The following is a 135,962-nucleotide window of genomic DNA, read 5'->3' as shown; positions in this document are numbered from 1 at the left end:
GCAGCTTGGAGTTGGGGGAGGGACGAGTGTGGCCCAGAGCGGGGGCAGGCGGGCGGTTGGTCCTCTAGCAGCTGGGCCCAGGGTGGCAGGAAAGGCCTGGAGCCCGGGCGCACGGAGGCCCCCACCCGGGCAGGCCTGACGGAGACGGATCTGCGGGCCCAGGGGCTGGAGGGGAATATTACATTATGATAACAAATCACTCTGCTGATTGGAACTTAATTACGTCCCTTTTATCTTGGTGACACTCACGCACCTGGGCTCGAGGCCGGCTGGGGCGGGGGACTCAGTCCCTGGGGATTAATAAAACCGAGCCCTCCCCCACCCAGAGGAAGCGACAGCCGCCCCCTTCCCCTCCGTGGGGCAGGGGAGACAAAGGGGGCTTCTCCTGCAGGAGAACCTCGGAGTCACGGGGGTCTTGACAGAAAGGGTGGGCCAGGGCGCTTTGGGATGGCCAGGGGGCTCTGCCCGAGCAAACCCAGAGCGCAGACTGACCTTGGCCAGACTCCGTGGCCGAGTGGCCGTGCCGGGGCCTGACCCGTCGAAGTGGGCAGCCCCATGGCCATGATCTCTGGGCTCCTGGTCGTGGGGCAACGTCGGGTGGATGATGCCCCGTTCCAGGGGCAGCGGGCGGGAAACAAGGCAGTCCGTCAGTGTTGGCCTTCCGGGTGGGGTGGTGGGCGGACTCAGATGGCTTCTCCGAGCCCCGGGGTGGGACAGGACAGGACAGCGCGGGGAGCCGGCTCTGGTGGCCTGGGGGCAAGCAGCCGGGCCTCCCGGAGCCCAGGCCGGTGGTGGCCCAGACCTGTTCAGAGAGCAAAATCCTCCAAATGATCACCTTTTTTGAGGGCAAATGCACCCTGTGGATTTTTCTGGAATGGCTTTGATTTGAGAAATATTGTCCCAGGAACCAATGAAATCCCACAATTCTGAGGTTTTGGCTGTAGCCCTGGGGCTACTTTGCCAGCCTCGGGGCGAATTCAGATCCTGGACTGTGAGTATTAAGCGCAGGGCTTTGGCGACCCCCTCGCCGGCGTCCTGGGTGAATGGCACGTCCCCTGGCAGGTCTCGGGCCTTCCTGGGCCTCCGCTCGCCTGGAGAACGGGGTAAAGACCACAGAGCCCCAGGGCTGGTGCGAGGCTGCATTGGAGCCTGTTTTCGGCTGCACGCCGAGCCCCGGGAGGCCCTCACCCCAACTAGGGCACGACACTTGACGACGTTAACTTTGGCTCCTCCGGCGGACCCAGCGAGGGTTCCGTTATCGGCCCCCTGTGCAAACGTGGAAACTGAGGCACAGAGCAGTGACATCACCAACCCGGGGCCACGGAGCTGCTAAGCGGCGAGGGCAGGACTCGAGCCAGGGAGTCAGGCCCAGGTGTCCGCTCTTGGGGGGGGGGGCTCTCCTGTCAGCACAGGCGGATGCTGTCGCTACTGTTGTCGTGGGTATGGCAGCAGCTCGTTCATCAGACGTGGGCCTTCCCTATGCCCCACGGGAGATGTGATAATGCCGGCGGGGGCATGTACTTGGGTTGGAGAATATGGTTCCCGCGCTGAGCCCAGGGCACGCGCCGGGGGCCCTTCTGACCCTCTCTGGGGCTGCTCTTGGGGTGGGACTGCTCTGGGGGCTCCCTTGCTCCCCACTGGAGGAGCTGGGATTTGGGGGTGCATCCCCCGGGGCGCTGCCTAGGTCCCGGACTGTCCCTCAAAGCTCCCGGAGCCGGGGTCTGCGTCGGGCCCACGTTTCACCTTCCCCAAAAGGCCGCTGGGGGGCTGCACGACTTCGCCTTCTGATGGACGCGCCGGGGTGACCCCGGCAGAATGCACACCGTTTCACAGACTGGCTGCCGGCTGCTGAGTCATCGCACGGCGCGATCCATCAGCCTGGCCGCTGACGGCAGGCGCCGAGAAAGATGTCATCGCTTTGGGGACGGAGAGAGGGTGGGGTGGGCCTCTGTCTTCCACCCGGTTCCCGGCAGGGGTTGGGCGTCGCTGTGCGGGGAGGGAGGGGCGGGGCATGAGGGCCTGCTCCCGCACGAGTGCGCGTGGCTTCCGCGTGGACGTCTGCGGCAGCTGTGAGCGTGCCTGGGGCGTACGCGGGCCTGGGGGGTGCACGTGTACCCGCATACCCTGGCGTATCTGGGGCACCCAGGGGCCCGGGCCCACGTGGCTTTTGGCCCGCCTCCGTGCTGTGATGCACACGTGCGTGACGGTATCTACAGGTGAAGCACAGGCCCTTGGGAGTTTGCGGCAGGACTCGGAGGAGCCCCTCCCTGGGACGGGAAGTCCCGGATCTGCCGTGGGCGAGCAGCCGAATCTGAGCCCCAGGCGTCTCGCATGAGACAGTGCCAATGGCCGAGCTGGTGTCCCCCGCTCGCTGGGAGGCTTAACGGAGACTCAGAGTCCCCAGTGCACCGTCATCTGTGGCCGCACAAGAGCGTGTGTGTGTGTGTGTGTGTGTGTGTGTGTGCAGAGAGAGGGAGGGGAGAGGCTTAGTACACGGCATCAGCTCATGTGATTGTAGAGGTTAAGAAGTCCTCCCGCCTTCCATTGGCCCGGGTCCTCGGGCTTGACAGCCAGGGGCGCCAGTGAAGTAAGTCCCAGGGGGCGGGCAGGAGGAGACCGACGTCCCGGCTCAAGCCGGCCTTTTTGTTCTATCCGGGCCCTCGACAGATTGGGCGAGGCCCACCCACACTGGGGAGAGCGAGCGCCTTGATTCCGTCGGCGGATTCCGACGCTCATCTCATCCAGAAGCCTCCCACGCACACCCAGATATCGGGACACCGCGTGGCCCAGTCACGTTGACCCTGGAAATTAGCCATCATGGGCGGGTTGGTGTGCGAGTGTGTGGGTTTGTTCTAAGTGGCTGTGGAGACGGCTGTGAGCACGTCCGTTCCCCTGCGTGGACTGTGTTCCACTACGTGCTGATCCAGACACTTATTGTGTGTTTGCACTTGAGACACCGGGGCCGGGCTCAGGGTCCCCAGCTTCATGTGGGTCCTATAGGGCCCCCACCTGCCGGAGGGGGGGGGGCAGCATGCTGGCTCCGATGGGGCTTTGGGGCAGCCTGGAGCCACCAGGGGCCTCCCTCTCTGCCCCGGGCATCCATGCGGCAGGGGCAGAGGCACGAAAGAATCACGGGTACCCAGGGGCCTGGAGCCACATCCCCAGTCCCTCCCCAAGGAGGGCCAGCAGCCCTGGCAGTTCCCGGTGCCCACCACGGCCCTTGACCGAGGAGCGGACCCAGGCTCCGCCAGAGAAGGCAGTGACCTATCTACCCGCCAGCTCACCGGCTACATTTGTTCCTGACGCGTAAAAGTGCTCAGTCTTGGGCCGAGGCTCTGAGCCTGAGCCCGGGAGCACCCCCCACCCCCCGCCAGCAACCCTGCTCCGTGGTGGGGGTGAGATGGGCACCCAGGGCTGACTCTCCCCATGGAGTCACCGTGTCTCCGTCCCTGCCAAGAAGAGGCAGCAGCAGCGAGCAAGTAGGCTCGGGAATCGAACAGGCCCAGGTTTAAATCTGGGCCGGGGGGCTTTGGGCGACTCGCTGCCCCTCTCTGTGCCTCAGTGTCCCCACTCCTGCCTTGGGGCCTGGGAGGGGCATCAGCGAACAGGTGCTACAGAGCTTGGTATGAGCTGCCGGGGGGGGGGCGGGGGGTGGGGGGAAGGCTCTGGCTTCCTGCTGGCCCCCGTCTCCTCGGAGCACCCGGCGGGGAGGTCCAGATTGTTCCCCAGGCTCCAGACTGAGCTGTCTTCCGTCACGCCCCCATGAGACGGTCTGGTCCCTCCGGGGAGGGCAGGCTGCCTTGTCACCTCTGTCATGTGTCCACACTCTCTCATCAAGCAACTGCTGTGAGCCAGACCAGGAAGGTCACACGGCCAGAGAGGGGCAGGGCTGGGAGGTGACCGGAGCCTGCGGGGCTCCCAGGCTGTGCTCGTCCCCAGCTGGGGCACCCGCTCTGCACGAGCCCCAGGTGCCACTGCACGTAGCAGGTGCTCTGTCAGCTTGTGTGTGAGTGGGGTGTGTTTGCACTGACATCGGAGGTCAAATCCATGATCAGGCTGGGGGGAGGATTTTGTGGTTGCGTTGAGATTCTTGATTTATCCACAACCAGGTAGAAGTTAAAAACTGCACATCCGCCCATCAGGATCCGTGCAGGAGACCTGGGTGGGAGGCAGGGAGGGACCGGGCGGGGGGGCGGGGAGTTGACTCCGGAAGGAATGGGGATCCCTGCAGTCTGGGGAACAAGGGCGTCCCCAGGGGAGGGGGTGCGGTGGTGCTGGGCAGGGGAGGACGGAGACGGAGCTGGGTCCTGGCGCTTCCCCCGCCGTAGGTAGGAGCAGAAGCCCCCAGCACCCCAAGTCTCGTGGATCCGTGGGGTGTTGGGGGGAGTCCTGGCCTCAGCCCCATCGCCAGCGACTGTTCCCACTCGTGTACTTTTGCCTCAGGTGGGTTTCTGCGTCCCGCTTCCATCCAGAATCTGTCGGCTCGGACGGCAGCCTTCGCCCTGTGCAGCACCCCCAGATTCAAAGCAGGAGCAGATGTGTTTGCTACGGCACGTGGAAACACCCCGATGGGCGGCCACGGGGTGCCACGGGCGGCCTGGGCCCGGGCCCGGGCGGCCACGGGCTTCACGTCCAAAGCCCCGTGTCTGGGGGAGGCAAATGCAACAGGAAGTGCGGGGCAGAGGGGGTTTCCCACGCCTCTGAGCCGAAGGGGTCTGTGCCCCAGAGCACCTTGGGAGGCACTTAGCAGCCAACAGGAAAGACCAGCAACGTGGGCGTTCCAGCAACTGATACGTAGGTGCAGCCGCGCGGCTGGTTCGGGGAGGCTGGGGACCTGCCACCAGGTGCCACTCACGGCGTGGAGGCCGAGGGCATCTCAGGTGCGGGGTCCGGCCAGTGCCTCCTGAGAGTCAGGTGAGCTCGGTCCAGGAGGCTGAGTCAGGGGCTGGGGGCGGGGGGGCGGGCCTGTGGCGGAAGGGGCATGGCCAGAGAGGGACTGTGACACAGCCGAGGGCCACGTAGACGCTGCCCACGACGCCTGTGCCCTGGCCAGGGGGAGTTTTCAGGGGACAGGGCAGGAGGGCTGCATAGGCCCTCTGGCCCCTTCTCCTTCAAAGCCCTGTCACAAGTGCAAATGACATCATTCCGGACGGAAAGGGCAGCTTCAGGCCATCTTTGAACAGACGGGAAACTCGCTGAAGCCTGGGGCTGTGTCCCCAGCCCTGAGCCAACAGGACCGGAGTCCTGACAGACCAGAGGACTGACAAACACCCCCCAGTCTCCCAGAGGTGCTGAGAGGGAAAGGGGTTTATTCGATACGTCGTGTGCGTGTCGGGCTCGGGGCGACCTCTGGAACCCTAGCCCCGGCTGGAAATGGAGCTCTGGGTGGTTCTCTGGGGATTGTTTTCACAGACACCTGATCCCCGAGGCCCTGACCCCAGGACACGGAGGCGGGTGCCCTGGCCGGAGGCCTGGCTCCCGTAACTCATGCGATGCCCTCACCTGGCGGGAGACGTGTCCGTGCCCCGAGGCTCGGCGTACCCGATTTGGTGGTTTGAGCTGCAGGTGTGAATCTTCAAAGGAATCTTGCGCAGAAGATACGCAGCTACGCATATTGGTTCTCGATGCGCGGAACCAACGGAGCGGCCGTCCTGGCGGACCAGATGGGCGGTGGGGGCAGCTCGTGAGACCCCAGGCCACCAGGGATCAGGCTGGTAGAATGCGGTTTTGGGGGGGGGGGGTGGAGGCAGAGGCGACGTGGGTCACTGAGCCCCGCTTCCCACACGCTGACCCCGGGCTTGCCGGGTGCCGGGCTGTGAGCCGGACGAGACAAGGCCTGAAAGATGGTCGCATGCGGCCGTCTGAGCCACCCTGCGGCAGAGTCACTCCTTTCCGGGAGAGGCATCCGTGATGAAAGTCTAGGTGGGCAGGGAGGAGGGTGGGCTGGGGGTCGCACCGCCCGCCGGGGCTCACGGCGAGGAGGAGTAAACGCGGCCTGGCCGGCTCCCGACCCCAGCTTGGCAATCAGACGTGGGACAAGCGCCTCTCCCCGAAGACCACCAGCGAGGGCCCTCGTAGGGTCCTCTCCAGCACGGCGCCTGAGGCCACCTCTTACCGGGTCTGTCTCCCGCACACGGCCTCTTTCCAAACCCGAGCAAACCCACTCTGGCCGGTCTCTGTGATGACGCCCGGCGCTCAGCTGGCGACCCCAGACGCGCCGCGATCAAAGACCACCGTCTCTTCTGGGGTCCTGCCCCCACCCGCGGAGCCGCCACACCGGCCTCGCTTGCTCCTGGAGGCCGGTGTCCGAAGGGCGTGGGAAGAAGGCCTGGATGACCCTCAGCTTTGCAGAACGGCTTCCGTCCCGGACAGCCTGTGGGGTGGGGGGGCCTTGTGCTGCTGACCCGGGTTCTCCAGAGACACAGGCCAGGAGGACACGCACAGATAGAGGAAACCATTTATTGTAAGGAATCGGCACACAAAGGCTTGGAGGCTCGCAAGTCCAGATCTGATCTGCAAAGTGGGCCAGCAGGTGCAGATCAGGTATGAAGGCAGTCGCTGGAGAATTCGCTCTTACTCAGGGACTGGAGTCTCAGCCGCCTCCAGTTCGTGCCTTCAGCTGATGAGACAAGGCCCACCGCCGTTAGCGAGGGCCATCTGCTTTACTCAAGCCACGGATTCAAGTGTTAATCTCCTCCAGAAATGCCCTCACAGAAACAGTCAGAATAACACGTGGCCAAATATCCGGGCACCCCGTGGCTCAGTCAAGGGGACACAGAAAATTAGCCGTCACGTAATCATAACGTTCCTGCCTGCGTTTCCCTCCACGGTGAAACAAAGGCCTCTTCCTGGGCCCTTTCTCCCCAGTGTTGAGTCGCAGCACATACAAGTGCGCCCCTGCCTGTCCCGTACAGCCACACAAAGCACTTTCTGATGAGGACCCTGCTGAACCTTGCGGGCTCCACCCACTCTGCTGGGAGTGTTTTGGGGACATCCCGTGGGCCCGCGGTCCCAGCGCCTAAGAAAACACGAGCTTGTGGCCCACCCCGGGCAGACTAACTGTATAGACCAAAATCCCAAATCCCCACAGGGTGTTGGCCAGGAACCAGCCTGTGGGCGCGGGGGGTGGCCGGTCCCCGATTTGGGGCAGAGTCTTTCCAGAGAACAGGCCGGTCAGACACAGCCAGAGCCCAAAAGTGTTCTCACTGGCCTGTCCGCTTTCCCCCATGTCCATACCACTGACTCGGCCCGGGGGCCCCCACGACTGCATCTCGGAGTCCTTGAGGGGCTCTCTGCCTACGTGCCTGCAGCCCCCCATCTCCACTTGGCATCTAGAGCGACTTCTAGAAGTTCATAGCAGACAGTGACCCTCCTCCTCTCCTCTAAAGCCTTCTGTGGCTCCCCAGTGCCCTCAGAGAAAAACCTGTATTGTGTACCACGTGACTGGCCAGGCACCCTGGGACCTGGCCGTGCCCCTCTTTCCTACACCCCCCCTCACCCCTCTAGCGAGACCTGTCTCTCTTGAGCCGCGTCTTCTCCAGCCTCCGTCCCCTGTGTCCGTGCCCGGTGCACCCTTCCCTGCACACCTGACCAACGCTGCGCATCCTTGAGGCCTGGCGCTTACTCTCCGAAGCCTCCCCTGGTTCCCCAGGCCAGTGGGGGGCCCCCGCTCTGAATTCAGGCCGCCCCTAACACGTTGGGTGTGACCCCCACCTCCCTCCTCCCAGAGTGTGAACTCTGCCGGGGCAGGGCCTGCACCGTGGACCGTCCATCCCAGGGACAGCATGTCACAGACACGGGAGCCCCGGCCTCGCGGAGACGCTCACGTGGGAAGCGAGTGCAGGCGCCGATCTGCGGGACCCTTCCACAGGAGCTTCCACAGGAGCTCAGCTCGCCGCAGCCCTGACTAGCCCGCCTGCCGGGCCCCCGTCTGCTGATACAACGTATCCAGGACCCTCAGCTTTGGGCCTGGAGACTGCCGGTTTGCAGGGCACCTAAGAAGGGACAGGAGGCAGCCTCTGGGCTTTCTGACCCTGAGATACAGGTGTGCCGACTGAGTTCATGGCCCAGCAAAGCCCTGTTTGTGCACAATCTTCACAGCGGGGTGGGGGAGGGAGGGGGTCATTTTCCCAAACCCAAGAGCCACGGCCCCTGCCCTGCTGTGTGAACACCTTCTCAGGGCATTGTGACAAGAAGGGGTCCTGTGTCCTCCAGAAGAAGTGGCTGCCCCAGGGGCCTCAGCCTCCCCACTGGCTGTATCCCGCAGGGCCTGGTCTTGGGCCCCCCTGGGCTCCGTACGGAGCTGCACGGGGTAGGGGGCTGGGCAGGGCTGTGTGTAGACGCTGGCGGGTCGTGCCAACCGGTGGAGAACCGCCGTGTGAGCGTCCTCAGACCCGGCGGCATAAAACCACAGAAGCATCGCGTGTCCCAGTTCTGGAGGCCAGAGTCCCAAATCCAGGGGCCGCGCTCTCTGCCTGTCGGGGATGATGCGTCCTGCCCCTTCCGGCCAATGCTCCTGGCTGAGGCTGCACCCGTCTGGGCCTCTGCCTGACGTGCCCCTCTCCCGTGTGTCTCTGTCTTCACGCGGCCACCGTCAGATCAGCCCGGGGCCCGCCCTTCCCCTGCACGACCGCACCCGCACTGGGTACGTCCACACCGAATGACCTCATTTCCGAATCTGGCCACATTGTGAGCCACGCGGAGGGGGTGCTTAGGACTTTCACGTATCTTTTCGGAGGAGGGACAGAATTCAAATCAGAACGTGCGATTTTGAGGGTCAAAGCCATCGCCGTCATAAAAGGCCTCGCCCCCGGCCTGGGCCACAGGTGGGGGCCCCCAGGGGGAAGTGGCATCCAGACTATGGGTCTGGCCCGTCAGCAGGCCGTGCGGCTTTACCTCCTGGTGGTGGCAGTGCCCGCACGTGTGGGGCCGGCTGCTTCTGCGCGGCTGCGCCCCCGCCCCGGCACCAGGACACTGCTACTCGTGGGTCAGCTCCCACGGTGCCACTCTGGGGGAGGTCCTGCCCGTGGGCGGCTGTCACGAGACAGCTGGGCACCAGCTCTGGGGGCAGGAGGGTTCCGGAGCCCCATCTCTGCGGGAGCGGCCGGATGATTTTCCCGCAGTGGGTCTGACGGGGCCGCCTGAGCGGGGGGACGGGGTGCCCAGGCAGCTGGGGGTTTGAGGGTGACTCCTTCCCCCAGGGTCAGCCCATTGAGCTCGGCCTCCCCCAGCCCATGAGAACAAAGCCCCAGGCCCCTTTTATCTTGGCTGCTGAGGTCCTCCTGGAAGAGGAGCAACCCAAAGCCTGACCAGCGCATCTTCCATCCCCGTCACCTTCTGGCCCAGTCTTTTCTTCCCTTTATAATGCATTTTAATAGGGTCAGACCAAGATGGATGAACCCTGCCCCGGGAGAGGGGCAGGCCCACCCCCCCCCCCCCCCAGCTCTGGCACTCCCGAAGGCCTCCAGGAGGAGGTGTCACACAGAGGGCCGAAGACAGCTCTCCCGTGCCCTGACCTGGGCTTGTGGGTGCCGGCCCACAGCCTCGACTCGGATTCTAGTCTGCGTCTGCTCCCTCCCCACCCCCTCCCCCCCCCCACGTCTCCCAGGGTCAGCGAGGCCACGCGTGAGCCCAGCCAGCCCCGGTGTGGGAGGGGCAGAGGGGACCCCCAGGCCAGCACCCACTCTGGCCGCGAGGACAAGAGGTAGCCGCCAGCACTCGTAGGTGAACCTGTCCTCCGTCACTCGCTGATCCCAGGGCTCATTCACGTGTGACCCGTTCATCACCGGTTCCTTCTCATCACGGCCTGCCGGTTCACTACCCACACGCCGAAGCCGCCGGCCACGCGTCGTGCGTCCCCCCAGCATGGGCTCACTGGCCTCTCCGACGGCCCCGGGATGTGGGTGTCATCTTCCCATTTTGTGGATGAAGAGACTGGGGCACCGTGGCCAGGTCAGGAGGAGCTCTGTCCTGGCAAGGGCCCCTCCCTGACCCCCGGCCCCTCGGAGCCGCCCCCGTCCCCCATGGGGACACCGAGCCACAGCCGGCCCATCGGAAAGCTGCACCCTCCTTTGAGCATCAGGAAAGGGGGTTTGGAACCGGGCACTCCCGCCTCCAGGCCGGCCTTGCCTCTGCTCGGGGACAGGAAGTGCTTTTGGAAATTGAAAGGGTGTAGTCTCCCTCCCGGGGGTCAGTTCACAAATCAGCCTTAAAATGTACATGTGGGGCTTGACATTTCCCCTAACGAGAGGACTGTTGGCTGGCTTCCCTGGCTGGTTCCTCCTTCCGGGGGCAGCTCCCTTCACGGCCGCCAGAGACGGTAACCGCCGCCGTCCTCCAGCAGGTGAGTGCAAACAAAGGTGCCCGCGTCCACACAGTGGACTCTCGCTCAGCCGCAAGGAGGGGGAAGCCCTGACCCGCCGCCGTGTGGGTTTACTTCAGAAACGCCATCTCAGCGAAAGAGGCCAGACGCGAGCGGCCACCTGCAGCGTAACTCGATGTCCGTGAAGTGTCCCGAGCGGGCAAAGGCACAGACAAGAAAAGCAGGGGCTGGGGAGGGGGGGGACTACACGTGGGACGGGGCCTCATTTTTGGGTGACGGAGATGGTCTGAGATGCGTGGCGGTGGTTGCACGACTCTCGATACGCTAAAAGCCGCTGAACTGTAGGTGCGCGTTAAAAGGGTGACGTTCTTGGCTCGTGGATTACGCCGCGAGCTAAAAAGTACACACACGCAAAAAGCCACGCAGGGTTGTGGCGGTCAGCCAGGGGCCACACCCTCCTATGTGGCCAAAGAGACAGCAGAGCGAGTCCTGTGCCTGGTGCTTTTGGGACTGGGTGCGGGTGTAACCCTGGCTCGCGTTGAGGGAGGCAGACGGGTGTTGGAGGGGGCTGGTGGGATGGGGTCTGTCCACGGGGACCCGCGGCTGCCCTTCTTAGCCCAGCTCCTGCATTTTACAGACGGGGGACTGCGGCTCAGAGAAGGACGGTGACCCCATGGCCGACCCTCAGTCCCCAGCTCTTTTCCCTGGGTTGATGGGTGCTTCTATCTAATGGGTGCACCCAGAGACCCAGGGTTTGCATGCCAAGCCTGGGTTTCCAACCGTCCCCTAGGTCTGCGGTCACGCTCTGTGCCGGTCATCCATCGTCACAAGATTAGGTCCCCAAATGCCCGAGACGACAATGACCATTGCTTCTCTCCCACGGTTTCTGGGGGTCCGGAATTTGCGGGCCGCTTAGCCGGGAACGCCGGCTCTCGAGGTGTCGGCTGGGCGGACGTGACTTCATCGGGGGCTCAAGGTCCGCTCCCAAGGGTTGGCAGGTTGGTGCTGGCCGTTGGCGGGAGGCCTCAGTTCCTCCCCGCTGGACCTCGCGTGTCCCCGCCCCGCGGCGGCCCGCTTCCCCCAGAGCCAGTGGCGGAGAGAGAGGGAGGGGCGGCAGCCACACGTCCCGCTACCCAGCCCAGAGTCACATGGCGCCATCCCCACTGGGCCCTGTTGGTCACTCGGGGAGGCCCCACCAAAGGGGAGGCACCAGGAGGCAGGGGCACCATCTGGGAGGTTGCCCACCACCAGCGGGAACTCACGAAATTGCCTTGGAAACCCAAATCTTTCTGGAGTCCGCGAGCGCAGCCTCCCCAGCCCTCCCCGATTGATTGCTGTTTTGCGTCCCCACAAGTAAATCGACGATAATGCCCTGCCATGACTCATGTTACACCGAGCCTTGGGACCATCTCTCTGCCTGAGGCGACATTTTTAAGGCTGCCCGACACTGTCTCTTTAGCAGGCAGGGAGGCCGGCATCCCCGAGCATCTATGGCAGAACGTCCCCGCTCACGTCCGGCGGGGTGCAGGACGGCTCGTGCCCCACCCCCGGGGAGGGTGACAGAAGGTCGTGCCCCCGTGCTGGGATTTCAGGTGATAAACAGCGTCCACAAATCCGTAGGAGAACGCTGGCCCCTCCCCCAGCCCTCTGTGTCTCTGGGTTTGGGTCACAGCACCCTCCCCCTTGCCCCTTCAAGCCTAGTAGGGCCCTACAAATACTCACCCCTGTGAGCGCTCCTCAAATGACCCTGCTTGGGACTGCCAGCGCAGGGGACCCCAGCGGATGCACATCCGGGAGGAGGCGTGGGCAAAAGACAGTGACAGACGGCCCCAGGTCTTGTAAGTTCCGTCTCCCTGGGTTCTGATCGGGGCTGTGGATGCGAACGTGAACCAGTACTCACGTGCCCCGTTCGTACAAGAAATGCAGATCAAAACCCCAAGATCACACACACACACACAAAATTGTCAGAGTGCGGTGCAAGCGGGTGGCCGGTCCCTTCCTGGCCGCACCGGGCCGGACGGGCTGGACCAACGGCCATGTGGCGGCAGGTGGCCGTGAGCAACCTCTGACCCAGGGTTCCACCGCCAGGGCGCGATAACCCAAGACGCACATTCGGAGGTCCTTAGTTCCGGGAGTAGTTGATTACATCTGCCCGCTGGACCCCACTGGAACCGTTATAAATAGTAGTTGGGGTATTTAATGAGACAGGGAAATACACAGGATGTAATTTTTCTAGAAAAAATAGGGTACAGGACACCCGGGGGGCTCAGTCGGTTAAGCACCCGACTCTTGATTCAGGCTCAGGTCATGATCTCGCGGTTCTTGGGTTTGAGCCCCGCGTTGGGCTCTGTGCTGACAGCTCTCTCTCTCTCTCTCTCTCTCTCAAAATAAATAAAGTTAAGGGAAAAAAAGGAAAAATAGTGTAAAAATGGTAAATATAGCATGAGCTCTAGATTAAACAATAAAGATAATATATAAAATATGTAATGTAATGTAATAATACAATATAATATAATACAATATAATATAATAAATACATTCACAGAAAAAAAAGACTAGTGGAAACGCCAAAGTACTTACGATGAGATTGTTGGTATTTTTACTTTGCCTCTTATCCTTTACTTTTGTATGCTTTCTAGACTTTTTCAATGAATGACTCTTTTTTGTTGTGGTTTATTTATTTTTTATTTTTTTGAAGTGTATTTATCTTGAGAGACAGGGAGAGAGAGCGTGAGAACGCTTGAGCAGGGGGAGGGGCAGAGAGAGGGAGAGAGAGAGAATCCCAAGCGGGCTCCACGCTGTCAGTGCAGAACCCGACACGGGGCTCGAGCCCATGACCGCGAGATCGTGACCTGAGCTGAAATCAAGAGTCAGACGCTTAACTGGCTGAGCCCCCCAGGCTGCCCCCACTTTTTGTCGTCTAAAAAGGAAACAGCTTCCAAACTCGTGCGCCCTAGGACCACATGCGGAGAGAGGGCACATCTCGGGCAGATGGCATAATGTCATCACAGGGACGTCTGACCAAATACACACACGTGCCCTGCACTCTACAGTTTGTAGATGCCTTTCCCTCGCGTCCTCGCCGGCTCTGGCCTGCCTCACTGTGTCAGCTCGGGGGGAACGCTCTACGCTGACCTTCTGTCCCCTGAGACTCAGCCAGAACACCGGTCACCCGCAGGGGCTGCTTGTCGGGCCCTGGACCTAACTCTGCAGTCGGGATTTTGGATTGATCTTCTTCAAGAGGCCTGCAAAGTGTGTGTGCCTCGTGCCCCACAAAGCCCGGACCTGCCCCGACGTGGATGTGTGTCGGAGCCCCTGAGGAGGACTCCTGGCGGAGAGAGGGCGGCGGCGGGTCTGGGCACGACCCCTGAGGCCCACGGCTCACCCCCTGCCCCTCTCCCTGCCGCGGGACCCCGAGGAGCCCGGCCCGTTCCTCAGCCTCGCTGGCCCTCCTGGTCTCCGGGGCTCCGTTCGTGCACTCCCTCGGCGGAAAACAAGCTTCCACAGAGGTGTCCCTCCCTCGGGAAGTCCCTCCAGTCTTGGCCCCCGCACCCCGGACCACAGCTCCCCTGCCCCAGCCTCCTGCTCACCGGCCACCGCTGTAATTGCCAACCCGGAAACCCCGCGGACGGGGCGTCTCTGCCCTGGTCCCTGCCGTCGTGTCCCCCCTGTGCCCACCACATGCAAGTTCAACGCCTTTTTCTAAAGAGACACCAGAGTCAAGGAACGGATGACACCGGACCCTTGCCAATCCACGTCGCCCAAACAGGCCCCCCGGGTAGGCATCTGAAGCCACAGGAGACCGAGGGGGCGGCGTGCCTCCCGCCAGGGGCACCTCACGCCCGATCCTTCTTGCCCTCCTCGGCGCGCTTTGTGGCCCAAGCAGGGTGTGGGCCGTGCAGGAAGGCCCCAGCCTGGCTCTGATTTCCTTCCCGGGAGCGGAGGGGCGCCTTCCCTGCTCTCCCGCTGCCCCCACCGCCGCCCGTGTGGGGCATCCAGCTGGAGCTCATCCAGAGGCTGGGGGCCACCCCGGGCGTGGCAGACAGGGCCAACTGTTCCCCGCTGATCCTGGCACCCCATCCCAGCCGAGCCCCACGGCCAGACGGGTCCGCTGTTTTCCTTTTGACTCGCCATCGTCGATAATGCCCTATTAAAAGTTGAAAATGCATTTTCCTCCTGCCGATCTTTTTCCTTTTCATTTAGCAAACATTGATTTTTCCCCCTCCTGCAGACGGAATAGAAATGAAATCACGCACGTCTCTTTGGGGTGATTTAGTTGTCAGGGCTGGAGGCAGCGGGCAGACGCGAGGCTCGTCTTGTCACCTCGTCCACGGTGGCTTGGTGGCCCGGGATAGTCATTCAGCCCTTCTCCATTGGGAGCCCCACCGCCCCTGTCCTGGGAGAGCAGGAGGCCCTACCTGCCATCCAGGGGAGCCTCCGGGAGGCTCAGAGGACAGCTCCCGTGAAGAGCCAAGTTCAAGGTTGTGTCAACACCGAGCACCACGAAGTGGCAATTATCCAATCAACTCGATTCGCGTAGACAGAACCGCCAGCATCTGCTCTGCATCCCCCCCTTCCGCCGGGCTCCCCATCTCGGACAGCTGCGGCAGAGCAAGGACGAATGTTGGAAACTGGAAACCGGGCCTCCAGCCACACCCCAGCCGTCCCTCTCTGTGCCCTGACCTCCTCGACTCTACCCGGTGGGTGATAAAGCCTCCCTCGCGAGTCTGTGGTGAGGATTTGCGGGCCGCCCGTGGTGAGAGCTCTGGGGTGACCACGGGAGCAGGTGCTTAAAGGGAAGGCGGGTGGGCAGGGCGTGGGGTAGAACCACTTGCACCCGGGGCCCAATGCTTCCATCAGGGTCACACTGGGCAAACTACTCCATGCCTGGGTTTCTTCACGTGTTCCAACAGCCTTGGTCTCAGAGACGCACAGCACAGGGTGATGGTGGTGACGACGGTGATGATGTTCACGGGCAGGATAAACCACCTTTCTCGTGGGTTCTCTGTACGGCCAAGCAAAAAACCAGCCTTGCCAAAGAGCCCCTCCAAAGTGATCCCTCCCTTACCGAGAGGCGGAGTCTAATACCTCTCCCCTTGAATCTGGGCTGGCTCCATAGCTTGCTCGACCCATAGGACATGGCAGAAGTGACGCCGTGTGACCTCGAAGTCTAGGTCAGATGATGCCTCGGAGCCTCCCTGACCCACAGACCTCTTAGACCCTTCTGAGCACCCTAAGTTGTGACGCAAGGTATCGCACTATCCCCAGACGCCGCACCGGAGAGGCCCCGTGTAGGCAATCTGGGTGATAGTCCCAGCTCCGTCCAGTCTTTCGGTCAAGCTACCAAAGAACCACACTTGTGAGTAAAGCCATCTTGGACTCTCCAGACCAGCCTGACTGCCAGCTGGATGCCGCCAAGTGAACCCTGCCAATGCCACGTGGGGCAGAAGGGCTGCTGAGTGGGACCCCTGCCGGGATTCCTGACCTCTACGTTGTGAAAGATCGTGAGCCTTTCTATCTGGTGTTGGCCAGCGACAGCCGACTGGAGCAAAGGGTCTGGATGGTCTGGTCTCGGCCACATCCCAGACGAGCACGTGTCTACAGGTGTCGCTTGGCCTAGCGTCACACACCTACGTCCCCTACCTGTGGCTTGTGCCGATACGGGTCCACTTTCCACAAAGAGCCGTTCAGCCCTCTGACTTCTCAGCCTGGGGGAAGGCATGTGTGCTTTGAAGCTGGTGGTCACAGGAAGGCCACGTATGGGCCGGAAAGAGCCCAGCACAGTACGAGCCAAGAACTAACCCCAGGCCCCAGAGGGGAACCACCAGGGCCCCCAAACACGCCCACTCCTAGCAGGGCAGCCCCAGAGGACAGGCTACGCCGAAGGGTGCCACCTCGACAGCCCCCGGCGGTCCCCAAGCCGACCACAGCCTGGTACTCTCTCCCGCCAGGCCCTGCTAAAGAGGGAGCCACTGAGGAGTCCCGAGTTTGCTGCCTGAGAGGAAAAGGGGAGTAGGTTGTGTGGAGGGAGTGGGAGTGTGTGCTGGGCCAGAGCAGGAGGTGCCAGTGCCCCAGAGCACAGACGGTGGTGCCTCGGAACTGGCCTGGGGAAGACTGCTTCCTTTCCTGCCCTAGATGAGATTTTCAGGGGCCAGACCGAAGTCCCGATGCTGGGCAGGATCTGAGCCGGGTCTGCCTGACCCCCAGCCCGTGCCCCCTGTGCCTTCACGGGGCCACCCCATAAGGAGTCCCAAGGGTTTCTACTTTAAGGGCGAGGGGTTGCCTTTCTGAGCCTCAGGGCCCCAGGGTTTGGCCGCAGCAGGGATCTAACCAAATGCCACCCCGTAGGTAAAGTTCAGGGTCCTCCGGTCAGGCAGGCCCAGCACACAGAGGTAACGGTATTTCATTTTGGGGGCTTGGGAAGAAAATGCAGCCAAGTGCTGGGCGACCTGCGTGGGTGGGTGGGGGGGTGCAGGGGCAGCAGAGCCCATGGCTTGCTATTTGGGGACAAGGGTCATCTTTTTAACACGTACAAAAGCCACTCGTACCCCTGCTTTTTCCTGACTTCAGGAAAGGGGGTGATGTTGGTTATAAGTTGTTCTTTTCCTTCTGTATTTAATTTTTTTTTTTTTTAATTTTGTGACGGTTTTTACTTATTTTTGAGAGAGAGAGAGTGTGCGAGCGGGGAAGGGGCAGAGAGGGAGACAGAGGATCCAAAGCAGGCTCTGCACTGACAGCACAGACGTGGGGCTTGAACTCCCAAACCGCGAGATCATGACCTGAGCCAAAGTCGGACACTCTACCGACTGAGTCACCCAGGCGCCCTTGTATTTTTTTTTTTAATTTTTTTTTAACTATTTAAATTTTTTTTTCAACTTTTATTTATTTTTGCGACAGAGAGAGAGAGAGAGAGAGAGAGCATGAACGGGGGAGGGGCAGAGAGAGAGGGAGACACAGAATCGGAAGCAGGCTCCAGGCTCTGAGCCATCAGCCCAGAGCCTGACGCGGGGCTCGAACTCACGGACCGCGAGATCGTGACCTGGCTGAAGTCGGACGCTTAACCGACTGCGCCACCCAGGCGCCCCTGTATTTTTTTTTTTTTTTAAGTAAACTCTATGCCCAGTGTGGGGCTTGAACTCATGACCCTGAGATCAAGAGCCACACGCACCACCGACTGAGCCAGTTGGGCGCCCCCTACGTCACTTATTTTCTACAGAGTCTCTTTTTCCATTTGTGGAACTTCTCTGACTTCCAACCTAATCTTCTGAGAGTTTCTGTCATGATTGGGTGATGAATGTTATCAACGCTTTTCTGAATCTTTTGAAATAATCGTATTTTTACAGGAGTTTTCTCCTTTAGTCTGTTAATAGGGTGAATTTTGTTGGTTGTCTTTCCAATGTTAAACCAACATCGTGTCCCTGAGATACATCTCAGTTGGTCATGAGGTATCCCTTTTATATATTGCTGGATTTAATTTGTTAAAAATTTAATTCAGATTCTTATAAAATCTTTGAAAACACATGAAAAAATTTTGTTTAATGTTTTATTTTATCTTTGAGAGAGAGACACACACAGAGCGCAAGCAGGGGAGGGGCAGAGAGAGAGAGAGGGAGACACAGAATCCGATTCAGGCTCCAGGCTCCGAGCTGTCAGCACAGAGCCCGACGCGGGGCTTGAACTCAAGAACCGTGAGATCACGACCTGAGCCGAAGTCGGACGCTTAATCAGCTGAACCACCCGGGCGTCCCAAGTTCAAGCTCTGTAATAAGCTATAGGGCTGATCAGATCTTCTATTCCTTCTTGTGTCAATATTGTAAGGTCTCTCTTCCAATAAATGTGTTCGTTTCATCTGCCTTGTCGTATTTCTTGGCAAAAAGTTGTCTATAGCATTTTCTTATTGATATTTGTAGGATCTGTGCTGACAACCTCTCCTTATTCCTGATACTGGTGATTTTTGTGCTCTTTTTTTCTTCCTGATCATAGTAGCCAGGGCTCTGTCCATTTTGTTCATCTCGAAGTCTCAGTTTTTGTCTTTGTTCATTATCTCTGTGGTCTGTTTCTGTTTCATTGACTTCTCTTTATTTCATTCCTTTTATTTAATTTTTTTTAATGTTTATTTTAGAGAGAGAGAGAGAGAGAGAGAGAGAGAGAGAGAATGTGAGGCAGAGAGAAAGGGAGACACAGAATCCAAAGCAGCCTCCAGGCTCCGAGCTGTCAGCACAGAGTCCGACGCGGGGCTCGAACCCACGAACCGCGAGATCATGACCCAAGCCGAAGTCGGACGCTCAACCGACTGAGCCCCCCAGGAGCCCCTTTTACTTACTTTGGATTTAGTTTGCTCTTTTTTTTTTTTTTTTCAAACTCATCTTAAGGTGAAACCTTTGGTCTTTGATTTTAGATCTTTCTTCTTTTCTAATAAAAGCATTAAAAGCTATAAGTTTCCCTCTCAGTACTGCTTTAGCTACACCTATAAATTTTGATACATGGGGTTATTTTCGGATTGCAAATCTATTGCCTGTATTTGGAGAGGACAGACTGTACCCATGATCCTAGTTCCAGGCACAAGGGAAGAAGTCGCCCAGTGATGCTGTGAGTTCCTTGGGCCACTGTGGAGAGGGCGGGGTCACCTGCTAGATGGTTCCACCCACCTCACCCATTTCAGACTCGCCACCCTCCTCCTCAGAAGCTGTGCTGCCATCTGTGCTCTGGCCACTGTCACTGCCGGCCTTGGGACTCCTCTTGTGTCATTGCTCCAACCCCTGGCCACAGCGACTTGTACCTGAGTCCATTCCTCTCTCTGGGCCTGTCTCCTCATTGGTCAAGGCAATGTCTTGGCTCTCCTGGTTGATGGCAGGCCCTCCCTGCCATTAGCCTGTCCTTCTTTGAATTGAGAGTCTGTCTTGCCTCCTCACCTAGGCTGTGGGTCACTCAGCCTGATTGACCATCACAAAAATCCTCCCTTCTCCTCACAGCCAGCCTTGCAGAGGCCCTACTCCCCATTTCCCCGATGAGGAGCGGAGGCTCAGACGTGCTGGGGGTCTGGTCCCGGCCCCCCGTCACAGGGCTCATCCCTGGGGGAGCAGGAAGTCCGACACAAACCTGCCACGTCCCCCATGCACTGGGCGCGCTCTTGGTGACCAGTCGGCTTGTGGCGGATGTGGAAGCTGCACGTTCCTGCTGGGCACGCCGGCCGGGGGCTGGTCCCAGGCCCCCCCCCCGTCAGAGGGGGTGCCTCCTCCAGAAAGGACCCTAGCGAAGGCGGGAGCCAGCTGCCGGGCTGGAGGAGCTCAGCGTGGACGCACAGCTCCCGGGAGAAGAGCCTCCCCTATGGATGAGTTTGGGGGGGTGACGGGGGGTCCCGTTTCTTCTCCCAACAGTCAAGTGTTATTTTTGTTTGAAGCAAGACCTATAGAGTGCTTGCTCTGCATGTGCACTGTGCCACGATCGTTGGACCTATGACTGGAGGGGTTGCCACGCCCCCTTTGTGGGTGAGGAAACCGAATCTCAGAGACAGGACACACAGCCGGGTCGGCCGGGCCCCTCAGGCCAAGCCATTGATCCCTGCAGCCTGCCCTGCGGAGCCCCGGAGAATGTGGGTAACGGAGGCACAGAGGTCTTGCCCCGTGGGTCCCATGTTGGAGCGAAAAAACCAAAGGGGACCTTTAGGGTGTCACTCTGGGGCAGAGGAGGCCAGCCACCGCCTCGCCGGGGAGACCAGCGTGGATGCCAGCCCAGAGAAAGACCTCCGGGACACCCGTGGGGGCAGCTCCGGTCCCTTCAGGCAGCTGTCGTTTCGGGACCCAGGAAACCCAGTCCCCGGCACAGGGGCCACTTTAACGAGACATGACACTCAGAGTCACATCCTTGGAGCGTCACTGATCCAGTCACGGTGGTGACACTGAGCAGGTATCGACACCATGCCCTGCATCTCTGAGCTCACAGCTGCCTTCCAGAAGGGTCCGAGGCCCTCGCTGTCAGGGGGAGGAAACAGGGTCAAGGCGGCCAAGGTGCCAGCTCCCGGCACGTGAGGCGTGGCAGAACAGGGGTTCAACCACGGGCTGCGCGGAAGGCCCTGCTCTGCCTGCACCCCACTCCGTGGGCCCCCCAACAGCAGGGCCGAGGGCTGCCCGACCCACGGGAGACCTGCCGTCTGTCCTGGCACCCGTGACCCCTTCGGGTCACAGGGGCCTGAAGTCCGGCTCAACGATCAGCTACCAGAGGTAGCAGGAGGCGCTCAGGGCCGGTGGCCTGGGCGGAGGGGGGAGAGGTAGCGTTAATCCCTCTTGGGAGGGCCGAGGGGGGTTCATGGCCAGAGTGACAGGGCTGAGAAATCCTGTTAGCCCTTTGCTTGGCTCCTTCTTGGGTGAGGTGGCTCCCAGACAAAGCCGCTCCTGGGGCAGCAGCCTGATAAAGAGCTCAAGCATTCATGGGGGGGCGGGGGGCAGGCGGCATGGGCCCCAGGAGGCACTAATCCTCTGCAGCTCGCTGGAAGGGGGGGGGGGGTCAGAGGGAGGGGCCCAGCCTCTGCTGGAAGCTTCTGGCCTTGGACAAGCCCCTCCTTTCTCCTGGGCCTCCGAGTTCCACTTACGGTGGTCTGGGAGCATCTTGCTTGCTAGTTCTCTGGAAGGCGGTCTGGGCAAGGCTCTCTCGGGGCTCAGGACAGTGTGGGCCCAGCCCCCGCGCCGCCCTGGGTGGGGCTGGGGGTGGGGGCGTGCACCCAACCTCCTGCAGCGGCCAGCCCGGCCCGGCTCTGCCCTCGGGGCACCGGGCTCCCGACAGGGCCCTAGCACAGCTCCGGTGTAAGGCAAGCCGCCTGGCATCTCCAAGCCTGGCTCCTCCTGGCAAAGTGGGGCCAACGATGGCACCCCCTGGAGGGCGGGTCCCCCTGGGCTCAGACCGCCAGACTCCCTCCCACCTTTCAGCAGCCCCCTGGCTGGGCGAACAAAGCCCTTCCGAACCTGAGCCACCCCGTGGCTCCCCACCGAGTACCGGGTCCCCAGTCCGCCCACCCACGTCCCCTGGCCAGACCTGGCCCACCTTGAGGCCCTCGGAGCCCTGTGCCCCAACACCTGTCCAGAGGGCCCTATAATGCCCTCTGGGTGTCTCTGACCCTCATTTCTTTCTTCTTGGTCTCGTGTCCTGCCCCCTCTCCGGGGGGCCACAGGGTGGCATGGTGGGACCTGGCCCATGGGGTGTCACACAGCGTGTCACCTGGAGGAGGAGGGAAGAGGGGCCTGGGCTGTGTTCTCCCTCTTCGTTGCCCCCCATCCCCCGGTGGCATCTGCGTGGTGCTGGGGTCCCGGGCTCCATCCTGCAGCTCAGAACCTTTCGGACGAGCTCAACCATTGGCTGTGTTGGCAACAGACAGCTGGGAACAAAGGCCAAGTGGCTTCTGTGTCAGCTTTGAAAACCACTGAAATGATCTCACTTATCTGCCGCGGTCCAAATATTTTGGCCATTTAGATACAACCTTCCACGCTTGTGAAATTAAGTGTATTGTTAATTCCGCCTGGCCCAGTGACAGGTGGGTGGATCGGACAAACCCCCTCCCGGCCGATCGAGGGGAGGGAGAGCATATTCCTATCTGTACAAAGTAGTCATGGATGTTTCCAGAACGACTCGGGTGGCTCAGAGCCTGTCCCCGGAGGGAGGCTGGATGGTGGGCACAAGGAGTCCCCCGTGACAAGGAGGGGGGTGCAGAGAGGAGAGGAGAGGGCTCCGGGGAGACGACCACTGCTCCCAGAGCCCGTGAGGCTGTCACATGGGTGCCACGGGGGTGGGGGCCGGCTGGGGGTTCTGAGAGAGGAGACGGGACCTGAGCTGGGGTTTCAGACGCATTGCACACAGACTTTTGTTAACCCTACTTTTTTCTGATTATAAAGAAATAAAGGCTCATTACAGAAAACGAAGATAACTATGGAGGAAGATCTGGACGCCGCCCCCCCCCCCCCGCCCCCCGGCTCTGTGGCTAGAACTCACCACCGTGAATAAGCGGTGGTCGGGGGTGGGGGGTTCTCCCCAGACTCTTGGGCCAGCGTTCTTAACTGGAATCCTTCTGTATGTAACTTTAAGCCGCTGTGTTTTCACTTGGCAATACACTGTTTTTGCACAACTGTGTATTTAACCGGCCAATCGTTATTTAACCGGCTAACCCAGTGGCTGTCCAGGCAGTGCTGGCCGGCCTCCCCCAGCACCTTTGCCCCCAGGCTGTCCTCCGAGATTATTTCCCCAGGACCCTTCACGGCATGGGGGGCACCGGGCTCCCCATGGTTCCTGCTCTGCTCCAGGCACCCCTCCCTGCCCCGAGGGGCATCGTGATGACCAGGGCATGCCCGGGAGAGAGCTCTGGAACCCCACACCGGTGGGGCGTGGGAGGCAGGCTTATTTAACGCAGGAAGTCGAGGGCGGGGGAGCTGAGTGACGGAGCGCCTCACTGAGTCTGAACCCCAGGAGGCGACACCAGTCAGACCAAGAGGGTGATGGCATGCCCTCCGGCGAATGTTTCTCTGATCGGTTTGCTGAGAGGGCCAGCAGCTGGGCTGTGGTGTGCCAGCCAGGTCCTTGGCACCGGTGGTCACGGGTGTTGTGTGGGGACAGCGGCTCCCCCGGGGCTCTCGGCCACGCTCTCTGCCCACGGCGGATGCAGTGTGCCGTTGGCAAGGCAGGAGCTCGGCTCTCTGCTGCTGACCCTGTGCCCTCCAGCCAGCTCGGACAGGCTCCCGGGGCCCACTGGGAGGCCCTTCTGTCCCCTCCTGCCTGCCCAGGAATTGTGTTCCTCAAGAGCCAGCCCGCCCAGCACGACGCAGCTGGTGGGGAAAAGCCCTTAACCAGCTCGGCTCCCAAGGGCCCGAGCCACCCGCCATCACCCCATCTGTGGACAGACGTCACTAGAAGGGACCTGGGATACCAGGGACCGACATATAAACACCAGCACAATCTGGAAATTTCTGCCACGGGGCCTCCATCGGGCAATGCTGGGGCCTGGCCTCGGGCAAGTTGCCTTTCCAGACAACTGCTGGGCTCTGGGCTGAGCGGTGCCCTGACCGAATGTGCGTGGGGAGCTGCACCCCAGCCGGGCCTGATGATCCTATTAGCCAGGCCGTTTATTCAGCGCCAGCTTGGGGCAGGCCTGGGCTGGCGGCTTTGCAGACATTATCTCATTTGATCCACACTTGAACCCCGCAGGGTCAGTCCCATCACTCCCCGCCCCCCCCCCCCCCGTCGGTTGGGGTTCCCTCCTGATTTGGGCGTCTGTGACTCTGAGGTGACTGGACGGCCCCTCTGGAGTAGATGGGATAACGGGCAGGTTCGGGGGACCCCCCCAGCTGGCCCCAACCAGGGTGCAGCCCCTCCCCTGTCTTACACCTGCCTTTCCAGACCAGGATCACCGAGGAAATGGAACCAAGCAAAATGCTATACTCCAACCTTTCTGCGGGTTTCCGTCTGTTCCACCTGCCGTATTCATTTCTCCAATCTCATGTCCACCTCGATGCTGGAGTGGGGAGGGAGGGGTAGGAGGGTGTCTCGTCCAAAGGCACACTGGTGCGTGTGTGTTTCCTAGGTCACTCGTCCGTGGAAATAGTTTATGACCCCGAAGACAATCTTTTTAAGGAGGGAAAAAAAGTCAAATGTCATTAAGCCCGTGTGACGCACACTGAGCCCGGGAAAGCCGTCCGGGCTGAGCATGGGACCAGTCACCTCCTGGTCTCCATTCCCCCCTACCACTTCTGAATTTCCACTGCCCCTAGGCAGGTGGAGGCCCTGATGCTCACATCCCAGGGAAGAGGGTGAGGACCGGGGCCGGGGCCACAAATGCCCACTGCACGCGGGGCTCTGGCAGGGTCTGTGGGTGAAGCAGAGGGAGTCCGAAGTGCGAGTGTCTCCTGCTTGAGGGAGACCTCGGGGGGTTCAACACGCGGACAGCAGGAGCTCCTGTCTGGTCCAGGCATTTGTTGGCAGAGCTGGGAGCCCCACACGTGACCAGCGCTGCCTACACAGCAGGAGGCTGGGAGCATCAGTTGGGGGTCCCTAGCAAGAACCAGGTCTCCCTAAAAGGGGTAAAATGAAGGTCTGTGCCTGCAGGCTGGGAAACACGTGCTCTGTGTCCTTTGGCTCATCAGCGACGCTCTGGCCTGGTTCTTACCTTTCCCATCGGTCCGTCTCTCCTCTCCCAGGGCGCAGACCCCCAGGCACTGTGTGCAGTGGGGCCCCGGCCCCTCCTCCCGGGTGACCTCATTTCCAGGACTGCCCCGCCCCTCCTGCCGGTGTCTCAGCCCAGAGGCTGCTCCTTTAGGGAGCTGGGACCCTCATTAGTGGGACAAACAAAGGCCCATTGTCACCAGGAGCCGGTAATTCATCAGCCTGGGGTCCGGGCTCCCTGATAGGGCTGGGGGCCAGGCGGGTGGGGTGAGGTAGGGTGGTGGTGGAGGGGGTTAACCCTCCCCGAGGTTTTCTCGGTTTGGTTTTCTCGGTGACAATGCCCATGGGCACTTCCCAAAGCAAACCCTAAAAGGCTTCCTGTGAGGTATTCAAGGGGCCTTGACATCCCCATGCTGAAGGGTCGCTGTACTGAGAGGTAAACCGAAGTCCTGGGAGAGAAATACTTCTCTTAAGTCTAGGAGGACCTAGGTGGACAATAAACGAGGATCCTGAGGCCCACCCCCAGGGCTTGGAGGAGGAGCCATTGCGTGGCCACGGCAGGGCCCAGGCCCCTTTAAAATGGTGTCCTCCCCACCCCCCCTTGGTGACCATGGGGGGACTTTCCGTGGGAGGAATGGAAAGCTGCCGATCCTGGGTCCCTGGCCTTGGGAATATCAAGGAAACAGGCCACACGGAGGCACACGGGGTGCAGGTTGCCGTGGGGCACAGAGAAGCCCCAGCCAGGCTTGGGGGCTGTGCGTGCTGGGGGAGGGTGGTCTGCAAACTGCTGAGAGGGGCCCGTCGGAGCTGGGCCTTGGAGTGTGCTGTGGGGTGGCCAGCTGGGGACCGTGGTCCAGAGCAGCAGTCTTGCCCTGCTGCCGGCCTGGGGGGTGGGGTGTGGCTCGTGGGAAGGGCTGAAGTTCTCTTAGGAGTTTGGACTTTACCCGAAGGCAGTGGGGAGCTTGGAAGAGTTTTTAAGCAGGGGAGTGACTGACTCACAGGGTGGCGGGGAGGGGGCTGATGCTCTCTTCTGCTGGGTGGAGGCTGGGGACAGGCTGACCTGTGGGGGTCTCCGGCCAGAGAGGGTGGGGCCTGGGCTTTCGATGGCCTCCCCTGTGGGGACCCTGCGCTGCAGCCTGGAGCTGGGGCTGGCCCTCCCGTGACACCACTGCCACCGGCCGAGCCCCCGGGTGCTGGCAGTCTGGGGGGTGGGGAGCGTCCTCTCAAGTGCAGGTTCTTTCGATGCGAGCCCCAAGGAGCACTGGGGCCAACTCCTCGGTTACTTTCCCCATCCTTCAGTGCAAAACGACTCCTTTTTACGGCCGCTATCAATAACCGCTCCCAGCTCCCCGTTGCCCCAGTGGCCACATATATAATATTTAAACCACATTGGTGGATGACAGAGACGTACGGATATTTTTAATCCCAACAGGCTATTACGGTTCATATCATGTCTGTCAAATAAATATTATGAATCATTTCCCGTTATCTTTATGGGGGCAAGTTGACTCCATCAGTGAGATTGGGCTCGGTGGCTTTTCCCTGCATACTTACCCACCTCTTATGTATATGCATGTGTATAGAGGGAGATTCATGAGGCAATTGTCGATAATAAATGCCCCCGATAAAACACATCGCCTTCTTGCAGGACGGGCGGCGTCTGGAGAGGGCACGGAGGGGAGGGGCCGGGAGGGGCGCACCCTCTCCAGTCAGGCGAGGTTGGGGCTGACGCCAGGGCTGGGATGCTGTGGCCGATCCCTGCGGCTCCTGGGACGGATCCCGCCGTGCACAGGTTCTCCCCGTGTGCCGGGAAGGTTCTGTGGCTGGTGGCTCCTCTCTTCCCATTTTATGGGAGGCCGTGGACCCGAGAGAGCCACGTGAGGGCTTCCGGTACCCACCCCAGCACCCAGCCTTCCAGTGTTGCTGCCTGGCCCTCCTCTCCGGACTCTGCCCGCCCCGTGCTGCCCAGCTGACCCCCCCACACTGTGAGGAGCTGGGCGCTGGAACAGTTAGCTCCAGGCAGGGGCCGGGAGCCGGTGGTTGTCCCGAGGCTTCCCCGGTAAGCAGCTGATGCCCCTGGTGCTGAAGCCCCCGCACGGCCTGGAGCCAGGCTCCCTTCAGCCTCAGTGTCTCCATCTGTGAAATGGGGAAATGCAGGGCCGGGTGTCTGGGGGAGACAGTGCCCGGCAGGGTGCAGAGGCCTGGCACCGAGAGGCACCTAGGAAACATCGGTGTCCTCTCCTGACTCAGACCTCACGGAATCACAGGCCCTCTCCAGCCTGCGGCTGCCCCCCCACCCCCGCCCCTCCCAGGCAGCTGGAACCGCTTCTAGGCAGCCTCGGAATCCAGATGGAGCGTCTCTTTGGAGGGCCCTGGAAGGAACCCACCAGTCCTCCCAAATCCTGGCCCTTCTCCCCAAACCAGCCCCTCCCCGCTCAGGCCTGGCTCACTTGAATGGCTTTGCCCAAACCGCCCTTGGCTCCCTGGAGGTTTAGAACTGGGCTTCCGCCTCCCGTGAGGGAGCAACCCTCAGGGCACCTGATTCACACAGCACCCATCCTCTCTTTCTGGGGTTTGGTCTGCCGGGCCTGGGTGTGCGAGGCCAGCTGTCCTTTGGGGCCAGGAGCTGTGGACAGGTGCGGTGTGGGGACTGCAGGGCTGCTGGCTTTCCACAGAGGGCCAACCCGGCCACAGAAGGCACCCTCCCGTCCCCTCTCTGTCCTCTCCTTTCCCCCCTCCTCTCCCCTCCCCTCCCCTTATCTCTGTCCTCTCCCTTTCCCCCTCTTCCCCCTCCTCTGCCCTCACTTCCCCTCTCCTCCCCTCCCCTTATCTCTGTCCTCTGCCTTTCCCCCTCCTCCCTCCCCTCCCCAGGTCCCCTCCTCTCTCCTCCCATCCCCTCCCCTCCCCTCCCCTCTCCCATCTTCTCCCATCCTTGCTCCTTCCCTCCGCTAAGCACAACACTGGAGGCCGAGGACACAGGCAACTTTCCGTGTCCTCTAGACTGAGGGGGAGACAGGGGGAGACTGAGGGGAGCTCCATCAGGCCTCCCTGTGTGATCTGGGGCGAGCCCTCGCCTCTCTGGGCTTCACCACCTCTCAGCTTGAGTCATCTCTCAGCACAGACAGAGAGCGTCACCCCCAGAAGAGCCGCGGAGTCAGTGAGAGAGGGCACTCTGGGCTGGGTGTTTGGGGACAGAGGCAGGCCACCCACCCATGAGGACGAGCCTAAGCCCCTGTGAGGTCCTGCTGGTCACCAGCTCAGGATCACGTGGACCCTGTTTACGGGAAGGAGCCAGAAGTGGCCGAGGTGCCCCTCGGTGTCCCCTGAACTGCTGGGAGCTGTCCACCCAGACACCAGCCTCAGGGGCCCCTGCCCGGCAGACGTGGGCCTTTAAAAAATATTATTCACCAAGTGATTCCGGAGACTGTTTACCAGACTCTGCCGAGACAGGCACATGAAATAGACCAAAATACCTTAAAAAGCATCCTTCAGGGATGGTTTAAAAAGAAAAAAAAAAAGCCCCAAACAAAAAACAAAACCCTCTTAGATCTCAGGTTGTAAATAGATGGGATATTACTATAAAAACATTTTCTGGCTGCAGACTACATGGCAGGAAGGCTGGGGGCGTTTTTTCCGTGGTTAGTTTGGACCCGGCTACACCAAATGGGGCAGCCGCCGTCCCGGGCGGTGTCCTGTGGGAGCATTTCCACAAAGAGCCCCGGTTTCAGGGGAGCGGAACCTAGAAGTAGAAAGGGCACAGGCATTTTCCACCAAGGAGCCGGATTTGCTGCGGCCCCGCGGCCGCTGGCGGTGGCTCCAGGGCACCCGCGCCCTGTACCCCTTCACCAGAAGGCAAGGCTGAGGGCACCTGTGGTCGGTCGGCATCTGTAGGCCCTGAGGCAGGAGTGCAAGTGGGTCTGAGGCCCGGGACCCCGCACTCGCTCCCCTGTCCACATGCTCGCAGGCTGGGGCTGGACGACCCCTCCTTGGATCTGTCTTAGGAACAGAGGGCCCCTCACCCCCTGGCCTCCTGGCCTGCGTGCCTTCCCTGGGGCGGGGAGCCCACATGGAAATTCGCCTGCGTGTGGCTCCCTGGCTCCAGGCCCCAGTGGTTCCAGTGTTGAGTTTTCCGTGGCAGGGGTGGGGCTGGGGAGGGGCGGGGAGCCAGGCTGCCCACTGTCAGAGGTGACTTCAGATGCCTGAGCCCAGCCTCCCAGGCCTCCAGGACCGGCTTTCCCACAGCGCCCAGCGAGTTGCGACCTGCCGGCCGAGCGGGCTGCCTGCCGTTCCTTCCAGGAGCTCAGTACCTCCCCTCCCGGCCAGGCCAGCGCTCACACGGGTCCGGTCCGGCCGCCTGGAGTGTCCTCACCCCTGCGTCTACCCGGTGAAAACTTCCCTCCTTCAAAACCCAACTGGAGGACCAGCCGGACCCGGAAGCGCCCGGGGCCCCCGGCTGCACGTGGCCTGGCCCTCCAGTCACTGTCCACGCCTCTTCCTGCGTGCCCATTACTCTGCACCTAAAAGAGAGTTCCCTGTGGACACGTCCTGGCTCTCCTCGGGGCTGGGGCTCCCAGAGGGCCTAATTCATCACCTAATGATAGTGGTGGCAGGACAAGTGGCAACCGAGCTCACTTGGTGCCATCTCATGTCGTCATCGCGGTGACTCAGGCAGGAGGGCATGTTGTCCCTGCTTTGCAAATGAGGAAGCTGAGGCATCGGGAGGGGGGTGACCTGGCCTGGCTGCACGGCTGGAAAGGGGCAGCGCTGGGATCTGGCCCACGCCTGTCCATCTGGGACCACACCGCCGCCTGAGCAAGGGCTCAACGGACGTTTGTTGAATGAACGAATGATCCACGACATTGGACAGCAGGGATTACTTATCTCTCTCTCTCCTGCTCCTCCCCACTCACTCTCACCCTCACCCTCTCTGTCCTGAGGCCCGGAGCCTTGGACTGTGGATGGGCTGTCCATACAGGAGGTGGTAGGGAGGCAGCGTCACTGATGGTCACCCAGGCCCCCACGGGGCCTGTGAAGGCTTGCACTCTTGCTGGCACAGACTCCAAGGACGGGCCCTGGGTTCAATCCTGACTTTGTCCTCACTGCTGTGTGACATGTTCCCATACGTCCCCTCTCTCAGCCTCGTGTTCTCGTCAGTCAGGTGGCTTGTACCGTCCACTGCCCCTGGGTTGTTGGATGACCCTGTCAGGCAGAGGAGTGGGCGCTGTGGTCCTGGGGAGCTTCTTCCTGGTCAGTTGTGCCCAGTGGGGTCCCTGCAAGAAAAGGGCACCTGGCCTCTTCTGTAGCGGGAGTGGTGGGGTCTGATGGTGCCGGCCGGGAGGACAGGGCCCAAAGGGACCTGACCGTGCACCATGGCCAAGGATGCGCGGGGGGCGGTAGAGGCAGGCCTGAGAACTGCTCTCCATGTCAGTGCGTCCGTCTGCTCCTTCTGGGAACTTTCCCTGTGTGCTTGCCTGCCCCCGGCCCTGGCAGGAGGAAGTGAGTTTTTGAAGCTGTGTCCCAGGCAGTGAGGAGGGTGTGAAGACAGTGGCTGAAGGCCACAGTTTAACAGGCCGAGGCTGAAGGGAAGGCAGGGAGCTCTGCAGGTTGGGGGGGGGGGTTACAGGTACAGGTGGGGGGCTCAAGGGCCAGCAAAGGGGAGGCTTTCTGCAGCAGGGGAGGGGAGTGTGGATCAAGCAGGAGCCAGGGGGACAGGACCAGCCGGGGGGGGGGGGTTCTGCTGTGGGGGGTAGCTCTCCAACAGTGTTTGTCCCCCACCCCCCACCATCCTCCTGCCTCCCTCCTGGACGGGCCCAAATGGCCCTCCAGAGACCCAGCTCCTGACCGTCAGGTGGGAGGTGGGTCCTGTTACTCCCCATTTCACAGAGGGGAAGGTAAAGCCCAGCAGGGTCTCAAGGCTTGCTCAGGGGCGCACCAGGCAGGATCCCCCTTTCCTTGTCAGGGCTGGGGTCTCTCTGGGCAGCAAGGCCTTCCACATCCAGTCATCATCTTCCTCCACATCAGGCCAGGGCGGCCCCAGGACCAGCGCGCACAGCCAGCGTGGCTTCGGTAAGCCCCTCCACCTCCCGGAGCCTGGGTGGGTCTCCACGGGAAACATCCTGGAGCAGTGCTCCAGGCTCCTGGGGGCTGGCGGGGAGGGGGCACCCCTGGGCTGCATGTGCTGAGGGAGGGTCGCCCCATGCAGGTAACTCATACACCCCAAGTCCTGCTGCCAGGCCGTCCCGGTCTCAGGGCCAGCGTGCTTCCTTCCGTTTTTAAACAAATCACAAATTTAAAAGTCAGGGTAGGGAAGTAGCCACCGGCCTCAAAGTCAGCGCCCAACTCACGGCAGCTCCTCCCCAGCCCGGTGCTTCTAAAGAGGGGTCCCCGAAGTCCGGCCAGCGTGCAGGGAGCGCGAGCCCCGGCCTGGCCCGGCTGCCCCGGTGGGGCCGGCGGCGGGGCATGGCAGAGGGTACCCGGGGACCGCGGCTTTCCATGGGCGTGAAAGTGGGGGCCGGCCAGAGGACGCGTCCAGAAACTGGAGGACTCCTTGGCGGAGGCCTAGCCCATGCGCCCGCTGGAGCTCGGGCCACCGCCAGCCTCAGTTTCCCCACGTGGCGGCGGGCGGGGGCAGCGCGCGGCGCAGCCGGCCGCTTTGTGTGGCCGCCCAGACAATGGCCGGGCCGCCTAGGGCTCCGCCGCCCGCCCGCCTCCCCCCTCCGCGCGGAGGGCTGGGGACAGCGGGGAGGGAACCCCGCGCGCGCGCGCGCGCCCCTCCCCCGCCGCCCCCGCGCGGCTCCCGGGCGGCCCGGCCGCGGCCAACTCGCAAGTTTGCGCGGCGCCCGCTCCGCGCTCGCGGCCCGGCGCGCGCGGGGGCGGGGGGCGCGGGGTCCGCGGGGGGGCGCGCGCCGGGCGGGGGCGGCCGGGCCGGGCGGGGCGGCGGCGGCGGCGGCGGCGGCGCTGCGCCGAGTCCGCGCCCGTCGCGGGCCCCCCGCCGCCCCCCCGCCGGCGCCGCCGCGGTCGGAGCGGAGCGGGCGCGGGCGCGCGCGCGGCGGGGGCGCGGGCGCGCGCGCGCGGCGGCGGCGCGCAGCTCAAGTAGTTTACATTGTTGGGCGACTTTTGCAACAACTCGCCGCGCCGCGGCCTCCGCGCGCCGCCGCCGCCCCGCCGCCGCCGGCTCCCGCCGCCCGGGCCCGGCCGGCCGCGCCGGGGGCCGCCGCGCTCGCCCGCCGTCCCGCCGCCGGCCGCGGTCGCCGCCGACATGGACACCAAACATTTCCTGCCGCTCGGTGAGTGCTCGCGGGGCCGGGCCGGCGGGGCGGCGGGGCGGCGGGGCGCGTTCCCGGCCGCTCGGCCCCGCGCCCCCCTCCGCGCGGCCCTGGCTGAGTTGTTGGGGCGCCGGCCCGGGGCGGGCGGCCGGGCAACTTTTCCCGGGCCGGCCGGGGCGGGGGGCGCGGGCGCCGGGCCGCCACTCGGTCTCGGGGCGGGAGCGGGCAGCGGGCCGGCGGCGGGGCGAAGAGGGGGGCGGCGGGCGGCTGGGGAAGGGGGTCCCGCCCCGGTTCCCCCCCCCCCATGCCCCCCACTCCCCGGGCTACGCCGGTCCGCCCGCGGCCCCGGACGCGCAGCTCCAGCCGGGCTGCGCAGGGGCCGGGCCGGGGCGGGCGGAGCAACTTGTGCGCTCCCAGCCTGCGGCCGCCCTGGCACCGGGACGGCCTGTGCGCCGCCGCCCGGGCTGCCGAGGCCAGCAGGCCGCCGGCCCTGGAACGCGCGGGACCCCTCCTCCCCCGGAGCAGGGCGCGGGTGGGCAGGGTCAACGAGGGGGCCTTAGCACCGGGAGCCTCAGACCCGGGAAGGCCCCATTCCAGAAATGGGGCCCCTCACTCCGGCGCACCCGGCTGCCGTGCGGGGCGCTCTCCGGGGGGGGGGGGGGCTGGCCCTGCACTTGGGGGGAGGACACCCCTGAGGCGCGGAGGCTCAGTTTTTCTGTCCTCCTGCTGCCATCCCGCCCAGCGGCTTCCCTACCCCAGACTGTCCCCCCACCCCGACTCCAGGCCCTGACCCACGTAGCAGGAGGAAGGGGCTTGGCCAGGCGTCTCCCCCCTACCCCCCCGCGGCCGCTGCCCTCCCTGGGGTTTGGGAGCCAGTGAGAGGCAGGGAAGGGGGGAGGGGGTGGGGAGACTTTATGAACGAGCGCCGGGAAGGATATTAATTTGGTGGTGGGGCCGGCAGCCAGGCAGTGAGGCTGGGTGAAGGATCTGTGCTGAATGGAAATTCAAACAGCTGATTATGAATGAAACCCCTCGGTCAGTCGTCCCTCCTGCCTGCCCGCCCCCCTGCAGCCTGGGGCGCAGTTTGGCCACCAGGTTGGCAGCCAGAACCGGGCACAGCTGTGGGAACGTTTGCTGAGACTGGGAGGTGGCGGGGAGCCAGCAGGTGCCCCCCAACCCCGGGTGTCAGGGTGAGGATTTGAGCACCCCAGCCGCCCCCCCCCACCTCACAAACAGGGCGCGCTGCAGGGACACTGGGATACGGGTGGTCAGATCTGGGAACACCCCCTCTCTGCCTCTAAGGTGATGACTTCTGCAGGCGCCAAGCTCCTCCCAGAGCCCCCAGGGGTGGGCACTCCTGCCCATTTTGCAGACTGGCTTTGAGAAACTGAGGCCACAGTATACAAAGTGGTAGATTTTGGATCCGCACCCCTAGGTGGGTGCCTGGGTGTGGGGAAGAGAAAAGAAAGCTAAGTGTGGGGTGGCGGGGCCCCGTGTGGGCCGACGGTGGCTCCGTTTCCCCCGTGAAAGCTTTGCGCGCTCGCACGCACACAGAGCTAGGCTCTCCCGGAGGGTCCTTTCTGGAACAAGAATGCTCCGCTCTGTCTTGGCTCCCCGCCCCCGACGTGGCAGGGCCCTGGCTGGGTACTGGGAGCAGGAAAGGTCTGGGTCTCTGACGTCCTGGGAGGGTCCTGGGACTTGACATGTGCAGGGCCCAGGTCGCGGGATTGCCGTGCTGGAGTCCCCCCCGAAGAGGCGAGGTCCTGCCTCTGAGCCCTGGCCCCGGGAACCTGGACGGGTCCATCAGAGACTCAGGCTTCGCCTCCACCAGGCTGGTGGCCTGCCCAGCAGTCCCAGCCCCAGGCTTGAGTGGAGAGTCCTGGGCTCTGATGACATTTTATTTGTTTTCTGAGCTGTGGCCTGCTCTGAAGTGTAGTGGGGTTGAAGGCCCGTTGAAGTAGCTCCTTGCCCAGGCTCTTTTGTAAACACGGCCTGATCCCTCCTGGGGGTGAGTTTCAGAAGGCCCCGCGCACTCGTCCGGGGCCCGGCTGGCACCCTAGGTCAGCCCTGCGCTGCTGGGAAGGCTGACCCACCTGCCTCTTTCACGTGTCGGGCCCTGGGCAGAGAGGGCCTCTCCAGGCTTGGCGGGTCTGGGCACTTGGCCGTCACCTCCCTGGGTGTCCCCCAGCTACTGCCCGCTGAGCTCCCTGGTGAGGGCAGGGACGAGCCCAAGGTACAGATACTGGTGCTGGTAAGTGGCCCAGGGCAGCCCCTGCTTCCTGTCCCTGCCCCTCGGTGCCCCCCACACCCACGGAGGAGGCCTGCATTGGCACCCACCCGGGCGGTGGGGCTAGAAGGCCGGGCCTGCGCAGGCGGCCAGAGGTCTCAGGCCTGGCCAGACCCTGCTGGGCTGGTAGTGGCTCACTTGCCTGGGGGGATGGGACAGCCAGTAGCAGAGTGATAGGCCCCCCCCGGCCATCCTCTGGGGGACTCTCAGGGACCCGAGTGAGCTGGGAGCCCTGGTGAGGGGCTTCTGGTAACATCAGGGCCCCGAGGGACCCAAAATAGAGCACATTCCGGGGCCTCCCGAAATAACAGGGTCACATGACTCTTGGGAGGCTGGGCTTGGAGTCCGGGCTTGGAGTCCGGCCTGCTGAGGCAGTGCTGTCTAGGCCTGGGCACTGCCGACTGTTGGGGCGTTTGTTTTGGTAAACTCCGGAGGGGGCTCTGTTTGTTGACAGGAGAAGTGTCAGGGCGAGAAAAACAGCCCTCGGTGCGGCCTGACCGTGGCCGAGGCCTTGCGGCCTGCGTACTTGCCTGCATCTAGCTGTCGTGCCTGGGCCCGGCGTGCACCCCTGACCCCCTCTGCCCAGACGTGGGTGGAATGGGCTGGCCCCAGGAAGGGCCGTGCTGGGAGCGCCGTCGGCCGGGAGCTAGGGTTAGGCAGGGTTGAGCCAGTAGACTTGCTCACACAGGGGCGGCTGCTGGGGAGTTTGGGTAGTGTTTCCAGCTGTGCGTGTCCTTCAGGGCCTGCGGGGAACTGAACCTCCTCCAGGAAGCCCTCTACCTGCTCTCCCTGGCCCCCACCTCACTCCCTCTGTTTCCTCTCCTGGGAAGGAGGAGGGGGGGCTGTGGGACTGTGCGGGCACAGAGTGGGTGATGGGGCGGGGCCGGGTGCCCATGCCAGGGGCTTGGGCGTCAGGAGAGTGGCCCCGCGGTGATTCCAGGCGGGCCAGACTTGGGCAGCACAGAGGTGGCGTGGGGCGGGGGGTCCTAAAAGCCTCTAAAGGCCCAGACCCCGTGGAGCCTCCCACGGAGTTCTAGCATCTTGGGCCTCGTGGCTCTTGCCACCACGGTGTGTTTTAGGGCCGTGGTCTCGAGTGGCGAGGGAGGCCCGTCCCCTGGAAGGGCCTCCTGGGCCCAGCTCAGCTGCTCCCCACTAGACACAGAGCAGGGGCCACTGAGCCGGCCCAGTCTGGGCGCCGTCATCGGGCTGAGGCTTTGTAAGCCTAGACCTGCTCCTTCCCTTCTCCACTGGCTCCAAGTGTGTCTTCGTTGTGGGCTTTGGTGGCTGGGGCTTTGAGGTGTCCATTCCCGTGGGAACTGGCCACCGGCGGTGCTGGGGATGGGGAAGGGGTCCGGGCCCTCAAACCCTGTGTGTGTGGACTGTGCCTGGGTGGCTGGTGGGCTGGTGCCCCTTTGGGGATCCCCTTCCAGACCTTTGTCCGGATACTCATTGAGCGTGTTGATTTGAGGGATGCTTTGGAAGGGGGGGTGGGGAGAGCTGGTCCCGCCTGTACATTCCCTCCTCTGTGCAGCCCTGCCCGCAACATTTATGTTCCGTGCGATGCAGTTCCAGCCCCTCCCCTCCCTCTCCTCCTCCCCCTCCTATCACGCCGCTCTGTCACTTGCTCCCCACGCCTGCTCTCTCTGGAAAGACCCGCCCGTCCCTGGGGGTGGGAGGGACCGGGAGCAGCACCTTCGTGGGGGTCTGTGTCCTGTTGCTGGGCTGGTGGTCCTGTGCCAGGGGTCCGGTCCTCTCTTTGCCGTGTGTGTGCGTGGGGCCTGCCTGTCTGTCTTTCAAGCCTCAGCACGCATCCGTAAAATGGACGCGGGTGGTCGGGAAGGCAGCCCGTTTCGTCCTGACGGCCCCTCTTCGACGGTGAGGTCTGTGGCCAAGGGCTCCCCGGGACTTCTGCCTGGGTCAGGGCGGGCCCGGGCCTGGAGAGCTGGATCACACAGGACCCCGGAGCAGAGACCACGGCTCTCAAGTGCTCTCAAGTGCAGGCAGCAGACGCGGAAGGGAGGGCCGCCCCCAGCCTCTGTGAGTTGAGTGAGCACTGTGGCCCCTCTGCCGGGCGCCTTCACCCCCGGCCCTCTCCTGGAGGCCCCCAGCAGGCGGGTGGGGCAGCGGACACGCGGGCACCCCTCCCTGTCCTCCCGTCCTGGCGCGAGGCATTCTGAGGCTCACGGTTGTGCCCGGGGCCGCACGCACGGGGAGATCGCACCCTGGAGTTAGAAAGCAGTTATGGTGCTCGGCAGTTGAGCGGGCGCGAAATGGGGCAGAAAGCAGTTAGATGAGATTGGCGCGGCCGGGGGGGGGGGGGGGGGGCGCACACGAGCGTGCAGGGCCTGGATGTGTGCATGCTCACGCTCACATTCTCCCTGTTAGGTGGCTCTGGCCCTCGCAGCTGGGCCCTGCCCGGTGCTCCACCAGGAGGTGTTACGTGTCCCGGAGATCTGTGTCCCCGCGTCCCTACATCTCTGGGTCTCTGTGCCCCTGGGTGAGCCAGGGGGCTGCTGGGGGCCTGATTTCCTCATCTCCAGAAGCCAGACGGGCCTCCGTGGTCCCTGCCCACTCCGTTTGTCTAAACTTCGCCCAAGTTCTGGGCCCTGGGCTGCCCCTTTCGAGGGTGCTGATGGCTCCAGTCTTTGGGCACCTGCTGTGTACTTGGGACTTGATTTTCAGGACCTCATGGAGGCTGCAAGGAGGCAGGCCCACTGAGCACATGGGGAAATTGAGCTCTCCCATGAGGGCTGATGTGGCCTTTGCTGGGCCTCTGGGTCAGGACCGTTCCCCAGGATTGGGAGTGCTGTTCCCTCAGGCCTCTTGACCGTCAGGTAGCATTTTCAGAAGACGCTTGCGTCCCGGGGCCCGGATCTGTGCCCCGACTGGGCTGCCTAGGAGCTCTGTTACGGATCTTGGGCCCACAGGTGAATGAGTGCTCTGTTCCGTGGGACTTGGGGGAGGACTGAAACTTCACTATGTCCCTTCTGTCCCCTTGTACCCACTGAAGGCTCTCTGGGCAGCAGAGACCCCCCGATCCTCATCCAGGGTTGTCCTTGGCTGGAGGTGGGGCAGGATCGGGGCTGTTGATGGGCCAGAAACCTGTGGGTGGGGTCGGCAGCCAGAGGCACAGCCCGAGGACCCCTGTGGCCCGGTGCCCGCCTCCTCACCCCGCCAGGACTGAGCTGTCCAGGAACAAATTCCTGAGGGAACTGCATGGTGATCGCTGGGCTAGAATGGCCACACCGGGCCTCCGGGGCAGGGCGGGGCCTTGGTTGTCTCTGTGATCACCATTGCCCGTGCACACACTCACACGCCTAAAGTACGCGTGCACGGAGACGCATGTGCATACACGCACACACGAGCGCACACACACAAACACGGGCATGTGCACACACGCGTGTGAACCCCCGTGTGCACGCATGCCTGCGCACACACAAATGCACACGTATGCACGCACAGGTGCGTACCCACAGATGCACACTTGCACACACCCGCCAACACGCGTTTATGCGCACGCGTGCACATGCACACGTACACGCGCTCACTCAAATGCAGGCACACGTGCACACGCCGGGCCTTGCCGGCCTATCCTAACAAAGTCTCCACGAGCTTTTCCTTAGGGGGACCCAGGCCTGCTGGATGGCCTCGGTCCGCACGGCACCTGGGGCGTACCTGCTGGGTGCTGGCCTGTCCTGCCGTCCCACCGGGGTGGGCCTGAGGAGCGGAGGGCAGGCAGAGTCTCCTGTTGGAGCTGGTCCCTGTCGTGAGTCTGGAGGAGAGGCGGCCTTGCAACAGGTGGCAAGGGGAGGGGACTCCAGGTGGCAGGGACAGCCCAGACAAAGGCCCGAGGCCAGTCCTCCAGGCCTGCGTGGCTGCAGCTGGGAGAGATGGTGCCTTGTGAAAGGAGACGGCATGTCACGTGTCCCGGCGAGGGCCTGGGATGCAGGTAGGTGTGTGGGGGCCCGGGGCCACGGGGCACCATGGGCATGGTGATGTTTGCGGCTGGAATTAGGCGTCCACCTCTGTGCAGAGGGTGGGCCGGAGGCAGGCCGGGGCTGGAAGGAGGAGGGGTCCCAGGTGGGCCTGGAACCTGACGTGGCAGGTGTGGGCTGCTGACCTTGCCCTGGCCGGGCCGCCCCGAGTAGCAGCCTCCTGAGGGTCAGGCCAGGCCTCTGGGCTGGCTGCGGGTCTCTCTGCCTTCCCCTGGTCATGGGGTTGGGAGAGTGGTTGTCTCCCTCCCCACCCCTGCTCCCCTCCTTCCGGGCCCTGGGGCCCTTGGCCTGTCCTTCAGGGGCAATGCTCTCCAGCCTGTGCTCCCTGCCCCACGTTAACTGAGATGTCCCAGGGCCTGGGGTGCTAGAGGGGCTCTGGGAAAGAGGATGAGACACTAGGGTGGTCAAGAGGGCTCAAGCCCAGTCCCGGAAAAGGAGTCAGGCCCAGGGTACCCGATCAAGTTGAGGGGATGGGGTGACCATGGCGGGCAGGTGGCCGGGCCTCGTGGGGTCAGAGCAGGTACCCGAGGGCCATGTTGGGACTGGCCTTGGGGCCGAGGAATGGGACACTGGGAGGCTTTTATGGGGCTGGAGCCCCTGGGGCCTCAGTGTGAGGCATTACCTCCAGGTCCCCTCCTGAGATGTTCACAATTGGCCCTTGGCTCTGAGTTCCTGAGGACTCTGCCTCTGCTAGCTGGGGCTGGGGGTGAAAAGGGGAACCCTTGGTCTGAGACCCTGCTCCTGGGGTGACTGAGGGCCTGGCCCTAGCCTCTCTGTACCTCCGTGGGCCCATCTGAGCAGCGGTGGTTTCCAGCCGTGCCTCGGTTTCCCTGAGGTGCTTGGGGTGCAGTGCTGGTGGCGATGGGCCTCAGGAGAGGGGAGACAAAAGAAGGGGAGAGCGCGTTGGGCCTGGGCCAGGCGGCGTGTAAATCCTGCAGCGCAGCGGATAAACCCGTGGAGTTCAAAGCTGGGCCCGGGTGCGGCCGCCCGGCTGTAATGAGGTTACTGATTCAACAGGCTTCCTGGTGCTGCGGCCCAGAACCGAGGGAGGCTGGGAAGCCCCGGGGAGGGATCTAAGTATCCCATAATTGACCAATTTAGCTCAAGTGTCCGCACCGGCCCCGGGCAGAGGTCAGGCGGTGACAGCCCAGGTGGCCCGAGTCGCCGAGCTCGCGGGCTCCCGATGGACGGCCGCCTCGTCCGAAGCTCTGGGGAGTAGGGGCGCGTCAGGCCTGGCTGGTGCTGTGCCCCCGCCTGGACACCCCCCGCCCCCCGCCCCCCGCGCTGTCTGTGGCGTCTGCCCTAAAGTCGCGTCCTCAGCCGTGGCCTTCTGGAGGCCCGCGTGTTGCCCCAGCCTGAGCCGGTTTGTGCGCAGAGTGCAGTGCGGCGTGCTGGGCGCTCGGGCCCCGCCGTCGGATCCCCGGCCCTTGGCCCTGCCGTTCCCCCGTGCCCATCGCGGGGTCATCGTGCTGCCTCGTGGGGACCCGGGAGGGTGAGCCGGCTCGGTGCGCACGGGGGACTAGAGGCCGCCTGCTGTGGTCTCCTGAAGTGCTGGCCACCCACCCCGCCTTCCGTGGTCCCCGAGGCTTCCTGAGAGCAGGGCCCTTTCAGGCATGTGCAGTCACGCGGCCCCCGGCACGGGGGTCCAGGCAGCGCCCGGCTGATTCAGGACCAGGACGGAGAAGACTCCGTGACTGACTGTCGGTGGCAGCTGGATTCCCACGCTGTGTGGGCCGCACCCAGTGTCCTGGCGAGGGGCTGGGGGGGTGGGTCCGGCCCCCGCTCTCCAGTGAACCCAGGCCTCGTGCCTGCGGGACCCGCTTTGCTGGTTGGTGGCCCCTCAGAGGCGGGGCCAGGCACGGGCAGCGTTGGCCAGTGACCGTCGAGGTGACTGCGGTGGCCGCCGTGGGGGCCACGTCCTGAGCCGTGTTCCCGCTCAGCCGTGTCCGTGGACGGGCCCGTGTGTGGGGGCTGTTTCGTCTGTATTCTGCGGTGGAGGTTTCAGGCTCGGGAAGGTTGGCCCCGAAGGCTAACTCTGGGGTCTAAGGCAAGGCGGGTGTCCTTCCCTGGGACAGTTGGTGCCCACCTGGTACCCCCTGTGGCTTGGCTTTGTCCAGAACAACTTTGGGGTGCTCCCGGCGGAGGCTGTGGCTGCCGCTCTCGGGAGGGGTGCTGGGTGGGGGGCGTCCCTGGAGCCCCCTTGTCTCAGCCCGCTCGGGTGGGCGGCTGGTCGCCCACCCCTGCCTCCTCGGGGCCCAAGAGCCGCTTCCTGCAGAGGTGCGGCGCAGGGCTGGGGTGGGCGGTGCCGTGCTCCCCGAACCGGCTTGCTGCATGCCTGGGCAGGCGCCTTCTTCCTTCTTGGCCTCGGTTTCCCTGGGCTTCTCTGGCTGCCGGAGGCTTCTGCCCTTCCCTCCTGGCACCTTGGCCCTGTTCCCGTAAGCTTGTGGCCGTCTGATTGGGGCGTCACAGCTGTGGACCAGCTTCTCCGGAACTGGCTCTGTGCCCTCCCTGGGCCGAGGGGGACGGGCCCCGGGCTGGGGGTGGGCTGCCCGTGTGCTGGGAAGCGTGGGCTCTGAGCTGGCTAGGGGTGGGGCTCTGGTTCTGAGCTGGGAGAGTTAGGGCCAAACACTTCGGGGTGAGCTGCTCGTAATGGGGAAATGGTGAGCCTTAGGAATGGCTGGGCATCGTAGGGGGCGGCGGGGGCATGCTGTCACCACCCGAGGCCAAGCCAGGCACTTCTTGGGCTCTGACCTCCCCTGCCTGGAACACTCCATGGCTCCCCATTGCCCCCAGCATGGAGGCCAGGCCTCTGCTCAGTGTCGCGTGGCTCCGTAGCCTCTCCGGCCTCATGAAGCACCACTCCTTCCTCGCCTTCCCGTGTTTGTAGCTTGCTGGCAAAGGGCGTCCTGTGTGAGGAGTGAGTGCCAGCTCTGAGGTGGGGGCTGTGTGGCCCTGGGTCGGCAGATTTGCCTGTCTGGCCTTCTGTTTCCTCACCTGTAAACCGCCTGGGGAGGCTTCACGGAAAAGGTATTGTTGTAGTTGGGTTTTGAGGCACGAATAGGAGTTTGCTGGGTAGGCTTGGGAAGGGAGTCCAGGTAGAGAGAAGGGGTGGACTCTCCCTGGGGATTTCTGGCTCCAGCCAAGGGTGTGGGGAGGAGGGGATGCCCGTGTGGACGGGCGTTCTCCCTGGAGAACTTCGGAAGGATCTGACTGCGTGGCCGGGCCGCTGCGGCTTGCCCCTTGCCGGCTGGGTTACAGGTCTGTCTGTGCTGGTGAGGAACCATGGGAGCATTGGTTTGGGGGGGAGGGGTTGGTCAGCTGGTCTGGGAATAATTAACCCTGTGAGGAGTCAAGGGTGGTGGTAGGCCTGGCTCTCACCTGGCGGACCCCGTTCCGGCTGTAGGCAGCCCCTCGGAGCTGGGTGCCCGCTGGCCTCACGTCCCCTCTACCTCCAGGCCCTGACATGTCCCTGTCTGGAGCATGACCCACGCTGGCCCACCGCGTGTTACACCAGCTCTGAGCTCTGGTTCCTGGGGTGAGTGGCCGTTGCCGCGTCCCTCTCCGGGTGGAGGTGCCGGGGGTCCCTTCCCCACCCCGCCTGGCCGTCCCCGTATCCCTGGTCCACCTCCGCGGTGCCCCCTGCTGCACGCCTGCCCCTTCCCCCGTGGCAGCTAGGTGTCATTTCCCAGGGGCCTCCTGCGTGAGCGCTGCCTGGAGGAGAAAACCGATGGGGCCAGAGTCCACGGGAGGTGGCTCACCCCACCCCTGCTCCTGGACTTTCTGCCTGGGACCAAGGTCGGGAGGAGGGCTGGGAGGTGGGGACCACAGGCATTGGGTGCGTGACCCCTGGGGCAGGGCAGTGCTGGCTTCGGCCTTCCTGGGCCCAAATGGGGGGTCAGCCAGGGGAGGGCAGCCGGGACCTCCCTCTTCCTCCTTCTGTCTCGGGGACACAGGGTCAGGGTACCAGCCCTCCTGACCTGCGGGGCCCGCCTGCCCCCAAGGCTGGGACCCCAGGGAGCCTTACCCCCGAGAGGCTGACCCCTTGAGACCGGGGGCCCCGGGGGACGGGTGGCCCGCCTGCCTGTCCTGTTCCGGCTCTGCCACGTGAACTCTGTGACAGGGAGCACGTTACTTCCTCCCTCTTTATCTGGGTTTCCTCGTTTGTCAAATGGAAGGAAGGATGTTGGGGCCGGAGGTGGGAAGTGTGGCGGCTGGCGGCTGCTCCCGGCCGGGACCCTTGGCAGCCGTGCTGCCTGGGAGCGGCTCTGTCCCCCGCGGGTCCCCGGTCCGCGGAGCGTCCCTCCTCATCCGTGGGGTGGCTTCTGGTCCCGTTTGCGGCTGAAGCCACGGTGCCAGGCGCTGCCCGGCCTTGCGAAATGTTTGTTGATTGAATTAGTGCTTCCCGCAGGTGCCTCCCCTGCCCTCTGCCCTTCAGAGAGGTGGTGGGGGGAGCCTGCCCCTCACGAAGTTGACTTTCACAGTTGCTGCTGTGGCGCGAATCCCTCTTTTTTCCGGGGTCTGCTGGCTGTCGAGGGAGGGGGGTCCCGTTGTGTGTAGCCTGGGAGGGGGGCAGGGAGAGGCCGGACAGTGGGCCAGGCCCCTGCCCTGGAGGGTCCCCCGGGCGCCCTCGAGGGAGCCTGCGGCCGTGTGCGTTCCTGCCCACGGGGCGAGCCCCCCGGTGGACCCCCGTAGATGCCAGCCGCTGCCCGCTGCCGGGGAGATCTTGGGTCTCCCGTGGGCCCAGATGCGCGGATGCATGTGGGGAAGGCCCCTCAGCCCCACATGACCAGCCGTGTCGGGACCTGGTTCCTTCCTCTGCTGCTCGGCACGTCTTGTTGAAACTGGGTCGTGGGGGGTGGGGGGGGGGAGGGGATTAAGGCCTGGCCAAGAGGTCCGGAGCAAATCTCTCGCCTGCCTGCTGTTCTTGTCTGTTCGTCTGACTGGCTGTGTGTCCGTGGACATCTGGCCCCGCTGGGGAGGCAGAGTTGAGTGAGGCCCATCCCCCGATGGGGTCAGAGAACAGGGAGGGACCCAGTGCTGCCAGTCGACAGCGGGTCACCTTGGGCCCGATGTTTAAAGCCTTTGGGAGCCTCGGTTTTCTTGTCTGCAAAGTGGGGCTGCTGGTGTGTCAGGGCAGGTCGCCTGGAGTGAGAGTGGAGCTGAGGTTGACTGGTCTGATGTGATCCCTGCTCTCCTTCTGGGGAAGGAGATGGTGTGAGTGTGGTAGGAAGAGGTACCGAGGGCAGGCGGGGCACAGGAGAAGTGTTACCAGCCTGCCCTGGTGTTTGGTGGGTTGGGCCCTGTGAGTTGGGTCGTGAGGGATGAATAGGAGTTTACCTGCGAGAGGTCGGTTCTGTATCTTCAGACGTGCACGCGAGCTTTGTTTTGCCAGGGGCCGCCCCAGAGCGCCTGTGTGGCTACAGCCAAGCGGAGCGGGGGGAGCTGGCATCAGAGGGCACGGGGGAGGCTCTGCGTCCTCTGCCTCCAGGGACTTGGAGCCAGGGGAGGCTCCTGGGCCAGGGAGGGCGGCATCTGACCTGTGCTTCCTAGGAGGCTCTGCCGCTGTGTGAGGAGCGGGGCCGGAGCGCAGGGTGGGGGAGCCTAGCCAGGCGGCCGTGGTCTCGGGGCTCTTGGCCCGAGTGCCTGAAAGAATGATGTGCCTTTTACCAGACGAGGAGAGCGGTAGAGGGGGCAGGTCTGGGGGGCGGTCGGGTTGTTGGCCGGGGAGGTGTTCTGACCCCCGGGAGAGGTCAGGCAGTGGCTGTGTGGGCCCGCAGTGCAGGGGAGAGGCCCGGGCCGTGGTGGGCGGTGCCCCAGGGGGTCGGCAAGCCCGGGCGGCGGGAGGGGGGACCCGGAGGGGTGGTCCTGAACCCAGCTGGGGTGGGACCCCCCCCCCCCCGGGCTGCCCCTGCAGGGAGAGGTGCTGTTTGGGCCGGGCTTTGGAGGTGGGACCCCCCCCTCCCCTTTCCCCTTCATTTCTCGGCACCTGCTGGGGAGTTGCGCCCGTGGTCCTCGTGGGTCTGTGGCCGCAGAGCTGCAGTGGCCTCTTCCTAGAGGCAGCCCCCCTGGCCCCACCCTGAGGAGGAGTGCGGAGACGTGCTGGGACTTCCCTCTGCGCCGGCGGGGCTCCCGTGGCTCGTCCCCTCTGCTCCCAGCCCAGGGTCTCTGCTCTTTGATGGCCCGTTGGAAGAATGTGGCAGCCGTCGCGAGAGAGGTTGTTTCCGCCCCTGCCCCCCACCCCCGCTGCAGCTGGGGGGCACCGCTGGAGTGTGGCGCGTCCTGGGTCACCGGGCCGGACACCGGGTCCCCCTGCACCGCACCCGGCACGCTCCTCGCCGGGCGCCTCTCTGGCGCGTGCCGGGAGGGCCAGCCCCAGGCACCTGAGGCGCGGGAGAACTGTCCTGGGCCGCGGCCACCTGAGCCCAGGCAGCTGGGCAGTGCGGAGCACGCGCCTTGGCCTCGCGGCCTGGTTTGGGTCCCAGCTTTGTGTCCGCACCTGCATGCAGGGCTCACGCTAGCTCCAGGGCGCCTGAGGGTTATAGGAGACGGGGCGCTGCAGGCCCAGTGGGGAGCACAGCCTCTCCTGGTGACCCTCCTCGGGCTGGAGGGGTGGGCGGGTCTGCGGGCCTGGCCCTCCGCCTGGAACCCACCACCGCCAGGCGGGTGATTCCTGCCGACTGCCTCTGGCTGCGTCTGGTGGAACTCAGAGAACAGGCCACGGCCGTCAGGAGTTAGGGCTGAGTCCTCCCAGCATGGGACCGTGGGCAGCGCTCGCTCCAGGTTGACCGGCCCCCAGCCCCAGCGGTATCCCTGGCCCCTCCGACCAGCCCCAGGGTCACAGGGCGAGGTCACGTCTCCTTACGCCTTCGCTGGCTGCAAGTCTCGGGAGAGGCGTGCCCTCCCGAGTGCCCTCCCTGCCCACAGCCCGTCCCTGAGACCTATCTGCTCGTGGGCAGTTACTGCGTGTCCTGCACTGGGCCCGAGTGGGGGAGGGGCAGCTCCAGAGCCCACGCTGACCCTGGACGTGGCCGATAAGCCGCAGAGCTTCTTATCGGAGGGGCCGGCCAGTGTCCCTCACCCCCTTGGCCATCACTACGGTCCTGCATGGAGGTCAGGCCCTGTGCCCCGTTCAGCCCGGTGGGAGGGGGGCAGGGGCCGGGCAGATCATGGCCTTGGGGTAGCGATCAGACCTCGTGGGGACCTGGGGGTGTCTCAGGGACCCCAGAGCGAGGAGATGGTCTGGCCTGGGCCTGGGCCTCCCTGCCCTGCTGACTTTCTGTCTCTGGGTGTCCGCCCCTCTCCCCCCCCCCCCCAGTTTCAGAGAACAAGGTGACTGCTGTCACCACTGCTGTCCCTCTGGCTGCCTGGACCACGCTTGGTGCTTGGTGGCCCACACCAGCCAGCACCTGGGACCACAAGCTGGGATCTGGGTTCCCAGCCCACGTGCCTGGGGCAGGTGGGCTGCTGGCGTCTCTGGCCCCAGGCTTGGCCTCAGGACCCGGCGGTCACGGGGCCCAGGGTCTACCTCTTGTCCTCTGCTCCCAGCCATGGGGGCTCCTACCCCACACTTTCCGGCAGGTGCCGAGGGTCTGTCGGCTGGAGGGTGCTGGGCAGAAAGGCCGGGATTGGGTGGAGGGCAGGCACGTTGCCCACCGCTCCGTCTTTCTTCCCCACCCCCACCCTTGGGGACCCCGTCCTTCCCAGACTCTCCTCAGGGACTCGGAGGCAGAGCCACACGGGGCAGGGGGGCCTGGCAGGGTCACCCCCGTCTGGAGTCAGAGTGCGCTGCACGCGTGTGTGCGAGAACGTGTGAGTGCGTGAGCCCGTAGGAGTGTGCGTGCCTGAGCGTGCACGTGTGTGTGTGTCCCGTGTGCCCTCTGCCCCTACCTCCCGCTGGCCGGGCTGCACACGGGCTCGCCCCCGCCCCGTGGGCTGGCTCCCTCGGCGAGGGCTGACAGGTGTCTGCCGGGAGGCTGGGCGGACGTGAGCCAGGCGGGGGCTGGCGGGCGGCTGAGCTGCGCGAAGACCTGGGGTTTACTGGTGGAGGCCGGAGGATGGCGAGGTGTGTTTTGGGAAGCTGGCAGACCGTCGCAGGGAGGGCGCTTTGGGGCCGGCTGACGCTGGGTGAGGCTGGGCGCGTCCCCGTTAGACTTCCCTGGCCAGCCCCCCCGCCCCCGGAGCCTACGTTAGTTCCCCCCGGGAGGGGGCTGTGAGCGTCAGATCCAGTGGTGGCCCGCGAGGGCTCCTGGGAGTAACGGGGGCTGCTGGGGCCTGCCCGTGGCGCGTGCCCACTGCCGCGGGCCCAGGCTGTGGCAAGCATCGCTGGCCGGGGGCCGCCCTCAGAGCCCCTCTGAGCTCCCGCCTTGGCACCCTCGACCAGTCGGTGAGCACTGACCCAGCGGATGCCCTACTGAATGGAGCCAGTAGGGGAGGGTCCTCACAGAGCTGAGGAGGGGGAGGGGGCCGCATGCATGAGCTGTGCCTCGGCCCAGGCGGACCCCCCCTTGCCCTCTGGCTGGGTGTCTCAGCTCCAGGATCCGCTCACGACCTTCCGGGCAGCTAGGTCTATACACCCTGGAGGGCGAGCCGGTCCTGCAGGTAGGGTCAGTCATGCTCACTTTAGTATGAACGAGCCTCGTGCCCATCCTGGACGGGCCCAGTAGGAAAGGAGAGGAAGGCAGGTTTCCTCCGATTGTTCCGTGAGGACGTTTAGGTCCGATTGCCCCGTCCGTGGTGAGCTGGTGCAAGCCGGGAGCCAGGTTCAATGTCTTCCTCTAGCCGGCGCTCTTATTTTCTGACTGCCCCCCTGGGGCGGTGGGGTGAGCGAGCCGATGGGGAACTGGCAGAGGGGAACACACCTGGGGGAGAACCTGGCGGAGAGGCGTGTGGGGCACCAGGACCCTTGCATGTTGTGCCTTTCTCGGTACCCGGGAGGTGGGTTTGTACCCCACGGGTGACAAGGGGGCTCGGCTCCTTGCCCAGGGCCAGCCGGCTGGTTGGTGGCAGAGCTGGGGTTTGAACGGGGTTCTCGGGGTTCCTCTTTGAGGCACGTCTTGGTGGCAGCTGGAGGCTGGGGGAGACATTCCTCGTCTGGGAGGGGCCCGGTTGCTGAGCCCGCCTGCCTGCCCGGTGGGGCCGTAGATGCCTTGTTTCCTACACAAACAGCCGGGGCTGGCTGGAGCAATTTTATTTTTATTTCCTATTTTTACTTCCCCGTTGGCTCTTTTTAGCAGCTCTGGGTCAGATAGGCCCCCGCCCTCCAGGCTCCACCCGGCTTCCTGGCCCGGGCCTGGGGCCTCAGAGAAGATGAGTGTGTGTGGCTCCGGGTAGGGGGAGGGACTCGGGCCTTGGCTTGCACTCACTTGGCGATGGGGAGCTCACTCCCTCTCCAGACAGTTCCGTAGTGGCCCCTTTGCATCCTCTGAAACCAGCCACCGGCGGGGTTGGCGGGGGGGGGGGGGGGTGTGCCTTGGTGCGTGACTCAGTCACCTCACACCCCTGCCTGGTTCTCAGCTGGAGGTTGAGGCTGGCGGTGGCCGTGACAGAGGGGAAGGCAGGACCGGTATAGGTGTGTGTGCTGGGTGGGGTGGGCTGTGGACACGTGGGTGAATAAATATGCCGTGTGCCTGCCTTGGACTGGACAGGGCGGGCCGAGGGCAGGGCTGGACTTGGCCTTGTTCAGACCGTGTCCACCAAGGGCCCTGGGCCAACCTGCTGAGAGACCGGCCATGCTGTGGGGCCAGTAAAGCACCCCCCCCCCCCAGGGTGGGGGTTGTTGGAGCATCGGAGGTGGGTGCTGCTGGCTAGGGGCCACATGGAGACCCCAGGTTAGGGGGCGACTCCTGGGGGCTCGTGGCCCAGCCTGGGGTGAGGGGCCTTGGGGACCGTACCTGCCTGTGTGAGCACAGCTGGGTGGTGTGCCGGCATTTGCTGGATTGGGGTCCTGAACTGTGAGACCAGGCCAGAGAAGGCACCCGACCCTCCGTGCTCCCAGGCTGAGTGGGGCTGGGGTGTGGGACCAGCCAAGCTGTGGCCTACCAGGTGCCCGGTGCAGCCGGTGCCAAAGCTGCCGCAGGTGAGGCCTGGGCTCAGAGAGGCTGGGCAGATTCTCAAGGTCACACAGCTCGGGGTGTGGGGTGGCCGGTCCCCCGCCCTCTCCTTGTCTCCTTCGTCAGACCAGGAAGCCGAGGCCTAGGAAGCCGGAATGCTGCTGCCACGGTCCCCACGGGTGGCAGCTTGGGACCCCACCCCGTGCTGCCCGTGCCGGGCCTTCGGTGGTGGTGGTGGTGGGCGGGGGAGGGGCTTGAGGGAAGGGAGCAGGTTTACCCAGGACCTGCTGGGGGCCACGCACCAGGTGGAGGGCCGCAGCATCAGAATGGAAGGCCCGCGTGGCCCTGACGTCGGGGCGCTGCTTGCCCGGATGGGGACACGGGATACAGACGTTTGCCACACAGACAGGCCCGCCCTGCCAATGCTCGTGGTGCGAGCCGGGCCAGGTGGCCGGTGGCCGGCCGGAGAGCGGACGGGTGGGTCTGGACGGGGGCTTAGGGCTCCATGGTCGGGAGGGCTGCCGGGGCGACTGATGAAGGACACAGGCTTGGTGTGGGGCTGTCCGGGTCTGGCCCCGCCCCGGGGGTGCCTGCTTTGTGTCTGTCTCCCCATCACTGGCAGTAGCGACGGGTGCCGAGCGGCCACGGGTCCCCAACTGCACCCTGCCGAGGTCCACTGGGACCCTCTGCCATCCTGAAGGGGCGGGGTGAGCTCCAGGTAGGGCCTGCGGCCCGCTTTCTGCAGGGCACAGGTGTGGTCTCCCGGGCTGACGTGGGAGCCCCAGCAGCGCTCAGGCCTGCCGCGTGGGTCTGGGGGCTTCTGGCCCCAGGAGGCAGTGGACGGACCTGCCCGGCCTCCCTCCTGGCCCTTCCTGTCCTGGCTGGCTCAGGAGGGTCCTCTGCGGAAATCCCACCGTGTGGGTGACGTGGGTGGCTCTCGCGTGCACGTGTGGGTGCCGGGACTCTTGGCGATCCCTTGATCAGAGGCCAGGAGACCGAATCCCGCAGCTGAGGCGGGTGAGGGGTGCTCCCTCCCTGGAGGGGCCCAGAGATGACAGGATTTATCCCCGCCCTGCCCTTGGGAGGTGGCGTACGTGGGCAGGGGACATCTGGGCGGTGGGTCTACAGGGTGGGGGGCTCCTGGGGCCTGGGAAGCCCTGTGTGGGTAGGGTGGCCCTGGGGAGCTGGGGCAGCTGCAGTCACACCTTAGCTGTGTGGCCTGGGCCAGCATCGCCCTCTCGGGGCCTGGACTTTGTTAAAACCTGTGAAGTGGGGCAGTGACACTGGCCGCTGGGGAGGGCCCGAGTAGGGACAGACCTTCAGTTCTTGCCTGGGAGCAGGGAGGATTGGTGGCAGGGGGCCCCTCTGAACCTCAGTGTCCTCGTCTGCGGGGTGGGGAGAGGAGTTTCTCGCTCTGGGGCCCGGGCCTGGGAGGGATTGCCCGTCAGTACCTGGTGGCACCAGGAAGGTGGGGGGCACTCGGTGTCGGGCTGGGCCAAAGTTCTCCCCTGGGAGGGGGCGGTTTCAGGGGCAGCTGGCTCCAGAACCATCCTGGGCACCAGGGATCTCCAGGGGCGGGAAGCGAGACCCGTTGCCTCGTGTGACCTTGACATGGACTTGGGGGTCTGTCCCCCGTGTAGTCCCCGCGGGTCTCTCCCTGTGCAGCGTCCCGGCCCCCAGCTTCAGGGAGCGAGCACCGAGCCCTGCAGGGGAGTGATTCTGGGTTGGGTTCCCCTTCTTCCGGCAAAGCAAAGAGGATCTTTCGTAACTGTGGGAAAGAGCATTTCTCCCCGAAGGCGGGCGGGGGTGGGGGCTTGGTCAGCAGATGTGACGTCCCCCACCCTCCTGCCCTCCTGCCCTCCTGCCCTCCTTCCAGCAGTGCCCTCCCGCCCTCTGCCCGTCCTCACGGCCCCACCAGGGCGGCCCAGGTCCCCCTTGGCCGGGACCTGGCGGTCTCCCGGGGGTCCCCGCTGGCAGAGCGAGCCTCTCTCTGGCCGCTCCCACCTCTGAGCCTTTGAGCAGGCCCTTCCCTCTGCTTGGCGCGCCTGCCCGGCCCCAGCTCTTCCAGCCCTGCACCCGGTTCCAGTGAGCCTCCTCCCCCCTTGCAGCTGGTCCCCAGACCTGAGCTGTGTGTCCCTGCCCTGTGAGGGTCCCTGCCACCGCACCTCTGCTCCGCGCCCCGGGAGGGGATCAGGCCACACGCGGACAAGTCTGCCTTGGCTCACCCCGCTCCTCAGTTTCCCCAGCCCCAGGTGTTCCCTTCCGGCGCTGAGGAGCCAGGATGGTGTGGCTTATGGTCCTCGGGGTGGGGGGTGGCCGCTGTGGTGGCAGGGGGCCCGGAGCTGGCTCACTCAGCTGGGATCTGGCTAGTGTGCTGTAGGTGCTTGGCAGGGCCTGGGGCCAGCGGACTTGGCTTCCTGCCCACACTGCTGGAAGGGTCCGTGATTCGGGTCCCACCCCTGTGCTCCTGACTCAGCAGCCGCAGGGTAGGGGAAACCGGAGGTTTCTCCACAAAAACCCCAACCCTGGGCATCCGCCACAGGGCCCAGATTGCTCTCTCCAAGGTGGGAAGTGGGGTTGCTTCCTGCCCCTGGGTTCCCAGCAGATGGGGGCTGGGGCTGGAGCCAGGGTGTCTCCCCACCCCCCGACCCCCGACTGCCCTTCCCCTGCGTACCACCCTCTGTGGCTCCCCAGTGCTCACAGGGGGAAGTTCTCACTGCCTCCCGGCCTGGCTCTCCTTCTGCCCGCCCTGCCCCTCCTGCCGCCACCTGGGATACCCCTCGGTCTTCAGGAGCAAGGCTTGCTTCTGCCTCCGGGCCCCACGCCTCCTCACCTGCAAGCTTCCTGCTCTGTCCAGTGCGCACGTACGCGGCCTCCTCGGGGGGCCCTCCCGGGCTGCGTCTCCTCCGGCCCTCAGCAGCAGTGATGGCGAACCATCACCCTGGTGGTAGTGGCAGGGTGGGGCTCGGAGCCCTCTCGGCGTCCGTGCTGGACCCCATGGTCAGACGTACATGTGGAAGGGAGCGTTGAAGCCCTCTAGCGGGGCCGGCCTCCTGGGGCCTGGGGCTGCCTAGCAGGGCATTCGGGCTGGTGGTCACAGGATCTTTGCTCGAGCTCCTTGGAGAGGGTGCCTCCGGCCCCCTGAGGCTCCGTCTGCCCCAGTCCAGTGTGTGTGGTGGCTCCTCTGTCTGGACCACCGACGGAGGGTCTGCGGAGGGGAGGGACGTGGATGCGCCCCAGGGGTCATCCGTGAGTACTCGGTAGGGGGCGGTTTGGGGCAAGGGCCTCAGTTTCCACACTGTTAGGTGGGGAGACCAGCCCCCGTCGGGGTGTCTTGGGGCCCATGCCTGCACTGCCTGGGGCTGCACCTGCTCCTGGGGGTGGAGGTGCTGGGGAGGAGGTTGAGGGTTTGGGCTGAATGCAGAGACGGGGTTTCGCGGCCCCGTGGCCACCAGCGGTGGGCGCACCTCGTGCCCACCCTGGGACCAGCGTGGGGGTGGCCGTGCCGGGTGTGGAGCCTGGGTTTGAAGAGCTGCATTCGGGGTCTGGGTGGCCCCCCGCAAGCAGGGTCTGGTGGATACGTGCCATTGTCACTCTGACCTCGCCTTCTGGGCCTGGCCGCGCCTGCCGGGTCTTGATTCCGTGCCTGATGGCCGCTTGAGTGCCCCCCCCCCCCGCCCCCACGGTGCCAGCTGCCTGCTTGATCCCTTAAGGTATTTGCAAAACATGAGCTAAAACAGGTTCTTCCCCGGGGTGGGGGGTTGGCCGGCGCAAGGAGGGAGGGAACGACTGAAGCTGAAATGAATTGCACTGCGTGGTTTTCCTCCCCCCGCCCCCCCACTCACCGTCAGTGCACGATGCGTGACGAGGGAGAGCGAAACGTAATTAGAGTCTCGACTCACTCGCTTCATTCATGACTAAATCTGGGTCAGCTCCCGGCACAGATAAGCACGAGCGGGCGCCGCACGGCGGGACAGCGGCAGGGCGACCGCACCCGCTTGGTGTGCTGTGCCCAGGTGCCCCCTCCGACAGGAAGCCCTCCTCGATAACCCCCACTTGGGAGGCTCTTCCCCACCCCTGAGGCCCAGTGTCTTCTGCCCCTGGTGGTGTCTTTTCCCCACCTTCCCCGTAGGGACCAAATTGGGGGCAGGCAGCAGCTCTGGGGGGGGGGGCACATGGGGGCGTGATGTGCTGTCAGGGACCCCCTGCTTGCATTGCACACTTGTCCCCAACCGCTTGGCCCTGATCGTGCCGTGCGTTTTAGATCACTCCCACGCTGGCATGGTCCTTAGGTTGGAGTCCCAACTCTGGCCCTGGCACTCGTCCCTGCTGGGGGGTGGACTAGCTGTACTGACCTGCTCTCTGTTGCTAGAATGTTCCCAGCCCTCTCCTTGCTCATGGCCTTTGCACGTGCTGCGCCTTCCCCGAATGCCCTTCCTCGTATCGCCCCGTGGCCCATATCCTTCCTTCTGGTCTCGCTTGGGTGTCGCCCCCCCACAGACCCCTTCACTGCCGTGGCCTCACCCCCACCGTGAACCTCAGCCACCTCAGCCTCTGAGGGTTTGTTGATGGGGCTGCCGTCTGTCCCCCTGACAGGCAGGTGTGCTCTGGGATTGTGGCCACCCCGGGGACCGTATCCTGGCCTGTATCCTGGCATCCACACGTCTTCACGGTGGGTGCAGCGAGAATGCGGCTGAGCCCCACTTCTGGGGTCTGCGGCTGCCCCTGCCCTCTGCCTCCTCCCGCTCGTAACCTTGCCGAGACCGTGGGGTGCCCTTCGGGAGGGGTGAAGGGAAGGTGCTGCCTCTGGCGGACGGCCCACGCGGCATTGCTGGGCTCTGCATAGTGAGCACTCTCGGGGGCCTCGGGGGTTTGGGAGGCCGAGCTGGGCAGTGTCTGGATAGATGAGAGACGCCGGGGGCCTGGCCGGGACCCCTCCAGCCACGTCCTGATTCTTAGTTTGTAGAAGGGGGAGACTGAGGCCTGAAGGGGAGGTGTTTGGCCTGGATTGAGGCCTCGGGGGAGGGTTTGAGAGGAGCCGCCTCCCGGCTGCACATCCTGGGCTGGACCTGGGCTGTGGGGGAGGGCCCCTGGCCATCACTGAGGTCACGGGGAGGGCCCCAGGAGGTCACCGTGGAGGTGATAGGCAGGCAGAGGTGAGGCGGGAGCCTAGGAATCACCCTTGGACGGATGGCACGGGCAGCTGGGTGCAGAGCCTGGTGGAGAAGGGGTTAAAGATTGAGCGAAGTCATCGTATTTCTAATTTTCCGTCGTGATTTAATAAAAATGTAAATCGTGGGGCGGAGGACGACCCACCTCACCGTGGTGTTGACCAAGATTAATTGTGGGCTCCTGGTGGTCAGCCTGCCTTTGTCTCCACGCCCCTGAGCCTGGTGCTTCTGCCGGCCCCGGAGGCCAGAGAGCGAGGGGCAGGTACCACGCCCTCCGCCCGGACGGTCGGGGAGCCGGAGCGCCAGGGGCCGCCGCGGGAGCGTTGGGGCATCTGCTGAGGAGGAAGGCTCCAGAAGGAGGCTCTCCGCTGACTCCTGCACCCCCGTCTCCAGAGGAGCTCAGGGGCTAGGCCAAGACGGCCCGGGGCCTGCGGTGACTGTGGTCAAGCCCCGGGTGTGTGGGGGTGATGTTTGCGGTGGGGTTGCAGCAGGGGAAGAGGTGGCAGGCAGAGCCGTGGAGGAAGAGCATTCCGGGCTGAGAGGCAGCACGTGCAAAGGCCCTGACATGGGAGTGAGCCCGGCCTGCGAGGGTCAGCGTGCAGGCGGATGCCGGGTCCCGCCACGAGGCGGGGGCAGGGGCCGGGGCCGGGGCCGGCGGGAGACGAAGCCAGCTGGGGTATAGGTGGGGCTGCTGGGCCTGTCCCGAGAGCCATGCAAAGTCCTCATGGGGCTCAGCGGGGAGCGGGACTCTGCGGGAGTCTGGGGGACCCTGGCCTGGGTGAGAGGCTGAGAGGAGGTGGGGAGGGTGGCTCGTGAACCTGGGCTGTCATCAGAGCCACGATCGACAGGCCAGGGCGGGGTTCTGGGGGCTTGAGCTGCCCGAGAGGTTTGGGTCCGGGTGGGGGTGCTGTTTGTGGGGTGTGGCAGGGGCGGGGTCCGGCGTTCTGGGTAGGCCTTGAGGACGGCAGGGCCTCATGGGGCCACGTGGAGGCTGGAGCAGCAGCCATCGCCGCCCAGGCTTGGGACTCCGGGGTCTGCGGTCAGAGTGCAGAATGTTCTAGGGGCGGCGTTCTGTCCGCTGACTCCGGATAGTGGCAGTGGCCTTTGCTGGCGTGGCGGCGCGGTGTCCATGGAGGGATGGGTGCGGGGAGGGTGGCCGCAGTTGGGGTGGGTCGTGGCTGGGGGAGCCACACGCACCCTGGACCTCGGTTTAGCGGAGGTCGGCGGCTGTGGGGACTCTTCGACAGTCACCTCCCCTCCTGAGAGAGGTCGCTCCCGCGTGTCAGACCCGCGCCTGGTCCAGGGGTCCTGGGGCCCTGGTGTGTCTGGCCCTTGGCTGTCAGGCAGCGGAAGCTCGCTGGGGCACCTCCCGGGGATGCGGGGCACCGAGGGGCGCAGCCGGGCCCCGGCGAGGGCGGGCTTCTCCCCCGACACCGGCTCTGCCTGGCTGAGCGTGGGCCGTGCCGTCTCACCGCGGAGAGAGGCTCCGGGGGCGGGGGGCGCAGGCACGTCGGAGATCCGGTCGTGCCCCAGGTGGGTCGTGCCTGGTGACACTCTGCGGGCTTTGTGCCTCGTCACCTGTGCGTTGGTGGTGGTTCCGGTCAGGGGAGCTCTGGGCAGGGAGCACCTGGGCCCGGGTGATGGGCTTGGCCAGGTTTGGTGGGAGCGGAGAGAGGGCACCCGTGGGCGGGGAAGTGGGGCGTGGACCAGGCCCGTGGGGGGCTCTGGAGGCGGGGGCAGGTGTCTGGGAGGGAGCGAAGGAAGGCGGGCTGCTCGGGTGGGCTGTGTGTCGGTGGGCCTCGGCTGGGGGGCTGGGGCGTGCCCCGGGGCCGGGGTGGGGGGGGCGGTGCCCTCATGAGGCTCTGCCTCTGAGGTTCCGTGGGACTGAGGGAGTCGTGCCTCTGGGTGCGAAGTGCCTGCATCTGGCGGTGGTGACCGCGGCGGTTGGGCTGGGGGCGGGGGTCCCTCAGCCCCTGAAGCCCTTCATGTGCACAGAGCACGAGGGGACTGGCGCCAGCGTCTGGCTGGGCGTGCGTGGGGCAGGCCGGCAACATCGGGAGGGTGCGGATCCCTCCGGCCAGCCATCTGGTCTCGCGACGTTGGGGGTCCGTAGTCCCACCTGGGGCTGCCTGCGCCCTGGGGTCTGAGTGCGTATTTGGCCACGGGACACCCCGGAACCGTGGCTGTGTGTGCACGGATCCGAGCCCGCGGGTGCCGCCCGCTCCGGAAGGCTGCTCAGAGGCGGGCCGGCGGTCGTCTGTGGCAGAGCCGCGTGGACGGCACCCGCCATCTCGCCCCGACCTCAGCAGTCCCCTGTCCTCGTGGCCTGGCCTGCCTGGAGGTCCCTGGCACTGCTGGGCCCCTGCCCCGCATCCCGGAGCCCTGACTCACGCCTCTGTCCAGAGCACGTGCGGGCCCGGGGTCGGGAAAAGCGGGCCCGGCAGATGGCTGGGCGGGCTCCTCTGCCCAAAGGTACCAGGAGGCGTCACGCCCACCGCACGCTTTGATTGAACAACCCGTCCGGGGTGACTGGGCAGCTGGTCAGCGTCAGGCTCGCGTGGCAGGAGGCGTGGAAGCCGCCCGCCGCCTGGCAGGGAGGGAGTGAGGGCGGTGAGGGAGGGGGTGGGCGTCAGAGACCCCGGGCCCGTGCCCGGGCCCCCACTTACCAGCTGGGACTCGGGGGGCCCTTTGCCCCTCGGAGTCTCAGTTTCCCCATCTGCAAGGGAGGGCATCTCTACAGGCGGTGCGGAACCGTGTGGACGGTGTGTCGGCGGCTGGAGGGGCTCGTGCTCCTCCTCGGAGGCCCGTGGTTTCTGTCCGGTGAGGACCTGGCGACGGCCCGGGAAGGGTTGCGCGGGGCCGGCGGCTGTGTCCCCCAGCCCCGGCTCCGGGTGCCTGTGCGGAAGTGGGGGGCGCTTGCCGGGTGGGGAGCCCTGCTCTCCGGGCGGCCTGGGCTGCAGCATGGCTCTGCTCCACCTGTGCTTCCGCCACCGCTGCCGCTGCTCCCCCTCCCCTCCGTCCTCCCCCCTCCCCCTCTCTCTGTCCTCCCCCTCCGCCCCCTTCTCCCCCCTCCCTCCTCCCCTCCCCTCCTGCTCTTCCCCTTCCCCCTCCTCCCATCCTCTCCCGCCTCCCCTCCCCCCTCCTCCCCTTCCTCCTCCCTCCCCTCCCCCTCCCCCTCCTCTCCTTCCAGGCGGGGGTCTCCTGGTCACACTAGGGGCTGCTCATCTGAGATGTTTTTGTTCTCTGCTGAGAGGTGGAGGTGGGAGGGAGGGAGGCCGGGTGTCCTTGCCCTGTGGGGACACGTTCTGGGGAGCTGAGGGTCCCACTGCTGGTTGAAGCACCGTCCCTTGTGGGCCGTGTGCTGGCTCCGTGAGGGGACAGGGCCCGCACTTGACAGCTTGGCCATGCTTCTGCTCCTCGGCAAGGCTGGGCAGGCGCCCGGGGACGGCGGGCAGGGCCTCTCTTCTCCTGCCTCAGTGTCCCCTCCCGTAAAACAGGGACAGCACGCTCAACCTTGAGGCGTAACTGACCGATCGTGAGGGAGTGTTGGCGTTAGGGGCCGGGCCCTGTGACGCTTTGCTTCGGAAACTGCAGTGCTAGGGATGGGGCTGGTCCTTCCGGAGGGTCAGGCTGGCGTTGGAGGTCCAGCCACGGCAGGACTGTGGCCAGGGAGGTCTTGCTGGAGACTTCCCGCAGGGACTCACCCACTAGAGGCCCCCCACCATTGGCACGGCTCGCGAGGCACCCAGAGCCGGGACACGGGAAAGGCAGCACCCACGACCCAGGTGACGGGCGGGATGCTGGCTGTGGGGCCAGCGGGCGTCTAGCCTCTGCCCCCTGGGCTCTGCTCCCCCAGGCCGCCCTGACCTCATCCCCCCGAACTTGGTGTCCTCCTGGCTGGGGGAGCCCCTGGAGAGAGCAGGGAACCGACACCTCGGGAAATGTGATCCCCACCCTGGCCTGTGAATATTTCATCAACGGATTAAAAATTGAAGCAGGGCTGCTCCCGGAGGGCGGAGGAGGGGCGCCGCCTCTGTGTCCGGCCCGTTGGAGCATCTTTCTCGGTGACGGAGCCATGTCTGCTAGAACGTGACGTCGCTGTTGAAAATGCCGTTGCGCGGCCTTCTTTAATTAAGACGTAAGAACCAATCTGCTGCCGTGAATGAATCCTTGACCGTCCGAGCGAGAGGCGACGGTGCACAGGAGGGCTGTCGGAACGGGCGTGCAGGGGGCCTGCGAGTCTTCGGTGGAGGCCACGCAGAGGCTGTGGCGGGGCCTGGGCGCGTGCTGGCATGCGTTGGTGGGGTCATTCTGGTCTGTGCATATACGTAGGGTTGGGTGGGAGAGTCCGGTCTCTGTGTGTGCGCACGTCTGTGCGTGTGCACGTGTGGGGCTGGAGAGGGCCTGGGTGGCTGAGGTCTGGCTTCCCGCCGGTCAGGAGACCTGACGTGCCTGCGTTGCCTGGCGCCTGGAGAGCCGGAGCCCTGGCAGCCCTCCAGGGGGGCGTGAGGTCACACGGGCAGCTTGGGGACTGTGAGGGTCCCGGGTGTGATGTGGGAAGGGTAGGCAGGGCTCGGGTGCAGCAGGGGGACGGTGTTCTGGGCCCTGGGGCCGAGGGAGAGAGGGCCTCTTTCTGGGGCTGCCCATGTGGATTGACGGGTGCCCGGCAAGACCAGAGGGGCTGGCCGGCTGACACGCGGCCTCCGGGCCTAGGGAGCTTGTGCTTGAATGGGTAGTGCCACCACTCCAGGTGAGCACGTCAGGGTTCCTGGCAGGTGCACCGGGTCAGGAGGACAGGGAGGTGGGGGCATCCAGCCAGGTGGCTGCTTGCCGGGGCCCCCAGGGGTCCGAAAGACTGCATCAGGGCCCCTGGGTGCATCTCAGGCACCAGGGAGGGTGCAGGGGCCCCGCTCCAGGCCCCCCGGCGGGCGCGCCGGGCTTGGCCGTGCTGCCCTGCCCCTCCCCGCCTCTCTCCTGCCCAGCGGCGGGCAGAAGTGGCCCCTCGCCAGGCAGCAGACTGCACAAGGCTGAGTGTCTGGACCACCCAGCCTCCAGCCATTCTCCTGCTGGGCCTCTCTTGGAGCTGATCCCGGCTGCTGACGGGCGGGCCATCGGTTTCCCGGTGCAGGTGCCGAGGGGTTGGGGCCGGGGGGGCGGTGCCCGCCTGGGGGTGCGGCTGTGCGTTCAGTTCTTAATGTCCACGTGTGTGTCCTGCGGGGGCGCAGAGAGGGTCCTGCTTGCTGTTTGCACAGTCAGCCGGGGGAGCAAGGGTGCCCCACTCCCTTTGGGGACGTTGAGGCCTCGGCTGGCCTCCCTGGCGGGTAGGGGGAGGTGGGGGCCGAGTCACCCGAAGCGGGGCTGGTGCACCTTTGCTCTCTCTCCCGGCCGTACCCGTACCCGCAGCACCGGGCCCGCAGTCCCGTCTTCTCCTTGCCTTTGTTTTCTTTCCCCGGGGACTCAGCCCCTCTTCCTGTCGTGGGCATCACCGGGCATTTTACACCTGGCGGGTCCTGCGGTTTTGGTTGCCGAGCGCGGTGGTTCGGGCCGTGTGGCGCAGGCTGGGCAGGGCAGGCCCAGAGGGGGCTCTGGGGGCCGGGGTCCCCCTGAGCTGGCTCGGCAGGGAAGGGGTGCTGGAGGTGTGCTCCCGAATGTCCCCGGGAGGCCGAGATTCTGGTGGCCTGGGCTGTGGGGTCCTGGGGAGCCCAGGTGGCCTGGGCCGTAGGCGTGCATGTGTGCACGTGCGTGCCTACATCTGTCCACGTGCACGTGTGCTCACACTTGTACACGTTAGGCCGGTCTCCCTTCTCGCGGCCTGGCGTTCCTTGCTTTAAGCAGACCTTCACCTGCTTTCAAGAGCGCTGGCTTTACCCAGAGGTGTCCTGTCACCTTCTTGGAACCTGTGTGTCCCCAGCACACTCCGGGCCTCCTGGAGGTGGCGCCTGGGCACGCCCCTCCTTCTCCAGGTCAGCAGGTGGTCCGCCCCTCCTCGTCTGTCTCTGGGCAGGGGGCTCGAGGGGCCCTCTGTGTGGTGATGCCAGGCCTCGGGAAGGGAAAGGGTGCCTTCGGAACGGGATCCGTTTACAGGGCTGGGTGGACCTTTTTGGTAAGTCAAGCCCCCCGGGATTCCTGACCTCTGTTGGGCCGGGTGATGTTGGCCAGACTCGGGGACGGCTCCGCACACATCCACGGTCCTTGCCGGTCGGGGGAAAGTGTTCCGAAGGTGTTGGTTTGGATAAGGTCGGGGTGAGGGAGAGGTGCCGCCTCCGAGAGCAGTGGCCCCCAGGCCCTTGGAGAAAGGGAGCCAGGACTAGACCGTGACCTCTTGCCTCCATAACATGTCTGCCCCCACGCCTCTACCTGGGAAGACGGTAGGCGCGTGCGGCCGGCACCCTTGCTCCGGTGGGCTGAATAAACGGGGCTCAGCAGCGAGGAGTCTGGGTCTGGGCCCTGGCAGGAGCGTGTGCCGTGCCGGGTTGGTGGCGTGTGCCCGGGAGGACGGCACAGGAAGAGGCACGTGCCCCGTGGGGCTGGCCGGGGTCCTCGGCCCCCCGCTGCTCCTGCAGCCGGGCTCCCCCACCGAGAGCTGAGCCAGGGGGCTGCGTCCGTCGTTGTCCTGTCTCGTGCAGAATCGTCGGCTGCTCACCGCCTCAGGTTCCACGTCCTCTGTCCGCCAGCAGCCCGGCGGAGGAGGCCTTGCGGAGGAGGCGCCGGGGTGAACGGATCTCCCGCACAAACTGCAGCCTCGCGTGGGCCAGCCCGTGGCGCTCGCCGTGGCTGCCCTTCGGGGCCACGGGTGGAGCTTGCAAAGCACCCTGTGCCCGGGCCACACCCCACACCAACTAGACCAGCGGCCCCGGGGGTGTGCCCGGGCGCTGGGGCTTCTCAGCGACTCCCTGACGGGTCCTAACGTGCCATCAGGTCGAGACCCGCCGGCTCAGGGCATCCGGGTTGCGTTCCTGGGCGCCCTCCGCACGGCTCCGCGAGAGCGCCGGGCATCCGTGAGATTGCAGTCTTCGGGAGCTCTGTTGTCGCCGTGAGCCTCAGATCTGGGTCAGACCGCCCTCCCGGGCCCCGGGCCCTCCGTGTTCCTCAGGCGATGATTATCCCAGCCCTCAATCTGTGGCTTCTGTCTGTAGATCCATGCCCTCTGACTGTCCTTGCAGGGGCCACAGGAAGTGCACTGGGGAGTTTGGGAGCCTGCCCCAGAGTTCTGGTGTGTTTGGACCAGAGTGACCCCCAGAGAGACGGGCCCCCCTGCTCTCAGGAAGCTGCATGTATGGGGTCTCCGTCGTAGAAAGGCCCAGGACGCAGAATTCCGTGAAGAACGCATATCCCTCTCTCATCTGCCTATGTTGGCCTTTGGGGTCCGGGGTGGGGCTGGGGCTGGGCATCCCTGAGCCCTCCTCTACGTTGGGCTCCCCCCTCTGCCCGCACAGTGCTTGGGCACCACCCCCGGGCGAGAGGGGCAGCGGCTTTGCTGGGGAGGCCCCTGCTGCCCGTGTCTCTGTCTCTTCCCCCCGCCCCGGGTCCGTCCTCATCTGGCAGAAGCACGGTCCCCAGGCCCTGGGATCTGTGCCGCGGGTTCCCCGGGTCAGTGCGAGCAGTGCTGGGTGGGCCATGCGGCTTGTCCAGCTTGGAGGGGGCAGGGAGCCCTTGTCCGGCGGGCCCCGGCCTGTCAGCGAAAACCAGCCCGAGCCTCGCTGTGGGTCTGGGAGGTGTTGGAAAGCACCCTCACCCCCGCGCCTTCCTGGCCTCGGCGTCCTGGTCCTGCCCTCGGGAGGGCTGGGTTGGCAAACGATGCTCGAGTGCTCACGGCTCAGCCCGGCCCAGGGGTCGCTGTGGCTCAGCGTGGGTCACTCTCTCCTCCCTGGGGCTGCACGTCCCGGGTGGCGCAGGGAGGGAGAGGCCCAGGCCCGGAACAAGGGGCTTGGTGAAGCAGCTGTCCGCAGGGAGGTTTCAGAGTGCCCTCTGTGGCCAGGGCCGGGTGACGGCTGTTGGGGGTGGGGGGGCGCACCCAGCTTCTGTTTCCATGCACGGCAGCCTGGAAGGGCGGCGGGTCCTTGCCACACCACGGAGGCAGGTAGGGACCCGGCTGTCTCGTACAGGTTGGAACGCTGCTGGGGGTTCCTCCCAGGGCCCTGGGCTCTGCCCTGCCCAGGAGTCTGCACATTTTGGAAAGCGTTGTGGCACCCTGGTCCTGGGAGACCAGAGATTTTGAGGTCAGCCTGCTCCCAAGGGTCAGAGAAGCCCTGAGTGGGGGAGGCTGGACTGTGGTTGGGTTCTGGAGTGGCCACCTGCCCTCCGGGACGGCTGCTGGACCTTGATGTACCCCCCCGGCCCCCCCCCCCGCCCTCCCGCCCTCCCACAGAGTGGCAGGGCCTGTCTGAGGCCAGGTCTCCCTCCTCTCGGGGCTGGAAGACCACGAACCCTGCTGGCCGTCCTGGGGGGCTGGGGGCTGGGGCAGGCGGGGGCTTTCCTTGGGAGCCGCCCCACCTTCACCCGACTTCCCAGCACCCCACCCTGTGGACTACGTCGGTCTGTTGTGGGCGACCCCCACTGGGGAGCAGGGCGTGTGGGCAGGTGACTCAGACGGCCTGAGCCAGGCTTTCCTCAGCAGTGAACTGGGGGGAAAAGAGTCGTGTGTTGGGTTTTTGTCGAGCGGAAAGGAATTGTCCGGCTCACGCCTGGGACACATGTGGGCGGTCGGGCCGGGCCCATGAGAACGGTCCCTGACGGACCTCCAGACCAAGGGGGCTGAGGGACCCCACTGTGTACCCGCCGCAGAGCCCTGCAGATGAGCGTGCCTGGGCCAGACGCCCCTCTATCCAGAGAAGGCTCGGGGAGAGTTAGTGCCTCACCCGAGGGCACCAGCCCCTGTCCCCCAGTGAAGGGCCTGAGATCGCTGGGCTGGTGATGGTCCTGTTCGGTGGCTCTTGACCCGACACCCTAGAGCCCCAGACTAGGCATATGGTGGACCTTCTCATCGTGGGCCAGCTGGAAGGGAAGGGCACCGCGTGGCTGGTGGCAGGTGTGTCCTCACAGTTGGGAAAGAGCTGCTTTCTCAGGGGTATGGCCACACTGCGCCAGCCTCACCCTGCCCTGGGGCTGGCTCAGCCCCCAGCTTGTCACGGAGGGCGGCTCCCTGGGGCCCGCTCGCCTGTCTCCTCCCTACCCGGCACTCAGCGGGCAGGCGGCCCCGGAGCCCCAGCACCCAGGCTCCTGCAGGGCACCCCCAGGAGGCCTCGGGCCCCTCGCAGGGCTGGGGAGCAGTGGAGGCGCATCTAGGGCAGAAACAGAACAAAACAAGAATCCGCCCCCAGCCCCCAGCCCACACCCCGAGTCTTCTTATCTGTTCCGGGGCCTGTTGCAATCTCTTGCTTGGTGCCGTGGGGAAATGCGATGAAGAGATAGTTGTCAGGCGAGGACTGTCTGGGCCAGTCGGACAGGTTTGGTTCCTGCCCGGGGTGGAGGGGAGAACCTGGCCGGAGGTCACTGCGTAGAGCGGGCGGCTCATGTAGGCTCCTTGCGGGTCCTGAGAAAGGGGGCTTTGCACAGAGCAGGGGACTGGCCGGTGGACGTAATCGAGAGCAGGTTTTAGGTAGAAAATGCCCTACCCAGCCAGAAGTCAGATTTCTGCTAGTCAGAACCTTCTGGAACACAGACATGTGCCGGAAGGAGGCAAAAAGGGCTACCCTCAGCTCGGATCCTCTGTTCTTAGAAACTCGTAAATCATGGTTTCTTAGTAAGTTTATCAGTTTTGCCCTGGTGACCTTTGACCTATCTTATCATAGGACAAGACCTCGGGGACAGTTTGTAGCAAACCCGAGTTTAGCAGGGAGAAGTGACAGCGGAGGAGGAGGCAGAAGATACCAACTGTGACCTGGGCCACCCAGTGAAAGGGTGCCCCGGGGACACGGGCACGTGGGGGAAACGGATCGTGGGATCTTTCTGAGACTCTGGGACATGGTCGGAATGAGCTGTGATGCTTCCGTGTGCTCCCACGGACAGACCCTGGTCGTCCGCCACCCGAGGGTCATCTCCTTCACGGCGGTCCCCACAGGAGGCCGCGTGTCGCTTGTGAGAGGCCGCCCTGGTGCCCCACCCCCGGCCTGGGCCAAGAGTGAGCTCTCTTCCCCGTCGGGGCTGAAATGGCAGACTCTGTCCAGCCCAGCCGGGGTGTCCTTGCCCGGCGAGGATCCCGGCTCAATGAGCCGCGAGCCGGCCAGGAGGCCCGTCAGACTGTCAGCGGCCACAGTCTTCGGGCAGGAGGTGGGCAAGGGTGCAGGGTGTAGTTGAGGTGAGGGACGGGACTTGGGCAGTTGCGGTCCTGGGTGAAAAGCGTCTCCGTTAACCTGGGCTGGGGTGGAGCTTTTGGGAAGGCTTCCTGGAAGAAGCGACAGTCTACAGGTCCAGACGAGGGAGCAGCCTATGCAGAGGCCTGTGCAGAGAGGAGTCCTGGGTGTGTGCGGGGAGGTCAAGAGCTGAGGCCTGGCAGGTCTCAGGGGCCCCGTATGAAGTCTGGACTTGACCCTGTGGGAACCGTGGAAGCGTTGTGTGCGGGAACCAGACGGTCCAGGCGCAGAGAATTCTCCAGGAATCCCGGGATCTGGCTTTCCAGGCTTCTGTTTGGGTGTGGTTCCAGCAGAGAAGAGCTGCCTTGGGCCCTCCCTCCCCCGCTCTCCTGGGCCTGGTCATCAGTCAGCAGGACAGGGCAGGGCCTTCAGCCCTGGCGGAGACAGGCTGTTCCTGGGGCGGGCCTGGGCCAGGGCTGGGGTCTCGGTGAGGTGGCGCGGCCGCCTTGGGAGCGTTGGCAGGTCTGAGCCTGGCCTGTGTGTGAGAGTGTGCTGCTCAGGTGGCGGGGTGGGGGTGGGGGGAGCGGAAGCCCTGCGATGGGCGGCCCTGGGCTCAGGGGAGGGGTGGGGGTCCCAGGACAGGAGAAGGGAGGTGCAGGTGGAGCCCTCGTGGGCCAAGCCTCCCCCACCCCCGCCATGACAGTGGGGCCCATTCTGTTCGGGGAGCATTTACTGAGCATGCCTGGGTACAGGAAAAGCTTGGGGAAGGCCCAGGAAGAGTTCGGGTCTGCAGCCAGAGAGTCGGGGGTCCGGGCGGAGGCTGGGTGAGGACCGAGGTGCAGAAGTGGCCGTGGAGAGCTGTCCCGGGCCATCGTAGGTGAGAGCGAGGGGGCAAGTGTTCCTTTGGGTTGGGCTCTGGGGGGGTCCCTGCTCCATCTGAGGGCGCCTTAGGGCCAGGTTTGAAAGCCACTGGTCTCAGTCTGCAGCCGGGGAAACTGAGGCCCAGCACGGGACACCCACACCCAAGGCCATGTAGACCCTGACGAGGGCGTGTCGGGTTCAGTGGCTTTGACGGGGCGCCCTTGGGCCTCTTGTGTTTTGGAGTGCGGCCCTGAGATAATTACGCAGCAGTAATGAGCTAATTAGTCATGGTGGTTGCCCTCTCCCAGCCCCCCAGCCCCTGGTTCTCGCCTCGGGACGCTGGAGTGTGGCTCTGTCTGCTAGAGGTGCTGGGCCACTGAGGGTGGGACCCCCGGGGAGGTAGCTAACCCCCTCTCCCCATCAGTGGGCCTGGATTGGTTTTTCCTGACCTGGATGAAGACGGCTCACTGAGTCCGCTGAATACATAGAATCGTTTGTGGCCCGAATCCTAGGAGAGGGCCGGGTGCGTGTGGCATCGGGGTCCAGCACAAGCTGGGGTTGAGCCCTGGTGGGAGCAGCTGGCAGGCTGCACCCCCGCTCTCACTGGGGTGTGGAAGGTCCTGTGACAGCTCTTGGTGCCCTGGCCCGGGCCCCAGGCCGCCTCCCGTCTGTTTCCCTCTCGGGCAGGGCAGCCTGGAAGGGGCCCTGGACGGGCCTGGCCTGTGCAGGGAAGGGGCTCGTGCAGCCCGGCTTCCTCATCGCCCCACCAAAGGGCGGCAGAAGGTTCTGGAGCTGCCCGGGGTCCCAAGGCTGGCAAGGGGGCGGGGAGCCAGGCAGGGCAGCGGTGCAGTGACGTCATTCCCAGGGCTAAGTGCCGCTGCAGGCTGCACACGGCAGGCCGGTTTCCTCTCGGCCACTTTGGAGGAGGCCCTTCCCTGAGGCCCTGCTTTCACCGCGTCTTGCCTGGGGGCGGCCCAGGATCCCCGGGCTGGGCTGGGAGCCGCGGGGGTGCTGGGACAGCGCCACACTCCCTGCACACTCGCCTGTTGTCAGGGGTGGGGGCAGAGCGGGCAGGAAGCAGCTGTTCTTTCCCGCTGCCACCCCTGCTGGTCATGGGAGGGTGCCCGGTGGCCCTGCACCAGCCTCGGGTGCGAGTGTGGCCCCTCTGAGCCCGCTTCCTTTCCCCGGTGTGGGTGCCCACGCCCCTGCAGGTGCCGCTGCCACCGTGGCTCACAGCTCGGGTGTGTGGAAGCTTCATTAGCAATGGAGGAACCTGCTCGGGCGTCGGGCAGGCGGCGCTTTGGCCGCCGGGCCTGCCTTGTGTGGGGCCAGACCTGGGATCTGAGGCCGCTGCCTGGGGTCTCACCATCCAGGCCCTGGGGGGCAGTGTGAGCAGGGGCTGCCCCCAGCAGGGCCACGGCCTGGGACCTCCATCCGGGCTGAGGTGGGGCAGGCCCCAGTGGGCGCTGGGCGCTCAGGAAGGCAGGGCCCCCTGGGACTGCGATCTGGGGCAGGGGAGGCTGTGGGGAGGGGGTCCCTTCCCCAGTGGCTGTCAGAGCCCCAGCTGAGCCCTGTCTTTCTGGTCTGGGGTCCGGGAGCCCCCTCCGGGTGGTCTTGGAATCCAGGAAGCCTGGCAAGTTTTCTGGGGTGCCTCTAGCCGGAGGAGCCCCCACACCGTGCCTGGCTTGGGCCCCCCACTGCCTTTCGTAAGCTCCTCCTCTCCCCGGCTCTAGCCAGGTCTTATCTGATGGCAGAGAGCGGGCCTTTTGGTGTCAGACTTGACTTTCCCACGTGCCCTGCCATCTGACTCATCATGTTAACGTAGTAACCGTTTTGCTGATTTGTTTATCGGCTAATGATTCTGGAACTTTCTCTGGGTCAGGCACCTGGTCTCAGAGCCAGAGGGGAACTTAGAGATCCTGTTTAATGTTCTCATTTCACAGATGGGGAAACTGAGGCCTCCCTCGAGGCTGGTGGCTGTCTCTGTGCTGTTCCCACCCCACCCCCCCTGGACACCACCCTGGGTCCCATGACCAGCTCGAGCTGAGGGCCTACTGCGTCCAGAGGCTCATTTGAGGACCTGCCCCACTGTCCCGTGCATCCCACCGCATCCTTCTCTCCCTAAATGTCCCCGTGTGGCATCCATGCTCCATCCAGCCCCAGTCCATCCGGTGGGGGGCGCGGGCTGTCTGGGGCTGGGACACAGTGTCGGGCAGGTGCAGGCGACAGATAGGGCTGCAGGCATGGAGGTGCTGGGGCTCCCGGAGACGAACGCCTCTAACACAATTCATCAGGGACTGTGTGCTGCTGGTGGTCACACGGTCATTTGTTGGTAACGAGCTTTGTGGCACCATAATTTGTGCCTCTTAATTGCCAAGCCAGCACCTAATGGCTCTGGAGGTTCCTTGTTTGGGAACAGGCTTGTGGCTCTCAGGGCTGCCTTCCTTCCGCCTAAGTGACCAGGTGGTGGTAGAAGCTTCCAGAACAAGAGCTCAGAGCCTGGGCACCTTGGGTGTCCTCCTGGTCTAACCCGGGCTGGAGATTCCCCTGCCAGTCTGCAGACTGGGGACAACAGTGTCCCCTGCAGCGAGCACCCTGGGGAGCTGAGATGTTCCCACGGCCTTGCTGGGCGGGCGTCTTGGCTCCTGTAGGGACAGCCCCGCAGTGCGGCCATCGAACTTGGCTCGCTCCCAGCCCTGAGCTCGCCCCTGGCTGGCACCGCCTCTCCTGGCCTTTGTCCCACTTCCCGTGTGGGTTGGGAGGGGACGCGGCTCCGGACGGATGGTGAGCGGTGCTTGTCCATGCTGCGGTGGTGCTGCCCCGCCTGCCTTCTGTGGGTCCCCGTTGTCCTTGGGCTAACCTGCATCCCTAGCCCCTGCTCCGCCTGGAGCCTCAGCCCAGTTGCACGCGTCCCGCAGCCTGGAAGAGCCCCGCAGGGGGCTCTGCTGGATGGGGCATCTCCTGGACCCCTTCCCAAGTCGGGGTCCCCGTCGGATGCTCCCACAGCCCCCAGCATCTCTCCCTTGTGCCCCAAGCTCCATGGCTTTGGTGGCTTGTCCCCACCTGGCTGTGAGCCCCGAGGGGGCAGCAGCCACGCCAGGCTGGGCACAGGGGCCCCTGCGGCCAGTCCCTCTGAGCAGGAGAGGCAAGAGGCCCCTCGGGAGTGAGACTTGGGGTCTGTGTGGGAGCCGGGCCCACCACCACTTTCTGTGTGTCCCTTGCTGGCCGTAGCTGAGCCAGGCCACGGGGCTTCACCTCGCTCTCACCGCCCACCCGAGCCCGTGCCCTGCCTCCCTCCCACATCCCTTTCTTCCTGCCCAGGCTCTGCTGACACTGTTATACCACCAGGAGCCCCTCCCTCCCACCCGCCTCCCCTCCTGGCGGTGCCGGGTGCTCATTTCTGCAGTGCTCTGCCTGGGGACACAGACCCAGCCGGGGGGCACCATGTCTGGTGATGGATGTAACCCGAGTGATGGCTGCGGGCCAGTGGGGCGGCAGGACCTCGTGGCTCTCCGTCCCCACACACCCAGCCACGGCCTGCCTGCTTCCGAGGCGTCCCCTTCCCTGCGGAGCCCACGGGGCCGTCCGCCCACCCCTTCCCTGCCAGGAGGGGAGGGGCGGAAAGCGTCCGTTTAGAGGATCCACTGATTTCGCCGCTCACCGGTTTCCCATCTGAGCGCCCATCCCTGGCGGGCTCGGGGTGGACCGGGCGCGCAGGCTCTCTACCGAGTGCTGGCCCGCTTCTCACCCCTCACCCCTGTGGGGGCTCCCGTGTCTGCGTGGCTGTTTGCTGCCGTCTGGGTTCTGTGACTTTCTGCCACCATCTCCAGGAAGGCCCGTGGCCACAGAGCCATGTGAAGCTGCGGCGAGGACGCCGCCAGGAGCCGGGCATCCCGAGCCGGGCCGGGTACTGAGTGCACGTCGGCGCTCGGCTAATGCGGTGGCACGGCTGCCCGTCTGCCTGGGCGCGGTCGGCGTGGCCCCTGGGTCCTCGGGACGGCCCCGCGCTGCCCCTTGCTGACGCGGACGCGGACGCTGAGGGCGCCTGGTCGGGAGGGCGCGCTGGGCCTCCTCACGTCCAGGGCGGCGCCCGCTTTCCGGCGCACGCGGGTTCAGGCCGCGGACTCTGGAGTGAGCCTCGGGCTCCCTACGTTCTGTAATCCCCACTCGTTTTAGGAGTTCGGGGAGGAGTCTTCCCTGGGAACCTTACAGCTGAGAGGCGGTGGTCCACACCGCGAGCGGGCTTTCTGCTCTTGGCCTCTAGACTCCTACCGTGGTGTTGTGACTGATCTTTCTTTCCCTCCAAATCTCAAGCTGAATTAAGGCCTCTTCTCACTGAGCTGAGCTTCCAAGGTTCACGGCGTCTTGTCTGAGGTGCAGGTGCCCGGGGACGGGGTGCAGGAGCCGTGGGGCAGGAGCTCATGGGCCCCGGGCGGGAAGGTCAGGTGAGCGTCTGACGTGCGGGGGCCTGGAACCCCAGTGGGGACAGGTCAGGTGATCTGCTAAGAGGATCCAGGATGGGCCTTTGCTGACACTAATGACAGAAGCACCTTTCGGGTGCCTACCTGTCACGGGCACTGTCCCTTCTCAGGTCAAAACAGCCTAACGGGGCAGTTTACAGTTTGGAAGCTGAGGCCCTAACAGGTCGGACTGGGATTCTCACTGGGGCCTTGCCCTGCCCACCTGGCCTTGGCCTCCTCTGGGACTTCTGGGTGGCTTCCTGCTGGAGGTGACCTGGGCCGGGGTCAGGGAGGTGGTGGCTGTGGGCCCTGAGTGCCCGAGGCGGAGCTGGCCTCCTGGCCCTGGCTGGGGAGCGTTATGGATGAGGACGTCCGTCCCCTCTCGCTGCTTCCCCTGCCTCTCAGAGGAGAGCAGGCAGGCCGGAGAGAGCTGTGCCCTGTGCCCGGGCACCCTGTGTGAGGGGCCAGTCCTGCAGTGTCTGGGGTGGGGGGTTCCTACGGTGAAGGCTGTGCGGGTTCGGGTGGGGAACGGAGCTGGGGTCGGGGTGCAGGTTGCGCCCCAGGCCCCGGGGAAGGCATCCGTGTGCGCCGTCTCACAGGGTCCTCCCGAGAACCCCCTTTAAAGATGAAGAGGTGGAGACTCAGGGCCACACCCCAGTAGCCCACCAGCAGCTGGCCAGAAGCCCCTCTGCCCACCTGTTCTTTCCTTTGGGGGGCAGTGGTACCTGGGCGGGTGAGCCAGAGAGGTAGCTGGGGCCCGGGTCCTGGGTGCGCCCGGAGCGTCGGCCATCCCAGCCTCGGGGACACTTTGGAAAAGCAGCTGTACCATGTGTCCCGAGAGAGCTGACCGTTCTTGGCTTATCTGGGGTCTTAACACACACCGGCCTCAGTGTGGACGGGGGGCTCTGGGGCCGTGTGTGGCCAGGCCCCCTGCTCCACCCTCTTCAGCTGTTGCTAGCTGGACGAGGCCAGTGCCAGGCCCCGGGGTTTGTGCCGTGTGTGGACCGGGCTCTTACTGACCCTCAGTGCACTTGGGATGGGACAGTTGGTTTGACCTTAGTGGCTGCAGACCCTGGCCAGGGGTGGCTGTGAGGGGCCAGGCAGACTCAAGTAGGGGCACTTGGAAGGAAAGGAACATGTGTCAGGCAGAAAGAATCCCCCCACCCCGTCATCCTGCCCGGCTCAGGCCTGATTTGGGGAAGGAGTCCCATGTGGGGTGGGGCTGGCCAGGGAGGTACATGCAAATGCTCAGCAATGAAGCTGGGTCCTCTGTGGGGGGTGGATCGGGGGTCAGGGGTCAGGTGAGTGACCTCTAGGAGCAGTATTCTGTCCTGGTTGGAGCCTCAAGACCACGGGATTTTGCTGGCACCCCCTCCTTCCTGGAGGGGTTGGGTGGGCACCTCCTCAGCATCTCGGGCCGGCCCCCGGGTGCTTCAGCAGCAGCCCGGGAGAGGTGCCCCTGCCGGGCACAGATGGGAGACTGAGGCTCGGAGATGCGGGGGCCGCAGCGGACGGGCTGCGGTCCCGGGGTGGGGGGTGTCTCTGCTCCCGTCCCGCCTGGGTGGTCTCGGGCGTGCACGCGCGGGGAGGGGCAGCGGCCTGTGCTCTCCCACCCTCCCGGGTCCACGGGCCTGGGCGCGGGCTCAGGAATCCCACATTATCTCAGGCCGCTTCCAGCTCCCTCAGCAGGGCGCGGGGCCGCTCCCCTCTCGCACCACTGGCCACATCTGGATCACATTACCTCGGGGTGTCGGCGGCACAGCGGCCGGCCGCGGTGGGCTCCTGGGGGCAGCGGAAGCGGCCCCCTCCCCAGCACCGGCCGCGGCTGCCCCCCGCCCCGTGCCCCCCTGGACAGGAGAGGCTGGCCTGGGGCCAGTGTGGCCGTGGGAGGGCGGGGACGACCGTCCCTCCCCAGGGGGTGTGCCCCCCTCCCCGCCCACGAGGAGCCGGGTGGGGCTGGAGAGGGTCTCTGTTGGCCTGGTCTTCCAGCTTCGGGGGAGTAGCACCTGGAAATCCAGCCTCAGGGTGTGAAGGGCCCCCGGAGAGACTGTCCCCACGACAGCTGCGACGACGTGGGCATGCGGGGAACTGAGCCCCAGAGAGGTGGATCCCTCGCTTGAGGCCGAGCAGTGCCCCGGCGGGCCCTGCGGGGCTGTGGACGCCATGCGCCCTGGAGGGGCAGCCGGGGCGGCGGCCTTGGGCCTCGGTGGGCAGGCGGTGCAGAGCGGGGACCCGGCCGCCTGGAGACCGGGTGTGAACCCAGGCGGGCTCTTAGCCCCCTGCCAGGCCGTCGGGGCCTTTGGGGTGTGTCCTGGGCGTGGAGTCTGCCTTCATGCTGCCTCCCAGGCCTTCACTTGCCCCCCTGGGCAGTGGGCGTGTGTGGGCGCACGCACCCGCCCAGGGGCACAGCACGTCCTTAGCGCCGGCGGGTGGAGGGCTTCGAGGGGCGACGCCGTGCCGGCTTCTCCCTCACCAGGCGCCACCCCGGGACCTGCCCAGCCCGGTTCTGGCAGCCCCGCTCAGCCAGCACTTTTCGCTGACCCGGCAGGAACTGCTAATTAAGCTAATAGTTCCCAGAGCTCCCTGACATCAGTTGATGGTATCGGCCTTACGGGAGACTCTGCGATAAGACGCTCTCTGCCTGCTTGGCGTAATTTGTCATTAAACAAACACCGCTCGGCTCGCTCTGGAGCCACCTCTCCCCTCCTCGGAGAGGCCACCTGTGTGGTTGTGCTCCAGGCCTGGGCTGCCCCGCGAGGGCACCCCGCTTCTGCGACGCCCGGGAGCCTGGCTGCAGCGGGTATGGATCTGGGGGGGGTGTCTCCCCAGCCCCTGGGGACTCTTCCCAGTGTCTGAGGGGTGAGGCGGGGGGCTTCCCCAGCCCCATCCTGCGGAATAGCAGCCTGCAGAAGATGAACAGCAGGGCGGTGGTCCCCGTAAATCTACACCTCGTCCTGGACCTTGTCTGAGCGGGCCCCTGTCCCTGCAGCGGCCTCCTCCCAGTGAAGGAGGACACGTCTGGGTGTGTGGCCCTGCCTGCTCCCAGCTCTTGCTCCCTCGCTGCCCGGTGCCCCCACAGGCTCCATGAAGGGCTGCTCAGGGCTTGACGGGGGCGTGGCCAGGCCTCCTTCCAGAAAGAAGGGCAGCGGTCCCAGGGCTCCGATGAGGGTGCCCCTGTGGGCCCGGGGGCTCCCTCCCAGCGCCGGTCACCCCCTGCCAGGGGGCCTCCCTGTGCTCTGATGCGGTAGAGATGCTCCCTGTGGAGTGAAAAGGCCCAGGCGGCAGAAGGTTCTGGAAAGTTGGCTGTCTTGCCTCTCGAGAGAGAGCGGGTGTCCTTTTCTGTGGGTGGTGCACACGTGTGTGTGTGCACGTGTGGCTGTGGGGGGTGGTGGCCGCCACACCTCTGAGGGCCTTTTGGGCCCTGCTGTCCCCACGAGCTCCCCACCCAGGGCCCCCTTCCCCGGACGTGCTGCCTGGGCTTGGGAGTCATGGGCCTGGTCCACGGTTCCACCTGGGGCGGCTGGGTGACCTTAGCGCATTCCCCCCAGGCCAGGCGGGCCTCTGACCCCACGCTGCCCCACCGTCTCCTGCAGCCTTATGGCTTGGAGGCGGCAAGGGGGGTCGGGGAGGCCGAATCGGGAGACCCCTCCTCCCAGCTCAAGGCCCCATCTAACCCGGAAGCTTGCACGCAAACACATGGGTGTGCACGCACACACACATACACGTACACTTGCACGGGGACCCCGACTCGCGTGGGCCGGTGTGAGGAGCAGGTGGCGGCCTGGGCTGGGCACGTGGCGGGGGGCGCCTGACTGCCTGACTCCCCGGATCTGGCCTCGGTCTCCTGATGTGGGGACAGGAAGGAGGCCCGCCCGTCCTCACCAGCGGATGCCTTCAGGGGCCTCAGGGGGCCGAGTGGGCTGACGGTTTGGATGTCCTCGGACCTGAGCTTGAACCCGGGCTCCACTGCCGCCTGGCAGAGCCTGCTCTCCCCCCACGGGCTCCCCTCTGGCCGGCTGCTCCCCTGCCCTGAGCGCCGGCTGCCTTCGGCCCCACCGGCCCCTCCTGTTCCCGGTTCTCCGTGAAGCCCTTCCGGGTCCCCAGAACCACACCGGGCCTCCCTGCCCCTCGACCCCTAATTCCCTCCTTTGCGTGCTGGTTCACCCTCTGTCTCCCGCAGTGGGCTTTCTGCCGTGTCCCCACATCTGGTGTGGAAGGCAGGCCGGTCACCCCTCATTTGGAGTTCTGTGTCTCTCTGTTGGTGCGGCCTGGCTGTGCTGAGCCCTTGGGGATTTCAGGGAGCCAGTTGTAGCTTGGCAGCCCCGGTCATCCTTCTTCGTCACCCCGAGCTGTCCCCGGCAGTCGTCTGTGCTTTGTGCGGGATGCAGGGTGTGGGGGCGCCCAGACAGACACGTGGCCCCTTGGAGCCGGTGGTGAGGCTGCAGGGTGGGCAGGGCCGGCGGAGGCAGGCTCTGGGGGCCGGGGGGGGGGGGGGGGGGCCTGGAGGGAGGGATGCTCCTGGGCCAGCCCTGCTAGGAGAGGACACGGCCAAGAGGGGAGGTGGTGGAGGGCGTACCGCAGTCACGGCGGGAGGCAGTGGCCAGCCCGGGGTCCCCTCTGCTAGCTCATTCGGGATGCGATGCGTACCAAGGGCCTGGGGCAAGGCCACATCCAGCTGAATGGTGGGTGGCGGTGCCGGGAACCTTAGCCCCCGAGCTGGAGATACAGCTGGGGGGGAGTTGGTTGCAGCCGGGGCCCCTGGGCCGGCTCTGGGGTCAGCAGGTGGCAGGACCCTAGGCCGGTAGCAGACGGTCCCCGCTCCCCAGGGATTTACCCCAAAGCTGATCTGCCTTCCCACCAGACCCCCACCCCAACCACATTTTTGCCCTCCTGCTGGCCCCATGGAGGCAGCTGGGTGTGGGTCAGAGTGGGGTCCCTGCCGGCCCGCTCCTGCAGGCGTGTCCTTGGGGGAGTCCCTTGCCCTCGCGGGGCCTCAGTGTCCTCCTCTGTGGGGCGGGACCTCCCTGAGAGTTCAGTGGGACCGTTTTCCTGGAGCACGGGCCCCACTCATTTTGCTGATAACTCAGCAAAGCGGCGTAGGCCGCAAGCAGGCCCTGGGCTGGGCTGGGCTGGGCTGTGCAGAGGGGCGCGTGTCAGCTGAGATGGCCTGGCGAGGTCTGGGCTGGTGGGGTGCCCCGAGGCCCCGACCTCGCCCCGGCAGGCCCGCAGGGGACTCCTGTCGCTGTTTCACAGCCGTGGCTCGCGGGCCTGGGACAGAGCCTGGTGGCTGACGCTAGGCCCGGTGCCCCCTGGCTCACTGGGCCTGCAGCCCGGCGCAGGGGTGTGGCAAACCGGCTTTGGGGGTGGCCTCTGCACCTTTGAAATGACCCAACCCTTGTGTCCGCGAGTCCCTGAGGACAAGGGATGTCACCCAAGTTGGGGGACGGTGAGGGGAGGGGGCCGAGAGCGCTGTGCCCGAGGCCAGCATCCCCCCTGCGTGGCACGGCGTGGCAGGCGGGTGGCCTGACAGGATGGCAGTGGTCCTTCCCGGGTGCCTGCGTGTTGAAACCAGTCGCTGACGTGGCCGGCGGTGTTGAAATAAGTGCTCACGGGTTTCCCAACATCCTGCCAGCCCGTCACAGGACCCGGTGTCGGGAGCCTGGTGCAGCCTGCGCCTCCCGGTCCGGGGTGCCCGGCTCCCCGCTTCCTCCCCGAGGAGACAAGGAGAGGCCGCCCAGGGCTCTGGCAGCGCTCGTGGCAACAGGAGGGGGTGACACTACTCCGGGCCCACGTAGTCCTTGTGACCTGCCCATTTTCCATAGATCACTGGGCTTTGGACTGGGGGAAGGGGCAGGATTTGAACCCAGAGCTTGGAGCCTGTGCTGTTGCGGCCTGCAGGGCAGGGAGGAGAAGGGAAGGGAAGGGAAGGGAGGAGCGGAGGCAGCCCGGGGACATCTCTCCAGCCCGGTGGGCGTGCACCAGTCAGGTAGCAGATGGTGCAGCCGAGGGTCCCGGCCCCTGCGCCCCCTGGGGACTGGCCTGGCCGAGCGTGGGCCCCTTTCTGGGCTGACCTCCTGTTGAGGAGATGGTGGAAAGTGGGGGCCCTGGAGCAGGGCCTGGTGCCTGGGACTGCCCTGCAAGAGGGCAGACAGCGGCCGCGATGGCTGTGGTGACTGGTCACCCCCTGTGCTCCAGGCCCTTGACTTTGGGGGGATTGTGGAGCCTTCCCTTAACCCCTAGGGTTTCCGTGCTCATGCTTGGGGCTTGAAATGGGGCTTGGAGGGCCCAAGTGACCTGCTGGGGTCACACCGCCAGTAGGCAGGAAACCCCGTCCGCGCTGCTGGACGGTGAAGGCCACCCTCCCTGGGGTTCTTCTGGGTCAGACCGGGAGGACACGGTATGGTGGGAGAGTGTGATCTCGGGGGCACACCCCAGCCCTGCCCTTCTGAGGTGGGCCACCTCGGGCCAGTGGCCCAGGGTCCCCACGGGGACTCCGCCAACCCGGGCACAGAGCTGGTTGAGAACACTTCCAAGGTCTGGCTCTCTGGGTGTAGGCGAGCGGGACAGGGCCTCGCAGGACAACGAGGCCCCTGCTACGGGGACGGAGGGGCCCGGGCTTCTGGGAACCTGTGGTCAGGCCTCACCCTGGCTGTGGCGTCTGACTGTCGCTCGTCAGCAGGGGAGGGGCGCTGGAGACTGGTCTCTTATGGAGGAGGAAGCAGATGCCCAGAGACGATGATGGGCTGGGTCTGGGCCACACAGCGAGGCAACCGCCAAGCCAGGGGCCCTGGAGAAGGGGGTGTCGGGAGACCTGGGCTCTGGTAAGCTGGGAGTCCCTGTGGTTGGGGTGGGGAGGATGTGGGTGACACTTGGGCTGGGACTGCCGTGGTGGGAAGGCCCGTGGCCCCCGGAGTGGCTCCTGGTTATCGAGCACCTGCTGTGCGCCAGGGCCGTGCTCAGCCACGCCGCTTCCGTCCTGAACTGTGCTCCAGATGAGAACGTCCTAGCCCGGGGGGTGACGTCGTTCCCTGCGGCCTATGGCCAGGAGGGGGTAGCACTGGACTTGGGCCCTGGTCTCAATGCCTCCTGCTAGCAGGGGTCCCTGCATCTGTCTGCCGCCCTCCCTGGGGTTGTGGCAGGGGTGTGTGTCCCGTTTGCACAGAGTGCAGGGGTTGGTTTGGAGGGGAACACAGGAATCTACTGTGTTATAGCTGGAGGAAGGCGAGTGGTTCCTCTTACGGGAAGCCTTCCTTGATGTCTGCTCTCAGATAAGAGTACCTTTTCTCTGTGGGCTCCTGGAAGGGTCTCCGTGTGAGTCTGGACCACGCGTCCCTGGGCAGGGCCCGGCCTTGTTTATCTGCCTATTCCTAGCACGGGTGTCAGTGGGGAGCAGGGGTCTCATTGGCGGCACTCCCTGATATGTGAAGGGAGCAGAAGCCTTTCTGAGGACAGGGGCGCTGAGACCAGTGGGGTTGAGTCAGATGCCTGCGGCCCCACCTGGCCATGAGTCATGTGGCCAGGAGTGGAGCCCAGGTCTGCTGGCTGTGGGCCGCTGGCCGCTCTCCACCTGTGTTCACCATCTGTGGGGACGGATGAGGAAAGGCCAGCTTTGTGGCCCCTCGTCGACTCCACTTGTGTCCTAGCCCCTTTTCTTCATATGTGACGGCCTCTCTTTGCAGAAGAGGAAATAAAAACTCAGAGGGGTTGTTTAACTGCTGGGGGTTGCGCAGCTTGTCGGTGCTTTGGGATCTCTTTAAAACTTGCTGCTGGCTTGGCTGGTTCTCGGTGAATCCTGCATTCTGCCCTGGCTCGTTCCTACCTGTCTCACCACCACCCTGTCCACGTATTTGTAAGACTTCACGGGGGACCTCTGCGCGCCAGGCCCCAGGGATGCCTGATGGACCAGTTGGGGCTCCTACCCTCAGGAGCCCCCAGACCTTAGCAGCCTCAGACAAGCCAGCAGGGGGGCCTCTCAGGGGTATGTGGTAGAGGGGGTCCCTGCTCTGGCTAAGAGGATCATTAAGGGCGTCCTGGAGGAGGTGTTGTTTAAATTGGGTCGGAGAGAGCCAGGAGACACGTAGAGGGAATTTCGGCCCAGGGAACACCCCGTCCAAGCCTAGAGGCCAGAGAGCCGGCGTGTTCCTGGAAGTGACCTGGTTCCCAAGGCTGGGGGAGGAGAGTGGGTGGGCCCAGACAGCACGAGCAAGAGGGGGGCGGGGGTGGGGTGGTGGCCGCTGTGGCCGTGGTGGGCCCGGGTACCACAGGAAACCTTCCTGCTTCCAGAATTGGAGCGGCTCCTGGGTGCTCAGCTGGTGCGGTCTGGGTCTGGGAGGTGGGGCGGGGCGGGGCGGGGGGGGGGGTTTCTCCTCGTGGGCCTTGGCCCCTTCTGGAGCTCTGGGGCATGCTGGGGGGAGCTGGCCCTGGGCAGCTGGCAGAGCTCCCCCTCCCCCCCCCGCAGGCCCCGGCCCAGAGTAAACCCCGGTTCACGTCTGGGTCAGCCCAGGGACCATTCGGATGGGCTGGCGTTCGAGTTTGCCGTGGCCTCTCCTCCTGACGGCCGAGGACCACGGGCTGGGGGAGGCGAGTGGGCGGGGGTCCGAGCAGGGAGCTCCCAGGGCTTCTTCCAGCTCACCTGGGGGCGGGGTTGGAGGGGCTCCTGGGTGGGTGGAGTTTTGGGGAAAATCAAATCTGTGTTGGTGTGGAGGGGCTTTAGGTGGGGGGTTTGTGCCAGGGGCCGGCAGACAGGGGGATGCTGAGATTCTATACAGCACTTCCCCCCCGCCCGCCCCCAAACCCCAAACCAACCACCCCGTGACTCTTTTACCAAAGCCAAAGCGAAAAGCAGCTACCGCGTCCCCCCCACTGCCAAGGTTAGTGCCGCGGGCGTCTTGCTTGGGGTCGGCCTCTTTCTCGAGCGCAGATAGATCGTGGCATATCCCGATGTTTACATTTGAAACAAAAACGGAGTCCAGATCTTTGGTTTCTGGCAAAGTTGGGATGTTCCATAGAAGCAGCCTGCCCTCTTTTGGGGGAGGAAGGAGACCTGGCCTTTTGGTAGGACTCATGGACAGCGGAGGACAGGACCAGGGTGCTCCTGGAGAGGACCCAGGACCCTGGGGGTCCCGTGCTGGTCGCTGCCCTCCCGCTTCCCCGAGGGCCTCGCCCGGGGTTGGGGTTTCCAGGGGCTACCGGACCCCCAGCATGGTGTGCCTGTGGGGCGTGTGCGTGTGCTCATGCCTATCTAGGCCTCACTGCCCTGCCTCAGTCGTCTCCACCCACCCGTGAGGGCACAGGCTCCCGCCAGCACCCCTCACGTCAGCGCCCCTGCTGCCCAGCTCTTCTGTGTCTCCTAACACGGCTGTCTCCTGCCCCCCCACCCCGCACCTTTGCCCGGGCAGCCTTGATCTCATAGTGTGGCCCATACTGACCAGCTGTGTGGCGTTGGGTAGGTTGAACTTTGTGTGACGGAGCCTCGCTCTCTGTCTGTAAAAAGATGGCGATGCCCGTAGAGCGTTTGAAAGACCCGAATGAGGCGCACGTTCTAAAGCGTCCAGTGCGGGGTCCTGCGCATCAGGGATAATCAGGGGACTCTGGCATCCCTCCGGCTGGCGTTTACAGGAGCCGTTGGGGCACCTGGCAGGGGCATTTTTGCCATCTGAGGGTACAGGGGCTTCCGGGAAGGACCTGGCCAGCATCCTGCACCTGAGACCAATGAGCCGTCTGGGCTCAGAGGGGCGTTAGGTTTCACGTTGTCTGTGGGGTTCAAGAGAGGCCGGAAGCCGCAGTGAGGGCCAAGGGCCCTGGAGTTTCTGGGCCTGTGGAGGGCTGGAGTGGCTGCGGGCCGCACTCACTTCGCCGTGGCTGGCCGGGCGGGTCGGCTGGCCTGAGTTCACCTCCAGGCCGAGCGTGGTCTGTGCGTCCTGGGCCCACACCCTCCCTTCCTCCCCGGCACACTCTCGGCTGCTGTTCCTGACTGGGGCCGGCGGGTCCTGCTGGGGGCCCTGAGACCCCCGGCCTGGAGGTGAGCCTAGTGAGGGGCCTGCACTGGAGATCAGGGGCCCTGGCCAGTCTTGGTTAGCGTCTGGGACCTGGTGGGGGCGGAACCCTAGGCTTGTTGCTTCTGAGCTGTGGGACCGGGAGCCCTCCCTCTGTTCCCGGGATATCAGGCCACTGATGGGCTGGGCCGGTACCCCCTGATCACCCTGTGCCGTCCCCTAGCGCAGGGGTGGTGGCCTGAGTTCCTGATCACCTGACCAAGGGGCTCGCTCCGGGGCAGGGTCCCCGTTGTGTGGCCCCCGTGGGCAGCCGGCCCCTTGCTTCGAGGCCGAATGTGCTCACCGTGAACACTGCACATCCATCCCGCTTGTGTGCGGCTCTGGGGACCTCTCGGCCTGGGGACCCCACACGGCCCCCACCAACCCCATCACCTCTGTCCTGGCAGCTGTCGCTCTGTGTCTCTGTCTCTTCTTGGACCTCACGTCAAGGCCTCTTGAGGTGCTTGTCCTTACTGAAGCCCTTGCCTGTGTGGTGTCATGTGTGAGTGTCCTTGGTGCTGGAGGCAGGACTGTGCCTGGTGAGGCCCGCCCTGTGCCGGCCTGGTGGCCCCGGGGTCTGGGCACCGCCGCCTTCTCCGCCATGGCCGCGAGCTTCACGCTGGGTGTCTGTAGTGGGGGGCGGGGGATTGTGGGGGAGCCTGCCCCCAGTGTCGTCACCGTGGGTCGAAGCAGAGTCTCGCGTGGCCTGGTCCACACGTGCCGTCTCCCCCTGGTTGGATCTTGCCCTGTTCTCCTGGAGATCTAGAGTTTTTGTTCACGGTTTCTGCTCTCTCCGCTCCCGTGTGTGTGTGTGTGTGTGTGTGTGTGTGTGTGTGTGTGTGTTCATTGGTCGCAGCCTCACTGGGGAGGCGATGGGGGACTGAGCAAGGCCCCAGGGGCCTGGGGAAATGCAGGGGTGGCAGGGCCGGTGTGGGGCTGCCGATGGCATGGCCTGGCCGACTGCCTTTGGGGATTAGGGGCGCCCTCAGCAGGAAGCTGCAATCTGGGCAGGGCCAGGGCAGGGAGAGAGTGCGGGCGAGGGCCTGAGCTCCCGGGGGTGCCTGGCCACCGCGAGTGTGATGGTTATGCACAGGGCTCTGCACCGGGACCCTGGCCCCACACTTTCCTCCGCTTTAATGCTACCCCCCCACCCCCACCCCAGGCGGGTTGCACCCTCCTGTCTCAAGGTGGAGCGGAAGTGATAGTCTGCCCTGGGGGGACCGTGGCCTGGAGAGAACTGAGGATACTTGCTGGTTTGTTTGCTTGCAGCCAGACTCTGGGGCACGTTCCCTGTCCCCTGGTGCTGTCCGCTGGGAGGGCGGTAGATGCCAGCCAGACCGTGGCAGTGCCCCGGGTCAGGTGGAGGTGGCGGTCCCCCCGACCTCCCCATCCAGCGCCAGCTCAGGGCCGAGGTTCACCAGCCAGGGAGGGGGGGCCCCTGACCCCCAGGTGGTGCACTGCCCTGCGGCTCCCCTCAGAGTCAGGGTTTGCTGAGGGAGGCTTGTTCTCTGCGCGCTGAGGGCTCCGGATCCCAGAGGTGCCCCGGCCTGACCGTGCGTCCGTCTGTCTCCAGCCGCCGCTGGAGGTCCTGCACGCAGGCGGCCGTCCTGGCCCCTGGCCACGTGCTGCCTGTGTGAGTCCCTCAAGCTGAGCGGAGGGTGGGAGCAGGGCTGCCCTTGGCTGTGACTTTGTTTTGTTTCCTCGAGTCAGATTGTCCTACTCCATCCTGTGCCCGGAAGAGAGGCCCGCTTCTGTCCTTGGGCGGGGCTGTGAGCCCCTCTCCTTCCCTCCCCGGGGGGTGCGGGTGGGGCAGGGCCTGCTGCCAGGGCTCACCACCCGGTCAGTGGCTCTCCTGCCGGCGCGGCTCCTGGGGCCTGGGGCCAGGCTCCTGGCCCCCTCCTGTCTCACCGGCCCAGGGGGGCCGTAGGTGTGCAGTAGCCCTGGATGCCTGGCTGATCCCTGTCCTGTTTGTCCTTGGCCGTATTCTTTCCCGTACCTTCTCCTTTTTTTCTCCTTCAGTCCCTGGCCCCGTTCACCCGCACTAAGTGGGGCCCCTTAGATCTTCCTCCAAGGTCTCTGCCCACTTCCCGTGGGCTCCCCGAGGGTGAAGTCGGGGCCATCTCAGGACACCTTTGTGACCCATGCACGGGAGACCCGGGTGGCCGGCACTCTGTGCTCCTGGAGGCATCCCGGGACGGGGACTCCCCTGTTCTCTGGCCATCTGTAGGGATGGCCTCGGGGGGCCTGTGGTCAGGAGGGGCCGCAGTGGCCCCCCACCTTTGGGGTGGTGAGTCAGGGTAATGGGCATTGCTGTCGGTGGCCCTTGTGTGTCAGAGGCCAGCTCTGGCCCTTTGAGCCAAGATGTGGCTGCCCGCTTGGGGGTGTTCCCACGCGCCCCTGACTGCTGGCCGGGCTTTGTTCTCCTGCCTCTTGCCCCTTCTAAGCATCCCTTGTTCCCAGGAGGTGACGGGACACCCCTGATGGACAGCTGAGACCTTGGCCTGGCCTGAGCAGAAACTCCATGTGGGGGTGGGGCCTGTAGATCTGCCTGGCCCCCCAGGATGAAGCCCGGCCTCCTGTGGGAGGAGGCAGTGGCCCCTGTGCCTGGACTTGGAGGGTCTGGGACCCTCCCTGCTCGGTTGGCATGCTGGCCTCTGGGTCGGGTGAGTCAAGGAGGCAGTGGCCCCATCTGAGTTCTAGGCCCTTTCGTGGAGGCCCTTGGGCCTTCGGGCTTTCGGGATCGGGCCTCCAGCCCTGTAGGGGCTGCGTTTCCTGAGCCACTTGCCCAAACACGACCTTCCCGCGTCCCTCCTGGGAGCCCCTCCGTGACACGGTGCTTGGCCGGCCCCACAGCCTTGGGGACACCCAGTTCCCAGGCCCTCCTGCCATCTGCCAGCATCGAGTCTGGACAGGTGTGTGTGCAGAGGGCGGCCGCCTGCGTTGGGGGCCAGGCGGCGTTCCAGCCCCGTGAGTCACGCTGATCCTAGGAGCGGGGGTGGCAGGGGCCAGGCTGTGGGGTAACGTGCTGAGACGTGCCACTGACCTGGCACGGGGGAGTAGGGGGAGCGGGTGTGTGGGGGCCTGCTCGTGGCCTCCCTCTCAGAGACCCCGCCTCCCACCAGGCTGTGCGGTGGGAGGTGGGGGGCTCTCTTGTGGGCGGGGGAGGCCGGGCGGTTGGTTGTGAGAAGTTGGTGCCTCCCGGGTCGGTGCCGCCCAAGGAGCAGAGGCTGCTTCGTGCCCACCTTGCGATTGGGCAGCAAACCCATGGGGCAGGGAGGAGGGAAGGCAAGAAGGCAGAAAACATGGAGTCTGGCCCCTGGGTCGGGTGGGTCCGCGTCCTTGGTTGTGCAGGGGGCAGGCGTGGCAGTGCGGTGGGCCTGAAGGGTGGGCCTCCTGGGCCTGTGCCCCACGGCTGCCAGCCCTGTGCTGCCCCAGTCCTGTTCCTGGGCCGGGCAGGGATAGAACTGGCCAGGCAGCCTCACCTTCTGCCAATCCCTTGCACCTGGTTCTGGGGGCCAGAGGCCAGAAGAGGCCCTCTGCAGGGCTCAGGGCCACCAGTCCTGGGATCGGGGGCCTTGGAGCGGCAGGTCCCAAGGTAGACGGTAGCCACAGCTTCTGCTGAAGGCCCTCTTTGCTGCAGAGACAGCAGAGCCCCTGAAGGGTGGGCCGGAAGGCTCGTGCTCCCCCACTGTGGGGAGAGGTACGGACTGGTAAGGGCCTGAGCCTGGCAGAACCTCTTGCCAGCTCTGTGACCTGGGCACAGCTTTTCAGGAAAGAGCCCCAGACCTTCGGAGGGCCATCCGGATACCTCTGTGAAGGGCAGACATAGGCTGGGCTGGTTGAGGGAGGTCCTGGAGGGGAGGGGGGCAGCTGGAGCAGATCTGAGGCTCAGAGGTTTTCAAGAGGTAGATGGCTGGGAGTGGTGACCAGAGGGCCGAGCTTGGGCTAGGGGCAGGGGTGGGAGATGACCAGCCTGGGCTGTTGGGCTCAGACCTAAGCCGGCGACCACAGGGTAGGACTTGGTGCTCTGAGAGGGTTTTGGGGCTGAGGCTCTGTCCCAGCCATTTACTCTGTCTGGCAGGGGCAGGGAGGCTTCCTGGAGGAGGTGTTCCTGGCAGGAAGACCCACAGTGAATGATTGTGCCTGCTCTGAGGGCCAGGGCTGGGGCTAGGAGGGGCCGATGGGCATACTGACTGGAGAGGGCTGGGGGGCTAGGCCCCTGTGGCCCCTCTGAGAGAGGGAGGTGGGCTGGCCCTGGTGCGGGTGATGGACGGGAGACCCCTGGGTGAATTTGAGGTTTCCAAGCTGATGGTCAGTGGTCTTCAACAGCCCTGGTCAGGGCTTTGAGGGGTGGCTCCCTGCCTTGAGGGGGTCCTCCGTGGGGGCTGTTTGGGCACAGCTGTCCCGGACCCTCCCCAGGCATGTCCTCACCCCCCCCCCCCCCCGGCCCCGGGGGAATGGGGGAGGCTAGCTGGCCTCTGCGGCAGCCCCCGCCCCTGGCAGCACGGGAGCGAGTGGCTGCGGTGGGGTTGGCACCTCCTGCCCAGCCCTCGCCCTTCTCGCCGCTCCCTCACGGCCGCCGCGTGTGGAGAGGAAGGAAGCTGAGGTCCGGTTTGCTGTTCACGGGGCACCCGGGCCGGGACGGAGGGGGGGCCAGGGCGGGCGGCGGGGGTTGCAGGGGCCCGGGGCCTGGTGCTGGGGCCTGGTGCTGGGGCGGATCTGGGCCCACTGGGGGAGGGGTCTGAGTGGGCAGAAGGCCTCTGGGCCGCCATCTTGGACGTGGCCGCACTGGCCGGGCGGACCGCAGGCAGGGGACTGGCTAAGAAGGGGCCCTGCGCCCGGGAGGAACAGTAGGTCTGCGGCCTTGAGGGGTGCTGGGGGGATGGGAGGAGCCTTTCAGGTCCCGCCAACCCCCTCTGGTTATAGACAGGGAAGCTGAGGCCGGCAGGGGGTGTCCCCATGGTTCCGGGGTGGGGTGGGGTGGGGTGGGGTGGGGGAGCTCTGATCTGGGGTATCTCCTGGTTTCTGTGCTGCGAATGCTTCCGCGGCCGACCTCAAGCTATGGACGATGTCTCACGTCGCGAAACGCCTACCGGGAGGAGATGCGCACCCACTGGGCGGCACCCCCACCCCCACCCCTGCCGCTTTCCTGTCCGCCCCCAGACTCCCGGTTCTGCTTAGCACCTACCACAGTCCTGGCACTTGCTGACTGTTTGAGTGCCTTTGGATGGGCCCACTCAAGGCGGGGTCTGGTCGGGGAGAGCCCCGGGGGCTGTGCTGGTAGGACTCTGGGGCCATGTGACCCACATGGATGTTGCTCGTGTGTGTATGTTGGGAGGGGGTGGGTGGCGGCTGGCCTCCCCGGGTGTCCGCACACAGGCGGGCCACGGTGGGGACTGGTGACCAGGGCGCTGGTCTCACAGGGACTGCCCTGCCCTGGGAGCGTGGGCCCGCTGGTCAGGCCACAGGCAGCTGAGGACGATCTGGGGGACGCAGTGGACCACCGGCCACAGCTGGGCTGCCATGTTGCCTCTCCTGGGCTGGGCTTGTGGTGCTGGTTCCAGGCAGGACCTCGCCGCACCTGTCCATCGGGTGATCTGATGCAGGTGTGGTCCCGGGCCCTGAACCAGGCGGACAGGCGCTGGGAGGTGTGACCGGGAGTGAATGAGGGATCGAGGCCAACCTGGAGGACGGACAGCAGCAGCCTGGGACTCGTGTGTGGCCAGAGTCTTGCTAAAGTCAGGCTGCTGCAGAGGTGGCTTGTGTCACTGTCATGAAAACAACACGTGCGTCGCAAACCAAACGCAAACCGAATAAAAGTGCAGGAAGTGACGTGCCATTTCCCGCCGTGGATGTGGGAGTCCCAGGCCCCTCCAGTCTGCAGTGCGACTTCTGGGGCCTTCCCCCTGGATCCTGGAACCCCAGATTGGGCAGATATTCATGGGGGGCTGGAGCGTGACGTGGGTCCCTGGTGACGTGACAGGATTGGCTTGGAGGATGTGACAGGCCGTGGGGACGCAAGCGCCGGGGGGAGCCTGCCTTGGGGGTAGGCCAGGCGTCAGGAGTCCGGTGGGTGCCCCGTGGGCAGGGGCCTGCCCCAGTCCCACGGCCAGCTGGCTTTCCGGCGGAGGGTGGTGCAAGCTGGTGGACAGGTGTGGGGTGCGCTGGCGTGGTCTGGGGGCCGCCCGGGCCCCTGCCATCCGGGCAGGGCAGCCCCGCGTGGATAGACCTGGTGGGGCCTCAGGCTCCTCGCCTGGCGGGCGGCCTGTGGGGCCGAAGTCTGCGTGCTGTGGTCCCCCTGCCCCCACCCCCAACGCCGGCCCCGAGCCGTGGGCTGATGGGCCCCGGGACGCATTCTGTGGCCTGAAAGAGCGGCCGGGGGCCGTGAAGCCTTCCCGAAGACCCTCTCCCCTCAGAGGCTGAGTCCCTGTGGCCCCCGGAGGCGGGGTCCACCCAGACCGGCTCAGGCCCCGCTTCCCTGGCTGTGGGGCTCCCCATTGCTCCCCCACGCCCCCTGCCCTGGCTGGGACTCAGTCCTGCAAGAGGGAGACTCGCAGGGCTCAGTGCCCAGTGTCTCCTGCTGGGGTGCAGGAGGACGGCATCGCAGGTCGGCCAGGACAGGCACGGTCCGTCAGGACGAAGGAGCCCCCCCGGGCGGCTGGCACCACGTGGGCAAGCGCGCCCCATCCTCACGGCGTGCAGCCGGGGAAGGGGGCTTGGCCGGGTCAGCCGGCAGGGGAGCCGGTGGGGCTCTGGTCCGCCTGCGTCGGGGCCTTGCCCCGTCCCCCGGCCCCGGGCCCTGCCGGGCGGTTTGCCCATCTGCCTCACCATCTGCAGGCTCAGATTGAGGAAACGGGGCTGGGGTCCGCGTCCTCTTCCAAGAAGTGCCGGTTTCGGCCGATGGGAGCTGCCTGTGGTCACAGGTGTCTGGGTGAGGGTGGCGGGCCGGGCGGGCCCTGGGAAAGGGGAACTCGCCCGCTGGGCCAGCGTGAGCGCCACTGGCTCCTGAGGCTCGCAGCTGCCTTGCGGAGACGCCGGTCCTCCCGGGCCTCCTTCCCCACCCAAGCTCCCGCCGCCGCTCGTGTGCCGCCACACTGCATCGCCGGAGGCCGTGGGACCCCGAGCCAGCGGGCCGGGGGCTGATGGGGCCGCCCCCGTGGTGGGACCTGTCTCCCACGCTCGCCATGAGGCTGCACCTCCTGGCCTCTCTTTCGGGAGGGGGCCTGGCCTGGCGGGCAGGGGACCGCAGGTGGCCTGCAGGTGAGGGCCGGGCCGGGCGGGCGGGCCTGGGGGCAACCCGGCCTGGGAGGGTGCCAGTGTCTTGCCTGTGGGGTGTGGGGCTCAGCTCGTGGAACGTCTGCCCGGGGGCCCAGGTGAGGGCATCTTGCTCCCTCCCGATTCTGACCAGCATCCCTGGCTGCCTCTCTCAGCTCCTCGTCCTTTAGACGCGCGAACAGAGGAGACTTGTCTGAGGTCCCGTGGGCACGGCCGTGACTGGGGTCCTCTGCTCTGTAGACCCAATGGCCTCGGGCTCGGACTCCTGGTTTCTGGCCTGCCCCCAATATGTGCGCGCTGGACTCCAGGGAGGGCGCCTCGGGGTCTGGCTCACTCCCCTTTTGCACATGAGACGGGGACCGTGGCACTGGTCTAACTGGGGGCGGGGGTGGGGTGGGGCGTGTGGATTCCCGGTGGCCTGAGTGCGGGGTACGTGGGGAGGAGGCCTGTGGGGGTGGCTGGTAGCCCTTCTCTGCTGAGGAGTGAGAGGCTGGAGCCCCAGCCGCTCCCAGTCGAGCCCCTCGTGGTGACGGGGGTTGCACCTCTGGCCTTCCCGGCTCGCGCCGTGTGTCTCTTCCGCTCGCTGTGAGGACACCTGCGTCTTGATCCCTCACCTGTGCCAGGATCTGTATAGGCTGCTGACTTACCTTCCTAGACGTCCCTGGGAGGATGCCGTCTTCTGTGCCCAGGCTCAGGGGAAACTGAGGCTCGGGCGTGCGGTGACTTGTCCAGGGCCACACAGGGGCTCGTGAGGGGCTCAAACAGACCTGGGCGGCTGGGGGTGGAGCTCGGACCACCTTGCTTCTGCAGCCCTTTTCTTAAGTTTATTTACTTAGAGAGAGAGTGGGGGGGGGGGGGCAGAGAGAGGGAGGGTGAGAGAGAATCCCAAGCGGGCTCCACGCTGTCAGCACAGAGCCCGACCGGGGGCTCGAACTCACGAACTGTGACCTGAGCCCGAGTCGAGAGTCGGACGCTCAGCTGACTGAGCCGCCCAAGCGCCCTTCTCCTCCAGCCCTCTTGTTACGGTCCTTTGGCACTTTGTGGGCGTTTAGCCCATGATGTCTCAGGCTCCTGCTTGCGTCTCTGTGTCCAGAGCCGTGGCCCGGCCCGTGGCGTGCCGTGTGGACAGTGCTGGGCGCCGGGCAAGACGGTCTCTGGGAACCACTGGGCTTTGGGCCTGGCACCCAAGTTAGAACATGGCCGCTGGGCAACGTGGGACAGGCGAGCCTGTCCCACTTGGCTGGGTGGCTCTCAGCTGGAGAGCGGTAGGCGGGTGTGAGATGTGCGAGCAGGGCGTTGTGGGTGCAGTCCACGTGTGCGTGGCAAGGGGTCATCGTGGGCATCTGGTGACCGGGCCGGGCTTTCCAAGTGTCCCGCGGGGCCTGCTGACCGTCTCCCCCGCGGACGGCTCGGGGACATCGCTCGGGCCACGTGCAGGTGAGCACGGGGTCTGCCTGGAGCGGGCGCCTGGCTGCTGGGCATCGTCCCCCACCTCCCACCTCTCGCCACCACGTTGAGCGCTTTCCAATCGTTTATTCTCTGGGAAGCGGCGTGTTCGCCTCGTGTGTGGTGTTGCGTCCGCAGGCTCTGAGTAAGGACTTCCTCCGCGACTCGAGTGCATGGGTTTTGGGCTCTGGAGTCCGTCAGTGGGGGCTGTGGCGGGTGCTTGAGGCTTTTTTTGCTGGTCTCTGGGGTGTTTCTGCACCTGGATCTGGGGTCTTCCGACGTCTGGGTGGGAGATCTCTGACGGAGCCAGCTTGTTCTTTGACGTCCTCGCAGTCCAGGTGACACAGCCGGGCGCCCGCGGGTCCAGGTGGTAGGGATTCCCCAGGCATCCGGCGAGCTGTGTGTTTGCTGGAAGGATCCAGACCCTTTTCCCACTTGGCAGGGGCTGCTGCTGCATGGACTGTGTGTGGGTTTCGGGAAGTGGGGTGGGTTCCACGTCTGAGAAGGCGTGTTTCTGGGCCCTCGCCGCTTCTCTCTCATGCTGACAGGGTGTCCGCTGTCCCTGGCTGGGGTGACAGTTGGGTGCAGTTATCTGCCGGCTGGCTTCCCCCCAGCCCTCTGCGCCTGGCCTCATTGAGCTCCAGCGCCCCGGGGCGGGGCTCGGGTCACCTGGGCCCCTCAGCCCTGCCGCGGGGAGCACACTTGGTCACCTGACTCGTCTTGTGGCGGCTGGCCGGCCCCCAGCCCTGTTACCCTCCCCCCACCCTGAGGCATTCAAAAATGCGTGTTGTTGGTAGTTCATAGAAGCTGTTTTCAGATATTCCCAAGGACAGTACCAAACGGTGGAAACATACTTTCCCCAGGTTCCCTCCCCCACATTGACTCTGGCCTTGGCCACCCCCTGGGGGTTGCTCGTGACACCCAGGGAAGTGGACATTGGTGAGCCCGAGGGGGCCAGGAAGGGGCACGGGGGCAGCGAGTGTGCGGGTGGAGGCCCCGGCCCCGCGGGGCGAGCAGGCAGGAGCACTGGGCAGCCACGGGGCTTCCCCGGGGCTCCAGGATGGGCCGGGGGCTTTGGGATTTGGGGGCTGTATAATGGGGAGCCATGGTAGGTTCTAGGAGTGACGGTGGACCGTGACCATCCTGCCAGGTGACCAGCGGCGGGGGTGGCCATGGGGACACCGTGCCGAGGTGGCCGCGGCCGGGTCTCTGTACCAGGGGGACTGGTGGGCGTTTGCCGGGGGCAGTGCTGTGCAGATGGAGGTCGTGATCATCCAGAGCCCAGGAGGAAGCCCTCCTGGGCCGTCTGTCAGTCTCTTTATCCCCGCTTCTGCCTGGGGACCCTGTGGGCTGGACACTCCCGGGGGTGCTCCCTGTAGCCCTGTCCTGGGTGCTTGGGAACAGATGCCGCCTGTCCCTCTCCATGGCCTCACCCACCCCCCCCCCCCTTCCCCAGGTACGGCAGGAGTCGGTGTCCTGGGGGCGTGGTTGGATTGTGAGGACAGGGCAGAGGTTCTGGGGTCAGCCGGGCCTGGCCCTGTGCTCGCACGGCCACCTCGGGGCCTCTGTCTCCCCGCTCCCTGCTCTTGCTGGGGGCCCAGAGGAGAAAGTAGTGGGCGGAGCCTGGCACACAGCGGGTCCCCGGCAGATCTCAGCTTGGGAGCCCAGCCCAGCCCGGCCCAGCCCGTCGGCCTCGCAGGCCCCGAGGGGCTCACAGGTCAGCCTGTGCTGGTCCCAGAGCGGCTCCTGCACGGAAGCTTCTTGCCCAGAGCAGAGAAGAGCTGGCAGGGTTTTCAGCAGGGGTGGGGTGGGGGTGGCGTGCCAGGGTGACCTTTGAAGAGGCTGCCCTGGCCTTGTAGGGCCCGGTGGGTGGGGAGCGGGGGTTGGGCTGCTGTGCTGTCCAGGTGAGCACCCACAGAGGCCCTCGCCTGCGGAGGGAGGTGCCCCTGCTCTAGCTGAGAGGGGGAAGTCCCTGCTCCAGCGGGCAGACGACAGGTTCTCGGTCTGTGTCACTGGTGAGGCCCTGTCTCCGGTCTGCAGGGCCCCGCCAGGCGGGCCCCCGCACGCGACTGACACCGGCCGGGAGCCGCTGGCTGAGTCGGCGCGGCGTGGGTGAGCCTCTGCCGAGGGGAGCGTGGCCAGGGCTCACAGCACGTGGCAGTGGGGGTCATGGGAAGCCCTCCGGGAACTCCTTGGGAGCTGAGCAGACGCCCTCTTCCCCGGGGACCCCTGGCCTGGCCGCGCCCCACCCACCGTGCGGCCCCGGGCTCTGAGCATTCATGCCCATGGCCATGAAACGGTGGTGCTCCTGGGCAGAGGGAGGACGTGGGAGTGTCTCCAGGTGCGACCAGCCCACCCCAGGCCCAGAGGAGTTTCACCCGGAGCATCTCCTCTCCCTGGCCCTTCCGGAAAGCTCTGACCTGGCCGGCCACCTGCCTGGAGGCCCCCACACTCCACCACAGGCGGGTGGGGTGTGGGCAGGCTCAGCCCTGGTGTCTGCAGATGTGTTCCAGGGCCCGACGGGGATGCACGTGAGAGTGAGAACAAACAGCTGTCGGGGGCAGGACGCACAGGCATGTTCCCCGACGGAGCAGGGCCTCTGCGCCAGCCAGGGCAACGTGGCTCAAAACGAAACAAGAATCATTTCTTTTCCTGTTGAGAAGAAACTGGTTCAACCAGCCCGCAGACTCGGGGCCCTCTCTCCCCCGCAAGCTCTCCTGCGCCAGGCGGGGTTTCACCAGGAATCCCCCCTTCCCGCCCACCTTCCTCCACAGTCTGGGCAGCGCCCCACAGGTGCTGGGGACAGTGGAGGGGACAGCCTGGAGGGGAGGCCGTGGCGCTCAGGAGCCCTCGCCTGGCCTCGGAGAGGTGAGCGCGCTTCCCGCTCCCTGCGCTCCGTCCCCACGGTGGGCGTCGTGGCTGGGCGCCAGGTTCTGTGTCTGCGGCTCGGTGCCCGGCCGCCCCGCTGGCCGTGGGGGGTCTTCGTGAGGGCGAAGGGTCCTGGCCGGCGGCTCTGGCTCTGGCTCGGGAGGAGCCTCTCCCACCGAGCCCTCCCCCTGCCCGCTGGACGAGAGCTCTCGTGATCAGACGGGGTGTGTGGGGCCGGTGTGCTGTCGAGTCCTGCTTAGACTCGTCCTCTGTGATACGGGGGTGTCTTCGGGGAGACTTCACAGCCCTCTGCGGGGCCGCGGGGCAGGCTCGCGTGCGTGGGGAATCTCTGATTTGCAGCGGCCGGGGTGCCGACGGCAGGCTCATCCGGGCAGGCTGCCGGTTCCTCCGCATTCCTCTTGTCCCCCCCGTTTCTGTCCCTGCGCCTCCTCCCCCGGCATTCTAGCAGGTCTGGGGGCGTCCACGGCTGCTGCTTCTTGGCCCGTCTGGCAGGCCGTCCGGCAGGCAGCGTGTGTTAGACTGCCAAGCGGGGCCGTGGCCTGGATGTCTGGCCGCAGCGTGGGGAGGTCTGCCTGCTGCGCCCGGGGACGCGGGCCCGGCCAGCCTGCTGGGGGTCTCTGGCCACAGGGCTGGAAACCAGCTCTGTGGACTGTCCGGGGCTCCTTGGCATCTTTCTGGGAGCATTGTACTGATGATTGGGGCCCTCTCCTGGCTCCCCCTGCAGTGCTGGCCGGGGTTGCTGGGCTGGTGGGTAGCCCCATCGCCCCATCGGCGAGGGGGCGAGCCTTGTTGCCCCCTCAACTGTCTCTGGGGTGGAGGGATGTGGGCACCTCTTGGTGAGATCAGATGCCTTGGAGCCCCTCAAGATTTGGGGGCCCTAGATGGTGACTGTGTGGCTTGCACTCGGGGGCTGGGCATCTTTGAGGTTTCTGCCTGTTGGATGGATGGATGGATGGATGGATGGATGGATGGATGGATGGATAGAGGAACGGCACAGGGGACAGGAGGCTGCCCGAGCCCTCGGGATGGGACTTCCGTCCCACAGCCACTGACCTGACGCCGCCAGTCCTGACCACTGCCCCTCCGAGTCCCTAGGCCTCTGCAGACCACCTGTCTGCTGGTGCTCAGTGCCCCCCTGCCCATCGCCCGTGGTCACGTGGCTTCTGGAAACACTGGCCCTGCCCTGGGTCCTGGGAGGCTCTGGAGTCACGGGGAAGAGGGAAGGGAAGGTGGGGAGTTGGCGTTTCCTGAGCCGCGTTTGGGGCTGTCTGTGCGACAGGTCCTGGTACCTGCTGCCTTGAAGCTGTGAGCGGCCCGTGGGGCCTTCTCCCTGCCGCACCCGGGCACACAGGGGTGGCCGGGCGAGGATGGGGCTGGGCCAGACAGGCAGGGCTCCGGCGGGAGCGCGGCCCCGCCGTGCTCCTGGCGTCGTGTGTCCCTAAGCTGCGAGGACTTCGGGCTGTGTGCCGCTCCAGGACTCACCGCCCTCTCTGCTCCGTGGTGGTCTGAGCGGTGCCTCCCTAGGTGGGGTGTGCAGCTCGTCCTCAGGTACCCCAGATAGTGCTCGCCGGGGGCCTCCGTCAGAGCACTGCCGGCCTCGGGGGGGGGGGTGGTGACACCCCCTGCTGCCAGAATGAGGGGAAGGGGTGCAGGTGCATTTGGTTGACTCTGTGGCTGGGCCTGGTGTGGCCCCGGCGGGCAGCCTCCGGCAAAGACCCCGGTGGGAGTGCCCCGGGGCACTGGTGCTGTCCTCAGCTCTTGCTCCAGCACCTCCCGGGCCCAGGCACTGGCTGGCTGCTCGCGGGGAGCCCCTCCGGGCCACCCCCTGCCTCCCGGCCGTGCTGCTCCCTTCCTCCACAGTGGCGGGACTCCAGCCACACCTGCTGCCCCCGGGCCCAGCTGCGATACCCCTTCTGTACGAGGTGGCCGGGCGAGGGCGCTCTTCTTCCCCTGCCCCTCACCAGCCCTGGCCTGCTCAGTATGGCCAGCAGAATCCCGAAACCCCATCCCTCTCGCTGCTTGCGGCAAAACCCACTCAGCATCAGTCTCTCTGGGCTTTAGGCTTCCATGCGTGCCGAGGGGCAGGACAGGGGTTGCTTAGGTGGTGAGGTTGATGGTGATGATGGTGATGGTGGTGACGTTGATGGTGATGATGGTGATGGTGGTGAGGTTGATGGTGATGGTGTAGACGTATCCGTCATCGAGCGCTCAGTGGATATCAGCACAGACGTTGTGTTACCCTGGGCTTTGTTACAGAGAGTGGTTTCCCCTGTTAGACCCTTTGGGCCTTTCTGGGGTCTTTCTCCATGAGGGGCATTGCAAGGAGTGTTCCATCTACCCTGGGAGTTTGAAGTTGCTCAGGGCTGAGGGCTTTAGGTTGGTGTCTCCTCATTGGGACCCAGAAGTCCCAGCGCCTGTGTTACTGTTTCTTGTTCTCACACCCTGGGATGCCAGGGAGTTCCTCGGGAGAGCGGCCTGACCGGGGCCCTACAGATCGGGGTTGCGGTCCTACTCTTGGCCCTTGTATCTGTTTCCCCTGGGGGTCTAGACGTGTGAGCAGCCATGCTTTGTGTCATACACCCTCCCATGAGGGGCCTTGATTCGCAGCCCCTCGCTTTTCCGTGCGTTCCACACTCCTACTCTCAGCCCCGGATCACATTCAAGGAAGGAGAGCCCAGCTGCGTGGCTGCTTCTGGGGCGGGGAAAGGAGCCGAGCCCCTGGTTTGCGTGATGCGGGTGGGGGTCAGGGGCCTTAAAGACAGGTTTGGCGTCTCTGAGTTCTTGAGGCCTTGTGCTCAGCTGGGCCCCAGGGCCCTGACCTGGCCCAGCCCACCCGGCGTCACTCTGGGGGGAGGACACCTGAGGCTCTCAGGGGAGCCCCTGACTCTTTCCGAGTCTCGGGCAGAGCCTCTGCCTATTAGGTCCGTGGTGGCTGCTCATTCTGGGGCCCACACAAGGCCTTGGGGCCCGCAGGGTCATGATGTCCGTCCCTTGGCCTTCGGTGTCCACCCTGCCTGCCCCCTCTCCACCCCTCCCCTCCCGGGCCCCCAGGCATCCCTGTCTGTTGCAGACGGCGGGGTGGGGTCATGCCAGGAAATAGGACTTTGGAGAGGCCAGCTGGTGGTCTCCGTGGGACCCATGGGGGTGAAGTCCCTGTTGGGTGCCCAGGGACCAAAACCCTTAGAGCCGTTTCCTGTGGGCACGTGGGGGCAGGGTGAAGGAATGCACGTCTTGGCTTGCTGTCCCCGTCCTCTCCCTCCCTCTCTTCTCTGGGGTCTGGGTGGATCTGGGCCACCCCGGACCCTGTGTAGAGCTGGGCAGGTCCACGTTCTGGCCCCCTTGGGTCCGTGTGCTTGCTGAGCCCGGCAGAGCGAGGCCCCCGAAGCTTCCTGCCTGGCACATTCGCCACCCTGCTCGAGGCCCCTGGGCTTGGGGCAGGACAGAGACCCTCGTGCTCGAGGCCCCCAGGCTTGGGGCAGGACAGAGTCAGGCTGGGGTTTCTCCTCACCTCTGTAAAGGCCCAGCTCACCTGTGTCCTCCTTAGCAGGGGCTGAGACTTGGGGCTGGGACCACTGGTTTGGGAGAGGGCAGAGTGACCCCAGAGGAGCTGAAATTTCAGCCTGAGCCACCTGAGCCGTAAGCTGACACTGGGCCAGGAGGTCGTGGGTGGGCCATGCTCCCCGGGGGCCGGAGGTGACAGGCCCCTGGGTCCCAGCCCACCCTCTGCAGGGTGGGAAGCAGGCACGGACGGGGCACAGGGGCCACCACAGTAGCTGCTGCCTTGGGTGCACTCTGTTGGCAGAAGGGGAAACAGGCCAGGGGCCCTGAGTCCCGGCAGCGGTCGGCTCTCCCTGCGGCTGGGGCCTCCGCATGTCAGGGGTCATCTGCCCAGCCGGCCCCAGCTCCTGAAGGCCCCTCGCCCCATGGGGCCAGCGGGAGCTTCCCCTCTCCCCCTCCTTGTGTTCCAGCCACTCGCAGCTTCCCCCAAACCCAGACGCGCCGCGGTCCTCACCGCGTCCCCACCAGGCCGCCACTTCTCCCTCCCCTGGCGGCCTCGGGGAAGCAGTCCTTCCGGAAGGTGGGGGCTGTAGGTGGGTGTCTTGGGACGCTCCTGAGGGCCTGCCAGCTCCTCGATGTGGGGTTTCGGTTCCGGGGGGGGGGGTCCCCGGGCAGGGGCGCAGTGTTGCAGGGGTGGGGGGAGCTTGTGCTCAGAACTGTTCTTGTTCTTACAACGTTCTTCCCCTACGTTTGTGCCCCTCTTCCTCCTGGGCACCTTCGCTCCCGCCCCCACACCGGCCTTTTTGCCCCTCCCCGAAGTGGGACCCCTCCCCGGGCTCCCTCACTTGGACCTCCTGTCCCTCCCTCCCCACTCTGCTTCCTGCGAGGCCCGCCCGGTGTCCTCCTCCTTCCCACTGGACACGCGGCCCCAGCCCGTGGCCTGCTTGGACCCTGACCCGATCGGTCCTGCCAAGAAGGGCCTTGGAGGAGCCCCAGCTCCCCTTTCTAAGAGTCAGGGGTTCCCTGGCTGTCTGGGGGAGGTGGAGCCCCCGGGGCGCACCCCCACCCCACCGCGGTGAGGCTGGCATTTCCTGCCTCCTCCCCGCCTCTCTCCTGCCATGCAGCCACCGGAAAGGAGGCGGTGGGGCTTCCCCGGCTTCCTGCCGTGGGGTCCCAAGGGCGGGGGGGGGGGGTCCTGGCGAGACCCCATGCGGCTGTGGAATCTTGGAGAGCGGAGATGTCTCTTCCCTCTCTCCAAGGGACCTTGGGCCACCTGTTCCTGAGTGGTGGCAGTGGTTTCCGCTTGTAAGCAGCCGCGACCAAGAGCCCACACCGCCCGAAGAAGCGGCCCCTGCCGTTGTCGGTCCCCAGGAGACCATTCTCGGCTTCAAACTTTATCAAGCGTAGCTCTTAACCCCCAGGCTCTGGGGCTCAGGGAGGTTCTGGGCGCCTGCTCTGGGACCTCTGCCTGTGGCTCTGAGGCTGCCCTCCAGGTATTTGTGTGTGAGATGCAGTTTTGTGGCCTCAAGTATGTTTTGTGCTAAAGGAGAGATCGGTCCACCACCTCTTCCGTGCAGCCTTCCTGGACTGAATCTGGCAGCCCGTCCAGGTCTCTTTGCCTGTGTGGGAGCTGCTGGGCCTCCCGTCCGTTTGGACAGAGGCCTGTCTCGTGGAGGTCCCTATGAGCTCCCGAGTCCCACTGATGCCTCATCGTCCCAAAGAGGGCATGGCGGCGGGGAGCGGTGGAAGGGGTGTGAGGTGCGGGGGTGCTGAGGGTGTGAGGCTCGGCGTTTGGGCGCCGCCCCTCCCCACACGCCCCTCTGCGCCCCCCTGGACAGGGAGGGCCGGGTGTCAGCTGGCTCCCCCGTGTCTGAGCTTGATGTCCTGCAGCCCCGCCCCCCACCCCACCCCCAGCCCCACTGAGCGAGGATCAGATAAGTGTGTGGCGATCAGCCAGTGACAAGGCCCCAGCAAGTCCAAAGTATGACTTTTAAAGAATAAGGCCTTATCGCCGCCTCCGCTTATCAGCGGGTAGGGGCGGATGGCAGCGGTGGGGCCTGCACCCACGTGGAAGGGGGTGGGCAGGGCCTCTGCGAGCCGAGGATGTTTGGGCATTTTTTTGCCTTTTCTTTCTAATGTTCCCCTTCCTGGCCAGAGTGTCTCTCTCCAGAAGACTCCAGAAAACACACCCAGCCCATTGTCACCCAGGCTCCGGGAAAGTGTCTTCTGTGGATGTTCTGTGTAAACAGGAAGCACCCAGAGTGGGGGCCTGGGAGCAGCAGGGGTCCTGAGGAGGCGGGCTGGGATGGGGGGGCGCGTCCTGGGGCCCAGCAGCCCCAGGGGCTCACAGCAGGGTGGAGCGATTGCTGGACACTGAGCATGCAGCCTCGGGCCGGGTGGGCAGGGTGCCTGCTGCAGAGGCTCGAGAGGGGTGCTCCTTCCCCCATGGGCTCCCCTCCTCCTGGTTCGCAGGCTCGGGCTGGGTGCAGGCAATGCCTGGGGGGGCTGGGGAGCTTTGGGGTGCAGGCTGGCAGCTGGCAGTCAAACAGGCCTCCTCCCTCCCGGCCTCCCTCCCTGCCGCCCTCCCCCCTTCCGGCCAAGCTTTCTCCTGCCTCTCCCTCCCTTTCCTGGGGGGGAGCAGCAAACAAACAAACAACCAGCAGCTCGGGGGGCACCGGCCCCTGCAGCTGTGAGCCTTGGTGGCAGCAGAGGCCCCTCCCAGTGGCTGTGGCTACGGCTGCACCCGGCCCCTGATGGAGAACAGCCGCAGAGAAACCCTGCGGGCCCTGCTCTGATCAGGGCCCAAGGGCCCCCAGGAGTACCTGGCGGGGGGGGGGGGGGGTGGAATCTAGGCGTGGCTTCTCTTGCTCGGCCCTGGAATCATGGTCTCCTTCCACTTGTGGGAAGGAAGGTGGGCGGCTCCCCCAGGGACGCCGTCCTGAGGCGGGGAGCCCCAGACGCCCCTGGCTGCGTTGCCTCTCTCTCTGTGCTGCCCTGGGAGGCGTCCGCCAAGCCTTTCCTGCCACCCAGAAGTCGGACAGGTGCTTCTCCAGACCGTGTGGAGGAGGGGACAGCCCTGGTCCAGGCCGTGGCCACCTCCCGTGGAGCAGGCGTGCGGAGGGGGAAGCCGAGCCTCGGGCAGGGGTGAAGCCGACTGCAGGCCGGAGAGGCGGGCCACAGTGGGCACCCGCTCGCCTGGTGCAGGGGCAGCTGCGGGTTTCTGGGCTCCTGTCTTTGGGCGGGTCCGCTGCCTCGGCTGTCACAAGTGGGTAGGCAGGGACGTGGGAGCTCCGTGAGATCCAAGATCTGCAGCCGGGCCTGCGTCTGCTGTGCTCGACCGCCTGGCCTCTCCCTGCCTGTCCTCTCTCGTCAGCCCTGCCCCCCCACCGCAGGCTTCCCGCAGGGTGCGGACCTGGGGCCCTTAAGGACTAGTAGGGCCGATCTGCAGTACCCATCCTTGCCAGCAGGTGCTGCTACCATCCGGCTCTGGAATTCTTCAGTTTGGGTTTTCGAGTTCAGCAAAGCGGTTGATCCCCACTTTTGTGAACGGCAGGGATTTCAGACGGATCGGACGAAGCTGCCCACTAGTGGAGTTGGACGGCGAGCAGCGGCAGGCGGGCTCGTCCACCCCCGACTCCACTGTGGGACTCTGGTTCCACGGAGCGGGAAGTACCCAGCGGGCAGGAGGCTGCGCGATGGGGGCAGGTATAGGCTCGCAGAGGAGGGCATCTGGCCCAGTGGCAGAGCCTGCTGCGTTCCTGCCGGAGCCGCCCACTGCCCTTCGGGCTGATCCCCCCCCTCCCCCCAGCGTCTCCAGGGACAAGTTCATAAATCCCTGCATGAGGGTCTCGGCTGGAGTCACGAGTGCCAGGCTCCGACTCTGCCGGTTGGCAGCTTTGTCCTGAAGTGTGACGGTGCGTTGCCCCCCCCCCCCCGAGACCGTTTGCACAGGGAACATTCAGGACACGTCCACTGCAAGGTTGGCGGAGGCGGGTTTTGCACGGGGCCGTCGAGGGGTGCAGCCCCCTGACCTGGGGTGCATGTGGACAGAGGCCACGCCGTCGTGTCTGTGGTCCCGCTCGACCTGGCGGAAGCACCTGTGGTCACCGTGGGCTGGAGCGAGAAGGGCCGAGGGAACATTTTGCCGACGGGAAGGCTGAGGCCCAGAGGGGCCCCTGCTTGCCTGGGGTGGCGGGGGGGGGGAGGTGGAGTCCACTGGCCTCTGCCGCCCTCAGGCTCCGCCGGTTCCTGATGGAATGCTGGAGTGTTCGCCCTGTGGGCAGCACATTCGCCACCTGAGAGCCTCCCTCCGGGGAGGTTTCTTCCTGCTGAGCCCCCAGGCTGGGGTGCGGAGGCCTAATTAGCGCTTGCAGGGCTTTGAAATCCTTGAGATGAAAGTCTGTGTGTGGGCGGTCCCGGCCCCTCCCCACAGCCTCTGTGGGCTGCTCGCTCTGGGCGCCGGCCCTCTCGGGAGCGCGCGGATTTGGGGCACACAGGAAGTGCGCATCTATCTGGGGTTCGTGGGTCAGAGGGCCACGGCTGCTGGGGCGCCTCCTGGTGCCAGAGCCGCCGTGCCCTGGGCACTGTGAGAACACAGGCCTGGATGTGCCGTCTGTAAAATGGGGTGATAATAGCGCCTGCCGCAGGCCTCCCACCTCCTCCCTTGCGTTAATCTGCACCGAGGACACGGACTGGTTTCTGCCACGGCGCGGGCACCCTGAGGCGTTGGTCTCGTCCTTTGTGCCGTTGTTCCCACACCTTTATCTCAGCCCCTTGAGCATATGGGCAAAGGGACTGGCAGCTCGTGGTGACCAGGCATCCCAGGCGGACAGGCAGCCTTCTCGTCTCCCTGCCTGTCCGGCGTCTGCCCCCCCCCCCCCCCCCGGCCCAGCCTGAGCCCCAGCACCGGGGCCACCTCGGAGGGGGAGCTTCCGGCGCCCTGGCCCAGCCGGACCTCGTGTTGGGGGGAATTTGCGGCCCGAGCCGGTACGATCGCCACGGGGGCGCTGGGGCCCGGCCTCGCCGCGGTCTCTGCGCCCTGCGGGTTCCTGACCGCCCGCCTCTGGGTTCTTGTCTTGCAGATTTCTCCACCCAGGTGAACTCCTCTTCCCTCAACTCCCCCACGGGGCGTGGCTCCATGGCCGCCCCCTCGCTGCACCCCTCTCTGGGGCCCGGCATCGGCTCCTCGCTCGGCTCCCCCGGCCAGCTGCACTCGCCCATCAGCACCCTGAGCCCCCCCATCAACGGCATGGGCCCACCGTTCTCGGTCATCAGCTCCCCCATGGGCCCCCACTCCATGTCAGTGCCCACCACGCCCACCCTGGGCTTCGGCACCAGCAGCCCCCAGGTAAGTGCAGAGGCGGGCCCCGTCCTGCGGACCCTCGGGGGGTCCTCTCCCCCTTTATGTCTCGGAAGCCGAGCCTCAGAGCGAGCGGTGGCTTCGGCCTGAGTTTGAGCCCGGGTCTGGCTGACTCCCCGGCCCTGGACTCTCCGAGGTCATCAGCCGGCCTCCCCGCTGCTGGTCGTTGACTCCAGTGTGGCCCCCGCCACCCCGCGGGGGGCTCCCTTGCTCCCCTGACTCGGAGCTCTGTAAGGCGGGGCGCCGCCTTCCTCAGCATTCACACCCATTCACCCCCCTGAGCCCCTGTCCCTTCTCGGCCCTTCCCTCCTGGTCGCCGCGCATGCCCACACCAGGTGGTTCCGGCGCTCCGGGCCCAGAGCCCCGGGTGGCGTCTCCAGGCGCTGTGTCGATGTGCCCTCCTCAGGCCGGGCCCCAGGCCCCACGGTGGCCTCAGCTCATCTGTCAGGGCTCGGTGGGATTTTCCACGGGTGTGGGTTTGGAACAGTCTGGCTTTCAGGGTTGTTTCTGAATCAGGAAGGAAGTGGTGCCTGGCGGGGCCTGGCTCGGTCTGGTTCTTGCCGTGGGGACCGTGGGGGCCCAGTCCACCCTCCCCTGGGCACCTGTCGTCCAAACCCCTGCAGAGCTGTCCGGAGCTCTTCTGGAGATCCCTGGGTGGTGACGGGTCCCCGGGGCCCAGCGGGGTGTCCTCTCTCCCAGCTCCGTGCGGTTCCTGCTGGGTTTCTTGCTGGGCGGCCAGAGGGCCTGCCTGAATCCCAGCGGGACCTCCCTCTCTCTGGGGCTCGAGCCGTCCTTCCTGAAATAGGTCCGAGTCCAAGGCTGGGTTCGGCCATTCTTGCCCCGAGATGACAGCCCCGTGGTGGAGAGCCTCGGGGCACATCTCCACAGAGCCTCAGGACAGCCTCCTGGGGAGAGACTTGGGTGCAGGCTTCCCTGCCCAGAGCCACGCATGCCCTCATGACAGCCACATCCTGTGGGCTCCCAAGCCCCTGCCTGCGGGGCAGTCCCCTTTGCTGCTGGCCCCGGGGTACCACCGAGCTGGAGCCAGCCCGCTGCCCCTCTCGCTGGGCCTCCAGAGCTGGCCTTGGGGGGAGAATCTTGCTGGCTTTTCCAGAGTGACCTTGTCAACCTTTTGTGTCTGGGGGACGGGAGCAAAAGAGCTGGGGTCTCAGGCGTCAGTGCAGAGCTCCCGTGCTCCTCTCGGGTCACCTGGTCCCCGGAGCAGGCAGGAGGCCCGAGGTGCTGGCCTGAGGGAGGCTCGGCTGCTTTGCTGGGCCTGGCCAGGTTATTTTTAGCACAGCCGCCCCACCCCCATTCTTGCTGGCTACACAGCCAGCCAGGGGGCAGATGAAGACTGAGCTTGCACCTGCCCCCCTGGGGACCGCGACAGAGGCAGTCACCTGCTGGCGCTCAGCCCCATGAGGCTCCTTGCTGGTCGTAGGCCTACCACCTGCCCTGGACACCCTGAGGGCTCGTGTACAGCAGGAGCCTGGGCGTGGCAGTGGTGTCCCCCAGACCTTGGGGTCACCTGCCACATGGCACTGTTTGCCCGTCTGGGAGCGGGGGCGGGGTAGTACTGGGGACTGAGGGGTTTGGGGGACCACATCTGTCCTGTTGTCTCTTATTCTCGGCACCCAGCCAGGTTCCTGGCACTTGGCGGTGCTGGTTGAACCCAGGTTGCGTGTGAGTGAGGGGCCCCAGGCCCCTTGAGGCTGATGAGGGGATCGGGGCAAGAGTCAGGCCTGGGAGAGGGTGTGGGGAGCAAGCCCGCTGTGCCCCAGATGGTCACTGCTGTCCTGCGGCCACCCGTCCCACGTGTCCCTCTGTCCATCAGTCAGTCGCGCCACAGTGAGTTTTGCCACGGTCTGAGCCGCGCACTCGGCCTCCCCCGTGGCTGCCCGTCCTGGCGAGGCCTCAGTTTCCCGGTAGCGCCTTCCCGGAGTGAGTGGAGCTTCTGGGCTTCGGCAGCTCATCCTGGAAACCTGGGGTTCCCCATATTCACGAAGAGTGTGGGTGGAGTTCAAAGGGGGGCATGCCCCACCCTCTGCCCCAAAACCACAACCGCGAAGTCATGGTTGGCGGAACCAGCGAGGTTCTCCGATTTCTCTGCCGGAGAAGGGCTGGCGCCCTGCCGAGGGCTGCCTGCTTGAGTCCACGCAGCCCAGAAGGCTCGCCAGCGCCCCCGGTCTGCCTCCCTTCGCCCTCCCTGCCCAGAAATGGGTGCCTGGGGGTCCAGATCCCAGGCGCCGGCCCCCGGGCTGCCCTGTGCCTCTTTCCTGGTCTGGGGGCTGAGCACAGGGCCCGGGAGCACCCCCACCGCGCCCCAGAGCCCTCTGGCCCCACCGGGCCTGCCGTGGGCACCGCAGCATGTAGCCCTCGCCAGCCCAGCAGACCTTCCCTGGTGGGGGATCTGCTCAGGCCAGTGGGCCGGCTGGCACTGCCTGCTCTTTGTCGGCGGTCCCGTGGCCGTGAGGCCTCCGGGGACAGGGCGTCCCCACGGTTTGCCCCTGCCTTGCGGGTCCTGTGAGGCAGGCGAGGCCAAGGGCCCGGTCCCGCAGCGGCAGGCCTGAGCTTCCACCCCCAGTTCTGGCCGCGGATGGGGGGGAAGCCTGCTGTTGGCTCAGGAGGAAGAGCGTGGCGGATGAAGAAGAGAGGAGCCTCCAGAGGCGGCAGAGACCCTGGCGGGGCCCTGATGAGGCTGCTGTTGTTTCAGCGAGTCCTGTAGGCTCCAGTGGGAACTGAAAAAAATGCCAAGGATATGAAAGGGGAAATGGGACTGGGCCCCGCCCTGGCCACACCACATGGCCTCCAGGCCCTAGCCAGGGGCTGTTGGCACCGTGGATGGGGTGCAGGGGGGAGGGGGCACAGCTCCTCAAAGAATGGGGGAGCCAGCCCAAGGCGCATCAGCTTGGAGCTGGGAAGGGTGAAGTGTGACCCCTGACCCCGCACAGCCTGGCCCTGGTGGCCTTATGGGCACCGTTTACTAGTTGAGGCAAAGGATCGATGTGGGTGGCCCCAGGCCTGTGGTGAGTGGGGGCTGCAGCCAGCCTCGTCTCCCCACGTGTGCAGGGTCTCCTAGGGCTCCCAGAGGCCTCTGGGCTGACTGCTGTGCCCCTGGGAAGCCTGAGGCCGGGAGGGCAGGGATGCCCCCGGCACATGGCCGACAGCCACGGCACCGACGGTCCTTCCCGCCTGGAGCTCCTTCCCACGTGGGGCCCGCCCAGCCTTCCTCACTGCAGTGGCCCTGCCTCAGTTTACCTAGGGCAGTCACCAGTTCTTAGGGCCTGCATGTACACGGGGGACAGGGCAGGTGGCCTGCCACCCACCCAGCACGGTGTGGGCAAGCGTGAAAGAGGAAATGCCCAGGTTCCTCTCCCTGGTGCCCTCGAGTGGATCCAGCCACGTGGGGTCCTGGCTGGGCTCCCGCAGCGTGGGGAAGGCTGCAGCGGGGGCAGGCCTCCTGCTCCCATGTCCTCAGTGACTCCCCCCCGTCGGCCCCCTCTGCACCCATGTCGTGCCCTTCCCGAACGGCTCAGCGGCCCCTCCGCCTGGGACCCAGCCCGCGACGTCTCCCGGAGGCCGAGTGTGTGCAGCAAGCTGCCCCTGTGTCGGCTCAGTTTTCCTGACGGCGGCCCTCAGCTTGGCCCTCGACGAACCTCAGAATGATTGAGTGATTTCCCCAAAGTCACACAGTGGATGGAAGAGGGCATAATCCGGGGGCCCTGCCATAAGCCGTGCTGTCCCCACCACCCGCCTCCGACCCGTCCCCACCGAGCCATCGAGCTCTGCAGGGCTGCGCGGGGCTGTGTGGCCTGTGTCGCTGGGCACTTAGGGAACGGCGTGTGACGGGTGGGGTCCCCGAGTGGCTCTGGGCCTGTTCCCCCTGCAGCATGCGGGCATCGCCTTGGTGCCCACCGCCTGCTACCCAGAGGCCTGCCTGCCGGGCCCCTGACCTCCTGAGCCTCCACATCCGTATCTGGGAAGGGACGGAGGGTTTTCCACATGGCAGAGGCGAACGTGTGTGGCGCACCTGGGCACAGGAGCCCTCCGCAAACGGCCCCTTCTCTGTCCCCTTTCCTGTGGGAAACGCTCCCAGGCCTGGGGACGGTGCGCAGAGAGTGCCCTGGTGCCACTGGACAGGCCGCTCTGGTCCGTGGCGCCCTCTCACGTGATGGCCCCCAGGGGTTTCTCAGGAGCCCCCCGGAATCCCGGGTGGGGGGGGTGGGGGGGGTGGTCAGTGCACTCAGAGTCACAGGGCCCCGGGCGGGGGAGGGGCCCAGAGCCACGGGGGCTGGAAGGACCCTCCCAGCCTCCCAGGCCGGCGTGGAAACAGGCATTGGGGGCCTTCTGCTTTGTGTGCTCGGAGCACCAAGTTCTCGCTGCCCCGTGAGAAAGCGGTGGAGGTCCGGGGCCGTGGGGAAGGAAGGAGGTGAGGTTCCCGCTGGCAGGAGGGGCCCGGGGCTACCCGGGGGCAGCCAGGCGCCTGCTGTCCTTCCCCAGAGACGCGCACACCGCCCGGTTTCCGCCTTTGTCAGGGGTTTGCAGAAGTGGGGGGCCGGGGGCCGCCGGGCCGGGGTCCTGGCGCCAGTGGAGACAGGCCAGCCCGTGGGCGCAGCGGGAAGCACCCCTGGGCCCTAGCGCTGCCGGGAGAGCTGGGGTGGATGCAGCGGAACCAAAACTGCTGTGTCATTGCAGCGGCAGCTGTTGCCAGGGTGACGGTGAGGTTCCCACGCTTCCTCCTGGGCAGCATGGGGCTGTCAGCTGCCGGGTGGGGCGGGGCGGGGGCGGGGCGCTGTCTGTCCTGCTCTCCTTGGGTCACGTGATCCGAGCTTCTCTCCCCCCCCCAACCCCCCCCACCCCGTGGTGTGCTGCCGAGGTGGACCCCAGCTCCCTTTCCTTGCTGTGACCAGGCCTCGGCGCCCAGCTGCGGGTTGGGGGTCCCCAAAACAAAGTGCCTTCCTCGCAGGGGAGGGGCGCGAGCTCACGCTGCCCTGTCCAGGGCTCACTCAGTGATGGGAGGTGGGTGAGAGTCAGGGGGTGTAAGCAGGGCCCTGGGGGGTCCTCCTCTGAGGCCATGGGGGGGGGGTCCCTGAGGGCAGGGCAGGGCTCAGCGGGGCTGGGCCCTGCCGCTCCTGTGCTGTGTGGCCTGTGGCTGGCATCGCCCCTCTCTGAGCCTCGGTTTCCTCTCTGCAAGGTGGGGGGGGGGTTCATTGGCGCCTTCCTACAGTAGGGCTGGTGGGGGGATGCTGGCACGTGCCCCCCTGGACGCCCTGGTTTTCCCTCCTCAGCTCAGCTCGCCCATGAACCCCGTCAGCAGCAGCGAGGACATCAAGCCCCCACTGGGCCTCAATGGTGTCCTCAAAGTCCCGGCCCACCCCTCAGGGAACATGGCGTCCTTCACCAAGCACATCTGTGCCATCTGCGGGGACCGCTCCTCAGGTAGGCCGTCGTGGTTGCAGCGGGACTGCAGGACTGCCCCCACCGCCCCCCTGGGCAGGGCGCAGCGGTGCGGGGAGGTGGGCGGCCGGCCGGGCCCAGGAGGGGGCTGCTCGGAGCTTCTCAGGCCTTTCGCAGCACAGCGATCGCGAGCGGGGGAGGCCGCAGGGGGGACGGCGGTGGGCGGGGCCTGGAGGCCTCCGTCGCGGGGGGGGGGGCCACGGCGAAGGGGGCCGGCCCGGCCTCGCGCCCCTGCACCCCGACCGCGGGGGTGGAGGAGGCCGTACGCGCCCGGGCGCCGCGCTCACGGCCCCGCTCCCCGCAGGCAAGCACTACGGGGTGTACAGCTGCGAGGGCTGCAAGGGCTTCTTCAAGCGGACGGTGCGCAAGGACCTGACCTACACCTGCCGGGACAACAAGGACTGTCTGATCGACAAGCGGCAACGCAACCGCTGCCAGTACTGCCGCTACCAGAAGTGCCTGGCCATGGGCATGAAGCGCGAAGGTAGGCCCGCCCGGCGTCGTCCCCGCGGCTCCTCGCACGGCCCCGCCAGCCGACGGGGCGCTCGCTCCCTCCAGGGGCCAGCCCCGTGGCTCTCCCTGGGCCCTGGGCCCGCCTGCTCTTTGCCGGGCGCCTGCTGTTCGCCAGGCTCTGGGCTTAGTGGGCTGCCCTGCCCTCAGGGACCCCCCCCATGGCCTCAGAGGAGGACCCCCCCCCCATCCTGCCCGGTGGCGTCTCTCAGCCCCGCGGGGGAACGCGATCAAAGCCTCTTCAGGTGCCAGTGGCCCAGGGCGTGGGCTCTGGGACCCGGGCGAGGGCCGAGGCCGCAGGTGGGAGATGGGGAGAGGGAGGGTCCTGAGGTCGTGTTGCGGCCGACTGGTAAGGGGACAGTCGGGGACGCCGTGGCGGGGACAGCGCTGATGAGGGGGCGGAGTGGAGCAGGGAGCCCCAGCCGCCACGGGGGTGCCGCTGAGCCCTGCTGCATGCGGGGGGGGCCGCCCTGCGCCCCATGCCCCGCCTCCCCCTCCCTCGGACCTCCTTCATGGGGCGTCTCCGCCTTGGATTCGGAGCCCGTTTTATTGACAACCGTTTGTTAGGGGCAGGGGGTCGGGGCAGGTAGGGAAGGCCACCTGAGGTCATTGAAATCGTCCAGTTGTTCAGCCAGACCTGGGTCTGAGCCCTTGACCCCAACTCGCGGTGCGACCTCTGCTCGGCCCCCCAGCCGGCCATGGGCTTCGGTTTCCCCGTCTGCAGGCTTGATGACTCCTGCATCCTGGGTCGCTGTTACGTCCGCCTCTGCGCTCACTCTCGCAGCCGGCGCCTCACGGGGCTGGAGAAGTGCTGCTTGGGGTCGGGGTGTGCGTCTCGGACCTCCTCGTGGGGCCTCCAGTGGGGCCTCACCACCTAGGACCGTCCCCTGGGGTGCCTGCGGCTCTCGTATCATTTCCTGTTTTACCCCACTCGTCCTTGTTAGGAAACTTGAGACCCCAGCCGGGCCAGGTGGTCCCGTGGGACTTCTTCCTCGAGGCCACGAGGGCAAGCGGGACGACGGGATGTCCTGCATCTGGCACTGCTTCCGGCCGGGGCGGGGGTGGGGGGGAGCCTCAGGAGCTCCAGCGCTGAGCTGCAGGGGCTGGCCGGGGCCTCGAGGAGTGTCTGCCCACCCACCCTTCCTCGGACAGGCAGAGGAGCTGAAGCCCAGAGGGTCCAGGGCTTGTCCGAGGCCACATGCCAGGCGGGACCCAGGCCCCTGGTGCTGTCCTCGTTCCTTTACGCCATCCAGGGGGCCAGAGGAGGTGTGCACCCGGCCCTGGTTCCTCTGGGTGCCCTTTGTAATCAGGGAGGGTTGGCTGGGGGTGGCCCGTACAGCTGTGTTCCCGGGATGGGGACTTGGGCGGGGCAGGCGCACGGTGGGTGGTGGATGAGTGTGTTCCCCGGGCGTAGGGCACTGGCCAGATGGCCAGGTGCCAGCGGGCTGGGGGGAGGCTTGGGCTCCCTTGAGGACACCCCAGCACAGAGCGAGCTCGGGTCAGGGCCCGAGACCACTCACTGGCCGAGCTCAGCACTCCTGGTGCCAGGCGCCACGCTGGGCACTGGGCACGCGGCAGCGAGCCGTGGGCATGCGTCCACTGCAAGGGATTGTCACGTTACCAGGCGGGGCCCCCAGGTGTGCTCAGCGCTGGCAGGGGACACAGAGGAGGCGGTGACCCAGCTGCAGGCAGACGTCAGGCTGATGCCTTCAGAGCGCAAGGGTGTCGGGTAGACCTGGTGCCTAGCCGGAAGGGATGGCGTGTGCAGAGGCCGAGGGCATCAGCAGATACGGCATGCTGCAAGGCCTGGATGCCATTCCCGGCCCCAGAGAGTCACCCTCCGTGGGTCCCCGGGACTGCCTGCTAAATGCGGATCTCTCTCTCAGGCCCCCTCAGCCTGAGCGTCATCAGACCCCAGCTGCCTGACCTCCCGAAGGTCTGGGAGAGAGTGGATGCTGCTGGGTCCCAGGGCTGGGGAGACCTGGTCTGACCCCCCTCCTGGCGCCCACAGTGACCGGGTCTTGTGAGTGGCTGTTAGAAACAGCTGCTTCGTGCGGGGCCTCACTGGGCACTGACCCCGTCTCCACACTCACTCTAGCCCCCTTGCCCGTGGTGTGGGGATTCTGCCCTGACTTCACTCACAGAGAGACGGGCTGCAGGGGTGGGCTCCTGGGGGGTCTCCGGGCCAGCACAGGCCGAATCCCGTCTGCAGCCGTTGGCTTGGTCCGGGGTGGCACCAGCCCGTTTGTCTCTCTCACCTGATGGATAAATCTGGTGCTTTGGGCGCATTCCCGAGGCGGCGCACGGCCCTCGAGACCTGATTTATGGGCCGTTAGATAAATACCTGATCCCGTCAGGGCCCACCTCCCCTTTGCCTCGTACTGGATTTATGAGTCACGAACGTGCGGTAAAAACCCTCCTCCGGAGCTCTCTCGTGCCCCAGACGGCACTCTTACCCATGCTTTCCCGTGTGTAGCTCTGTGGCAGGGCCCAGGCCACAGCCTCACCCTTGGGAGGGGTGACCGGTGGCCGCAGTGTGGCTTTAGTGCTGGCCCCACAGGGGGCTCCACGGTCTCCCAGGCCAAGAGGCCTGTGACTGGGGGCTGGAAACTGCCCCCAGCCCCCCCCCCCCCCCCCCGCCCAGAACTGGTCCTGAAACAGCTCTTTTCCTGTCTGCTGCCCTGGGGACAAGGCTGCTGCAGCGGGACCGTGGGCTGTAGGGGAGCGCGTAGGATGTGAGGTGTTGGCTTCTAGGCTGGCCCGGGCTGCGGGGCCCGTCGGTGAGGCCCTCGATCACGCCTCTGTCACGGGCGAGGGCCCAGGCAGCGCTGCCCAGTGCGGCGCGGGAGGGCGCGGTCGGGGTGGGCACGGATGGGGACCGCCCCGCCGCGTGCTGGCCGATGAGGGGCGCTGCAGGCAGGCAGATAGCATCTGTGTTGGGCAATGCCGGGGCCTGCACGCGCCTGCACCACCTGGGACTCGCTCCACGGCATTCCGGGGGGAGATGCCAGCCGTCCGCCAGGCTGGGCCCGGGCCTGTCTGCTGGAGCACGCGGGGGCAGGGCTCGGGGGGCCTGCTGGCGCTCCTGGTCCGATGGGGGGATCCGGCCCCCACCGGGGGTGGTGCTGTTCCAGGCTGGAGGGGTCGTCCCTCTGTATGCCTGTCTGCTTCCTTCTTCTTCCTCCAGGAAGGCCTCTCCCTGCTTCCTTCCTGCCTCCCTTTGCTTTCTGTGCTCAGTCTCCCAACCCAAAGACCGGGGTGCAGAGGGGGCAGTGCCTCGTGTGTGTGTGTGTGTGTGTGTGTGTGGCTGCTCTCGAGTACAGACTCCTTGACTGTCCTGCATTGAGTCCCGAAGGAAGGGGGGAACGTGTCCTCTGAGCTAGAGAGCCCCTCCGGCAGGACACCCCCTCTCTGGGTCTCAGTGGCCCCGGCTAAAGAAGGGGCGTTGGGCCAGGCCTGCCTGTCTCTGTGCTGGAAACAGAGGAGGCGGCGGGGCTGGGTGCTGCTCCCATAGCCACCCCCTCCCCCGCCTGGCTTCCCGCCCAGCCCCCATGGCCCGCAGGGGTGCAGCGGACACGGCAGTGCGTCGGGGTGGCCCCCGCTCCCCGACCCCCATGTCAGCGTCTCCCTTGATGCCTGGGACCCCGCTCTTGTCGGGTGCGGAGCCCCCCTCCCAGGCGCATGTCTGGGGGCCCCCTCTCTGGTCTTCCGAGGGCGGGGCTCAGGCCCAGGGCGGGGGCGGGGGGGGAGGGGGCAGGGAACGAGGCCCTGTGCTCGCATTCGCCTCCCGCCTGAGGCTCCCCGGCGCTGGCAGAACGTAAGTCAAACATGACTACGTCTAGAAGGTGACTGAGCTGGCAAAACATAAATCCCCGGGCTCCTCCCGCCCCCTCCGCCAGCTACAAATACAACCATAATATTTATAGTGATGCCGCTCAGAGGTGCCGGCCCTCCACGGCTTCAAAGTGCTTCACGAAGCATTGGCTAATTAATTTGCGCCGCCCCCGCCGAGGAGGCAGGTGCCGGGGACCCCCACCCGCCGCTGCCGCCCCGGGCGCTGCCCCCACACTCGGGCCGCCCCGTCCGCCCGCCTGTGCAGTGGGAGGAAATCTGTGACCGGCGTGTGGGGAGCGTGGGGGCCGGAGGCGGGAGCGCCGCGCGGGGCCAGCCCGGGGCCGGGGCTGTGGTGCTCCCTCCGGGGCGGGGGGGGGGGGGGGGGGAAGCAGGGCCACACAGCTGGCGGGGGCAGGGCCACGGCGCCCGGAGCCACCCGCTGTCCTGTGAGCTCAGCCGTGCCCCCGTGCTGCTCTGGACCTGCATCCCCAGCTGGAAGAACGAGGCAGTTGAGCCAAAGCGCATGCCTCTCGGCTGTGTCCCAGCCCTGAGGGTTTCGGATTGTGCCCAGAGCACAGACCCCGGGACCACCCCCCCCCCCCCCCCCCCCCCCCCCCGCTCAGGGTCTCGGGGACATGGGCCTGCCTGGACTCTGTGTCCGTCACCCCAGCTGCTGGCTGCGTCAGTCCGTGCACGGTGGCAGCAGGGTGACCACGAGGAGGTGCCCTGCCCCAGCCCGGCACCTGCCACATGTTGGGGTCTGGAAGCCTGGCTGGAGACGGCCCGGAGCACGACCGTGCCTCCTCGCCACCTGCCCGCCAGCTGGAGCTCCCCCCGCCCCCTGCAGCCCCCACCTGCTGTCGGCCTTTGGGAAGCGCCGGCCTTGCAGAAACTCTGACTTGGGCTTCCTGCCTGGCTCCTCGGCCCAGCTGCTGTGATTTGCAGGTGCTGAGCTGGCCCCCGTCCTTGAGTCGCACTCTGTGAGTGCAAAGGCCCTCTTCCGTGCTCTGGGTCTCGGAGAGTATAGCCTCTGGCTATACTCTGGCTCGGGGTTGGCTCTAAATAGCCACCGGCCAGCGTGGCAGACATCGCCTGCCCTCAGGGAGCCCCGCGGGGTGGTAGAGAGGTGTCCGTTTGGGCTGTCAGGGAACTGTGGGCTGTGCTCCGGGAACCAGGCAGGCCTGTGGGACCCTTGGGCCAGCACCGTCAGGGAGCCCTCATGCCCCCCGGGCTGGAGCGGCGAGAGAGGAACGAGGGCTCACGGATTCCCGGGGGAGGGCTGATCCCCAGGAGCCATGGCCTTGGGAGGAGGTGGCAGGTGAGAGCCGAGGCTGGGCGGGGAGGCGCCAGAGCCACGGACGCCTCTTCCCGCCCTCCTCCCTCCTGCCCGTCTGTTGCATTTGCCAAACCCATCAGGAAACCAAAGGGGAGAGGACTTGGTAAGGCAGCCTGAGTTCGGGCCTTCAGAGCCAGGACAGGGGGGTGGGCTCTGGAGGTTCAAGGAGGTGGTCTCGTGACAGCTGGCACCTGTGAGACTCGGGGACGTGCTGTGCCCCACAGAGATGTCCTGAAGGGGAGAATGAGCCCATCTGAGGCCCAGGGGGCCATTGACTCAGGAAGCCCCAGGCCAGGCTGCACCTTCCGCTCTCCAGAAGGCACTGCCCCAGGACATTGGACCAGGAAAGAGGGCGCTGAGCGCAGTGCCCTGAGAGTATGAGGGTGTGAGGGCGGGATGCCAGGCTGAGGTCTGCAGGGCAGGGGCTCTGAGCTGGCTTTGGGAATATAAATCGGGGACTGGTCAGCGATGGGGAGTGGGAGACCCGGATGGCCCAAGGAAAGGCCCGCTGGAGGAGGAGGGTGTGGCCAGCATCCTCGGGAGGGCCGTGAAGCCCCCTGGCTGAGCCCCCACCTCCAGGGCTGGCCGGAAGCTGGGCAGTGGTCCAGAGGGCCTGCAGCGGTTGGAGTCAGCTGACCTCAGCTGGCTCCTATGCAGGAGCGTGACCTGGGGGCTGCAGGTTCGGCTCCCTGCAAACGTCACTGTATTTTATCTTCGTGCTCTACCCACGGGCCCCCCAGGAGCTGGCCGTTCACCAGGGCCTCTGGTGCTGCAGCTCAGGGTGCGATCTAGGAGCGGGACGGTGGGGGTCCGGGTCCTGCGATCCAGGAGCGGACGGTGAGGCGAGCTGCTCTGAGTCGGGTGGAGTGGGCATCCATCCGGTGAGGGTTCTGAGGGGCTCATGAGGTTTGTTGGGCACTTGGCTCGGCAGAGTGGCCTGCCGGGTGCAGTCGTGGGCTGCGAGGGGCTGAGTCCGAGGACTGTGTGCAGGTCTCAAAGCCCTCGGGTTTCTAGTAAGGGAGTGAGCTGCCTGTACCCCTGGGGTGCTGTGGGGGACCTGGGCCTGGCATGTGGGGCTCCCCCAGCCCAGGGTTATCTTCTGCCTCTTACTGGGAGCCCTCTGGGCTTGGGTGTGGCCGCAAGAGGTGGGTCCAGCTCTCTCGGTCCTCGGGGCCTCCCGGGGGTCGGCCTGCCTCTGGGCTCTGCGGCCAGGGGCTGTTTCCAGGCCCTTCCTCTCAGCTTAGATGGGCCTGGGGACAAAGGTCTCCGTGCTACACTCTTGGAAGTCCCCTCACCAAGCTCCCACTCTGTGATGGGGTCTTCAGGAAACTGAGGGCCTTGTCTGGGGGTGGGGGGGCCGAGGAGCCGGCCCTGAGGAGGTTGAGGCCACCCCAGGGGCCTGGTGGGGGGGGACCATAGGAGGGTGGGCTTGGGTGGGCTTGGGTGGGCTTGGGGGAGGCTGCTGTGACGGCATCTGGGCATTCCCGACACTCCTAGCTGGCTCAGGCTGAAACAGTGCCGTGTGGACAGCCCTTCTGGCCCCGCGCCGGGCTGCAGGCTGTGACTTTTCTCTTCGGCTGACTCGTTTGCCCCAGTCCAGGGCCCTTAGTTCTCTTACTAAGGTGGAGGTGGGGGTCCCCCAGGAGCCTGCGGCAGCCCCGAGGAGCCATCTTGGGTGCTTGTGCGGCTCTGGGTGGGGTCCACAGCCTGACCCCTGGGTCCCGGCCTCTCTTGGGAAGGGCAGTTTGAGCTTCATGGACTCTGAAGTCTGAGGTCTGTAAACGCCCATCTGCACGGTGCCCTGGTGTCCTCCCTTCTGTCCACGTGGGTCTCCTTGGGGCAGTGTGCAAACGAATGCCCCCCTCTCTGCCTCCTTCCATCGGCTTCTCTCCCTGGGCTCCCAGGGACTGGGCCATGCCCTGTCCACCCATCTGCTCAGCCCTCCAGCCCCAGGGCTGCCCCATTCCCTACCGGGCTGACCCAGGCCATCCTGGCTGATGCTCTGGGTTGGCATCCAGCTCCTGGTCTCCCCTGGGCCCCCCTTTTCTTTCTGCAGCTGGATGGGACTTTCAGAGGTGTGTGTCCTGTCCTGTCCTGTCCCTTTCCTGTGGCACAGGAACTTGCCCCTGCTCCCGTGTACCCCTTGTACCGGGTCTGCAGCTGGTGTGAGAGGCCCGTTCATCAGGAGTATCTCTGATTTGGCTCTGGGCCTTTGCACACGCTGCCTCCTATGCCTGAACTATTACCCTGGTCTTTCGTGCCTCTTTACTTTCCTTGCCGCTTCTTCCGGGCAGCCTTCCTGGCTTTGTCTGAGCCCATCAAAACCCTTCTCGCTGCACGTTAGGCTCCCTGCTGAACCATCTGCACGAGAGCTGGGCCCCATGTGCCCTGGCCTGTGTATGCCTGGCCCCAGACAGGTCCTGATGTGGAATTAGCCAGACGAATTAACGAGAGGCGGGTGTGCTCTGTGAGTGTGTGTGGCTGCTGAGAGGCAGAGACCGGGCCGTGGTCTGGCCCTCACTGGCCCTGCCGGGCGTGCTGGCTCGGGGCCGACACGGCTTGGCCCCTGGTCTGGGGGGCGGGGGGCGCTGCCCAGGGAGCCGCGGGCTGACCATGGCCTCCCTCACCCTGCAGCCGTGCAGGAGGAGAGGCAGCGGGGCAAGGACCGGAACGAGAACGAGGTGGAGTCCACCAGCAGTGCCAACGAGGACATGCCGGTGGAGAAGATTCTGGAGGCGGAGCTGGCCGTCGAGCCCAAGACCGAGACGTACGTGGACGCGAACATGGGGCTGAACCCCAACTCGGTGAGCGCCACCCCTCCCCACCGGGACCGCTGGCCCCTGGTGAGCGTTGTGGGCGAGAGGCCCCATCTGTCGTGGGCCGTGCTGACGCCCGGGACCCCGCACGTGCTGTCCTGCCCCACGGGGCCTGCAGCCCGCGCTCAGCTGGGTGTCGGGGGTCCCGTGTGTGCCCCCATGTGGGGTCAGGGCTGGGCCCAGAGCCTGTGGCCCCGAGGTGGCACTGGCCTCTCTCCCTCTGTCCTCCGCCTGGCTCGCCGCGGCTTCCACCGTGCTAGACACGCCCTGTTCGTCCACCCGTGCACCTCCAGGGCCCTTGCACGTGCAGCTCTCTCTGATTCCTCCTCTCGCGTCTGTCTGGGCTCAGGGGTCTCTCTTCCTGGGGCCCTTGCCCCCTGTGGCCTTCCTCCACGGCCCTGTGAAGGCGGGCCTGGCCCCAGGGCGTGGCTCAGAGCTCCCGTCACGGCCCCCGGCACACGGCAGCCGGTCGCGGGGTGCGTGGTGGGTTAATTCTCCAGCCCCGGCCAGGGACCCCGCCTGCCCGCGGGTGCTCACACGCAGCCCTCACCCCGGCTACGCGTGTCCCGTGTGCTCACGAGGCCCCGGCACTGTGAGGCCGCCGTGGCTGGCCACCTGGCTTCCCCAGACCCCCGTGGGGGCGCCCAGTGCCCAGGGCCACAGCCCCTGTCGGGCCTCCGCTCTGGCGCCCAGCCGGGGAGCAGGTGCACGCGGGGCCCGAAGGCAGGCGTCCGGCACTCTGCTTGTGGACCGAGCCCACCCCTCAGGGCCCCGGGATGGGGGGGGGGGCGGCTTCGAGGGGTTCACGGTGGGACAGAAGCTCTGGGACAAAATCGGGAGATAGACCAGGGGCTCCTGACGTTTTTCTTCCGTCGAGTGCAGACGTTATTAGGAACAACCAGCGGCCGCCTGCTCCCCCTGCTCTCAGAACCGGCCCGGAGCTTCGGGCCATGCCGAGGGCTGGCCGCATTGGGGGACGCCAGCCTGCCTTCCTGTGGCTGGCCTTGTTACAGCTTCCTCTGGGTCGGTCTGGCCCCCCCTTCGGACAACTCATTAGGCCCCGTCCCTCGGACAGCAGGAGGGTGGCTCACTCTGGAGTGGCACCTTTCGCGCCCTGGGGCGGGGGAGGGGGGCCTGCTGTCATCTCTTGGGACACGTGACCTGTGCGGCCAGCTGCAGAGGCCACTGCCCGGAGTGGTTCAGGGGCTGCGCTGGGCCCCTCGTGGGCTCCTAGGGGGCCAACAGCCGGTGGCCAGGGAGGCTGGCTCCCTGGGCTTCCTCCAAGAGCTTTGAGGCTCCTCCACGCGCCCCCCTGCTCCACAAGGCTTCCCCGGGCCCCTCTCCACCTGACAGGGCCGGAGGCGCAGAGCCCGGCAGGGGTGGCCTCAGACAAGGCTACCTATTGGGTATGTCGCCCTCATGAGCTGGGGACCCCACGCAGGCCAGCCTCTGTGCCAGCGCGGATGATGGGGGTGCTGCGTGGGGACACATGTGCCCTGAGCAGAGCCTGGCCCCCGGCTTCTGGTCGATGCGGCATCTGCTGCAGGGAACGCAGGAGGGAACGCCCACCCCCACAGGCCAGCCCTAGGCAGCAGAGGGACTTTGGGGTGAGGGCAAGTATAGGGGCGTGCTGGGGGCCGTCACCCTGGGCTGGGGGTCCCGTGAGCCCCAGAAGCCCCGGCTGACGCCTGTTCCTACAGCCCACGTCCCCCCCTGCTCACCCAGCCCCTCCCCACCTGGTGGCCTCTGTGACAGTTTGTCACCTGGCTTCCCGTGCAAGCCCTCAGCAGGCCTCTCCCGCGGGACCCTGGGTGTTGAGACTGCGCCTCCCTTTAGGGCAGGTGGCCGCTGTCTGGGGAAGCTCCTCAGAGGAGCCTTTGCCCCTGCCAGGGGGCCCCGGCCCTTGTGGTTCCCGGAGCGACGGATTTCTGCCCCCACCCCCCCTCGCTCAGGACCCGAGGCTCCGCCTGCCAGGAGCCTGGGAGGCCTGCCCGCGTTTCCTCATCGGTGAGGATGAGCGGAGAGGTCCCTTCTGGCTAGAACTTTGCAGAAGGGGCTCTGATGCCCGCACCTGGATACCGTCTCCACAGCTGGGAGGAAGAAATGGCACGGAGGGGCCAGCACTGTCCCCCGCCCCCCGGGTCCCCCCGGCCCAGCTCCAGCTTCACACCTGCCTTTCTCTTTCCCCGACTGCGCCACAGGGTCACCGGGCCCCGCACCGAGTGCTTCAGACGGCAGCGTTTTTAGTATCTTACGGTCCTGGTCCTGGAGGTCCGCGGTCCCAAATCCGTGTCTGCAGACTGGGGTCGGGTGTGGCAGGGCTGGGTCCTGCTGGGGAGGACGCCCCCTTGCCCTTCCGGGTGCCGGAGGCGTCCTTGGCTCGCGTCCTCCAGCGAGCGTCTCTCCTGCTCACTGTTCCCGTCTCTGACCCGGTCTCCTCCGTCGTCGGCCCACCGGGGCATGCCCCCAAAGGGAGATGTAAAGTGGCCCGTTCGCACATTGGTCTTGCGGCCTTCCTCAGCCCGGGGCAGGTGCCGCGGGGGGGTGGGGGGACCTGGTCCGGGCCTCGATCCCAGCAGGGCGCTCACTGTGTGCCCCTCCCCCCGCCCAGCCCAACGACCCCGTCACCAACATCTGCCAGGCAGCCGACAAGCAGCTCTTTACCCTGGTCGAGTGGGCCAAGAGGATCCCGCACTTCTCAGAGCTGCCCCTGGACGACCAGGTCATCCTGCTGAGGGCAGGTAAGTGGCCGGTCTGGTCGGGGCCGGGGAAGGCATCGGAGGGGAGAGGGCATGGGCCTTGGGGCCCCGTGGTTGGGCCAGACCCTGGGACGCCCCATCCTCCCGCAGCGTGGGGCTCCCTGCCCCGTCTGGCCTCGCTCCGCCCTCCCGAAGGAGGTATTGGGTTTGGGGTCTCTAAGTGGCCTTCTGAGAGGTAAAGCGCTGTCTGGGGACCTCTGGAGAGGGTGAGGGGCCTGTGACTGTCACGGGCTGCCCCGGTGGGGGGGTTGTGTGTGTGTCCTGCCCTCTCCCCACACCGAGGCCTCAGCTCCTTCTCTGGGTGGGGGTTGCGATGCCGGCAGGTGGGTGGGAGCGTCGGCACTGGGGTTCAGCTCGGGCCCAGTTCCCGACACGTGATGGGCGTGCCGGTTTCTGCCGGTTTCTGCCGTGGGACTAGGGTCCTCAGAGCAAGTTCCTGCCAGAGGGACAGCAGGACGGGGTGCTGGCAGGGGCACCCCCCCTCCAGCCTCCTGTCCCACCTGGCCACCTGAACGTGCTGGGTGGTGCTGCGTCCACCGGCTGAGGCCGTACCCCGACCCCGGCCCTGCCCCCGGCTGGGCGCTGAGGGAATGGCAGAGGGCAGCCGGGCCCAGAGGTAGGAGGGGACCAGGCAGGCCCCGCGGGGCATCAGGGAGAGCAGAGTGACTCCTGAGTGATCCCACGGTGTCAGGGCTAGGGCCGGCTGGGGAGGACAGGTGCTCTTGGGGCCGGCTCTGCCCCCAGCCTGGCGGGGAGGGGAGGGGCGCCTTCTCCAAGAGCTCCCACTCTAGTTGGGGCATAAAACCCAACACCCAGAGCCATCAGGGGAAGGTGGGCAGAGGCCCACGTTCTCGACCTGACTCACTGTGGTGGGGTAACCCCTGCTGTGCCTCAGTTTCCCCTTCTGTAAAACGGGGCCACTCCTGGTTTTGTTGTAGGATTGTAGTCAGTATTGAACGGGATGGTCTACGTGATCCCGTCTGCCACGGAGCCCGGAGCCTTCCGAGCCCTTGGCAGTGTGGCTGTGAATTTCGCTGTCCTTGGGGAAGAGGCTCCGGGCTTCCCGGTTCCACAGGAGTCAGTGAGAACCAAGCACAGAAATTGTTTCCATTTCAACTTTTTCTTCGTACCTTTTCCTGACCCGAGATACCTGCTCTGGTCTGTCTGCGCTGGGAACTCATGTAAAGAGAGGGTCCGGTTTGCCTGAGGCTCAGCCTTATTTCACTTTGACAATGTACTATTTGGGGGTGCCCCAGGTGGCACACGTTAACGCGAGAGTTCGCTGCTGAGACAAGGTTCGCGGAAGCGGCTCTGGGGTCGCCCCGGAGAGAGTCCCCCACATCCTCCGTGGCTTGCGCACCCTTGTGGGAAGAGACTTCTCTGGGCACATGAGTTTGGGAGCACCTGGTTAAACAGAGCCAGATCGGGTGCTCTGTGCAGGACTTCTCAGGGCCTTTATTGCCCCAGTTTGCACCGTAGAAGAAAGAGGCATTTCCCAAACATAGGTGTTTGGGAACCTCGTTCCTGTGGCACGCTCCTGTAGGGGTTCCCCAGACCCCACTTTGGGATGGTCCGGTGATAGAGCGTGCTGCCTTTGGATGGCAGCCCCACGGGGGGAGGGGTGGCCCCGGGGCCCGGACGCAGCCACGTGACCCTGCGCCCTCCTCCCCACCCAGGCTGGAACGAACTGCTCATCGCCTCCTTCTCCCACCGGTCCATCGCCGTGAAGGACGGGATCCTCCTGGCCACCGGGCTGCACGTCCACCGGAACAGCGCCCACAGCGCCGGGGTGGGCGCGATCTTTGACAGGTGGGGCCCCCGGCCCACATTCCCGTCCCGCTTAGCGTGGGCTCCGTTCACGCGGGTTTCAGATGTGGACACGGAAGTGTAGGGACGAAGGTTCACGTCTCCCTAAGTCTGTCAGCGAGGGGCACCCAACAGCCGCAGCCTAACGTTTTCATTTATTTCCTCCCGGCTCTCTTTATTTTATTAAAAAAAATTTTCTAACGTTTATTCATTTTTGAGAGAGAGAGAGAGAGAGAGGGAGAGAGAGAGAGGGAGAACGAGCAGGGGAGGGGCAGAGAGGGAGGGAGACCCAGAACCCGAAGCAGGCTCCAGGCTCTGAGCTGTCAGCGCAGAGCCCGACGGAGGTCTTGAACCCGCAACAGTGAGATCACGACCTGAGTTGAAGTTGGATGTTTAATCGACTGAGCTGTCCAGGCATCCCCCTTCCTTTTTTAAATGTTTATTTATTTTTGAGAGAGAGAGAGAGAGAGAGAGAGAGAGAGAGCGCGCGCGCACAAGTGAGGGAGGAGCAGAGAGAGGGAGACACAGAAGCAGAAGCAGGCTCCAGGCTCTGAGCGGTCAGCACAGAGCCCAACGCGGGGCTCAAACTCACGGACTGTGAGATCATGACCTGAGCCGAAGTCGGACGCTTAACCGACTGAGCCACCCAGGCGCCCCTAAGACTATCCTTTTTTATACAACTTTCTCCTGGAACCCACAATTGCCTCCTCCTTTTCTTTTTTCTTTTCTTTTCTTTTCTTTTCTTTTCTTTTCTTTTCTTTTCTTTTCTTTTCTTTTCTTTTCTTTTCTTTTCTTTTCTTTTCTTTTTTTAACACCTATTTATTTTTGAGAGAGAGAGTGCAAGCAGGGGAGGGGCAGAGAGAAAACGAGACACAGAATCCGAAGCAGGCTCCGGGCTCCGAGCTGTCCGCACAGAGCCCGACACGGGGCTCGAACCCACGAACTGTGAGATCGTGACCCGAGCCGAAGTCGGACGCTCAACCGACGGAGCCACCCAGGGGTCCCCTCCTGGCTCTCTTTAACTCCTGTGCTGGGGAAGGAGCACTGCACTTTCTGAAAAGGAGGAGTCACCGTCTTACAGCAGCTGCTGTGTTTTTAATAGTCGAAGCCTGAGAGCGCCCTGCCGTGTCGGCCGCTGCGCCTTCACCTCCCCGCACCCCTGCGCTCCGTGGCGCACACGCAGGGGGGCAGCGCTGGCAGGGGTGGGGGAACCCCCCCCCCCCCACAGCTCCCTTGTGCTCCACCCGGCAGGGTGGACAGGAGCTGCCCGTCCCCGGCTGCAGGCACCTGGGTGTCTGGTGGAGCCAGCTGCAGAGGAAGGGCCGGGAGGGACGTCGTAGGGTCCCTGGGGCGGGGGACGCAGCACGGGAGCAGCGAGGGAAGGTGGTGGCAGGGCTCCCAGGGAGCCCGAGTATGGGAGCCCTGAAGTCAGAGGTGAGCGGGGCCCCCCGGCCGTCGTCACCCACGGGAGAATAAACGCAGGAACCACGCTGCCCTGTAGGGCAGTTCCGGTAGGACCAAGAAGTCGGCCCTCGAGCTCCCCGGGATGTGTCAAGTGCAAACGGGCTGTGGCCACGTACCCTGGCAAGTGCTGGTTTAAACAGCATACAGGCGTGTCTCTGCTGCAGGACTTCTCAGGGCCTTTAACAGGCTGACATACGAGGTGCCAGCAAAGGCAGCTGCGGGGTGCAACCATTGTCCACAGAGGCCTTCTTCAGAGGGGATAGCCTGCTGGGATCCGCTTTGCTTTAGGAATGCAGCCCCAACCGTGCACCCAGCCGCCAGTTCTGTGTCACAGCTGCTAGAGAGGTGACAGCGACAGAGGTGTGGGGCTGTACCCCGAGTGGGCCCAGAGCGGCGTCGGAAGGATTCCGCTCCTCCTTGCCCTTCGAGCGAATGGAACGGGTGACCCCTGCCTCAGGGCCCCGCTGGCCGCAGCAGAGGTGGTGGGGCGTGTAAGCGCCTGTCCCCTCCCAGTCTGTCCCCGAGGCTCCCTGGGGTCTTCCCCTCTCCAGCCCGCAGACCCTTGGGGGCTCCCCGGCTCCTCAGGGTGAGCATCCAGGTTCTTCCCAGGCCACCGTCCTTGGTCCCCTGTGGCCCAGCCTCGCCAGCCACTTGCCGCTTCTTGGACACGGCCGTCGAGTTCTGGGGGCCAGTGAGCAGGCCGACGAGGTCGGGGAGCGCAGGCAGCCCGGGGACCCAGGAGCCCACTGCCCGCAGGGGCTGGGCCAGCTGAGGTTGGGTCGGGGCTCGCCCTGTGACAGGTGGCGTGGCTTGGTCTGGAAGTGAAGCCCCCTCGGGCAGCTGGGAGGGAGCAAGGGGGGCCACGTCCGGGGGACCCACAGGAGCGGTGTGGGTGCCGTGCGCCACGGCCCTGCTTCGAGCCGTGGGGAGCCGTGGCGGCGGACTCTTCCCACCGTGTCCGGGTCCCTGGCTCCCCTCGGTGCAGCTGTCACAGGTCCCTTCCTGGCAAATCCCACCTGCCGACCGTCCTGAGAAAGGAAAGGGAGCCGCCCGTCTCCGGGTGGGACCACACGCGGGGCGCGGGGGACGTCAGGCCCCGGCCGGGCGGCTTCTGGGTTTGGCCCGGCCGTTCTCGGCTGTGCCCGGCGTCCACGCCGCTTCCCGAGCGAGTCCTCTGGGGAAGCCGCGGGGGTCCCCGGCGAGGCCACGGCCTGACTGGGACCGCGGTGCCGCGTCCTCCGCAGGGTGCTGACGGAGCTCGTGTCCAAGATGCGGGACATGCAGATGGACAAGACGGAGCTGGGCTGCCTGCGCGCCATCGTCCTCTTCAACCCCGGTACGGCCCCCCTGGCACGCCCCGGGCGCCCGCGGCCCGTTGCTCGTGGCCTCTTCCTGGCGGAGCGGCCACGCCGCCTTCTTCTCGTGGCTCTCGTGAGCGTGAGAACGTGGCGGCCTCCGCGGGCAGTGGGGCTCAGTGACTCGCGCTCCTCCTTCCCGGTGCGGCGGGGCCTGTGGCCGAGCCCTCTGAGCCCCGCGTCCGCGGCGTGGCACCGCCGGCCACCAGAATCCCGGTCGCTGGAAGCGGCAGCGTCTCCGTGAACTTCTAGTAGGGAAGGTCTGGAGCCCGGACGGTCTGCTAGGGGCGGGTGGGGACGCAGGGGGGCAGGCTCGGGGCCGCCGCGGGCTTCTAGGGAGAGGTGGGCGAGCTGGCCGGGCCGTGGTGAAGGCGGGGGCGGGGGTGGGGGTGGGGGGGTTAGCGGGCCCCCTGCCCTCCTGCCTTGCGGCCGCTCCAGTGCTGAGGGATCCGCCTGTGGATCCGTGAACGTCTCCTTTAGGGGAGACCCCATTTCTGTGGGGCATTTTGTCCCCCAGATTTATGCTCTAAGCCTGTGATCCTGCCAGCATGGGAGGCCGGGCCACACATCTCGGCCCCGCCCGGGTGGGGTCCCCGTTCAAGTTGTGCGTGGCCCGGCCGCTGGTGCCCCTTCGCTGTCCGAGTCCTGGGTGTGGGGCTGCTGGGGACAGGAAGGAGATGGCTGGAGCTGGGGCCTCCTCAGGGCCTGGGGGCGCTGAGCTAAGGAGAAGCCTGGCGCGTCCCCGAGAGGCCCAGGACCCCAGGCCTCCTGCGGCATTCAAGCCGGGCCTCAGCGCACCTGCTGGGATGTCAGGCTGCCAGGGCAGTGCTGCTGTGAGCGCCCCCCGACCTGGGGCCCAGAGGCGACCCGACGGCGGGCCCGTCCCGTGGCTGAGCCGCCGTGGGGCCGCGGCGGCTTCAGACGGCAGTAAGCGGGCAGTGGTGGGCTCCAGCCTCCGGCCCCCAAGCCATCAGGTTGGACCGCACTTGGCTGGGACCAGACCCGGGGCCTCGTGAACCCTAGCGCGATACCACCAAGGGCTGGCTGCTGCGGGGAGAGATGGGCTCGTCGGACGTTGGCTTGTTGGGCCTTGGGAAGCCCCGGGAGACAAGGAGGCAGAGAGGACGCTGGACGGAACTGTCTGGCCCGGTGGGCTCCGACTGGTTCCGGGAGCCCCACGACGCTCACCCAGCTGAGCCCCGGCCCGCCCCGTGCGCCTCGGATCCCACCGGCGGGCCCTGGAGGCTTTGGTGGTTGTGGTCCCGGGCATCGCCGTCCACGGGCAGAGCCCCTTCCGGACCGGGCTCCCGCCCTCAGGGTCCCAGGACTCGGGGGGGGCGGGCGGCTGTTTCTGGGGTGTTGCAGGGGTGAAGGTTCGGAGCTTTCATCCACCTCAAAGGAACGGAGTCCCAAGTGCAGCAAGGGTGGGACATCAGCCTGGTTGCCACGGTAACCAGGGCGGGGGGAGGACGGTCCCCTTGCGTCTGAGCCCCGATGGGGAAGCTGTGTCGCGAAGTCCAGGGATGGGCCCGGGGTCCCGTGGCCAGCGAGTGGCAAGTCGGGACCCAGAGCCCGCCCGCGGCTGCCGGCCTCGTCCGAGCGGGGAGCTCGCCTGAGTGCCCGGGTGTCCCGTGCAGCCTCCCGGGCCAAGGCCTCTGACCCGCAGCCCCTTCCCCTGCAGACTCCAAGGGGCTCTCGAACCCAGCGGAGGTGGAGGCCCTGCGGGAGAAGGTCTACGCGTCCCTGGAGGCATACTGCAAGCACAAGTACCCGGAGCAGCCGGGAAGGTGAGCCCGCGGCCCTGGCCCCCTGCCCCGGGGGCCTTCGGGGCCTCACTCCAGACCCCCGGCCCCAGGCCGGACGGCCACCGGCTCTCCCGCACGGCTGTGGGAACTAGCAGGCGGCACTGCCTCCGTCAGGGAAGGCGTGCGGAGGGCGGGGACCCCGCGGATGCGCTGTCACACCCCTGCAACTCACCGGAAACGGTCCGCACGCGGCAGGTGCTGGTCTCCGTGGGGTATGAAAAGGAAGCCCGCGGTCTCCTCCGCCCCTGAAGGGAACCCCTAGAGGCGGGGCCTTTGCGTGCTAGCCCCCAGCAGGGACGGGGGCCAGCACAGAGCGGGTGCTTCCTGAACGTGTTCAGAGTTTGCCTCCCGCCTGACGGGGGGCACCGAAGGGCTGGGCCTCATTTCTGGGTCCACAGTGCCAGACGCGCAGGAGGTGGCTCGGTGCTGCTGTGCCTGTCGCCCTACTCTAGCCCCTCCCTCCGAAAGGGCCTCTCCTGGCAGGGCGTGTGCCCCCCAGCCCGGACACCAGCCCTCCCTCTCCCCCGCCCGCCCCGCGGTGCCCGCTGGCTCGCGCACCCGACTGTGCCCTGCTCCCTCCCAGCCTCATCTGGTTTGGCTTAAACTGAAACTTCCCGGGGAGGATGGAGGGCAGGCCTGCTTGTTTTTCCTGGCTGCACGCCGCAGCCCATCTCGCCAGCTCAGCAGAAAACCGCTTTCTCTGGCCCCGGTCCAGCCTCTATGCTGCGTTTTTGCCTTTAAAACGTGGGTTGCATGGCAGCCAACCCCAGGGCTTTCTCCCGTGAAATACAGACGAGGCCCCGCAGCCCCTCGAGGGTCCGTGTGGTTGCTGGGGGGGGGGCGGGCAGCTGTGGACATCCCCGGAGGGGACAGGGCAGCTAAGCCTGGTGTCCCTCCTCCAAGAGCCCCAGCCTTCCCCCTTCCCTCCCCCAGTCAGTCTGCCCCTCCCCACCCCCAGGGGCCGGGCAGGGCCTGGGGATCATGCCTCTGGCCCAGCTCCAATAGAGCTATTTCTGGGGAAGGGGTGGGCGTTGGCATGGGGCACCCGGGATGCCAGCGCTTTATGGGGTGAGGCTTGCTCGAGCACAGACCTGCTGCCCGGCCCACGAACGGCCCCACCTTAGTCCCCCGCTGTGGCCAAAGGCACTGCTGATACTCAGATAGATCCGTTTTTGTAGCTCTCTCCCCGACTTAAAATCCTGCCGTGGCTCCCTATTGCCCTTGGAGAGAGAGAACCCACATATTTTAGCTTTCCCGTAATGCCCGACTCAGCCTGCGCCAGCCCAGCCGCTGCCTGGCCCTGACTCTTCATCCCCGGTCTCTCTTACCTGGATCTTCCTTCGGGGTCTTGTGTCCACCCCGCCTGTTCCCGCCCCCAGGCCCTGGCCGGCTGAGCGGCCCCACCTCCCCCTCGGGCTCAGCACCCGTGGGCTGTGGGCGCAGGACCAACCTGGGTCCTGTCCCCAGGCGCCCAGCAGGCGGCCACCGGCACGGGGAAAGGGGGAAGGGGGAGGGGGGAGGGCCGCCCGCTTCCTCTTCCACGGGCCCTCCCACAGGTTCGCCAAGCTGCTGCTGCGCCTTCCTGCTCTGCGCTCCATCGGCCTCAAGTGCCTGGAACACCTTTTTTTCTTCAAACTCATCGGGGACACGCCCATCGACACCTTCCTCATGGAGATGCTGGAAGCTCCACACCAAATGACTTAGGCCCGCGGCCCGTCCTTCGCGCCCGCCCGCCCCCCCGGCCTGACCACCCCGTCTGGCCGCCAGCTGCTCGTCCCGGCCGAGCCCCGTCCCCGCCCCTTCTCCGCCTGGCCTGTTCGACGTGGGGGCGCAGCCTGCTAAGCCTAAGAGTTGCCGACGCCTCCTTACGTTCAGGGCAGCGCGGCTCACCTGGCCCCCGGCCTGCCCTGGAGCTGTAGCAGCCGCTGGTGATTGGAACATCCCGCGCCACCCTCCTATGTCTGCAGTGACCCCTTCGCCGCCCGTCAGGTGCCCCCCGGCCAGCGCGCCCCGCCCAGCGTCAGTGGCGGGGTGCCAACGACCCCACCTGCACCGTCCCCGCCCCGGGGCACTTGACAGGGGCTCCGGGGCCCCGGGCTCCCCTTCCCTCGCAGGGACGGGCCAGCAGCCCCTTCCCAAAGATGGCTTGCAACTTCGCCCCCGAGCCGACCGGAACGGAGCAGGGTTCTGGGGCCACCTCAAGGCTGCCGGGACTGGGGTCACCCACCTTCCCACCTCGGTTTTCTCTCTGCATCACCCTGGTTTCAGCTTCTTCGCTCGCACAGCCCCGTCCGACCCAGGGTAGCCAGACCCAGTGCGTGGCCCGTCCTCCGTTCTGCCTTCTGTTTCGGCCTGTGAGGAGGGGCGGGCTCGCGCCCGGTTCCTGGAGGGCGAGCCCGCTTCCCGGCCTTCCTAGAAGTCCCGGCCACGCTGGTGTGACTCAGCTGACCTCGCGGGCAGAGATGGCCTCCGGGGAGGCCCGCAGGGGTGGGAGGAGGGGAGGCCCGCAGGGGTGGGGGGGCATGGAGAGCCAGAGGCCCGGCAGGACGGTGGGGCTGCTTCCTGGAGCTGCTGGGAGAGAGGCCCCCTTTGCTGGCTGGCTGTTGCGTGTAGGAACCTCTTGGAATCGGGGACATCGCGTGCCGGCGTCCTCGGGCCTGTGGCTAGACGCCCCTCGGGGACAGCCAGCCCGGCTGCTGTCTTGTCTGGGCAACAGCCTTATGTGGGGCTCCGTCGGACACCTGCTCCGGCTCACGGCTCCCCAGTCCAGCCCGGCACCTGCTTCCGTAGCATCTCTGCCGACCCGGGCAGGGCGCTGCCTCCTGGGTGGTGGTGGGGGGGGGGCACGCTCTGAGCTCCGGGGGTGCAGGGGCTCTCTCAGGTTGAACCGGCTTCTTTTGCACTGTAATGCCCTCCCTTTGGTCTGAGTACTTTCCATTCTCACGCCTCATACTCCATGAACCCAGCGTTTGTCACTAGTGGGGGCCTGAGCAGGGATGGGGGGTGAGGGGATGCAGACAGCTCCTGCCCTCTCGGCCCTTGAGGGGATGACCTGTACCCTGGGGGGGGGGGGTCCTGAGGCAGGGTGCGGAGAGGCAGGCCTGCTGGCCCTCAGGCCTCCGTGGGGAAAGTAGCTGTGGCTCTTTTCCTTCCAGAGTCCCCGGCCAAGCTGGAAAGTCAGGCTCCGGGCAGAGGCTCTGAGGTGGCACAAAACCCTCCTTTCTCCACCGTCCACCCCGTTCATCACGTGGGGAGGTGTCCCCTGCCGGGCGGGCGGCAGAGGCGGGGTGTGCTGGGGCCTGCCCAGCTCCCAGACGCTCCCCCAAATCTCAGCAGCCTCTGGGGGCTCCATTGTGACCAGCAGCGACGCAGGGACGCTTGGGGACTCCCTCGCGGGGTCCCCGGTCGTGGAAATAAATGGTAGACTGCCCCTCGCCCAGCATCCCTGGTGCCTTGTGCACCCGGTCCTCCCCACCCCGCCCCCTCGGGCACGTGGGAACGTCATCGTTCCGGGCCCCGGGGGCCCCCGGCTGTTAGTCCGTAAAGCACTGAGGCCCCCGGGCTCGCGCCGCCTCGACAGCCAGAAACCCCCAGCCCCTCTGCGCCCCGCCCCCCCACAGCCCGCAGGCACAGCAGCATCCCAGGGCCCTGGGCTGCCCTTCTCTTCCATCTGTCTGCTGTCCTCGTCATCCATCCTGTGCTGTTTGAGAAGGCGGTAGATGGGGAGACGGCCCGTTGCTCAGTAGAGAGGTAGGATTTTTACGTGACCAGACCTTTAATAGTATTACCAATCTGGTTCCATTAAGGTGATTTTTTTGTAATTATTATTATTATTATTATTATTATTTTGGTGGGACAATCTTTAATTTTCTAAAGATAGCACTAACATCAGCTCGTTAGCCACCTCTTGCCCGTCCCGCCTCGGCCGGGCCGGACGCCGCCCGGGCCCCGGCCCGCAGGTGCCTCCGCGCACTTGCTCTGCGGACTCACTGCCCCGCTTTGACATGCAGACGGGGTTCCCACAGCAGAGGAGCCCAGATGACCGCGTCCCGCGTCTGCAAGGTGTCCGCAAAGCCAGGCTCTGGCTTGCCCCCCCGCCCCCCCCAGCCCCCCGTCAAGCGTCTCCTTGGAAGCCAGCCTGCCCTTGTCACCTGGAAACACACGGTCTCTGGGGGAAGATGGCCCCACGCCCTCGGCTTTCCAAGTCTCGGCGTTCCTAGAGGATTCGGGCCGGCGGCAAGCGCGGGGAGCCACGGCAGGGCTCCCTCCCTCCTCTGCGGGGGGCCCCTAGGAGGGCCCGGCCGGACGTGCAGCCAGTGGGTAATCAGCTGATGTTGTCCCCATCACGGAATTCGGGCGCGTGGCCTGGTCCCTGCCCTCGCAGGGGTGTGGTGTAAAATGTCCGTGCTGTACAGAGAGGAACTGCGTGGAGCCACACGCCGTCGACACGCAGCACACGCGTAGCAGTTACCAGCGTTTTGTTTTCATTTTTAATCCAGACTTTCCCCCTCCTCCCGTGTTCCTGTACATTTGCTTCATGTGAGCAAGTAATAAGGACCCCTCCTTTGGTGAAATCCGGGTTCGAATGAATATGTCAAGGCAAGGAGTGCATCTATTTTAAGATGCTTTGGAGCAAGCAGCTTCATCAGTCCCCGATCCTTAGCCATGCCTTAGCTGGGACGCGTAGCTAACGCTTTAGAGAGGTTGACAAGTACGTACAGAGATAAAATGTCTAAAGCATCGGGAAAGGTAAAAAAAAAAAAAAAATCTATTTTTGTACAAATGTAATTTTATCCCTCATGTATACTTGGATGATGGGGGGGGTGGGACCTGTTTTGTTTCTGCTTCTGGACACGGAGGCGAGAGCTTCCCCGCGAAGCCTGGGGCGCGGCGCACGGGCTTTGTACCAACCGCTGCGCGCAGACGTCCCCCTCGGGCGGGGGTGGGCCCGAGACGTTCAAGGGTTTTCTTCCCCCTCCGAGAGGTCTTTAAAGCCTTGCGCTGTCCCGCCCCCGTTGCCAGCCGGCCTTCCCGAGACTCTGTTTGGCTGTGAACTTCCTTCCCTGCGTGATTGTTCTCTGAACACCGCCACCGCAGGTGCCGGGCACGGACGAACAACGGTGTCAGAACGTGGAAAGAAACACAGAAAAACTGAGAGGAGAAACAAAATATGAGCGTTTAAAAATACATCCCCATTCGGTTCTCGTTTGTTCTGGGGGCGGGGAGGGGGGGCGGGGAGGCCTCCCGCTTTGGGTCTGGAAGTCGGCCTCGCGAGGGGCGAGCGGGGCCTCCGGCTGCCGCGGTGGGGGGGGGGCGGGGCCTTCCCGGGTCTGCTCGGCTCCGGAGCCCCCCGGGGCCGGGCCACAGGTCCGAGAGGGGTCCCCCCCACATCCGTGGGCACCGGGCAAGCGGCCACCTGCCTTGCCCCAGGCTGCCCGAGCCCGAACGGGGGAGCGGTCCACACACAGGCCACAAAACGAAGGAGGTCACCTCGCTGCCCCGTTAATAACGAGGTGATGACACCCCGTCTGCTGCGTCCCGTGTGATAAATGCTCTTCGCGTCCACGCTGCCTGCGGGCCAGGCCAGGCCGCGGTTTGGAGGTGGTGCCTGTGCCCTCCCGTGTGCCCTCTGTCCAGCGGGCACCTTCCCAGGGAAGCTCTGCCAGCCCTGAGGGCGGGGTCCTGCTCTGTGGCACCAGACAGCTGGCCCGAGGGTGAGGGCAGCTCCCCGCCGGAACGCGTGCAGCCGACAACAGGCCGGGGGCTCCCCTTTCGTTACCGTCCCCCCCTCCCCGAATGTGCTCACACACACGCGTGCACACAAACGACACGCGAGCACACAACGTGCGTGCATTCACCCACGTGTGCACGTGCACAACTGGCCCCCCACGCGACACATACCCACAAGACGCGTGTGCACTCACACGTACGTTCCCACGGTGCACACAGGACACGCACACACCCACACACGGGTGCAAGGACCTCAGTAGCCCCAGGACGTGCGAGGCGGTCGCAGCGGGAGCGGCTCACCCGCCTTCTCCCTCCCGGGGCTTATTGACGAGGCGGCCGCACCGCCACCTCGAGTCGCTCCCCGGGCCCCAGGGCTGGGTCAGGGGCACCCGTGGGACTAGAGCAAGTGACGACGTGGTCAGTTTAAGATGCCTGTCAGGTCTGCTGCTCCCTCCGTGTACCCTCCCCTGGGTCAAGGCCTTGGCCTTGCCCGCGGGAGCTCAGCCAGGACAAGCTCAGCCTGGAAGGGGGCAGGCATGGGGAGCCCCACCTCTTCCCGCAGCACAGCCACCCCACTCTGGGCCTCGCCGGGACTGGCCCACGCTCTGTTCCTGTCAAAAGCACGTATATACCAGCCACGGGGGGCCGCTTCCTTGGTCTGGAGGGAGGGTCAGTCCTGGGAGGGCCTGGAGAATTGGGAGGGTTCCTCCCTGCTGACGGACCCCTTGTCCTACCTTCCACGCGACCAAACCCACTGTTCAGCGGCGGTCGTGTACCCCGAGCAGGTGCCAGCCCGGCTCTGGACGAGGCCCTCGGGAGTGGTCGTGTGGGGAGGGCTCCTGTGGGCTGGGAGGGCCCCAGGTGTAAATGTCCCCGTCCGAGAGCGGCCCGGACAGCTGCAGAGCCAGGAGGGGCCTCGAGGGTCCTTTGCGGGAGACCAGGAAAGCAGTATTCCCCAGGCCCTGCACTGGTGCTCGGAGGGCAGACCTGTGTCTTCCTAATGAGCCGGGGCGGGGGGGGGGGGGGGGGGAGGGCGGGGGGGGAGGGGGGAGGGCGGGGGGGGGCGCTCCAGGCGGGGGCCGAGCTGCTTGGCCCTCTCTGTCAGTCTGAGTCAGTCCCGGGTGGCCAGGGGCCTGAGATGACCTCTGTGGGGGCCACCCTGCCCCAACCCAGGGTCCTCCCAAGTGTTCTCCAGGACGCAGGCTCTGGGGAGCACACCCGGGACAGCGTGCTTACCCTCCCCCCCATCCCGGTGAGGGAGCACAGAGGAGTCAGGCTGAAGGATGGGGCCAGGAGGCAAGTGAGTCCAGGTGGGCAAGGTTCTGACACCAACTTCCTGCGGTGAACAGGGGCCCTGGTGACCCCCCGGAGCGGGAGCACTGCTGTGTGCTATTGAGTTTCCAGCGGTCCAGCAGAGGCCCCGGGCTACGCATGGGCCCACACAGCACGGCCACCTGGCCTCGGGCCTCCCTGCTGCCTCCAGCTGCCTCAGTGACACCTGCCTGGGGCCGTCACCTGGACCAGAGATGCTGGGCTTGATAGGTTTGCCACCAGCAGGATCCGCCCAGCAGGGCTTGGGGTTGGTAACGGGAGAGGTGAGTGTGGGGCAGGGGGATTTGGAGGGACGGTGCTGAGCACTCACTCTCTAGTGACAGGAAGGGGCTGGCCCTGCCATCAGGAAGCAAGCAGGCAGTGTGATGGGAGGATGGGAAATGGGGGGGGGGGGGTGGCGGCTGCAGGGGAGAGACCCTGCCTAGGACACACATGACAGGAGCTGGTGCCATCGCTGGGCATGAGGACAGCAGCATCCAGTGACAGGAACCCCCTGGAGCTGGTCAGGGAAGTTGTGGGGACCTCAGGCAGCAAGGGGCTGAAGCTCGGGAGGGGAGACCATGTAAAGATCTCAGTCCCCAGCCCCTAGTGCCCAAACGGTCCCATCTGTCCCTAAACTCAAGGGCTGCTGGGGACCTTGTGTTCGGGGAGTGTCGGAAGACATTGCCATCGCGTCGTTTCCAGCCGCCCTCCAGCCGCTGGGCCCAGGGCACCCAGGTCAGCCTCCCTGACGCATGCAGAGCCCCTGGGGAGTCCTCTGGGGGTGGGGGGAGCCCCCTCGGGAAGCCAGACCCCAACCCCTGGCACCCGGGTGCCCGAGGCACAGAGCGGCACTGCCCTCTGCTGGAGGCGCCGGGGCAGAGCTCACCCTGCCTCCTCCGCTCCCTTCTTGTCCCATCCGTCCCTCAGCGGGCACCCCTGCAGCCCCTACCCGCGGCGGCTCCTAATTCTCTGTGCATAAGCGTCCCCAGGAGCCGGCTCCCAGCCCCCGAGCCCATAAATGTGACGGTCTGGGGTGGAGCCGGCACATGTGCCTTGTGGACATGCCCAGCGGGGGCCCAGGCAGCCCAGCCACTGTGTGCTCCGCCTGGACCTCGGTTCCCCGCCCCCCCCCCCACAATGAAGGCAAAAGGCCTCACACCCCAGAACTGTGATGTGGGTGTACGAGACCTTGGTCATCCAGGTCAGATGCTCTGAAGTTGCCACTATGCTGTTTTATTTTGCTGTGAAGAGACTCCAACACGGGGCGAGGACCTGGACAAGGGCTGGGGCTGGAGCCTTTAGAGAGAGAGAGAGAGAGCCCCCAGGGGTCCACCTCTGGAGAAGGCCAGGGCTGTGGGCCCGGGTTCTGGGGCCGGGGGCCCAGGAGGTGGGGCATCATTGTGCCCTTGAAGGTGAAAATCCAAGGGCAGGTTGGAGCTGCCTGCGGGGGGGTGGGGTGGGGGGGGTGGGGGGGCGGTGGGAATCTGGAGGGTGGGGACTTCATTCATTCATTCATTCATCCGTTCACTGGACGACACGCCCCACCCCTTGGACTCCGCACTGCAACCCGAGCACAGCTGTTCTTGACCCTGAGCCTCAGGCCCTGTCTTGACACCTGGTGACCCTGACCCAAGCTGGAAGGGCTGGCTGTGGGGTCTGTGACCAACGCCTATGAAGCAGAGCACGCTGCACACACCGGGGCTGAGAACCCGCTCCCACTGGGGGACTGGCATGGGGACCGGCGTGGGGACCGGTGTTGGCTGCGGTGTGTACGGGCACGGGTTGCTTGGGAGCTTCCGGGCCAGTCTGGCCCGCTGCCCAGAGAGGATCATGGGGCAGGGGCCGGAATGAACCAGATGGTACCTTCCTTGGCCACCTGCCCTTCAGGGGTGTCCCGGTGCAGCAGGGCTGGGGAGCAGCTTCGACAGCCTCCCCGGCGGTGGGGACGACAGGCCTCTGGTGCAGACGGGAGAGGGCCTGGCTTCCCCTGCCCTGCCGACACCAGCAGCTGCCACGGTGGCCAGGGCCATCCCGGGAGGCTGGAGGGTCAGGAAGCCGGGCCCCCGGTCCAATCCCAGCTGGAGATCTGGGGGTGCAACGCGTACCTCCCGGGCCTCAGTCTTCCGTCTGTGGCCGGGTGAACGCGGTCAAGAGCGTGCTCCGCGAAGGCTCCGAGTTGAGAGTCACCTCAGAGGGAAGGAGACAAATCAGGGTCGCACAGGGCAGTGGAGCCTGGACCGCGGCCTCCAGGCAGCGCCCGGGGAAAGAGCAGGCCGGCCGACGCCTGCGGACCTCCCCTCGCCGGACGCTCTAGCTCCCCGAGGCCAGGTGGGAGCTTCGAAGGTGGAAAGACTTCGGCACGTCGTCTCCCTCGGAGGAGGCTGCAAGGCGGGGCGGTGGGTTCCCCCAGAGCGAGATGTCGCCCAGCGATCACATGGCTGGCCGTTTACACAACGGCCCTGACGACACGCCCACCCAAGCCCGTGCACGAATGCTCACGGCAGCTCTGGTCACCATCGTCCCGCACGGGAAGCAGCCCAGACCCGCCCCCCCTCCCGGTTAGGTGATGGACACGGAGCACCCTTAGCGAGAACGAGAAATGAGCTGTCAGGCCGCAGAGGGAGCTGGACGCATCGCGCACGCGTGCTGGCGGCCGGTGGAGGCCGGGGAGAGAGAGGGCGACGCGGCGTGTGGCTCCATTCACCGGGCCTCCTGGAAAACGCAAAGCCACCGAGCGGGCGAGCAGACACTGGTTTCGGCAGGGGGAGGCTGGGCAGGTGGAGCGCAGGGGACCCTTTGGGGCGGCGAGCCCCGAAACGGTGGGTGCGTGGCGTTGCGCGCCTGTCAAAACCCACAGCCCTGGGCCGTCCCAGCAGGGAGCCTTGCGGTGTGCAAACCGAGGGCCCCAGGCCGTCCGGAGAATGCGGGGCGGAGGCAGATGGGCACAGAACAGGCTCCCGCATGTAGTGCCATGTGCACGGCCGCCTCGCGGATGGCGGGGGGGGGGGGAGGCGGGGGGGGGCAGAGGTGGGGGTTCGCAAAGCTAAAGGCGGAGGGGGCGTGTGTGGGCGAGCTGGGGCCCACGAAGCCGTTCCCGGGATGTGGGGTGCCAGGTCTGGCACTTGCCTTTAAATGTGGGGGGCTCGGGCCTGTCCCTGTTGGAGTGGGGGTGACAGGCTGGCGGGGACAGAGGCTGCGGCCGCCACGCGGTGGGTCAGAGCTGGAGACGGGAGTGCGCGCTCCTGCTGGGAGGCACACGGGACCTCCCCGCGCTGTCAGCCGAGGGGACCAGAAGCCGCCGGCGGGCACCCAGACCCCGGCCTCTGACAGGGCCGATTCTAGGGCTGGGCGGGCGGGAGACGGACCAGAGGAGCCCAGAGCATCTCGGGCGGGGCCAGAGAGGGAAAGGGGTCCGGTCAACCAGAACGCAAAGGCCCAGGAGTGGGGCTCATCGGACGGACACGGGGCGCGACCCGCACGGCTCCGGGTGGCCCAGGCCGGCCGGAGGGAGGTCATGCTGGCCGACGGCTCCAGCTGTGACACAGACACCCGTGAGTCCGTCCGTGCTCACCTGAACACATAACGGGGAGGCGGTCAAAGAGCCGTGAGAAAAATGCTAGATAGTTGGCGTAGATGCTTCGCGCCCGGGAGGTGGTGCCTGACCCCGCTCCCGAGCGCGGGCTGGGCCGAGGGACGGTGTCGAAGGGCAGAAGGGGGCCCCACTGTGCAGAAGCCGGGCAATGTGGCCTCGGCCAGTGGCCAGGGCCACCGCCGGTGACGGCCACGGCGTGCGCCCCGAGACGATGTGGTGAGGACGGTGCCTCACCTGGTGGTCCCCACCCCCACCCACCTAAGCACCCACCTGGGGACCAGATCCCGTGGAGGGACCCTCTACGGGACGCCCGGCCCGTCGTCCTCGGAACAAGGGAAGTCTGGGCAACTCTCCTTCCAGGGGGGTCCAGGGAGATGTGGTGGCTAAATGTCACGTGGGGTCTTGGGGACCCTGGGGGCAGGAAGAGGGCACTGGGTGAAAAACAAAGTCCCGACACACCAGTCCTGGCTCGTTTGTTAGGACAAATGTGCCCAGCAGCGTGACGGGACAGCGTGGAAAGGCCGCTGGGGGCCAGGGCGGGGGGGCTCAGCGTGGGGGGCCGCTGAGGTGTCTTTGTACCTCTCCGTAAACCTAATGCTGTTCGAAATTCAAGAAGTTTATTTAGAAAATCGAAGCGGCATGTATACAAAAAAAAAGTCATCGAGTGTTGTCTGAGCTCTTACTTACGGAAACCCATGCGTTTCCCTGTGAGATATTCCAGCTGTTGTAAGTGAAGACTTGGCTTTTCCAGAAAGATTCCACAGCACGCCCTTATTAGTATCTCATATTTAGAGGCGGGGGGGGGGGGAGAGGAAAGGAAGGGGGAGGGAAGGAGGAAGGTGGGGGGAGGAAGGGAAGTGAAAGGAAGGGCGCCCAGGGTCCTGAGCACACTGGGGACCTCGGAAGCAGGGGCCACACCGCGCGCACGTTACGCTCTGTGGTTCAGCCCCCAGCCCTCCCGCAACACTGGCCGAGCCCTAGGCCCGCCGGACCGGACCCGGGGTGGAGGGGCCCCCGAGCCAGGAACCTGCAGGCAAGCCTTCCCGCCAGACAGGCAGGGTTTCTGAGAGTTTCTCCCCGTCCGGGGTTGGGTGGCCACGGTCGTAGGAGGGGAGAGCAAGCAGGGCGTCAGTGCAGGGGGTGGGGAGTGGGGGGTGGGAGTGGAAGGCGGGACTTGCCTGGGCTGCAGGGTCCCCGGTGAGCCGAGTGGAGGCTGCCCACGGGGCCGAGGACCAAGATACGGGCGTTGCCGGAGGGCCATGAGGTCTCAGAGGGCCCCAGGGTGGGGGGAGCAGGTCGGAGGGAGGGGCGTGGGAGTCTGCCAGCGAGGACAACTCCAATGACCGTTGGCTACAACAGCAAATGGATTTTCATGAGGAAAACAAAGGCAATCCACACACACACACACAAATAACGAGTTAGGAGGAACGGACTGGATTGGGGGGCGGGCTGATTGCCGGTTCCAACCAATGGCAGAGCTGCCTGGAGCACTGTGCTGGGAAGGACTCTGAGGTCTTGTCTGGGGGCAGGGGACGGAGGCCTGACGGGCTGGGTCTGCGGCGGCTTCAGGAGAGTGGAGGCAGGGCACCCACCAGCCAGTCAGCCGGAACTGTCACTGTGCACCTGCTCCCCTGGGTCAGTTGGGGGTGAGGGGGCAAGTGGGCAGCCGGCTTAAGGGTCTGGAGCCAGCCCCCTTGGGCGGCCACCCCTGTGACTTCGGACAGGCCCTCTTAGGGCTCCAGGAATTCCAACGGTCCCGGACCCCCTCCCCTAGCCCAGGAGTTACGGCCGCTTGTACAGCTGGGTTGCACATCTCCGGGTGGACAGTGGGTGGCGCCATCCAATTATTCCAAGCTGGAAGTCCCTGGATGTTGCAACTTTAGGGGATACATATGCTATGGAACTAGCGGGTTCAGTAAAGCCCATCTCTGCACACGCTGAACTCTGCGGATTACGGCGCTGAACGGAGTCAAATTCAAAGAGACATTTCACGGGCTCTTTGTAGTCCCTGCAAACCCCTCTCCTTGACTTGTGGGGCTGCACGTGGGTGTGATTCCGACAAAAAGTGACGTCCCGGGAGCACGGGATGGGCGGGAACCTCGCCACACCTGGAGGTTTTCAGCCTTCTCCCCGAGAAGCCCCTGCCCCTCAGGACAGGTGTGATGCACCCGGAATGAGGTCAGACCTCCCCGGGTGTCTGGGGACACTGCAGCACAGGCTGTCGGCACCCGCGACCGCCACCAGAGGGCAGCGTCGCCCCGCCGAGCGCGGCCCGCCGCCCGGCGGTGGGCCCTGCTGATTGGCTAAGCCTGCCGTCTCCCTGGCAACCGTCTCCGGCCCGCCCTCTCCCCGCGTCCAGGCGCCCCGCGCTGCCTGCGGGGTGGTCCGGGGCCGCCGGCGCCCTGTCGCGCGCCTGGGGCCCGGGAGCTGCCCGACCCGGAGCCCCGAAGCGTCGAGGGGCCCGATATCAGCATCTCTGGTTTCATTTTGGTTGAGGGGTCCTCTTGTCCTTAAATGCTTGCTTTTCCCACATCCTGTTCTGGAAACAGAGCGGAAAACAAGAGAGGGAGCTTTCCAAGCCAGACAGGAAGGCCCCGGGAACCCTGTGACCTGCCTCGCCTGCCCCCCGCCCCCCCCCCCCCCCCCGCAGAGCCCCTGCATGCGCCTCCCAGCTGGTCATCTCACACCCGGAGGGCAGGGAGTGGGCGGGGAGGTTGCACCTGCTGGGGGGGGGGGGACGGGGAGGGATGCAGGACGAGGAGATCAAGGCCCCCAGGCCTAGAGGAGGTCCAGTGGGAGCCCCTCCGTGGCCGGACCTTGTCCGGTGTGACGTGATTATGAAT

General features: G+C 65.7%; 1 protein-coding gene and 1 long non-coding RNA gene across 7 annotated transcripts; one reads left to right on the top strand and one right to left on the bottom strand.

Annotated features, from left to right (window-relative positions):
* Window positions 1-18,381: 18,381 nt before the first annotated feature.
* On the bottom strand, window positions 18,382-26,722 carry LOC109494039. The gene is made up of 3 exons (XR_002148622.3): window positions 24,465-26,722; window positions 23,747-23,923; window positions 18,382-18,410 (listed from the first exon to the last, which is right to left on the bottom strand). It is a non-coding gene; the product is annotated as an uncharacterized LOC109494039 (long non-coding RNA).
* Window positions 26,723-31,625: 4,903 nt separating this feature from the next.
* On the top strand, window positions 31,626-127,672 carry RXRA (retinoid X receptor alpha). 6 transcript variants are annotated; one of them, XM_023242953.2, is made up of 10 exons: window positions 31,626-31,746; window positions 99,064-99,329; window positions 104,630-104,780; window positions 105,103-105,282; window positions 113,113-113,282; window positions 115,906-116,035; window positions 117,730-117,862; window positions 120,568-120,659; window positions 122,360-122,465; window positions 124,040-127,672. In XM_023242953.2, exons 1-10 carry the CDS (start codon window positions 31,719-31,721, stop codon window positions 124,185-124,187), a joined length of 1,404 nt encoding a protein of 467 aa, XP_023098721.1. In that variant the 5' UTR covers window positions 31,626-31,718; the 3' UTR covers window positions 124,188-127,672. The 6 variants fall into 6 exon arrangements, 5 of the variants coding, with proteins under 5 accessions (XP_023098721.1, XP_006939679.3, XP_019672293.1 ...); XM_006939617.5 differs by lacking the exon at window positions 31,626-31,746 and adding an exon at window positions 41,457-41,542; XM_019816734.3 differs by lacking the exon at window positions 31,626-31,746 and adding an exon at window positions 71,617-71,640.
* Window positions 127,673-135,962: the final 8,290 nt, after the last annotated feature.

The sequence above is a fragment of the Felis catus genome, chromosome D4, assembly GCF_018350175.1.
Source record: "Felis catus isolate Fca126 chromosome D4, F.catus_Fca126_mat1.0, whole genome shotgun sequence".
NCBI lineage: Eukaryota > Metazoa > Chordata > Mammalia > Carnivora > Felidae > Felis > Felis catus.
Note: the sequence above shows the minus strand (reverse complement) of the source record. Positions and strands in the feature narration are given on the sequence as shown.

Coding starts and splice junctions, on each gene's coding strand:
- RXRA (XM_006939617.5), top strand. CDS start 41,488: ATGACCCACGCTGGCCCACCGCGTGTTACACCAGCTCTGAGCTCTGGT. Junction 105,283..113,112: donor CATGGGCATGAAGCGCGAAG/GTAGGCCCGCCC, acceptor CTCACCCTGCAG/CCGTGCAGGAGGAGAGGCAG. Junction 122,466..124,039: donor TACCCGGAGCAGCCGGGAAG/GTGAGCCCGCGG, acceptor GCCCTCCCACAG/GTTCGCCAAGCTGCTGCTGC.